Source organism: Rhinolophus ferrumequinum, chromosome 2 (genome assembly GCF_004115265.2).
Source record: "Rhinolophus ferrumequinum isolate MPI-CBG mRhiFer1 chromosome 2, mRhiFer1_v1.p, whole genome shotgun sequence".
NCBI classification, from domain to species: domain Eukaryota; kingdom Metazoa; phylum Chordata; class Mammalia; order Chiroptera; family Rhinolophidae; genus Rhinolophus; species Rhinolophus ferrumequinum.
This window is the reverse complement of record NC_046285.1, coordinates 27,977,978-28,109,128: the sequence shown is the minus strand read 5'-3', so window position 1 is coordinate 28,109,128 and position 131,151 is coordinate 27,977,978. Positions and strand designations below refer to the sequence as shown.

Genomic DNA, 131,151 nt, shown 5'->3' with positions numbered 1-131,151 from the left:
CCTCATTGTTAAGATTAATTAAATTCAGGGTACCTTCTAACTAGTTCTCATTTTGAGAGATCAGATACGCTGAGAGAAAATTATTTAACAGGTTCCAATAATTCTTCAAGATTCATAGAACTTTTTGTGTGGCACTCAAGTATCTTTTCTATCTATGGTAATAAGCAAAATTATTGTTCATAAAATTCTAACTGTATAGTCACAGATTTTACACACATCAAGGTACATGGGGCAAGTATTTCAGAGGTTGGGTGTTAAACAAAACCCCAGAGGTGTGGTCTCTCCAAAGTTCTTGGGAGTTTAGAAGTTACATTGCAATCAGTGACCATCTAACAACTTGACCACTGTTACTAGGGTTATGTCTTCTAAACATAGCAGCCCTCTGGCTCAACCACAAAGCCATCTCATGAGTTCTGGAGGAACTTGAGCTTATTTATGTTTGTGAAGAAAGAAATCTAAAACAAAACAAAACAAAACAAACCACATTCCAGTTTTATAGTTCTACTTTATGATTTCTTCAAATGTTATCTTACTGACAATGTGAAGTGCTTGTTACCAATGTCTAAAAAAAACCTCAACGTGGCTTGGAAATCACCAGAATAGGGAAATGAAAGGAAAGTTACCCAATTAAAAAACGAAAATCCCACAACCCCTTGCTGTTTCCCCTTGATTCCCACCAAATTAGAGGAAGTTCAGTGGAAGGATGAGCAAACCTGATGCTTGGTCTCCTCCCTGGAGGAGGCCACACGATCTGTGCTACCACTGCAGCATCGTTACTTCACAGTGAGATAAGTGTGAAGTATAAGCCAGGTGAGCAAAGAGATAAGATTGAAAGACACTTTCTGTTTAGGAAAAATGAGTTACAAAATGAGCATTGCTTCTTGAAATCTTTGAGCTTTCTCTCCATGTTGTTACATGGTTTGGTTTTCAACCTGGCCACGTTCTTGTTTGGGCAGGTAGGGTGGAGCCCTCTTAGTCTTACCCTACTTTTGTGGTGTGACTTTCTGAGTTCACTGTTGTTTGTTCCTCATAGTATTTTAGTGCTTTGCAGTACTCTTAGGTAAAATCAGAAATGGATAAACTTCTCTTATTGACATAACATGAAATTGTATCTGGATTTTTATTAATTAAAAAAAATTAGAGTTAGAAGTATACATAAATCATATGTACAAAGACAACATAGCATCATGTTTTCCTTACTTATGTATCTTATCCTTGAACCCTTTAATTTTCTCCCACTAGAAAACAGTTTTAATTTATACAATTCTCATAAAAATTTAGGTGGGCATACTAACTCAAAACTCATATTCCTTTTTTTTTTGTAATTTTTTTTTTTTTAAAGAGTTTTTGGTTCTTTGGTTCTTGCTTATATCTCTGTAGTTTGATGTTTTATCCTTTGGATTAATTTCAATACTTTCTGTTCTGTTACTAAAATACTTTCCCTTGCACACACACTTGGACTTCTATTGCACATCTTTTTAAAATTTATAATCTATATCCCCTCATCATTTTCTTCTTAGCTTTGGGTAATTCATATGTCACTTCCTTACAGAATTGCTTCAAATGATGAGAAGCTATTTATTTATTTATACTTTTAACTTATCCTAAAAAGGAATTCAGGTGATTTATAATAACACATAAAATATAATGGGATAAATTCAATGAAAAGTAAGAAAAGTTAGCAGAGGGAAACTAATCTTGGGAAAGTAAGAAGAAATCAAGAGTGAGGTTAGTATCCAATGCTTGCCAAATAAGACCACAGTTTGGTTTGGTGCTATTTTTTTTTTTTGTTCACCAGCTTCAAGTCCCTTCCTGTAACCTGAAGACTACAACTCACTTGTATTAGTCAGGGTTCTCCAGAGAAACTGAACAAATAGGATGTTTATTTGTTTGTTTTTTTTATGTTAAGGAATTAACTCCTGCAATTATGGAAGCTGGCAAGTCCAAAATCTGCAGTTCAAGTCCTAAGGCCGATAGGCTGGTTGACCTAAGAAACAGCTGATGCTGCAGTTCCCTAATCCACGAAGCTTCTCTTAATCCTTTTTTCTCACACCTTACCCTGAAGAAACTCAGAATTCCAAAGGGGCTGGCCATCAGGACACAAGTTTGTACTTTGGGATTGGGTGAAGCTCCTCCCATTTTGGTGGCTAACTGCTTATGAATATGCTCATGGGTTATCTTGGGTTTCCTGCTAACCTCTCCTCCAATGACCTTGCTCCCTGCTCCAGCCCTTTGTGGAATTATTTTTTTTAATTAAATGTATTGGGGTGACAATGGTTAGTAAAATTACGTAGGTTTCAAGTGTACAATTCTGTAATACATCATCTATGTGTCACATTGTATGGTCACCACCCAGAGTCAGTTCTCCTTCCATCACCATGTATTTGACTCCTTTACCCTCTTCTACCATTCCCCCATCCCCCATACCCTCTGGTAACCACTAAACTATTGTCTGTGTCTGAGTTTTTGTTTATTTATTTGTTCTGTTCCTTTGTTGCTTTCAGCTTTATATCCCACATATCGGTGAAGTCATATGGTACTCAACTTTTTCTACTTAGCATAATAATCTCAACATCCATCCATGATGTCGCAAATGGTATTATTTCATCTTTTCTTATGGTAAAATAGTATTCCATTGTGTATGTATATACCACATCTTCTTTATCTAATCATCTATCGAAGGACACTTTGGTTAGTTCCATATCTTGGCCACCATAAATAAAGCTGCAATGAATATCGGAGCACATATATCTTTACAGATCAATGTTTTCAGATTTTGGGGGTAGATACCCAGCAGAGGGATTGTTGGGTCATATGGTAATTCTAGTCTTAATTTTTTGAGGAACCTCCACACTGCCTTCCATAGCGGCTGCACCAGTCTGCATTCCCACCAACAGTGTATGAGGGTTCCTTTTTCTCCACAGCCTCTCCAACACTTATTATTTGTCTTGTTGATGATAGCCATTCTAACTGGTGTGAGGTGATATCTTTGTGTGGTTTTGACTTGTATTTCTCTAATAACTAGTGAAGTTGAGCATTTTTTCATATATCTGTTGGCTGTTTGTATGTCTTCTTGGGAGAAGTTTCTGTTCATGTCTTTTGCCCATTTTTTAATTTTTATTTTACTTTTTAAATATTTTATTTTATTTTTTTAACATTTTTAAAATTAGTTTCAGGTGCACAAAACAGTGTAATAGTTAGACATTTACTGTTTTTTAATTGGATTATTTTTCTTTTTGTTGTTGAGTTGTACCAAGTCTTTATATATTTTGGATATTAGCCCCTTATCGGAGGCATTGTTTGCAAAAATCTCCCATTCAGTTGGTTGCCTCTTTATTTTGTCGATGTTTTCTTTTGCTGTGCAGAAGTTTTTAGTTTGATATAGACCCATTCATTTAATTTAGCTTTTACTTCCCTTTGAGATCAAATTCATAAAATCCTCTTTGAACCCAAGGTCCATAAATTAGTACATACCCTTCTATGCAGTTTATTGTTTCAGGTCTTATGTTTAGGTCTTTGATGCATTTTGAGTTAATTTTGGTATATGGTGACAGATAGCAGTCTAGTTTCATTCTTTTGCAGTTTTCCCAGCACCATTTATTGAAGAGGCTGTCTTTCCTCCATTGTATGTTTTTGGCTCCTTTGTCGAAAATTATCCGTCCATATTTATGTGGGTTTATTTCTGGGTTTTCAATTCTATTCCATTGGTCTGTATGTCTGTTTTTCTGCCAATACCATGCTGTTTTGATTATTATTGCTTTGTAGTGGAGGCTGAAGTCAGGGAGAGTGACACCTCCAGCCTTATTCTTTTTTTCTTTAGGATTGCTTTGGCTATTCACGGACAGTTGTGATTTTTTGTTCTATTTCTTTAAAAAAATGCCATTGGGATTTTGGTGGGGTTTGCATTAAATCTGTATATTGCATTGGGTAACATGGCCATATTAATTATGTTGATTCTTTCAATCCATGAATACGGAATATTTTTCCATTTCTTTGTGTCTTCTTCAATTTCTTTTAAAAATGTCTTATAGTTTTCAGTGTATAGGTCCTTCACATTCTTTATTAAGTTTATTGCTAGGTATTTCATTCTTTTTTTTGTTGTAATTGCAAGAGGAATTGTTTTTTTCATTTCTTTTTCTGAAATTTCATTGTTAGTATGTAGAAATACAATGGATTTTTGTACGTTGATTTTGTGGCCAGCAACTTTACTGTATTTGTTTATTGTTTCTAATAGCTTTTTGGTGAATCTTTAGGGTTTTCTAAATAAAGAATCATAGCATCTGCAAAAAGTGACAACTTAACTTTTTCATTCTCATTTCTTTCCCTTGCCTGATTTCTCTGGCTAGAACTTCCAATACTATATTGAATAGCAGTGATGATGGGGAGCCCTGTCTTGTTTCTGAATGTAGAACAAAAGCCTTCAGTTTTTCACTGTTAATTATGGTATTAGCTGAGGGTTTGTCATATATGGCCTTTATTATGTTAAGGTATTTTCCTTCTATAGTTATTAAGTGTTTTAATAATGAATGGATGTTGTATCTTGTCAATGCTTTTTCTGCATCTGTTGATATAACCATATGATTTTTGTCCTTTATTTTGATTATGTGGTGTATCACATTGATGGATTTGCATATGTTGAACCATCCTTGTGCCCCTGGGATGAATCCCACTTGGTCGTGACGAATAATCTTTTTAATGCATTGTTGTATTCTATTTGCTAGAATTTTGTTTAGGATTTTTGCATCTATATTCATCAGAAATTTTGGTCTGTAATTTTATTTTTTTGTGGTATACTTACCAGGTTTTGGTATCAGGGTAATGTTGACATCATAAAATGAATTAGGAAGTATTGCCTCTTCCTTCAATTTTTTGGAAGAGTTTGAAGAGGACAGGTATTAGATCCTCTTTGAATGTTTGGTAGAATTCACTAGTGAAGCCATCGGATCCCAGACTTTTGCTTTTGGGAAGGTTTCAGATGACTGATTCAATTTCCTTACTGTTGATCAGTCTATTTAGATTTTCCAGTTTTTTGTGATTCAGCCTAGGAAGGCTATATGTTTCCAAGAACTTGTCCATTTCTTCTAGGTTATTGAATTTGGTGGCATATAGTCCTTCATAGTATTCTCGGATGATCCTTTGTATTTCTGTGGCATCTGTGCTAACTTCTCTTCTTTCATTTCTAATTTTGTTTTGTGTCTTTTCTGTTTTTATCTTAGTGAGTCTAGCCAAGGGTTTGTCAATTTTGTTAATCTTTTCAAAGAACCAGCCCTTTGCTGCATTAATTTTTTCCATTGTCTTTCGGTTTTTTCTTTCATTTAGTTCTACTCTGATTTTTATTATTTCCTTCCTTCTGCTGACTTTGGGTTTCATTTTCTAGTTCTTTAAGGTGTAATGTGAGGTTGTTTATCTGGGATTTTTCTTCTTTCTTTAGATAGGCCTATAATGATATAAATTTCCCTCTTATTACTGCTTTTGCTGCATCCCAATAATTTCGATAGGATGTATTTTCATTTGTTTCTCATTTGTTTCTATGTATCTTTTGATCTCTCTTCTATTTCTTCTTTGACTCAGTCTTTCTTTAAAAGTATGTTATTTAATTTCCACATTTTGTGGTTTTTTCCTGCTTTCTTTTTGCAGTTGATATCCAATTTCAAAGCCTTGTGATCAGAGAATATGCTTGGTACGATTTCAGTCTTAAATTTGTTGAGGCTAGTTTTGTGTCCCAACATATGGTCTATCCTTGAGAATGTTCCATGTACACTAGAAAAGAATATATAGCTTATGTTCTAGGATGAAGAGGTCTGTAAATGTCAATTATGTCCATTTCGTCTAATGTGTCATTTAAGGCTGATATCTCCTTGTTAATTTTCTGTTTGGATGATCTATCCATAGCTGTCAATGATGTATTTAGGTCCCCTACTATAATTGTGTTTTGGTCAATTTCTCCCTTTAGGTCTGTTAGTAGTTGCTTGGTATATGTTGATGCTCCCTGAACAGGGGCATAAATATTGATGACTGTTATGTTTTCTTTTTGTAGAGTCCCCTTTATCATTATGAAATGTCCTTCTTTGTCTCTTAGTACCTTTTTGATCCTGAAGTCTGTTTCATCTGATATCACTATGGATACTCCTGCTTTTCTCTAAATACCATTTGCTTGGAGTGTCAGTTTCCACCCTTCTACTTTGAGTCTGTATCTGTCTTTGTTACTGAGATGCGTCTCTTGGAGGCAGCATATGGTTGGGTTTTGTGTTTTGAGCCAATCTGCTACTCTGTGCATTTTTATTGGTGAGTTCAGTCCATTTACATTTAGAATGATTATTGATATATGAGGATTTCCTATTTCCATTTTGTCTTTTGTTTTCTGGTTTCTCGGTGTCTCCATTGTTTCTTTGCCTTTTTGTTGCTGCCTATTATTTTAGTGTGGTGGTATTCTATGATTTTTCTCTCTGTTACTTTTTTTTTTTTATGTTGTATATCTCAGTTCTGGATTTTTTTCGAGTGGTTTCCATTAAGTTTATGTAAAAGAAAGTTTTGTATCTACAGTAGTCCTTTTTCTTCAGCATGCTTCTTATTTCCATTTCCCCTTACGGATTCAGACATTTACTCTCTCCTCTTTCATGTTTTTGTTGTCACAAGTTGTCCTTACTTGTGCTGTGAGTTGATTTCTGAGTTGCAGTAGCAAGTTGTCTTTTTCTTCTCTTTTTTCATTTTTAAAAATGTTTTTTATCTTCTCTACCATTTATGTTATGTTTAAGTGTATAGTGCCCTATTTTGTGTAGGGGTTGCCATTTCCTGCTTCTGTCTGTCTATTTGTAATGTTGCTCATGGTTTTGCATTCTTTCAGTTTTTTGTGTCAGGTCAAATAAGCTCCTTTAGGATTTCCTGTAATGCAGGTAGTGTGTTAGAAAATTCCCTCAGCTTCTGTGTGTCTGGAAAGGTCTTTATTCTTCCTTCACATCTAAAGGATAGAGGCTTTATCATTGCACTGTACACCCGAAGCTGAAGCTGAATAATATTGAGTGTCAACTGTAATTTAATATATATATAGTCACAGGATGTGGAGTATAGCATAGGGAATAGAGTCAATGGAATTGTAACAGCTATATATGGTGTCAGAGGGGTAGTAGATTGGAGGAAGGGAGTTATCACTTTGTAAGGGGTGTAAATGTCTAACTATTACATTGTTTTGTACACCTGAAACTAATAAAAAATAATAAAGGATATTTTTGCTGGATATATTATTCTTGGCTCATAATTTCTCTCTTTCAATAGTTTTAATATTTGATTCCACTTCCTCCTGGCTTGTAGGGTTTCTGCTGAAAAGTCTGATGATAATCTAATGGCCTTCCTCTTATAGGTTACTGTTTTTTCCCCTGGCTGCCTTGAGAATTCTTTCTTTGTCATTAATTTTTAACAGCTTCAATACAATGTGCCTAGGAGAAGACCTGTTGGAATTGAGGTAATTAGGTGTTCTGTTTGCTTCTTGGATTCGAGGATCCAGTTCTTTCCACAAGTTTGGGAAGTTCTCACCAACTATTTGTTTGAATATACTCAGTGTTCCCTTCTCCTTCTCTTTTCCTTCCAGTATGCCCATTATTCTAATGGAGTCAGAAAGTTTTTGTAGAGTTATTTCATTTATTTTAATTCTCAAGTCTCTCTCTTCTTCCATCTATGTCATTTCCAGACTTCTGTCTTCAATATTACTAATTCTTTCTTCCATCTGATCAGCTCTCTTACCTAAGCTGGCTATTTCATTCTTCATTTCTTTTATTGAGTTCTTCATCTCTAGAATTTCTATTTGGTTCTTTTTTAAAGTTTCAATATCTTTGGTAAAATACTCATTTTGTTCTTTGATTGTGTTTCTTTAAACTGCCTTTCTTTTTTTTCTTGCATTTCGTTGAGTTTTTTTCAGAACTGCAATCTTGAATGCTCTATCATTTAAGTCATATATTTCCATGTGTTTCAGTTTATTTTCTGGAGTGCTTTCATTTTCTTTCTGAGATGCCTTGTTACCTTGGTTATTCATGGCAATAATAAATTATTATTTCTCTTCCTGGGCATCTATAGGTATGGCTTCTGCAACTGGTTGATAGGAAGAGGTCTTTCTTTTGCTTTCCTGTAGGTGTTGCTGGAATGTTTTATTTTCTCTCCCACTGCAACCTTTTTTTCCCCTCTTATGCTGTAGTGTTTTATTCTTTTGTGCTGTTCCAGCTTCTCATGCAATGGGGTGTCCTGAAGGTGGGCTTCTCCTCTGTGAGCAGGTCTCCTAGGTCTCAGGGCACCACCTCCGTGGGAAGAGGTGGAGGGCAATTGAGATCTGAGCTTCTGAAATCCCAATGCTGCCCCTGCAGCCTGATGCAGAGCCTGTGTGTCTCAGCAGCTCTGGTTGCCCTGCAGGGATCCACCCAGAAAGGTGGGGGCAGGGTGGTCTGTGAGAGGCGGCTGGTGTGTTTGTGGCTCTGAGCAATGGTGACTACCAGCCCACAGCTGTCTTGCCCCTACAGCTCTTTTCCTATCACTGGAATTAGTCGCGCTGTGCGTCTGCGGCTATAGGGACCGTTGCCGCAGTTCTCAGGGCTGTAGATATTCTGTTCTTTAATCTGACACTGCTACCGTTTTTTCTGGAGCCCACTTCTAACACTGGGAGGGTGGATGTGGGTGAGCTCATGGTGGGGGTGGGGGGGCGGATGAGGCAGTCAGATTCCGTATCTTTGTTTTCTGTTTTCTGCCTGGCAGTGAGGGCTTAAACCACAGTTCTCACCTGAGGTCTCTGCCCCTAATGCTGGACTCAGCTGTATTACTGGTTTATGCTGATCCCTCAGGCAAGACTGTGGGCCACAGGGAGTGTGCCTGCAGCCTGGATTCTTCCCTCTCTCAAGACTGCATGAGCTCCGGACTGCAGGATGCAGTCGGTAGCCTGCATCTCTGCACTTCCCTCTTCCCACCTCCCCCAGTCATCCTATTTGCCCATCTTCAGGTGATTTGATGTACGGGTCTCTCAGATGTGCTTGTGTGTTACACAGGGAATCCTTTGCTGAATTATAGTGGTTCAATTTGTTGTAACTTTCAGGGGAGATTTCAAGAAGCATTCCTCATGTCCCCATTTCTGTGACATAATCCCTTTGTGGATTTTTTTTTTTTTTACATTGTTACAAGCCTATCATGAACCACTACATCTGCTAGAGAGTTTTACAGTAGAAAGTAGCTTTAACTAATCTAGCCCATATTTTTCTGGGTACTAATGAAGCCAGTACACAGATTGTGGCTTTAACAATTTACTTTAATCCCTAGTGATGATGAAGTAAATTCCTAGGAAAAATTTCCCAGGACCCAGTGGTCCAGAGTGTCTCTTCTACTAGAGGGGGATCTTTCCCCTGAAGAATAAAGTCAGACCACAGTTAAGGGGTTTGGGGAATTAGTTGCTCTCCTTAGCAGGGTTCTGGAGCTTGTGAGGAAAAAATAACTCTAGCTTTCTTTTAACAGGGAAAATAAAAACAAAAATGAAATAAAAATAAGATGAATAAATGGCAACGCAAAAAAAATTATAGGCAGTGACTCAAATATGAGTCTGTATTTCCCTCCTTTTCCTTATTTAACCATGTACCAGAGAACCCTTAAATGCATAACATTCAATTCTGAAAGCTTTTAGAATATTCCATACTATCTGAGCCCAAATCTCAGATCAGTCACAGCTGTGTGATCTAGGGAAAGTCACACAAACACTACTCGTAAGTTACCTCATTGTAAAATGGAATGAGTAATGTGTTCCTTTCGAAATTACTGTGAGAAGTAACTGAGATAATGTATGGGAACGAGTTCTGTAAACTGCTTTCTGTACATTAGCTATTTAGTAAATCTGTTAAAGCCATACTGAAGACATTAAAACAAGTGATCAGATATTTCATAAATAGAAAACCTCAAATTATTAATTAATTCCCACTTTAACAGTGGGAAGAAGAGTAGACAAAATTAATCAGGAAGAAGAATTTAGTCCTTTGCATATTATGCTTGCTTCCCTCCTGTTGGCAAGTATAAATGTGCATGTATGTTTATATTACATAAATAGATGCATCAGTAAATTGCTTTTCATTTTCTCTGTTCAACATCAAAAATAATAATTATTTTTTAAGCTAAGAAATTTGAGTATCCTGATGGAGTAATTGAGCTGGAAAAGTGAAAATCAATTGAGTAATAGGTATTTACACATACGTTAAAATATTAAACACATATTTTTATATGTGTATATGTTTCATTTGGGAAGGAATTAGCATGTTACCCTCTGTGTATTTTAATTCTTTAATTTACTATTGACTTCCCACCTATTTTTTAACTTTTTGATTCTCTTCTTTTTTTCCTTTGTGGTCAAGGGTACATCATAGACCACCTTACCTTAGCTGAGAACATTATATTTGTGACAGCATTTTAAAAGTATACCACATCAAAAGTGGGCATGTCCTGGCCCTGCTCACATCTCCCGTCCTGAGAGTCTGCCGCCATGGCCCCAATAGCTCCCACCCATACTATCTCACCCCACTTTGAACCCAGGTATACTTAGTATGTGTAAATCTCATCTGATTCTCACATACCACTCAGTACCATTATTTATCTCTTTGTAAATTTAGCTTTACACTTGAATGCTCCGTTTCCCCTCACACCAGCTACTGTTAGTAGTTAATGCTGGTTAGGGATATACTATGTACCAGACACTGTTTTAAAATTACATGAGTTAACTTATTCAATATTTGAAATAATTCTGTGAGAGAGATACTATTATCCCCATTGCGTATGTGAGAAAAACTGAGAGGTAGGTGGATGTTCAACACCACAGAATTAACCAAGTGTGCAGCCACAAGTCTGGTTCCAAAGCCACTCACTGAACCAGTTTGGAAAGCTCAATAGGAGTCAAAAGAAAAAAGGTAAAAGAAAAGGAAACAAACAAACAAACAAAAAACAAGAAAGAAACAGTAGGAATCGAGACTGCCTCACAGCTCAGATACCTCCAGCACCTAACCATGATTTGCATTCAATGACATGTCTTGTCATTATTGCTCTGTGTAAACAAATCCTATTGTTATGGAAAAAATAAAGAAAAAAGGCTAGGGAAATTTTATTCTACTAATGCTATATTTATGGGTTTTTTTTCCCTTTTTTTCTATATTAAATTAAAAATTTTTGATTAAGCTGACTTGTAATGAGTGCAGAATCAAGGAATGTTAATGATGTTGAGGCTTTTCTGGCACTGATTTTTTTTCTAAGTGTTAACCTGTGGTTTGGTGACATAACTATAGAGACATGGATAGAAACTCCCTATTTTGCAGCAAACCACTTCCTTTGTCTGCTTATTTATTTACCTGCAGTGTTTTAGCTAAACTTACCTCTACTTATAGGGTCATATAATTACAATTGTGAACTACATGGAGCATAAATATCACATACTGAAAAGCATGGACTTGGTGACCAGATTCAGAGGTTATAATCCTGTACCTCATTAGGGCAGTAGGAAGGATTACCTATGTTAATGTACATAAAGCACTTAAAACAGTTCCAAGCACGTAACAACTGCTTTTAAAGTGTTTGTTGTTATTGTTAAATTCCCACAATTTTAGGAAATTTCTGCAATCAGAAACTTCAATTCAGTTCAACCTGAAGGCTAACAAAGTGACACCTCTATTCTCATCAGAATATCAGATATCAGATCTTAGATTTGGAAGGAAACCCAACCAACCGTAAGCTACTCATACTTCTCTAAATATACCTAACAGGTGATAATTAGGGTTCTGCTTTAACATTTCCAGTGATGGGGAGCTTACTGCCACTCAGGAAATTTCATTCCATGATTAGGTAGTTTAACTCTGAATAAGCTTCTACTATATATTGAACAGGAATGTACCCTTCTGTAAATTCCATACAGTGAATCCAGTGGTGGATCCATAAAGCAGTGGTTTTCCAATTTCTTAGGCAGAAGTGCTTTAGGAGTCCTTAAAATGTTTGATTCAAATTTTATTTAAAAAAAAAAAAACATTTGAGAAATACAAATTGGTAGTTACAAAATAGTCACTGGGATGTAAAGTACAGCATAGAGAATAGAGTCAATAATGCTGCAACAACTATGTATAGTGCCAGGTGGGTAATAGACTAATGGGGGTTCACTGCATACATTATATAAATGTCTAATTACTATGCTCTACACCTGAAACTAATATAAAATAATATTGAATGTCAACTGTAAGCGAAAAAAAAGAAATAAGTAACCTTAAAAATAATTTAATAAAATAAAATACTACATTTTTGAATTGTTAAAACTGAAATTCCAAAAAAAGTTGCGTGATATCCTTGGGAAGATTGTTTAGCTTCTCCAATTCTCAGCTTTTTAATCGGTAAAATGGGTGTAAATAGTACATGAATAATAAGCACTCAATAAATACTAGCTGCAGCTTTAGAATTATTATTATTGTATTATTGGCATTTTGATAAAGCTGTTAGGAGGCATCCTTAAAGCTCTGTGCTTGCTGCAGACGATTCTCTTCGTTAATTCAGTAGAGGACTTCTACCAAGAGTTCAAACCCCAAACTTGGCCTTGTAATAAACTGAGCATGAGCTTTCCTGGGTCCACATCCTCTTCAAGATAATCCATCAAGACTGATAACTCAATTTCCCGCAGCTACAATCCCTGAAGATCTTGCAAGACAGATGTTCACATGCCCCAGCTTTCCTGGTAGCAGGATCCCCTGGAGTGGAGTTTCACTAAGAGGTGCTAAGAAGCTTTGCATGCTTGTGTGGCTCTGTGCAACTACTGCCCACTACAAACCCTACCATTCCTGCACAGTCTCAGTTGCCAGACTCTCCAAAGGAACCTGTGCCGAGATAGAGAGAAATCCATCGCAACAGATTTCTACTTTGGGAATAAACCCTGTCTCATGTGAATCCAGCTTTGCAGAAGCTGGAGACCTGGAGACTAGGGCGACTTGGTAGCACTCAATCCTCACACCATCCTCAATTCATAAAACTATCTTACGTTTCTCTTGCTTACACACTTAGCTTCACTGAGTAAAAGATAGAGTGAAGAGGAAGTCTGTCTGAGTTTGCTTAAAATGATATCTCCCTTTGGCTCTCTGTCCTGTAAATATCAGTGGAACATATTTTTAACTAATTTTTAAAAATATAATGTAATATATGTCCATAGTAATATTTTTCTAACATTACTAGTATAAATATAGAACATAAAATAAAAAGTTATGTGAAGTGTGATCGAAAAATATGGTGAATGGTTAAATTTAAAAAATTCATTGTAGTAAAAGACACATTGTCATTAATCCCCCTCAAAATACTCCCCCTTGCTTTGAACACACTTATCCCATTGTTCTTGCCACTTTCTGAAGCAGTTCTGGGAGTCCTTTTGTGAGTGTCTTTACTTCATCCTCCATCATGACAACACTTCGTGTCTCATATCGCTTCTGATACAGCAATTTCTGTGAAATAAAAGCATTGTGGTGTGTCCTCATCCACCTTATTCATCACATCTGGCACCATGTGACTTCTGGTTCTTCCCCAAAGTCAAAATGACCATGAAAGGAAAACATTTTGATTTGATTCAGGACATCAAGGCAGCCACGACAGTGCAACTGAAGACACTCACGAAAGAGGATTTCCAGAACTGCTTCAGAAAGTGGCAAGACTGATAGGATAAGTGTGTTCAAAGTGATGGGGAGTATTTTGAGAGGGATTAATGGCAATGTGTCTTTTACTGTAATTAATTTTTAAAATTTAAACATTCACTGTATTTATTGATCACACCTCATATATCCCTAACCACTATCACCCCAATTCCATTGCCCATGATAGATCTCCTAATAGATTGTTGCAGAAATTTTATGCTCTTATACATATGATTATGTATAGATGCCTATTTATATAAGAAAACCAAGAAAATCTAATAAATACGTGCTTCACATACCTTATTCTATATTTTCCATAGCCGCACATATAGGTTACTTATTTCTTTTCAATGGTTCTATAACATTTCAAGAAGTTTAAAAATTTAACTAGTACCTCATTAATGAATATTGAGATTTTTTGTTGTTGTTTTGTTATTCCTAACTGTGGTAACCAGCCTCAAAAGATGGCCTCCAAAAGCCTCATCTTCGGGTATTCATGCCTTTGTGTATTCCCTTCCCTCATTGAATTGGGCTGACCAGTGTAACGTGAAGATATTGTGGAAATGGTGATGTGTGACTTCTAGGAGTAGCTCGTAAAAAGCATTGCCGTTTCTGCCTTGTTCTGTTTTGGATCACTCACTCTGGTGGAATCCAGTTACCATGTCATGAGGACACTCCAACAGTTCCGTTTGAGTGAGAGGTCTGTGGGCTAAGGAACTGAGGCCTCCTACAACGTGTCAGCCACAGGAGTGAGTCACATTGGAACTGGATCTTCCAGCACCAGTCAAACCTTTAAAACACCTGCAGCCTCTGCCAACATGTTGACTATAGTTTCATGAGACACCCACCCAGCTAAGCTGTTCTGCAACTCCTGAGATACAGAACCTGCATGAGGTAATAATCTTAATTATGTCTTTAAGCTTTTAAGTTTTGGGGTAATTTTTCAAGTAGCAATAGGTAACTGTTACACAAACAATGCCACAGTAAACATCCCTGTCTGCTCATTTTTGTGAGTATGAACGTCCATAAAACAAATTCCTGAAAGAATTACTGAGTTGAAAAGAATGTGAATTTTAAATTTCATTTAATAATTTCAAATTTAAGTTAACAATGCCCTACAGCGAACGAATGAGTTTCCCCACATCTACCTCAACTTTGCAGCTCACCCTAGATTTTTGGTCATTTTATAGGTTTAAAAATTGTTTCTTTTTCAATTTGGATTTCTTAGTTATGCATGCAGTTGAGCATTTCTCCCCTATATTTATTGGCTAGTTATATGGATATTTCTGTCAATTAATGTATTTTATTCAACTTTATATTGAATTGCTCACCCACCCTTTTCCTATTAATTTGTTACAGCTCTTAAGAAGAAAATTAACCCCTTTAACAATATGTGTACATATTTTCCACTATTTTGAAATTTCTGTTTTAACATTATTTACGGATTATTTTTCAGAGTATAATATTTTCACTTTTTGTAGTAAACTGTATTTTAAAAATATTTTGGATTTTACAGAAAGCTTTCTCTACCACCTTTAAAATTATTAAAAGAAAAATTCTCATGTTATCTTCTGATTCATATCTTATGTGCTTTTTCCTAGAATGGAGACTGAAAACGGTATCTCAGAAAATAAACAACAACAAAAGCCCTGATTTGTAGTATTTGCCAATTTCTGAAGTGTAAACACTCCCACCATGCCCGATTGTAAGCTAGTGAAGTCCGTGTGACTTCACTGAACACAGAGTTAGCTAGGAAAAGATGTGATAACAGTTGGCTCTTGCCAGCTGGTCTATGCCAGCTCTAGCACATCAATACACCAAAAATGTATTGTGACATAAGGGATGAGAGAGCTCCAGCTTCTTTTTTTAATGGCTTTTACCCCCCAAATGGCAAATTCATTTTTTTATATACTGAAGTGTTCAACTTTATCGGCTTCATATCTCCAAATGTATTTGTGTTTATTTCTGTATCTTATATTCTCTTTTATTGATTTTCTATCTATTCCAGCACACAGTTTGTTTGTTTGTTTTTTTTTTTACACAGACAGTTTTAATCACTAGAGTTTTATATCTTTTAATATCTGGCAAGGCTAGCCCCCTCCAATAGTATTCTTTTCCAGAGTTTTTCCCGGCTCTGTTCATGTATTGCTCTTACAGATGTGCCATTGATTTACAAAGGTTTTGTGAATCATTGCACTTATCATTTAAAATATTTAAGCCTATAAATGTGCACAACTAAAAGTATACTGTGATAATGCTTACATCATCATGTCCCTGACAAGACTCAGGAACCCTTTTTTGTGACTATTTTCCTCATGTACCAATACTCAGTTGGATAAAAGAAACTGAACATATGACTTTGTCATATTATGATACTATTTTGACATAGATGGTGTTAATGCTGACTGTACATTTTAGGTGTGTGTCAAACTTTTATATTTATACTAAAGAATGCAAGCAAGTTGTTAGTGCTCTTCAAAACTTCTGATTCAATGTAATGGATGTAGACTGCAATGTGAGTTATTTTGAAGAACCATTTGCAAATATTATTATGAACTGGATTTTCTTCAATGCAATTAAATAAAACAAAAATAAAATAGACTGGACGCTGCCAGCTGAGGTACATGCTGAGGTGCATATAAAACTATAATTTTATTAAAACAGCTAAACTTTCTAACAATATATATCAATTACATTCTTACTTAATATATTATGTATATAAATGTGAGCTTTTGTTTCAGCATAGGTTTTCACTGTTAAAAAATGTTTGAAATCTACTGAGTTGAGTTTTCAGCGAGATGTGGGGATGGGTGGGGCAGAGAGAGGTCCATCTAAATAGTTGCTGGAGTTTCTCTTTAGTTCTTCAATTCCCCCACCCACATCACCCCATCCGTATACCGTAGGTACTAAATGCCCTCATCTTCTGTGCTTTTTGTTTGATTGCTTTTTAGTCTAATTTTTATTCCCTTCCCTGCACTTCCCCATCAAAAACTGATCTCACGGTATGAAGATCAGTGGTTGCCAGGCTTTCGGGTGAAGGCAGGGAGGACTAGGCAGAACACAGAGGATTTTGAGGGCAGTGAAATCACTCTGTATGATATTACAGTGGTGAATACATGTCATTACACATTTGCGCAAACCTATAAAATACGCAACACCAAGAGTGAACCTTAATGTAAACTATGGATTTGCAGTGGTAATGATACCTTAACGTGCGTTAATCAATTGTAGTGAATGTCCCAGTCTGTTGGGGATGCTGATCGTGTGGGGTATATAAGAACTCGGAGCCTTCCACTCAATTTTGCTGTGAACATAAACTGCTCTAAAAATTAAAGTCTATTTAAAGAAGTGATGTCAGATCCTTTGTGATACTGACGTACAAATGATTGGTGAAAGACTAAAGTGCCACCTGTCCCAAGGGCCTTTGTGTTTTAACAGGGAAGGACGCTGGAAAGCTGATAAGTGAAAGCTTCTGTTTTGGCTGCAGGTGGATGTGAGACTTTATGGACATCACGGCCTGCCCATGAATCATGAGGTGAAGAGGGGAGTAGCGATGAAAGGCAAGACGCAAAACAAAAGAGCAGAAGAATTGACAGCACGAGATTTGTGTTCTGGTCTTGGCTTTATCACTTCCTGGCTGAGTGATCTTGAGAACTCCCTGAGACTTGTTTTTTTCTCATCTGAATAACAAGCCTGAAAATAAGAGCATCCTATTGTGCTTTAATGAAGATAAATTGAGATAATAAACAAGGACATGCTTCTTTAATTGAAGTAATACAAAAATATTATTTGTCACAAAGAATAAACACTTGCTTTTGAAACATTTAGACTCCAGATTGACAGTGGGACCAGTCTGTTTGCTTGGAGACCATCAGTTTTATTCTTTTCCATTAATGCAGTACCTCTACTTTCTCATCTCTGAAATTAGAATAACAACATTTACTTCTCTGGATTGTTTTAAGGATTAAAATAGATATGCTTGTAAAGTATTCGGAAAAGTGTCTGTTGCTCCCCACTCCCATTCCAGTAAGTACTCAGCAAAGGTTGTTTCTGTTGCGGCAAATCCACATGGAAAGACATTAATGTCTGTCCCTGAAGTTCAGCTCAAGCAAAACTCATGCCGCACAGCGCCAGGAAAAAAGAAACTCTGACTTCCCCATCACCAATTAGGGCTTCCTACCTCCCTCTGCTCACTGTTCCCATTGCACACTTCTCAGCCTTTTGGGTGGGTATGTGGCTTTTGCACCCACCCTGTTTAACAAACTGTTTTAAAATTGCACCTGTTTTAGAGGAAGTAAGCTATAAAGAGTTCTTTGAACAGTTAAAAGTGAAGTGATGCATTTAAGAAGGGAGAGAATTTTTCAAACAACACCAATCCTATTTTAACTTGCACTGTATAGTTAAGAGAAGCAGTATAGGTAAGAACTAGAATAATCCTGATTACTTGTTACTATCGATCTATTTCTGAAAAAGATGTTTATTCTTCTTTCTTCATGTTTGTATTTTCAGTTGCCAGCTGTCTTGAATAGAAAAAACTCCCTTTCTTCAAAGCTGCTGGGTTTCCCTGGGAGCAGAAAGGTTCTGAACCTTGCGTGTGATTGCTTTCCTCAGTTTAGTACTGAGATCAGTCACCAACACACCCCTTGCCCTCCAGTGATAGCTGCCACCTCTCGTTTTCACAAGACATGATAAAGCAAATGAGTCAGCTTCTAGGACCCTTCAAGAATGGCACGCAATGCTCAGGCTAACCTCAATCTTAGCTATAGCTAGAGATTTCACAAAAAAGCTTTCAGAAACCCTTCTTCCAGAAATACAGGCATACATCTGGCTTCCATCTCCCCCTTCCCGTCTACTTGTCTCTTATTTGGCTTTCCAGGTTTCATTTAACTGTTTTAAAACACCAAAGTCTGATTTTTAGTTTGAATAAAAAAAACAGTGATATAGTAGCCTGTGATCTTCCTTAAGGTAAGATTCTGCATAATTATATGTAAAGAGAAGGTATTTTGAATAGTAGAAGAGGGCAGTATGTTTATTTTCCTAATTATCTGTCACCTCCTAGTCAACAAGTACAATATTAGAAAGATCTTTTTGTTTATGTTGCATTGTTGGTTTCCTTTTCTTCCTGAGATAAATTTTATTTCAATTACTGTTTTCATACTGGTGCCATGTTTTCTCCTGTGTTGTTTTTCTAACTACATTTAAAAAAATCACAACAATTTTTGTTTTAAGTATTTGGAATGATATGTACAATAAAATGATTCTTAAACAATGGGAGAAAAAAAATGTGTGACTGAGAAATTCTAAATGAAATGCAAATCTAAACTACTTTTTAAATCAGCTTTGTAAATAATCACTTGTTTGTAAAGAAGGTGGCAATTTATGTGGTGGGAGAGCAAAAAGAATTTTGGTTCCTTTGAACTTTAATTATGGTTCCTGTACGTATATCATCCGGAAAGAAAGCAGAACAGGAGCCTTTTTGAAATTGTTTATGCACTAATCATCATATTCCATGAGCATTCTTTCTTGTTTGCTAGAATTCAGTGTATTATCATCAGACTGGGGAAAGTGAAGCTGTGGAAATAAGAACTTTGGGCAGCAGGAAAGTTAAAGTTGGTGTTTAAAAAAAACAAACAAAAAAACCTTGATATTATAGAAACTGATTTAGCCCATTACACAGGATAGAAAAAGTCAACTATCGGGCCAAAGTATCCATCTTTAAAATAATAGAATTTTAATTAGGTGAACATATAGGACTTCAGTCGGAATGTTTGTTTTTGTCTATGTGTCTTTATAATCACTCAGATCAAAGGGTTTGGATTAGATAGCATAATTCTTATGTATTTGAGTAAATTAATAGCTTTGCGAAAAATGTTATAAGATTATAAGAAATGCCAAACTGGGCCAGATATATGATCCACCCACTTGTTTCAGACTGATTCAGGGGTAATACATGTAATAACCTGGCGGTTGGCTGCTCTTCAGACTACTTCTCAAGTTTAGGAAGTTTATAAACAATTCCGATAACAGTGCCTGGCAAATGTTTGCCTTTGTAATGATTAATATTTGTTGAATAAATGAGCGAGTCATAAAGTCAACCATCATATAATTATCTACATTCCCTTGAAGCTAATCGTAGTTTATGTTACCTACTGTATATGACAAGTTCTTTCTTTTAACTGTCTTGTATTATCTTAAAAATTACCTATCCTCAGCATTAATAAAGGTGGGTTTTTCCCCCCAACTTTGACATTCCAGGATTTAATTTGTCTTAAAGCATAAGACAGAGAAGAAATGAAATATCCCCTTAGTTGATGTACTCCCTGCCTCATTTGTACCCCAGTTTCACTCAGAAGTAGAAGAATTCTGGCTTAGGTTGTAAACAACAAACCCGTAAGAAAACAAACTGTTTACTAGTGTATTTATAGCATGGCCAACCTGAAGGATAAATGTTAATTAGGTATGACTACTCCTTAACACCAGGGATATTACAAGATTAACAGGAACAGATAAGAAAGAGAAGCTGATTTATAAGTAATGCTGGCAGCAGGTTAATTACAGGGGTGTGAGCTATTATTGTGTGGTAATGATTTATTGCAATAGACCCTAACAAGACTTTTATAGTATATATTAACAGCATTTTGAAAGGCCTGGAGGCACTAAAAGAGGAAGAAAGCAGAAATGAATTCCTTTGGCCAATAGAGAATTTGTTGACAGAGACACTCTACCAAATTTTGCAGTTTCCAGCAACTAGAAACGGTTGATTAGTCACATCTGTTGTGAGCACGGGATTGAAGAGTGGAATCACTTTGTCATACCTTTGCTACACTAGCTTAGATGTTATAGAGAATTTGGCTTATTTTGGGGAGTAGAAATGCAATTAAGAGCATAGATCCCACTTGGGAGGGGGATTTAATAAATATACCAGATAAAGCAGGACACAGTGTAAGATTCTCAGATTGAAATAGCTCTATGATATGACTAGAGAAGCCCCAATGGGCTGCTCTGAAAGAATGTTGGGTGTTTAAGAGGGGACTCGAGTAACTTCCCTCCAGTTTCAAATCTAGGAGTTTGATCATGGGTTAAGTATATTCACACCGAGTGTACCAAGTAAAACCAGTCTCTTATGTATTGAATTAGAAAGAATTACAAGTAGCAAACTTTTAGAATTTTTTTTTTTTGGTTAATTTTTTACTCTCTGGAAGAGGAGCATATTCTGTAAGTAAGGGATAGTTTTAGATTCGTGTATTTATATCTATCCCACACTAAAAAGTCTGCGTTGCTTTAAGAGTGCATTGATAAAAGAATTTTCTTCCTCTGGTTTCTCCTCAGTAAGGATACACTTTCAACAGATTAAGGGCATTAACAGAATTACTACGGGAAATACTTCAACTAGCAAGGATTGAGATGTTTTCAAAATGCCTTGTTTTGGCTTCAAGGGTATTTATTCCCCTGACTCCCTCCCTGCAGGGTTGCTTCTGGAGATGTTTAGAGAGGGCTGCACAACTCTCTTCTTTCAGATTCTGGTATTGTTCCCTGTCCTCTTCCATTTGGACAGAGATACAAGCTTCATTGTTACCAACCCCAGGCTACTACACTGTCCCCTGTGATCTCCTGTTATTAATTCCCCCATTGAATTAGCATAATTTTGGCAAGGCTTTTTTATCCTCCTGGGATCCTGATGATATTAGGTATAATATCATGAAAGAATATAAGGGACATCTTCAGTGTAAAATAAGAGTTTCATGTAATCCGAGAAAGAGAAGGAGAGAGTCCACTAAGGAACCACCCAACTAGTGATAGAGCTTTGGACTCCAACCTGGTAGAACATGGAGTGCAGAAAGTGGGCCAGGTAGCGTGAGTGACGCCAAGGTCTGCTTGCCCAGTAGGACCTACTGCCTCGGAATGGCTTAGTCTGCTACAGTTGGAAGTCTTCTCTATGTTCACGTGAGATCATTTAATGGTGTACCACTTTTCTTAGGAATCTGCCACTAAAACCCTCTACTTTCCTTTGCTAATGTCACTATCTTCTCAGTGAGGGGATCTTTCAGTTCTTAACCAAGGGTGTGAGATCATTGCAGCATCCATGCCCTACTTCCTTGTGAATTTAGAATCAAAGTCATAGGATTTTCAAGTTGCAAAGGTCACTTGAGGCCATGTAGCACAACTTCCTCCTCTCACACGTAAGTAATTTAGGTCTCTAAAAGCAGACGGTGAAGGCCCTTGTGAAATGCCCCATAGATAGTAGTTACTGAGAGTGCCAAATTCCATGAAATCCCCAGCCCTGTTTTCCCTGGTCTAATCTTTCTATCCTGAAACTTTGTACTTGACACAAGCCACTACTCAGATTAGAGGCCTGAGGAGGAAAGGTCTCTATGGGGAGTTTTGCAGAATGAATGAGGAGAAGAGAATAACACAAAACAGGGGAAAATGTTTTTAACTCCTGTAGGAATTTTCTGGAGTACGCTTTGAGACCTGTGTTTTACCAGGAATCCTACAGCAATCCAACCGCCAAAAATTCCTGCCATTTTTTTTTTTTTTTTTTAAATAGGAAGGACATTTTGAACCAATAGTCAGGGCCCGGGGTCATGCATGAGGCAGGTACCCCAGGAAAACAGTTCACTTCCTTCTTCTGCTTTGCTCTGTGATACCCAGTAAATGAGGGCCTCCGGGGGCTCAGAGGCTAGTGTGTGCAGGGCTGAGCTGGGCTAAAGCTTTAACGTGTTACTGGGAATAATCCTCTGAGTGAAGTAAATGTAGATTTGTTACCATTCCTCGGATCCCCGGATTATTCATTGTAATTAAAATGTATTCTTAATGTAACATGAATGGTTTCTAACACCAGTATTTTATTTTTAAATGTGGCAACCTCAGAGGCAGAATATACCTGTGACCCTTTCAGTGAAACAGATTCTTTCTTAACAATTTGAAATAAAAATTGAGAATACTGAAATGATATTCTTTTTTTTTTAAAGGTTTTTATTAAAATGTATCTAACATACAATATTTCTTTCAAGTGTAGACAATAGTTATTCCACATTTACCATATTTTGCTGTGTATAATGTGCTCCCACATTTTTGGCCCAAACTTTCAGGGAACAAAATCTTTCGTTTCAATTTTTTTATTCAAATTTTCGTTTGTTTACATTTAGGTATTTGTTTCTTGCATTATAAAGGAATTTTAGCACGTTTTTTTTTTAACATATTATGGTACAAGAAATTTTATATAACAAATAATTACAAAACACAAGATAGATACAAGGTACAAGCAATTTATGTACCAGTGACAAATTTATGATATTCACCCATCATAGAAGGCCAAGAACTCTTAGTTGTTGCAAGTTCGTGGTAAGTTCAATAAAACCGATTATCGTATTCCACGGTATTATTTTGCATGTGGATATCGTCATTGATTTCTCGAGTTACACTTTTAACTCATAAGCATAAATTAAAAAAATTAAAAACATTTATATAGATATGGAATTAGTACTACCCATTTATAATAAGCATCCTTATCTTTCCCTCACAAATTTGGGCAAAAAAGTGTGCATTATACATGGCAAAATACAGTATATACCTAAAGAAGTAATCACCGTGATAAGTCTAGCAACCATTTGACACTGTACCACACTTTCACAGTATTATTGACTATTCCCTATTCTGTACATTACATCCCCGTGACTTATTTGTTTTATAGCTGAAAATTTGGACTTCTTATTCTCCTTCACCATTTCCCCCTTTTTAATTTTTCAATTACAGATGACATTCAATACTATTTTATATTAATTTCAGGTATACAGCACAGTGGTTCGACATTTATACAATTTAAGAAGTGATCCACCAGCTAGAACCCACCTGGCACTATACATAGTTTTTATGATATTATTGACTATATTCCCTGTGCTTCACTTCACATCCCCATGACTATTTTGTAACTACCAATTTGTACTTCTTAATCCCTTCACCCTTTTCACTGTGTCCCCCACAACTCCCCTCCCATCTATCACCCCAATAAATCAATCTAGTACCTGTCTGACACCATACACAGCTATGACAATATTATTGACTACATTCCCTACACTACACCCTACATCCCCATGACTACCCTGCAAAAACCAATTCGTACTTCTTCATCTTCTCCCTTTCCTCACCCTCCCATCCCCCTCCCATCTGGCAATCATCAAAATGTTCTCTGTATGAGTCTGCCTCTGTTTTATTCATTTATTTTGTTCTTCATATTCCACATATAAGAGAAATCACATCTGTCTTTCTCTGTTTGACATACCTAACCCAGCACAATACCCTCCAGGTCCATCCATGCTCCTGCAGATGGTAAGAACCCACTCCATTCCATGGCCAAGCAATATTTCATTGTATATATGTACCACCTACTCTTTATCCACTCATCCACTGACAGACACCCAGGCTGCCTCCACATCGTGGCCATTATAAACAACGCTACAATGGATGCACACGTCCCCTCAAAGTAGCGTTTTGAGTTTCTTCAGATAAATACCCAAAAGTGAGATTACTGGGTCCTTGTCTCTTGTTATGGCCTTTGCTTTAAAGTCTACTTTGTCTGGTATAAGTATTGCTACTCCAGATTTATTGTTTGTTTGTTTCCATTTTTATGAAATATCTATTTTCCATTCCTTTACTTTCAGTCTGTGTGTGTCTTTTAATCTGAAGTGAGTCTGTTGTAGGCAGCATATGTTAGGGTCTTGTTTTCTTATGCATTCAGCCACCCTGTCTTTTGATTAGAGCATTTAATTCATTTACATTTAAACTAATTGTTGATAGATATGTACTTATTGCCCTTCTACCACTCATATTTTTTGTTTTTGTTTTGTTTTGTTTTGTTTTCCTCTTAAAGAAGTCCCTCTAAGTTTCCTTGTAATTCTGGTTTGGTGTTGATGAACTCCTCTAGCTTTTTCCCATCTGGGAAGCTCTCCATTTGTCCTTTGACTCTAAATGATAGCTTTGCTAGATAGAGTAATCTTGGTTGTATCTCGTTGCTTTTCATCACTTTGAATATTTTCTGCCACTCCCTCTGGCCTGTGAAGTATCTGTTGAGAAATCAGCTGACAATCTTATGGGAGCTCCTCTGTAGGCAATCAACTGCCCCTCTCTTTCTGCTTTTAATATTCTTTCTTTGTCTTTTGCCTTTGGCATTTTAATTATGATCTTGGTGTGGGCCTCTTTGGGTTCATCTTCCCTGGTACTGTCTGCATTTCCTGGGCTTATTTATTTCCTTTGTCAGGTTAGGGAAGTTTTCTGTCATTATTTCTTGAAATTGGTTTTCAATTTCTTGCTCTCTCTCTTCTCCCCTCTCCCCCCTCCCCCAGTATCCCAACGATGTGAATACTAACATCCTTAGTGTTGTCCTAGAGGCCCCCCAAACCATCCTCATTTTCCTGGATTCTCCTTTCCCTTTGCTGTTCTGTTTGGGTGTTTTCTGTTACCTTATCTCCTAAATCACTGATTCGATCATCTGCTTCATCCAATCTATTGCTCATTCCCTCCAGTGTGTTATTCATTCCATTTATTATATTCTTTATTTCTGACTGGTTCTTTTTTGTTTTGTGTCTCCATTTTTATGTTTCTTACCAGTTTGTTGAAGTTCTCCCTGAGATCATTGAACATCCTTATAACCAGTATTTTGAACTCTGCTTCTGGTAGCTTGCTCACCTCCATTTTGTTTAGTTCTTTTTCTGGAGCTTTGTTCTGTTCTTTTTTGGGGAATATGTTTGTCTTCCCATTTTGGCTGCCTCCCCATGTTTGTTTCTATGTATTAGGTAGGGCTGCTGTGTCTCTTAGTCTTGGTAGAGTGGTCTTATGTAGTAGGTGTGCTTTGGGGTCCAGTGATGCAGTCTTCCTGTTCACCTGAGCCAGATACTCCAGGTGTGTCTCTTGTGTGAGCCATGTATGCCCTCCTATTGTAGTTGAGACTTGGTTGCTGTTTGCACATCAATGGGAGGGATTGATTCTTGGACTGACTGGGTGTGACCACAGTGAATGAAGTGCTGTGCAAGAGCCGACCACACAGAGCAGGATTTGCTTTAACAAAGCTCTGGTGCCTTCCCAGTATGCCCTTTTGGTGTGTTGTCCCCAGAAGCAGCCAGGTGATGCTCTGGCTGGGTCTGAAGCTGGCCACTGAGTATGCCAGCCCCAGGGCCTCCTAAGAGGGGCCCCACTTCAGATCAAATTCAGTCACAGTCTGTGCCCTGCCTGGGGCCACGCTGCATAAACCACAAAGCAATCCACAGATGGCTGTCACTCACACTGGGCCTGGAGGTGCCTTGAGAAGCCAACCTGCAATTTGAGGCCAGCTGTCACCAGTGCCAGGATTATAGCTGCTCAGCCAGCATTACGGGACATGCCAAAGCCAGATGCCTCCTGTTTGGGTTTTGTGAACCTTTGAGAAATTTTAGGAAAGTCTACAACATGAGCTGAGACAACCATCTATACAGAGAAGCAACTGCAATGGCCTGTCTGGCAGAAAGTTGGGTAGGGCTGTGTCCCAAGGAATCAGGGCAGGCCAACAGTGTTAGCCAGGTTGATGGAGACTCGTATATGGTGGCCACCTACATCTGCACAAAGGGAAGAGGTAGGGATCAACAACAAAACAATGGCTTCTACCAGCTCTTTCATCAAGCCCCTCCAGCCCTCACCCTGAGGCCAGACAACTCAGTTTCTCCTTGTATATCCCTGGTGCCCTTCAAGCAGCTGCCCCAGCGCTGGAGTTCAGAGCAAGTGAGTCCATCAGTGAGCTAGTCTATCTATGGGCCCTTTAAGAGGAGTGTCCAGGATTGCAGCCGCCCTCCATCTCCCTCAACCACAATCTCTGCAGGTTTTCACAGCCAGACGTTATGGGGACCTCTCTCTCTGGTACTGGAACCCTGGGCTGAGGAGCCTGGTGTGATGCTGGGACCCCTCTCTCCTTTAGGTGTGTCACGTGGGATATCATGTGGGGTCTCAGCTCCCACTCCCCACATAAGAATGCAGGATATGGTGAGGACAAAAAGGAACACCCACGGAGCCATAGGTAGGGGAGACATATCACTATATTCTCGCTGGCGGCTGGGTTGGAGACACAGAAAGCAGGAGCCACATGATCTGCAGCCTACTGTCCGCTTCTCTGCCAACCAACCCCACTTGCCAGATGCAATCCGCGCTTGCCAGCTACTATCTTCTTGTTAGCCCCCATTTGCTGTTCGTGTAGTCAAGGCAGTTATATTAGTAGCCAATGGCTCACTGGTTACAGTTGAGGGCCAACTAGCCACAGCTGATGGCCATCCAATCACAGTTGATGGCCATTTACTACCTTTCCACGTGAGGGCGAGAGCCTGGAAACTGCACTCCTGGCTCTGTCCCCACAGGGGGTGTGGGGACAGAGTCCCAGAGAGCAGTTCCCAGGCTCTCAGCCTCACATGGAAAGGTGCTGGCTCAGTTATTAGCTGGCCATCAGCTGTAATCAGATGGCCATCCTCTGTGGCTGGGTGGCCATCAGCTGTTACTGGTTAGCCATTAACCACTAATATAACTGCTGTGGCTATGCTAGGGGGTTGGTTGGTTGTTGGGCAGAGAAGCGGATGGTGGATTGTGGCTAGCAAGTGGGGTTAGCAAGCGTGGATGGCGGATTGCAGATCGTGTGGATCCTACTTCCTGTGTCTCACCCAGCCGCCAGCGAGACTGGGGTGCAGAAAGACCCCCTGTTGGGTACTGGTGGATGTTTGCTTTTCTGTCTCAGCCAGCCGCCATGGAGAATATAGTTGTATGACCCCTATCTATGGCTCCATTGGTGTTCCTTTTTGGCCTCACCATATCCTGCATTTTTATGTGGGGAGCAGGACCAGAGTCCCTGCATGACAGGAGGTATCTCTGCAGCCAAGATATCCCTCCCGATCTTCAATGGTCACATGCCTGTCCATTGTCTCCTCCCCATCTGCCAGTCTCCAGGAGGCTGCTTCTGTACCCTGAAATGATATTATCGTTTAATTTTATCTCCTTTGTACCTTCATGTTGTAGGGTTCTTCTGTGTACAAATTTCTACTAACTTAAAACAGGATGTCTTGAGGTTTGATGAGCTATTGGAGGTAGGCAAAGTATGGGATAGCTGCTTTTAGTAATTTGCTTGTTTGGAGGGACATAATTTCATACAGTGTATTAATTTCCTAGGGCCGCTATAACAAAGTAGAACAAATTCGGTAGCTTAAAACAAGAGAAATTTATTGTCTCTCAGTTCTGGAGGCCAGAACTCTGAAAGCAAGGTGTCAGCAAGCCTATGCTCCCTCTGAAGGCTCTACAGAAAGATCTGTTCTGGGCCTCTGTCCTACTTTCTGGTAGCTTCAGGCATTCCTTGGCTTTGAAATGGCCATCTTCTTTCTCCCTGTGTCTCTTCACATTTTGTTCCCTCTATGTATGTCTGTGTCCAAATTTCCACCCTTTTTTAAAGACATCAGTCATATTGGAATAGAGCCCACCCCCATGACCTCATTTTAACTTGATTACCTCTGTAAAGACCCTATCTTTTAAAAAGATCACATTTTAAAGTTCTAGGGGTAGGACTTTAATATATCTTTTGTGGGGACACGATTCAACCCATAACAATACAATCTATTGAAACTGTAAATGGAATCACTATTCAGGGTTTCTGAGCTACTCAAAACCAAGTGTTCTGACTGGGACTTTTCAGCAACTCATCCAGGGCCCACCTTGGCTTGGTGTGCTGCTTTTCAGCGGTGAGTATACAATTATGTGTTTAAAATTTAGTGATCTTGAGGTGTGCGCTCATGGGCTTGCTGTTTTCTCTCTGCCCTTTCTGAGTCTTGACTGCAAGCATGACTGCAAGCATAGTCAAAAAGTAATGACTATAGTGTACACGTTTTATAATATAAGTCGTAAGATTGTGGTCTCAGGCAGAGACATGAGAGTTGAAAAATCACAAAACAAAAATGATTGCACATTTTGGGGATTTTGGTTATAAAATAAACAACGTTGTGTTTTGTAATTATTGTATTCTTACCCAAAGTTGTTAATGGTGTTTTTTCGTTCAGATTAAGTATCCTCCTTTCTCTAAAAATTACCTAACAATAATGATAAAATAATTTCTAATTACAGATCTTCTAACTCTGTGAAAATGATGTTCAACATTTCAAAACAAGTTTTATCTGACTAAATACAAGAAGACACAAAAATTATAGTATTATTTAAAGGACTCTGGAGGCATTTTGATTCACTTAGCCATATTCAAATGTATGGAAATGTTTGCTTTTTCAGACCTGTAGAATTAGAAACACGTGGATTTGCAAAATGACACAGGGGTCTCAATGTCATTAAAACTCTGCCATTTTATAATTATCACCCAAGCAGCCCCAGTACTACCGTGTTTCCCGAAAATAAGACCTAACTGGAAAATAAGCCCTAGCATGATTTTTCAGGATGACATCCCCTGAACATAAGCCCTAATGCATCTTTTGGAGCAAAAATTAATATAAGACCCGGTCTTATTTTCAGGAAAACACGGTACTACTTTTACTGCTACCAACGCTGATTCTATTACTACTAATAATAACAGATGATGTTTATTGAGCCTGTATTCTGTGCCAGGCACTGTTCCAAGTATTTTCCCATGGTTTGACTAATTTCACTTCCTCAACAACTCAGTGAGGTAAATGCCATCATCTATAATTAAAGAAACTGAGGCACAGAGCCTAAAGTTGCACATTAAGTGGCAGAGCTAGAATTCCACTTTGGACTCAGTGCTCTCATTCTTAATCACTAAAAACAAAAATCTTGTAGGGTGATATTTTCCAAAGTCTGTGCCATAGAACACCAATTTGATTAAAAGTTTCTGAAAAAAAGGAAAAAGTTAATGTAATTAAACACATTTGGAAACTACTGTAAACTATAACCCCTTTGTGTAGACTCATAATGTATGCTATAATAAAAGCTGAGAGGATTTTCCCAGGAAAGAAACCTATATAACAGAATGTAAAATTGAAATTTCAACTAGGCATCAAGATAAAAGAAATGCAAAATTCCCAAGTGAGTTGCTAAGACACTACATACAGACTGTACAAGCATACTATCTCAACAACTCTTGGATCCTTTCTGAGAATACAGAGGTTTGGAGAGATTTCCTTAGGAGAGACTAGTACCTGTGCTCAGGGCCCCAACTATTTTCACCTGGGAAAGTTTGCTACCTCCAACACCAAGCCCAGCGAACCAGGGCTTCAGGGCGACTTTCTATCCCCCACCCCTTTCTTTGTTCTCCCCCCACCCCCGTACTGCCCCACCCCCAAAACAATTGATTATTCCAGAGGGCAGTGTTGTATGCACCAGAATTATAGGCAAGAGGGAAGAATATTATATCTGTTTCTTATTTTTTTTCTCCATAAAGACATGCATAGAATGTTTGTGAAATTTTGAATTTGGGGTATGTCAAATGGATCATTTTAAACATTTGGAAATCTATACAGTATTTGTAGTATTTTGCAAATCATTAGAAATGTCAAAGCCAAGAATGGCTTTGACTTTCAAAGAGACAACTTCTTGACTGTTGCTAGCATTTTCCCCTATCTTCAGAGCAAAATCATGGCTTGGTAGATCATTAGGTCCCTCTCTCCCTCTTTATATGTAATTTCTGATAGAATTATATCTACACACATCTGTGTTAATTAACCCAGCCGAAAAACTTTACTTACAGAGACTTCTAGGATAAACAGATATGTCACAGGGATAGGAACTTACTGTCTTTAAAGGTGTTTTCTGTTACAGCACTAACTAGAGCTAAATAATGAATGTATTATAATGTTTTGAATAAAAATAGTTCTCGAAGATAATTTATAAAATTTGCTGCTCAGAGGCTAAAATAAGGTTCCAGAGGCTAAAATAAGTTTATTAACCATGAATGAGGAGCCTGGTTCTTTGGGTCTGCATGTTTGGACATGTATATATTATGCCTAATGTATAATGCTATATGTAGTTTATATATACTCCAACAACAACAACTTGATAAATCTTAAGTCTCCATAATTAAATTTTTTAAAATTAAAATTTGTTTTTAAACATGTGTGTGTGTGTGTGTGTGTGTGTGTATTAGTGTTTGTGCATACAGGATGAATAAATAATATAAAAATAAAACAAGCATTACTGGCATGACCTACATAAGTCAGCTCATTTATTCAATTCTCATAACCCAAGGAAAATAGTGTTATCCTCATTTTACAGGTGAGAAAACTTGTCCAAGTTCACACAGATTTTACTAGTGGTTTGTTGTTAGTTTCCAACTCAAATTTTTCTGGTTCTAAAGCCATTAGATATCCCACTATATCACACTAGGATTTTTTTTTTTTAAAGATTTTATTGGGGAAGGGGAACAGGACTTTACTGGGGAACAGTGTGTACTTCCAGGACTGTTTTTTCCAAGTCAAGTTGTTGTCCTTTCAATCTTAGTTGTGGAGGGTGCCGTTCAGCTTCAAGTTGTCCTTTCAGTCTTAGTTGTGGAGGGCGCAGCTCAGCTCCAGGTCCAGTTGCCATTGTTAGTTGCAAGGGGTGCAGCCCACCATCCCTTGTGACAGTCAAGGAGTTGAAACGGCAACCTTGTGGTTGAGAGCCCACTGGCCTATGTGGGAATCTAACCGGCAGCCTTCCGAGTTAGGAGCACGGAGCTCCAACCGCCACTGGGCTGGCCCCCACACTACGATTTTTTCATTCCATTATTTTAAGGCATTCTTCATTTTAATTTTCCATGGCAATGGGATAAATGTTGGAAATAGTAGAAAGGTATTATATAAATAGATAAAACTCTAATATTGGTATGATATTAGTCATCACTATAGAAAAAAGTTGTAAGTACTAAAGGTAATTATTATCTTTAACTAAGGTGTCATTGAGAACTTTTCTTAAACCAGCTAATCAAGATACTTCTCAGAGGCACATTTTTACAAGTATCTGTTTAATATATGACTTTAGCAGTATGAAAACATACGAAACTTGTATAGCAAGGTCCACCTTTTGACATATCTGAAAGAAAGCATTTCCCAAAAGGATTCTGAACTCTCAGAAAATTTATATTCTATGACTATTAGGGGTCTTTTGTTGTTTCATGCAAATTTTAGGATTTTTTTGTTGTTCTATTTCTGTGAAAAATGCCATTGGGATCTTGATAGGGATTGCATTGAATCTGTAGATTGCTTTAGGTAGCATAGACATTTTTAACAATGCTAATTCTTCCAATCCACGAGCTTGGAATATCTTTTCATTTCTATATGTGTATGTGTCTTCTTCAATTTTTTCAACAGTGTCTTATAATTTTCAGTACATGGGTCTTTCACTTCCTTGGTTAAATATATTTCTAGGTATTTATTCTTTTTGTTGCAATTGTAATGTTACCTCAATTAAAATTAAATAATAAAAATAAAGTCACTTGTAATAATCACTTATAATAACTAACATTTATTGATATAATAAGCGTTGCAAAAGAGGGAAAAGAAACTTACATTCTCTCAGAAAAAAAATTGTTTTTTCTTCATGTGTTAGTTCAGGTTTGCAGAGAAACAGACCTCAACATTGGAGTAGGCAAGAGATTTATTGGGAGAGGGAGCTAGAGATGGTGGAGAGAGACCCTCAGACTGAGATCAAAGTCTGACACCTATGGAAAAAGAGGGAAGGAAGGAGGACTGGGTAGGTCTTTCCACAGGTTGGTTTATGGATTAAATTAGGTATAATAATATATATAAACCATTTGACAGTTTCTTGATACTGAATGAATACTCAGTAAATGTATATTTTTATTTTTAATCTCCATTAAAAAAATTATTGCAATGAGAATTGTAGATACTTACTACAAGTCATCTGCCCTGTACATTTTTCTTGGCTCTAGAGCTGTACTGTTACAAATGAAAATTGACATCAGGCCAGTGGTTCTGCTTCCTTGAGAGTTGAGTAAACAATCCTCAGACATCCTCAAAGCTAGAAAACTTTCAAGGTAAATTAAGGTGAAAGGAAAAAAAACAAACATTAAAAGTCAACATTCTTTTTCATATGACTACTCAAATAAAAAAATTCATTAGTTTTATTTTAGAAAATTTTCACTCAGAAATATTTGCACTTTTCTAGAAATGTATTATTTATGAATATTTTAGATAGAGCATTTAGAATAAATGGTAAAACTCATCGTCAACTATTATCCTATTCCAACCAATTAATTTGTAATTAATTGAAAGTTGAAATATTTAAAAATAAAATAAAAACTGCAACTATATATACACAAATCAGTCTGACCTTTGACTTAATGGATAAATCAGTTTAGTAAAAGTAAATTGGAAGCTTTGAACCAAACAATGACCTTCTGTATTCAAATATGACTTGATTTTTAATTTGATAAGGATTTTTCTAAAGTTAAATCATCCCAAAGTTTTGGGTTTTAAACTTAAAATTGAACATGACATTTAAAAAATTCCAACTTTGACTTTAGAGGATGAGGCAAAATTGTTCTGAAATATTAATACATGTTTTATGCCACACGTGACATTTATTTCAGCATCTTTTATTTTAAAGTTCAAAAAAGAAAAACATGTTCATTATAGAAAATGTAAAGTACTCATAAAAGTAGAAAAATAAATTAAAATTAAAAGTGGAATTTTTTTTGGTTCTACCACCCAAAACAACTATTGTTAACATTTTAATGCACTCCCTAAATAAAGCAAGCTTAAGTAATTATTCTTTGATGTTAAAAAATAAATAACAGGCTTCATACTCGAATACCATGCCCTCTTATTCTTAAAAATTATGTTTCCTTTTCTCCTATTTTGAGTTAGTAATCATTAAACTTATTATCATTTTATGTCATAAGATTCTTAACCCCCCCACCTAAATATGCTGAATGGAAAATATTATTTATTTAAAGTAAATTTAAATCACATTTTTACTTTATGTGTGGGACAGTTTATAATGTTCTTAATTTGAGAAACAGAGTGGTTTAAAACCACTCTGTTTCTCAAATTTGGGAATCACTGTTAGAATTAGGAAGTCAATTATACAAATATGCCTTTTGAAAAGTGTAAATGAAGTTCCTGAAAGTAATCTATTGAATTTCTTTTGCACACAGACAGCACAGCTTCTTGTCATAACGGCACGTAAAAGAAAGATGGTGGAAGTTTAAGCTTCTAATGCTAGTTTAGGTTGCATAGTCCATAGGCACACCGTCTGTCGGGTGAGCTTTAGCATTAGATTTACTTTTTCTTCTTGCTATAGGTGTAGTATAAGATGTCTGTGACTAGAAAAATTTCGAGGGATAAAGAAAATGAGACTATAATTCTTACTTAGTGTGTATATGCTTTTTCTAAAAAAAAGTTTTCCTGTGGGGGCCCCTGTCGTAGATGCTACTATCCTTTAATGTGGGATTGGGTGTGAGGGTGAGTGAAATAGAAAACTGTCCATTTTTTAAATGCAACATACATTTGATTGTCTAGATAAAGATTTTTAGTGACCACCGGAAGGGATGGAAGACATCATTTCTGATAGGTCACAATTAAGAGGTTATGTTACAGGGAAACATGTTACAAGAAAACATCCTTCTTTCGAAAAAAATTGTATTTTCAATAAAATGGACTTCCTCCTCCCGCGAGAAACATTTTCTTTATATTAGTCATGAATAGGCAAAGGGCTTGGTGATTTGAGATATTTGCATTGGAAAAAAAATAAGAAATATAGTTTGAATTTGAGAATTATTGGAGGGAGAAAGAGAAAGAGCGTATAAACAAAAACAAGGGAATGTTGTGGTGTTAACAAAATCTATTAAAGAATCTGGGAAGCAGAGAAAAAGTGTGGTAAAGTGAAAAAAGCATGAGCTTTGGAATCACAGGCCTGGGTTTAATTGAAATCAAGAGTTTTTTCCGTTCATTAGGATTATGTGAAATCTGATTTCTTTGAATCCTATTTTTTCACCTAGAAAATGGAATTGTTTCTCAACTATCAATTATCAAGCTCTTAATATGTACCAGGTACTGTGTCAAATTCCTTACACTCTCATTTCAATTAATTAGAGCTGCCACTGTCTAAGTCAAGTATAACTGTCCCCATTTCATAGACAGAAATAGATTCAGGAAAGTTAAGGTACTTATTCACCCTCCATAAATAATAAATAGCAAATTCAGGTCGGTGTTCTTTAGCCACAAAATTATACTACCCTACTAGTGGCAGCAGCTATATCATAATGAATATTATAAACTGATGATTTAAACATTTTACGTCATGGTGTTTGAGTTAGCTCTGCTCTTTTCAGGCAATGCCAGAAAGAGACTATTAACTGGTGTAGTGTTTTTTATACTTTATATGGAGTTTGTCTTCCAATCAATTATTTAATCCATAACACTGTTCTGACTTCCTGTCAAAAATGCAGTTATGTAAATTACTTGTTATCTAATGTGGAATATAGGCTTGGAGTTTGTGAAAAGACATAATATTCTGGCAGTAGCTAAAAGAACTCTTGACTATCACATGTTTATAATTGGAAATCACTATTTTTTATTACAAATCATATTGGATTTACATTAAGAAAAGTCTTCCGTTTAAATAGGAAATCAACCGCACAGAGAAAAAGAGCTGACTAGGAATCAAGTAAAAGTTACTGCACCACTTATATTTCTAATCATAGTATAGCTAGAATTACATAAAGAGTAAAATGTTCTGTCTGTTTTTCCCAGCACCACGTATTGCAGAGACTATCATTTCTCCATAGTATATTCTTTCCTCCTTTGTCATAGATTAATTAACCATTAAGTGAGGGTTTATTTCTGAGCTCTCTATTCTGCTTCATTGACCTATGTGTCTGTTTGTATGTCTGTACCATGCTGTTTTGATTATTGTAGCTTTGTAGTAGTTTGATGTCAGGACGCATGATACCTCTGACTTTGTTCTTTTTTCTCAGGATTGCTTTGGCTGTTTGGAGTCTGTTGTGGGTCCATATAAATTTTAGTATTAGTTTTTCTAATTTTGAGAAGACTGTCACTGGTATTTTGATGGGTATTGCATTGAATCTGTAGATTGTTTTGAATAGTATGGACAGTTTAATGATGTTAATCCTTCCAATCCATGAGCACAGTATATCCTTCTATTTATTTGTGTCCTCTTCAATTTCTTTCTTCAGTGTCTTATAGTTTTCACAGCACAGGTATTTCACTTCCTGGATTAAATTTATTCCTAGATATTTTATTCTTTTTGATGCTATTATAAACAAGATAGTTTTCTTAATTTATTCTTCTGATTATTCATTATTTGTGTATAAAAATGCAATGAATTTCTGCATATTAATTTTGTATCCTGCTACTTTACTGAATTCATTTATTACAACAGGATGGAGTTAGAGGGTATTATGCTAAGTGAAATAAGTCAGACAAAGAAAGACAAGTACCATATGATTCCACTTATATGTGGAGTCTGAAAAAGCAAAACAAACAAAACAAAAACAGACTTGTAGAAACAGAGATCAAACTGATGGTTGCCAGAGAGAAGGGGTTTGGGGGGATGATTGAAAAAGATGAAGGGGAATATAGTCAGTAATATTGTGATAACTGCACAGTGACAAATGATTACTAGACTTAGTGTAGTGATCACATCGTAAAATATATAAATGTCAAATGACTATATTGTACACCTGAAACTAAGATAATATTGTATAACAACTATACTTAAATTAAGAAAACATTTAAAAGAAAGTAGCAAGATCACTGTTCCGAAATGCAGTATGATTAGTATAGATTTCTAGCCCCCCCACTAGTTAAAACATTAAAACCAAAAACAGATATACACAATTTGAATACTGAACATTTATACAATTTTTTCATTTTAATTTTAGCCAGTAGGGTAACATTTCTAGCATGTTCAGTTTAATTCAACAATCACACGTGCCTGATTTGGAACAAGGACGTGGATATACAGAAATGAAAACATGGCTCTCTCCTTCTCTACCAGGGAGCTCTCTCCCTAGCTGTGGGACCGGCCACTAAATGATTACATATGCAGATTGCAATAGCTGCTGTGCTAAGGAAGGGCACAGCGAGATGGGGCCCTGCTTGAATGTTGGAATAGTCAACCCCTGGTCAACCCCTCATCACCATTTAAAGATTTTTAATGTATACCAGTTTTGAAATTGTTGCTCTTAGGGAATCAGATGCTTGTACAGGTAATAGGAAGGCCATCGTAAAAAGAATCAGATGATTATTAGGAAAGGGCTCAAGCCATTGTAAGGGTTATACTCACTGAGAAATCAGAAATACAGTAAGTACCATGAAGAACTGGTACCTACTGTAAGTACCACGAAGAGGACCTTTGATTCAGAATTAATGTTTTACAATAAATTTAGCTACTATTTTTATCTTTTGTGCTTCATTTAAAAGTACAGCTATTTTCTTACTACAAAATTAATGCACATTATTTTTGGAAAATACAGGTAATAATAAAAATAAAAGTCTCTTTTAACCTTACTACCTAGTGATAAACATTTTTCTGTAAGGGTTCTGGCATTTTTGTATTCTTACATGAATGAAATAGTCACAGACATGTAATCATCCTGTAAATACTGCTTTATAATCTGCTTTTTTACTTAATTTAATTTATTATGAAGATACTTTTTATGTCAGCACATGGTACAATATTTTTAAAGGCTACATATTCTTCCATTGTAAGGATGTATAGGAACCTTAATTTATTCAGTCAATTTTCTACTAGTAGACATTTAGGTTGTTTTCACTTTTCTACTTTTGCAAACAATGCTGCAATAAAAATGCAATAAAAATGCATGTACGTATATCTTTGCATGTGGCCATAATTACATGCATAATTACATTCCAGGATAAAATCCTAGAAATGAAATTGCTTTTCATGTATATTTCTAAATTCCTCTAGAAAGCTCAGTCAAATTATACTCAATCATCCAAGAAGTCTCCTGACACTCCACACATCTAATCCTGGTCAACATTAATATTTAATGTTTAAATATTTGCCAATTTAATAGGTAAAAATTTATATTTTGTTATTTTAATTTGGCCGTCTTTGATTATTTATCACGCTAAATATTTTCATAATATTTCATAAGTTTATTGGCAGTATTTTTCTATGTTTGAGTTATAAAAGTGAAATTATTATGATTTGAAATTAATTAATTAATTAATTGAATTAATTCTAAAGACTGTATGTTACCGTGTTCCCTGAAAATAAGATTGGGTCTTACATTAAGTTTTGCTCCAAAAGATGCATTAGGGCTTATGTTCAGGGGATGTCCTCCTGAAAAATCATGCTAGGGTTTATTTTCTGATTAGGTTTTATTTTCTGGGAAACATGGTATGTAGGGCTGCATTGACTTTATTCAATTCTTTATTACTTTCCTAATTTTATACTATTTTTATTAATGCACACAAGTCAAATCTGCACTGCATGAACATGTTTTCATTAGAAATATAGTAGCCGTTTCCACCTACCTTCGATTGCTCTGAATCGGTATTTTTTGCTTTAAACATGAAACCACAGGCCAAGTTTCATTTCTCATTTACCACTTCTCCACCTGAGTTGTCAGTTTTGCTTTTGGTCTAAATTGAAGGTGAGCGGGCATCTTATTAAATCACTGTCTTTGGGCAAGGTTTGAGTAGAGCAATCTACTTTGTTTATTTTGTCATTTGAAAATAAATTTAAACCTCATACTCTCCAAAATGTGTTCTTGTGTTTAAAATAATTTTTTACAACTAATAATCTTTAAGGACAATGAAAGTATTTCCATTTGGGGATGACAATGTGAACATTTCTTTAAGGAAATGTGACAATATCTAGGCAACAACCATATCAAAATGGCAGTTACATGAGGTGAGTTGTATGTAGACTAAGTATGGGCTTTCCCCTAAATATTGGAAAAGATCAAAGAAAAATGATTTGACTTGTAATTTTATTTTTATGTATCAAGCTCTTCTTGGGTTTTAGTATTTCATTCTTTGGTTCAAAAAATAAGTAACTCTGGGTACAGTAAACTTCATAAAGAAACAAATTCTACATCCATCTACCTTTTAAAAGCCTACAGACTCTAGTGCCATATGTATAGAGAGTAGTTGATTGTGGTACTTGTTCAACCTTTGAATAGGGAATTTTAATCCATTTATATTTTTATTGAAAATGCTGAGATATATTTATACTTATGTGTCATTTTATTTTGAATTTTGTATTTATTATATTTTTCTTTGCTTTTTCACCCTTTCTTGTATTTTGTCAAGAATACATTTAGTCTGAATATTAGCAACAAGATTCAGTAGATGCTTACAGTTGCACTTGTATACTGTGTGTTTTTGTATTTTGTGAGTGAGTGACTGCAGTAGAATCTTTAGAATCCATCAGTAATAACAAATCCATCAGTTATAATAATAAATTTATGGTTGTCATAGTGCATTGTGTATATTAGACACATTGCATTCATAGTTTGATGTTTGAAATATTGACTATTTTCAAGGAACTCCACAGGTATGTGGCATATAAGGTATAAAATTAAACCACTGACCTATGATGCAATAAAGAATGAGTGACTTAACTAGTTGGCCAGGTCAAACACCCAGGATTAATATCTCAATTCTGCTTTATTTTCTACACATGCAATACTGCTGAAGAGGTTACACTTTACTAAACTTGTATGGAGCAAAATATACGCTATACTGGAATTTGCAAATTTAGGGATTTGTGAAAGTTTTGCAAAAGATAGTTCTTAAATACTGTACTTAAATAGTTAATATATTTTTAATACTTAATTACTGTCTACACCCTATAAGGAAAAGAGCAGAGTTTCTTGCTGAAGACTCTGCCACAGAAAAAAAAAATTTTAATTAAAAATAGTCTTTAGTCACACATAATTTTTGATGCATAAAATTATATTTGCTCTAAGAACATCACAAGAATAGCTATATCTTCTGCCTTGTGCATAATTAAGAACAAATGGGAAAGTACATTTATAAAATTTAGATCATATAGTATTCTAACAAGGAGAACCTTTTATCTTTCATTTTGCACTAATAGTAATATGGAAATGACATCTTTCTAATCAGAACTGATAGGAGCTAGCAGATAGAAATGTTAAGTTTCCCATTAATGCTGACAAACATGCAGTCCTTATAGATGAAGCCTAACTTTTGTTAGCATAAAAGTGTTAGGAAACTAGCTAATTATTAAATCTTAATTCACAAATAAGAAAAACACTGAATAATATCAGATTGATGATATCCTTAACTAGGTCTGTAGACCATTAAAAAAATAATATAAGATAAACATCATATCATGAATCCTTTAAATGGACCACTTGCCTAAGTTAACCACAATGAAACTTAACCACATGTGCTCAACTCAAAAGAGTTCCACTGTAATTTTATAGTTCCTTTGTATCTTAGAAATTTGGTACTCATATACATAAACCAATTTTTTTTAGTTTAATAGTGTTTGCCAACTAACAGAATACTTCCCTCCACTTAGATTAATAAATGGACATTTCATATAAGTTTATATTTCACTATGATTTCACTTGTGATAAGAACCTTCACTTTATTAACAGTTTGGCACATTGGATACTTAAAGTAGGTTTTTCTTTATTTTTCTAATGCTGTAGGTTAATCTTAGGATGCAATTCCCAGTTATCAAACCCATTTAGGAAATATAGCTCTATTAAGAAAATGCCAAAGATAGGGAGAGACAAGAGTAATTCATCCTAAGGTGAATTTTTATATCTGTAGTATACCATCAGGTCACTGGTACTGTTTTTCCCTGTATACTTACATGTAAAGTTTAGTCATAATTGTTTACTTACAGAATTGGTAAAAACAAAGGATGTTGACTCTAAGAACAGAACTTAAGCTAAGAACAGGCATTTACCAGGGACAATCCAATCCATACCAACCTCTGTGGAAGGCCAAAGGTAATAATATTCTAATAGTTAGAATTACCTTCCTGCTTTTTCTCTAGATGGCATGTCTCTCTCTTATGAGACTAGAGGCATTACTTTGCTAGCACGCAACACCAGTGGTTCTTTTAGATATAAATGAGTAATTCTTGTAATATTGCTTAACTTTAGTGAATGAGCTCTGCAGGAAAACTGTGGCTTACTGTTCTTTGTGGCATACATATTTGACAAGTCATTTCTTACCTCTGAGATCGCTACAGGGAATAGAGAATGATTTGAGGACTCAAGATGAATCATAGAGGAAGATTTCTTTCACTCAGCTTACTATCATACTGTGCATTTCTTCATCTATTTAAAAATTAACTCGTAACCTCTAGTAATAGTGTACTCTCAGTCACGCACATAGCTTCTTTTTAAGACTGTTATTCTCACTTAGTGTTATTCTCACTCAGAGGTGATTTTGACGTTAGAGTGGACAAATTAATGTACTCCCAGGAATATCAGGTTAGTTTTAATTTTTACGTTTGGCCCAAATGGAGTAAATGTATGTTTGTGAATGTGGACGCCTTGAGGATACCTATTTTAAAATTAAGTATAAGTTATCAGACATCTTACTCAGGTTTTATTGAAGAGCTTTTCTGTGGTAAATTCAAGAAAAATTACTTGAGAAATGCTTGGGAGATTACTATCCTTTTATATTTGTTAGTAAATCCTGGCAATAACTTCAGACTACTTAACCAAATGACAATGAGTAATGTTAATCTACAGTGATTTCTTTATAGATTTACTCTTATTAAATTTTATTTTGCTTTTCTATCTTTGGATATAACCAGCAAGGCATGATTGATTATGTTAGGGTGTCAGATTAATTTTCTAGAAATTGGTGGCAATCTGTGTCAATTTGTTCTATAATGACATCAAATTACCACAAAGTAGCCCTCACAGTAGTTTGAGATAACAAAAATCTTGAAAAGTTACAAATTTATGTCTGTTTCTAGATATATCTATATATGTATATAAATAGAATTTGTTCATATTAAAAATGTGGAAATATTATGGTTTCAAAATATGCAAAATGAGACCTAACCAAACAATTTATAATAAAACTTTTAATGCTATTATAATGTAAATTCCATTTCATACTAGAGGAATCCATATATGACACAATAACGTACCAGCTTAATCAAGTTTTGAACTTTTTTCTATGAGAGTTATGCTATATGTAAAATTGTGTCTATTTTTTCTTCTATCTGTGGTACATTATGAACATAAAATACGTTAATTTTTTTAAAGGGATTACATTAGCTTGTCTATTTAAAGTATTAAAAAGTACAACAGTAATTTTTTTCAATGTTATTTTAAATATTCCCAGCAAAAACTAACGAGATGAAACAGAAGTAAGACAGATTCTTGATATTTATTAAAGGAAAGTCATTGTTATTTGATATTTTAGTTTTGAAAATTTTAAGCAACATTTAATAATTAATAATAGAAACACAATAGCTTCATATAATAATCTTTTACTCAATTTTTAAAAAACCTTTATATTTATTATTCTTACACGATCTTGAGAATTCTATAGACATAGATATTACCAGCTACATTTAAATATGAAAGATTAAAATGATTTGCTCAATATCCCAACATTAAGGATGAAGTTAAACCTAGCAACATAGGTTTTCTCATTTCATAACAAATACCTTAGCTGAGTGATTGGGCTCTTTTTTAAAGGTAACATTTCTCAAAGACAATGATTTTCATGATTAGTAATAGTGCTTTTGTTGATTTGTTATAAAAAAATGAATCTCTTCTACCTTCTATATTTTGTGTTTATTTAACCTTTGGAAGTCTATTTAATTGTTTTGAATTGTTTTAAAGTATTCTAAGAAGCTTTATTTCTTATGATTTACAGGAATTTTTTTCTGTATATATGATAAATTACTAAAAGGCTTAAAATATGAATATTAATATTTTGATGGAAATTAGTAGAACATAGAAAAACACTTATATAAAGACATTATATTTTTATTTAATAAAATTTTAAGAGAAATTAACCATTTTTTAAAACAAAACTATATTTTCAACTTCTAAATGGATTATAAGAAGATGCCTGATATTTGAGATTTCTCCTAATGTGACAGATACACAGAATGAACTTGAATTACTTAGTCTCTGAAAAAAATTCTAAGGTTTCTCTAATTTTCAAACCTAATAGTTAGAAGTAAAATAGTAATTCATTTGAGTTAACAGTTAGTGTAAAAACATACCCCACTTTCTCTTGAATCAAAAGATGTTTACAGTAGTATGTTTGCTGCTGCAAATCCTTTTGTGTTTACTGCTAATTACAGTTTTTTTCACTTCAAACTCTTTAAAAGGAATATTAGGTGCAAATCAACTCAATAAATATGTATTAGGTGAAGGAATCGAAGAAGGTCTCTGGGTTTGGAAAACTGTATATAAAATACCAGTATCGTCTTTGTTATGGAATTTTCACTTCAGCTGAATACAGAGCATTCTACCTTCCTATATTACTGGATCAAATCTTGAAAGTATAGACCCTGAGCAAATGATGTTATGGAGAATATGTGGCACTAACATTTTAATTAAAATACAAAATGATAGTCTGTACGAGGGCATAGCTAAGCATTTGATGACCTCTAATTATACTAGTAGTAACATTTTCATTTGATAACTAGATAGCTGAGTAATTAAAAACGTAATTAAAGAAAAGTCATATCCTAATTTACAAGGCAATGAAAACAGCACAGCATAGTAAAACTATTGAAAAGTAGTTGCTACATCATTACAATGAGATACATTTTTACCAATATAAGGCAAATAAAGGTCAAAACTTGCCCTATGCTTTCTTGTTAAAATATTATAGAAGACCAGGTGATAAAGAAAGTCCAAAATCATAAATACAATACAAAATGATTTTGTCCCCGTGATCTTTTTGCCAGTTCAAAGTTACTGTGAATGGCTTAAGGTGAAAGACAATGTTGGAAGATGGTAAGAATCACCCTACAAAGTGTTAAAAGATCAAGGCCAGAACCTCACTTTGTTACTCAGGAGCAATTAATTACAGAGCAGAGGTATATTTTTTGCTACTTGTATTATCACCACATTTCTCACCAGATGAAAGTGGGTAGCGTCCTTTAAAATGTAGTCCAATTTGGAGCCCAGTATGAAGGCTGGTGTGGATCAAGTTACCATGGTTCTTGAGAGAGGAAAGTGCCTGATTGTGCATTAACAATCATAAAGGAAGGATCTGGTCCAAGCAGGAGCCTTTATCTCAAAGTTCAAGGATCTATAGGAATTGTATTTTGCCCAGTGAACTTAATTGGCAAGGGTCAAATAAGGCCATTCAGCTCAAAACAACAACATACAGCCTAATTATAGCCACAAACACAGGGACTTTTCAGTCCTTCCTCTCTTTTAAATTTAACTCCTCCTTGTATTTACGAAGCAATACGAATACTTTCAGCAATACTTTGCTTCCTTCCTTGTCGCTGACCCAAATTAACTTTCCAATCCACCAACAGAGCTTGAAATGTCACCCTTTTAGAGTGACACAGATCTCTTTCTCCTTCTGGCAAAATCCTCTGTATGAATGAAGTTGGAGAGAGCCTTAGTGAGGTGACTATCTGATGTCTCGGTGCTGCTCCCAAAGTCATAGTTCTTCAGGCAAGGGCACCAGCAGCGCACAACAGCCCTGCGGATGTAGCTGTCAAAGATATAGTAAAGGAACGGGTTGACACAGCTGTTGGCAAATGCTAAGGGCCCACTCACCTCCATGCCCAGCTGCAGAAGAGCTGAGGAAAAGTAGAGTTCTTGCTGCAACCCAGAGACAATGGCCAGGAGCTTGAAAGTATTAAAGGGCAGCCAGGAGACGACAAAGGCTGCCACAACAATGAAGATGATCTTCATGGATTTCTTCAGCTTTTTGTTATGCTTCCCCGACTGCTGGTAATGGACACACAGCTTCCTTGTGATGCAACAGTAGCAAGTCACAATGCTCACCAAAGGGGCAAAAAAGGTAAAAATTAAGGCCACCAGGGCCCAAGCCAGTTTAGTTGAAGTGGCCCTCTTCTCTGCACAGTATGGCTGATCATTAATCAGGGTGAGCTCCCTGGACAGAAGAGTAGGCAATCCCAGGAGGCAGGAGATTAACCAGACACTGGCACAGACTCTGTATGCACAGTCTCTCCTTCTGAATTTCCTGGATACGGTGGGACACACGATGGCCAGGTAGCGGTCAACACTCATGCAAGTGAGCAAGAAGACGCTGCAGTGCATGTTGACTGAGATCATGTAGGAGCTGCTTTTGCACAGGAAAGAGCCCGTTCTCCACAGTCCTAATGACGCTTCTTTATCCACCCAGAGAGGCAATGTGACCAGGAAAATAAAGTCGGAGGCAGCCAAGTTTATGATAAAGATGTCAATCAGTCTTCGGCTGCCCTGTTTGAAATGCAACGCACTCATGAGGACGAGGTTCCCCAGCATTCCAGTCAGGAACACGGCTGTGTAAAATATGGGAAGAAAGACTGATGTATAAGGAGCAGGGGAGTGGGTCTCCTCAGCCTCAGGATTTTGGCTCGTAACATAGAAATAATCCAAATAAACTGAGGTTGCTTCTGGTCCATCTGGGTCCATCACTAAAGATCTGGTGCCAAATCTGGTAAGTTTCCTTACCTAGGAAGGTTTTGTATGAATTTTAGAAATCTCAAGGCAGCTTCTTTTATACAGTGCCTACCTTGCCTCCCCCCACCCCACCCCACCATCCTCCCTCCCTTAAAACATCTTGGGACAAGCGTAAAAAAAACAGACATAAAAAAAAAAAAATTAAAAAAAGCAGTTTCTACCAGTCTACAGAAAGGGCCCGCCAGGAACACCACCCTGATTGGTGTTGGGTGGTTGTGGTTGTGGCTTTCTTTATTTGCATTTGCCCAGGAAACTGAGGTGCTTTTTGACTTGTTTCTGCAAGATATTCAACATGTTTCTTTAAATCCATAAATTAGGAAACGGATTAACTTTTTTTCCTTACCTACCTTAAAGACATCGTGTGATTTTCTGACAGTGAGAATCCTTTTGCTCTAGCCTTCTGCTTCACATATAGGGTACTGTTTTACTTTTAGAATTTAAGGCAATGATGATGAAGATACTCTTTTTATTTACATCATTCAGGAAGTGTGAAGAAAATAGTCTTTCATTGCATAAAGAGTGAACTAAAAATTTCGCAAATCATACCAGTCCACATCTATGGCAAACATCATAATTCCACTTCAGGTATGAGATTTTCCCCATTTATTTGGTTCTTTTAGTTCATATGGAGTCGATCCTGTCTTATTCAGCATGTTTTTAAAACATCCTCAAAAGGCTGAGACCACATCTTGTGCTTTTATTATTATTTGAAAGAGATTTCCACTATAATTAGCACAGCACCTTGCATATAGTAGGTAATTTGGAAATGTTAGTTTATTTGAATTGATTAGAAAAACTCTTGTTTCTGTTGTTCAGTATAATTAGAGAGAGTGAATTCATGGGCATTTAACTGCAGGCGTTGTTGTTCTTTATGTAGCTTACAAACACATGTTTAAAAATCACAAATTGCTATTTTTACCTCCTTATCTGTTATTGTAATTCAACCAATGAAATTCCTTTTGTTAGAGTTAACATCATTGATTAGGAGATTTTACTCTCTACTAACCCTCAAATAACTATCCTTCATTAGACTATAGATCCCCTCTCTTCTTCACACCTCACCTTTATAGCAGTAATTTTTTAGCTGTTGAGCTATGACTTTTCCTTAAGTACCTCCACATATCAGTGAACTTCACTTTTGGAATTATTGACCTGGCAACACAGACCCATATTAAATGGCATTATAATGGAGTCGCCAGTAGAGGCACTACAAAAGGAAGATTTGGGGTTCATTCAAAATACCTGAGAAATAGGGTAACATCGACAGGATCCTATCATACATCTGTCCTCTTTCTTTTTTCTTTTCTTAAAGTTTTATTAGGGAATATTGGGGAACAGTGTGTTCTTCCAGAACCCATCAGCTCCAAGTCAAGTCGCTGTTTTCGATCTAGTTGTGGAGGGCACAGTTCACTGGCCCATGTGGGAATCGAACTGGCGACACTGGTGTTGTGAGCACTGTGCTCCAACCAACTGAGCCAACCGGCCACCCCCTGTCCTCTTTCATATTAGGAAGACCATATAAAATACAACAAATTCTGAAACTGTCGCCATTCATTTCAATTCTGTACTGGCTGAAGTGGCTCAAGCTTCTCTCACTCTATTCTCTCTTTCCCTCCATCTCATTTCATCACCAAAATTACAGTTTCAGGTTAATATTACTATTGCCTGGAAGAATGGATGCCTGTGGATGAAAATACGATTGTTAAACACTTGAAGTCCTTTCTACTGAATTTTTATTTCTTCTGTAATTAATATATTGAAAAGAATGATGCTGCCTGCTATATTTGCTCCTTCTCTCGTTTTCCTGACGTGTTCTAATGTCACCTCAGGCAGGCATGTGAGTCGAGGTCAGAGAAAGATGAGGGCTTCCCTGATCTGGGGCAGCCCCAGGAAGTCTCTTGGGAGTTGGTTTATGGGCCTGGGTCTGCCTTCTTCTGTGTCCCTGGCTGCTTTGAGCGGGGGACCAGGCTGCGGATAAGAGAAACTAATTCATTGACATTTCTGGGATAGCAGTCTTTCTTACTGGGGAAGCCTTAAATATTTAACAGAATAATTAATTTTGTTCAATAGTTTTGAAGTAGAACAATATTTACTTGAAAAAGACTGATGGGGTGAATGTAGAATATGCAAACACTATCTATATGTGTGTATATTAAAGTACCAATTATATATATGATTGTAAAGTATATATATATATATATATACACATATATATTTACTGTATTTGTAATTGTATTTCAATTGTACCATTAGAATTGTGCATTCTGCAAACAGAAGTTCTTTTGGCATTTGACAAGGTAAGATTGATTCTGAGCCTCACATATTTAAAAAATTTTTTTAGATATGTCTCAAGAATTCCACATAAAATAGAAAAGAGTTCATGCTCATACACTAGAGGAAAACATCTGGTCACACATTTATTCTGTAGGCCCTAAATTTTCTTTCAGCATTCAAAATTGTTGACTTGCTGATGTAGATTATCTCAAATAAATCTGACTTCCTCAGTAAGCTTTAAAGCAGCTGGAGACAAAATGATTTTCTTTATGATAATAAAGAAATATAGTAATTAGCGGTAGAATGCTGTAATATAAAAATACCGAACGTGGATCAACAGTTTCTTGGGACCCAAGTTAGAAAACAAAGTGTTTTGAGCCAAAAGAGGAAATAAATAGCATAGTACTGGGCTTTTAATAACTCAAAAAAATACAAAGCTATTATAAGAAAGAGCCCACAATAAAAGCTGACTAGGTAAAGTAGGGGAGGTCATCATTCTAAATAAGCTTGGGTGCACTGGTCATTTTCAGGACTTTCAATGTTCTTTGAAATAAACATGAGGATACTAACAATAAAATAACCAATTACACATAAACCAAAACTCAAAAACAACACTGGATACCATAAGCACATGAAAAGGCAGTACTAACAGGGTGATAAAAAAGAGTAAGATGTAAATATTAGTAACTGAATTACAGCATACATGCTATCTCAAAAACAGTTTTCCCAGATGAAAATGCTCAACTTTCCTCCTCCATGCCTGGCAGAAATAATTGCTTCCACCTTTGTGTTCTCTAAGACCTGATACAATACTACTTATAAATTACTTATTACCTCATTTTATGTGATTAGTTTTGGTGTGTGATCTCCTGAGCTGATCATGAGCAACTTGAAGGGAAAGACCATCCATTATATCTCCACTGGCCTCTAACTTATGGTCTTGTTTGGACTCTCGAAACCATTGTTTTGAACCTGTAGGTGCCAGACTACGTTTCCCACATTAGACTCACCTGGGGTACCCACGAAACTGCGGCTTTCTAAGCCTGGTCCCAGATGTATTGAATCAGAATCATTAGGAGTAGAGTCTAGGACTTTATATTTAATAAACATCCAAGGTTATTCTTATACATAGTAAAGTTTAGAATCACTGTTCTAATTTATTTATCTTAACCAACTTTATATCTTATGCTTTGTTATTATTTTGGCTAACTTTTTAAAAAAAAGTTTAAAATCATCTCTAAATTTAAACTTCTTAGAAGTCTTTTAGCCTGGATCTCGCAAACTTTTAGAAATTCATTTAGACTTCTGGGTTCTCCCTATTCTGTGTCCCAGTTTCTGAGATATGTTCAGAATTGAGTTAGATGTTCAAGATGGGGAGGGAGTTAAGTTTTGTCCACGGAGACATCTGCTCAAGTGAATCTATTATTATTTATCATGCAGCCATAGTTGTGACTTGCAGCCTTTGCTTTACAAGTGGGCTGAAGGTTTTGTGTGAATACAGCCACCCCAACTGGCATTGTGGTATATTACTTCTGCTTTTCTGTCAACCACTCTGGCCCCCATATTACAAAGGGACTCATCAGATTATGTAGCATATAACATAGATGAAAGAAATCTCTGTTCATGTATGTTCTAATGATGTGTCCTAGAATAAATGGCAAATATCAAATTGTTTTTCATAAACTTCTCAGCGATATGTTCATTTGTTAGAAAATAAACATTCTTGTCCGTTTCTTACTTATAACCATTTAAATAGTCCAGTTAAAGAGATTGATTCATACTCTAAGAGCTAATGACTTTTTTTATTCTGACCATTCCTTGGAGAGTTTAGTGCAATATAATATATCATGCAAAATTAAGTTGGCATGTATTTGCTGTTATCAGGGTCCTCCCATACTTCATTTATTGGATAATTTCTCTTGGTACCCCATATTTATGTAAACACCAGTGATGGTACTCTTCTAGGTATATATACTTTAGGTTTTTTTTCACAATAATTGATTTAGGGTGTGCGTAACAAAAATTGTGTTTATTTATATTGGTGTCCCTGATACCCAGCATGGTGTTTGGCATACAATAGGTGGTCAATAAGTGTTTGTAGATCTGGACTGAATTATTTTTGAATTTTCAATCATTTCTAATAAATAGGAACTTTTTGCGAACTTCTTGGACAGCTTCCATTTCCCATGCTTACTGTGTATCACTGAAACAACAAAAGTTTGTGTTTCTGTATCTTTTCTAATCAGAATGCATACAGTCTTCCTCCTTTTCCTTTGTCCATCTGCACTTGCCACTATCTCTATCTTCTTGTACATTGCCTCTGCTGGAGATGTAGGATACCTGAATTCCCCAAGGAAACTTTAATGCTGTGGATCTATGACAACCATATTTGGAGTTACATTCTTCTTCCAGCAGAATTACGAATCATAAAATTTTAGAGCTTCAAGTGGTACTAGTGATCATCCAGTACAACCATTTTACCAATGAGGACACTGGCTCAGAAAGAGGTCATCTACCAAAGACTCACATTGAGGATTTTAAAATAAAGCACAATTTAAACTTCTTTTCTACATACGATCCATTCACTGTCCCTCAGAAGCAAGAACATCTAAACAACTATAGTTTGTGGAGCTCTTGACCGGAATTGCTAAAAGGAAAGAGCCATTTTAGATGCAGTTTTCTATTTGCCTTGTCCTTTGTTAATTTTGCCATTGTTCTACCATGAATTGATACAACGGTTGTGATTGGAACCCAGAGCTTGCTATGTTTCTATTTTTCTCCTTTTGCACTCCTAAATTCACAGGGAAAACAACCATGAAAAAAACTATATGAGAAAAACATAATGTAAACATATCTTGCTTAACATTAATTCCTAAAAATTGTGCAATTAAAAAGTGATATTTAGGTAGACTAGGGAACTTGGTATTGAAGGAAATTCTCATGTGAAGAGTTGTTTTGTAAGCACATAATATAAACAAGTTATAATACCGGCCTATCTAGATTTTCAGTTATTGGTTTATTTAAACTGCAGTGTAACTATAACACCATCCTGCTGAAACTAGAACAATCTTTAACAATTTAAGCCAGAGGTCTAGTTCAACTTTGCTTTTAAATGTAAACTTCATAATCTGTACACAGTGGTATACATTATCTTTTAACATTTTGTGAAAATATTTCAGGCCAGCTATTGCTTTCCAAACAGCAGAGTAAGACGTGGAAGCAGAAATTGAACTTCATTATTTTATTAAGGATTTATTTTGTTTAGCCACATAAAAAGCAAGTATAAATAGAAAACACTCAAGATGCAGCGATAAATAAGAAATACGGTGTGTGGTTGGTGGTACTGCATGTAATGAGGCAGTGCAAGTCCTCTGTGCTGAGTGGGCAGGCTGGTCACAACTTCAAACAGGCAGACAATTCCACGTGCATACTAAACTGGTGAGTGAAATGTGTCTTGTGGCTTTTCAAGGCATTCTGCAGACTTGATGAAAATGTCATTCTCTTTGCAGGTCTACCCAGAAACATCCACCTCCTGAATCATGAAGACTTATGTATGTTATGAGCCTAGGCTGGGAATCTCCTGAGAGCTAAAGAATGCCTGAAACCTGGTCCTAGCAAATCTTTCCTACCCAGTTGGCAGTTAATACAGAGAGGTTCGTAAAACCTGCTGACGTGAGCAAAACAACCTACATCTATAAATGGTTTATTTCGACCCTCCATCGGATATCGAGCTTTTAAAAGCTATATATACTGACTCTACTTAAACCTTATAGATGTTCAACAAGTATTTGCAAATACCAATAATTTAATTATTGTTTACTATGCCCCAGCCCCTGTGCTGTGCATTTTAGATATATTCTCTCATTTAATCCTCACAATGACCACTTGGGACAGGGGCTATTGTAAATATCCATAATTTGGAGAAAATAAAACTGAAACAAGTAAATTGTCTAATGTCACAAAGCTAGTCAGTTCACCCCAATATTCAAGTTTGATAAGTCATTCACTGAGCTCAGTTCCCTTTTATGTGAATTAAGGTAGCGTCTTCCTGTTCCTCTTTCAAACGGTAAAACCTGAGTAATATAGGTCGCAATCAATTACTAGCGGTTACCGGAGACAGTTCGCCTTATCTGTGAACCATCGTCCCTTCGTAAAATTTGAGAATCCGTCAGTCCAGACCTTCCTTTTGCGCGCTTTCTCTTCGGAGCTGAACTACATCCCCCACAATGCTCCGCGCACGGCGCTAGGAATGCTGTCCACTGCCTCTTCCAGCTTTCCTTTGGTCCCTCCTACAACTCCCACAAGTCCCCTCGGCCGCGGGCCTTGGCCAGGCCTGGGGTGGAGGCGGAGGCGCGGGAGTTATGGAGGGGGCGGGCTCTGCAGGGAAGTGCGTCAGAGGAGGCGCGGGGAGAGTAGGGTGCTGTGGTGTGAGCTTGAGGGTGAAACCGGCGGAGCAGGAGGATGGGCGGTGAGTGAGCTGGCCAGTCGTCGCTGGGCGGGGGTCGTGTAGCCGTTCGACGTTTCCAGCGGTTTGAGGAGAGGTCTCCTCCCCGTGCGCGGCTGGGGCTGGGCGGGTCCGAGCTGCGGGGTTGCGGCAGGGGTTTTCCCTCGGCGGAGTGGTCAGGGAGGGGCCTGGTTGGGTACTTGGGGACCCCTGGCCTCGGGGCCGTGCAGGGCTGCCCCACCCCAGCCCCGGCTCGCCTCCACCTCCCCCGGCCCCGTGAGGTGACAGCGCCAGGCATCCGGCCTGAGCGAACCGCCGCTCCCGGTGCCGGGACTTTTAAAGGTCATTTGAGAGCACCAGGATGCAAGAGGATTAAACAGAATAAAGATACAAACCCAACTTACGAGGTTATCATTTCTTGTGTTGTCCTGATCTCTCCCGAGCCACTTCCCATCTTCCAAACTCAGTAACCTCAGTTTGCGAGCCTGTTTTCGTGCTCCTTTGTAAGGTGTTTGGTGCGGTCACGGTGTATACTTGAAGTATTTGACTCAGCTTGATCCACCTTGAGTCATTTTACTGCGGCCATTTACTACTGCCATTGAACCCGTGTCCACGCCTTGGGAGTGGGCATATTTTGCCTAATTCATTTTTCTTCTCTGGCTGAGGAGAGATCATTTAGTTTATAAATGAGGAGGTTCAAAAGTATAAGGAATGGGGAGAGTAGATAGGAGCGAAGAATTTGGCTGCGTCAAGAAGCTTGGCTTAGCTTTAATAGATAAGGGGCAGATTGAGATCTAGTATTATATGTTATTGTTCTCCTTGCTGTTCTGTGCACCCGGAACAACCTTTCTTTGTGGGTTAACATGTTCCACTCTGTCTTCCATAGCTCCTGACTCTAAACCTTGTTTTGGAAGGTTTCCCTCTTCTGAGGAAACTGGGAGGAGCTGAGTTCCTCGGCTTCCTTTTCCTATGCCCTTTTCACACTCAGACCCAGAATACAATGCTGTGCAGCTTGTATAAAAATTCAGTCTGTAATTAAAAATTTATGCACAGTACATGGCTGACTCCGGGCATGTCTGTTGTTTGTATCTGTAATGTGTATGTCCTTTTCAGTGTTGTCTGTTTTAGCGTGCAGGTGATAGACTAGAGAACAAGACCTCTGTCTCCGTAGCATCCTGGGTATGTGAACATTCAATAAGTACTTTCATGATAATGAGTTTTGTTTTGAACTTAATTAAAAACATGCTTTTAAAGAAATTCCTTAATGATTATGCATTACTTTAAATAGCCAAAGGATGGGGAATAAAGAGTGATTTTTGAGATAATTTATTTCAAAATAATCTTTATGTGTCCTTGAAGTCTAACTTTTCTCCTTTCTTCAACTTTTAAACAGAGCAGTCTGAGTGCCAGAATGGATAATCGTTTTGCTACAGCATTTGTAATAGCTTGTGTGCTTAGCCTCATTTCCACCATCTACATGGCAGCCTCGATTGGCACAGACTTCTGGTATGAATATCGAAGTCCAGTTCAAGAAAATTCCAGTGATTTGAACAAAAGTGTCTGGGGCGACTTCGCTAGTGATGAGGCAGATGAAAAGACTTACAATGATGCGCTTTTCCGATATAATGGCACAGTGGGATTGTGGAGACGGTGTATCACTGTACCCCAAAACACTTGGTATAGCCAACCAGAAAGGACAGGTATTGCTCTTATTTAAATTTCTGTCTCCTTTACCTACTCAACTCTAGACAAAGTGATGTGATGATGGCCCAATTATGTATAAGCAGGTTTGTGGGTTCTTTCCCCAAAGAACTAAATCTTATGTGTCTCTTCTCTCCCTATCATCTTCTCCCCCTAGCTTCCAATGACTTAACCATTGTGCTCATAAATATTGGTTGGATGAGTTAACCGTCCTTATCTTGGGAAAGCCATTTTAAATCTTTGTTCTTATTTATTTATTCATTAAAAGCCATTTTCTTAATCGATATTTGCATCTTAGTAACCATTTATCATTCATTCAATAAATATTTATTGTATGTCTCTGTTTTCTGGGGCTTAGTAGCTTGGAGTACATCAAGGAAAAAAAAAATCCTCACCCCTGGGTAACTCCTTACATCCTAGTAAGGAGTGACAGGCAATAAACATCAGTATAACAGTATAAACAATAGATAATTATATAGTATGTTAGAAGATGATATGTGCTATAATGAAATACAGCAAAATAAAGGAGATTTGGAAATACATAGGGAAGGTGATCTTGGTGGGCATAAGTTATGATATTTAGTAGTATAGGCATGATAGGCTCTAACAAGAAGACACCATGAGTAAGACTTGATATAGGTGAAGGTGTTGTCCAAATAGGTAATTGTGGAGGCAAAGGGAATCTTTGAGGTTGGAAGGAACAGCTACTGCAAAGGCCCTATGTTGGGAGCATGCCTGAAATACTCAAGGACCAGCAAGGAAGCCACTGGGCTGGAATGGAGGGAGAGGGAAGGAGAGTGGGTATTGTGTTAGAGACATATGTACTCTGGAAGTAGGAGTAGGACGAATCATGCAGGATTCTCTAGGCATGATGAGGAGTTTAGTTTTTGTTCTCAATTCGATGGAGCCATTGTGGGGCTTTGAGCCGGGATGATTCCGGGGATGATACGGAAACCTAGGTTGATATGTTAAAGATAGGCCGCAGGCGAAGGTGGAAGTCAGGAGACTGGTTAGGAAGCTTATGCAGTGATTCAGGTGAGAGATGATTGTGACTCAGACCAGGGTGGTAGCACTGAGGAGTTGCTGGATTCTAGATATATTTTGAAGGTAGAGCCTCTGGGATTTCCTGATGGAATGCACGTGGGCAAGAATGACTAAAATTTCTCATCTGAGGAATGGGTGGAATGTTATTACCTGAGATCGGGAAAATAGCTTGTGGAGTAGGTTAGAGGAGAAGATCGAAGTTCCTATTTATTTCAGTCTTTGTCGCCTCCTCCTTCTTCTAGTTTTCTTATGTAGCTATTCTCATTAATTTTACTGCTCCTACTTTCTTTTTCCTTTCTTTTGCCCATGTCTTAAACCTGCCTCTGAGAACCACTGGCATCCATTTGGCATTGATCCTGAATGTCAGGGCCCAAGAGGTTGTTGTTTCTTTTGGGAACATCTTTCTATATCACTTTTTATTTCAGAGAATAACTACTCAGAGATTTTTGTTAAGTATTTATAATTAACACAAGCAATCATTGTTATTCTTGTTCTAGAATCATTTGATATGGTCACACATTGCACGGGTTTCACACTAAATGAGCAGTTCATGGAGAAATTTGTTGATCCTGGAAACCACAATAGCGGGATTGATCTGCTTCGGACCTGTGAGTACTTTGATGTCAGCAGGACAATGGGGGAAAATAGGAAATAATTTTGTGTTTTGTCAAACTCTGATTTTAGAACAAGGTGAGTTAAGTACGTTGTGTCAACTTGAAATGAGATCTCTAACAGTATCCCAACAAACTCTGATCTGTTGATAACATATTTTAGAAGTTAGGTACATACTTAACCAAATTGCAAATAGGAAGTTGAGAGAGGCAGAATGTAATGCATTGGATGACAGAATCTAGCCATTCAGGAGATGTTATTAGCCCATTTAAAGAGGAAATTTAGTAGGGATAAATAATAAATTCCTATGTTTGAGTTAACCACTTCAGCTACCTGAGTTCAGATAGGGAAATATGAAAACAGTTGACTGACAGCAAGCTCTATAAGAGTTAACTGAGTGTCAGGTCTGCCACAAGTATTAATCCAGTCTTAGGTGGTAGTAACAAAAGTGTAACTGTCAAAAATAAATGCAAGTATTGATTAGGAGCATTCTATTCCTTGAGGGTCAGGCTACCCAGGAAATAAATACTGTCTTCAGATTTTGACCTAGTTTCCAGTCTGTAGAGACTTACTGGAGCTTGCCTGGAAGAATGACCATGTCATAAGAGGAAATACTGAATAAATGGCAAGTATTCAATTTTGCATTGTAAATGCATAGGAAGGCGTTTATTACTAACAGAGTTTGAGGGAAAGTTAAAGACTTGTATGTAATTTTAGAATGTAAAACCAGCACTAGAAGGTAGATTTGGTTTGGAGTTGATATTAATAATTAAAATAATTTGAAAGTAGAGTAAGATGCTTTGTAAAGTCATCAGCTTCTTCCTATGTTATTGAGGAAATGTATAATTAAAACTGCCATTTATTGAGTACCTAGTATATACCAGATCCTCTACTTCGTGTTTTATGTATATTATTTCAACAGGTTTTTTTTTTAATCATCATTATTCATGGACTTGTTACTCTTATGAAATCCTTTAAGGACCTTGATTTGTTTGTATGTGGAACCAAATGTTTTGCTTCAAATGCTGGCTCTGCTAACTACTGTGTTACTTTCTTCAAGTTATTTATACCTCTTGCCTCAGTTTCCTTATTTATAAAATGGAGGTAATAGTACCTACTTCCTAGGGCTACTGGGAAGATTAATACATAAAGTGTTTGTAGAACAGTGCCTGACACATAGTAAGCCCTGACCTGCTGAGATCATAATTGTTAACTATTAGTGTCCTTTTACTTTTATCAGAACAAAGTTAGTATCCTTTTGAACAATGTGCTTTAGAAAAGAAACCTCAATATTCCTTTCTCTTTTTTTGAGAAAAGATCTAATTAGAATATGAAAGAAATTGCCACTGTGGGAAAACTGTCTGGAATCATGGTAACTTTTTTTTCTTTTTCTCTTTTAAAATCAGATCTTTGGCGTTGCCAGTTCCTTTTACCTTTTGTTAGTCTAGGTTTGATGTGTTTTGGGGCTTTGATTGGACTTTGTGCTTGTATCTGCCGAAGCCTGTATCCCACCATTGCCACAGGCATTCTCCATCTCCTTGCAGGTGGGTCTTGTCATTATACTTTTTATCTTCTTGTCTCCCTAGAGACCAAAGAGTTGTAATTCTTAAACATTCACATATTACTAACCTGTCACATTGCCTGAAAAGCTCTAATGGTGCTCTTATCTAGCTATGTTTTGTTTTGTTTTCTAAATTTTCTTCCAAGGTCTATGCACACTGGGCTCAGTGAGTTGTTACATTGCTGGAATTGAACTACTCCACCAGAAACTAGAGCTGCCTAAGAATGTGTCTGGCGAATTTGGATGGTCCTTCTGCCTGGCTTGCGTCTCGGCTCCCTTACAGTTCATGGCTTCTGCTCTCTTCATCTGGGCAGCTCATACCAACCGGAAAGAGTACACCTTAATGAAGGCCTATCGCGTGGCATAAGTGGGAAGCTACCTGCTTTACGATTGCCATTTTTATTATTTTTTAATAGTATTTTCCCTTGTTCCCCCCAACATTGTTTTTAATTTTTTTTTTTTGTGGATACATCATTTTATACTGAAAATCCCTTTTTTTTTATTCACACGGTTGTTTTTTTAACAACACTAAAATTTACGTGGATTCCTTGAGTGATTCCATATTTCAAACTAATCTAGGCTCAGAGTCTAGAAAGAAAGAAATGAGTAGACACTTGACACAGATTTGTGGAAAAAAAACTGATCATGGGAAATTGACCCAGAACAAATTCAGCTGATGTCTGTTAGACTTTTCAGTAAAGTAACTGTATTCACTCAATGAGAAACTTTATTTTTGTTGTGAAACCTCATCATTGTCAAAACTTATGTTTACTTTGCTGTTATAGATAAGCCAGTAAGCCAGAGGTCATAGTGCTATTTTCAAAGACAAGCTATTAATATGTAAAATATGGAAATTATCTAAGATCCTTTTCCCTAAATATTGGCGTATAGCTTCATCAAGATGAAATATGGCAGCTGTTTATACTGTGTCTGTCTACAAGAAAGGAAATGAAAAATACATTATTTACTTGAAATTTTAAGTTTGGAACTGCAAGAATTCCACTTTAGCCAGACAAGAAGATTAACCTTATTTTACTTTTTTTAAAGAAAAACTCTCCCCATTATGTCAGTAGGATTTTCAGTACCACCAAACCGTTTTGGATTTTTGCTCCTTCCGTCTTCACATACCAGGCTTATTAAGAGTGCTTTCTTTTTAATACTACATCAGGATCACAGAATAAAATTCTCCAACTGCTATCTCTTTATTCCAGCTAAGTACCATAAAGAATGTTCCACCATAATGACCACCCAGAATTAGGAAAACTGCCACAAGACCTGGCTGGTCATGAACTTCCAACTGTGGTCTTTATTTCTTGTGGTGAAATGATGTGCCTTTCCTTGCCTAAATCCCTTCCTGGTGTGTATCAACATTATTTAACATCTTCTAATTCAGTCATTTTTTTTTTATAAATGTGTCTAAAAACATTGAACTTTAAAAAATTTTATTTATTCCATTACTGTAGCACTTGGCAGATTTTTTAAAATGTAACTTAGTAATTTCTTATAATATTTTAAATCTGTCTTTTTTAAAAAATAAAGTGAAAAATGAGAAGAGACTTGGTTTAAATCTCAATACCTTAGGATAAAGAGGTACAAGATTCTGAATGAGGATCTCTGTAGTTCTCTGGGAAATGCATTGTTGCTCTATAGGCTTATCTTTATGTCTAGTGTTTGGGTCTTTGTTTTATCTTCTAGAAAATGTGGGAACCCCTTCCCCCGTTAAAAAATAAGAGACTCTTTATGTATGTTTCAGAGTTCTAAAACATGTTTTCAAAGTAGTTTTGTGATCTTTGTCATACTTAATGTGGCTAATTTTTCATAAAGTCACTTAATGCCTAAGGATATTTGTGTTCTATATTAAAGACATATTCAAGTCAGATTCTGACGTCCACCAAGGCCAGTATTACTCTGCAGCTTATTATTGCCTGTGAAATGGCTGGTTGTTCAGTTTTATATCTCTTCCTAACTCTTGGAGTTTCCTTGCTCTTCAGCACCTTTGGAAGGTAGACAGGAGAAAAGCTAAGTGAACAAACACAAAACACTTTTGGGAATGGGATTTTAAAATTGTTGAACAATGGCATTTTTGTATTGGGAATTATTTTAAACAGTGTCCCTGCCTCTTGTTACTCCAAAGTTATCTGTGACTGTCGTTTTAACAGCAGTCTTTAATGTGCATTGTGGACACTCAGTCAGAATTGGACTTTTGTGTTAATAGTCCCGCCAATAGCATCTTTTAATATGGAAAGCTGGCACCATAAGCCCCGCTGTTGAACATGTGTTGTAGTTTTAAGTACATTGAGAGTAGCTGAGGTCAGCCTCTCCTGTGAAGACGTTTTTCTTTGGAATACATAGGGCCATGTTTCATTTGATGTGAAAATTAGTTTTTCAGCTATCTCAATCCGAAGTAGAATCATATGAATTACTGATTTTGACCATTTTTAAAATTAAACTAATACATAAAAATGAGTGGCAAGTAAAGTTCTATTAATCTCTTTTCACCTAATCTTTGAAAGTAACCCCTAAAATAAAAAATTAATTTTCAGAACATGAATTCATGACAAGATACCTGTTTCAAAATCCTAACTTTATGATTCCTAATCCCATAACTAAATGATGTGAATAAATATCTTCTATATCCTTTTTAGCAAAGGACTCATTTTAAAATTTCTTAAGGATAGTCATAACAACAGTAAAAGTTGATACAATAAAAAAGGCATAATTCTAGAAGAATTTATTTGTTCAGTTAGCACCATGCCTATTATGTATGTCATGCTAAACTAGTCTCAAGAATTTAATACTAGTGTGTGAAAGTTTTACCTGCTCTCAGTATTTATGTGTGTGTGTGTATATGTGTGTGTCTGTGTGTGTATGTGTATGTAGATAAGACTTGATAAGTCACTTATAGGTGAACTGATTTAGTCATGAGAGTGAGAAGAAAGGGATGACCATAGAACAAATCAATTTAGAGTTTGATTGTTTTTCAATTCAAAGACATCACCAAATTGCAGACTAGCAGTTAAAACTCATAGATCCAATCTTCAATTGACTATTAAAATACACAATGTGAGGGCATTTTAAAATGTAACCTTCATGTAGGCTTTCACCACAAATGAAACAACCTGTTGTATTGCCTTGATTTGCCAGTTGTAACACTTCCTGAGGTTTCCTAGCAGCTAAAGGAGCAGGTAATGGGTGCAGTTCTGAAGATGCAAGTTATTTCACAAGCTCCATGAAGCTTTGTCCTGGCACAGATGGGTGGAGGTGGAGTCTTTTGTCCTCCTTTCAGCCCTGTATTTATTAGGCAACAATGACTCATACCTTGAAAAGAAAGAATTAAAACAAGGAAGCACATTTATGGATAGGAATTATTTTTTCTGTTGCTCATCAGGTGTTCCAACACTATTGTAATGAGATACATTTTCCCTTGGATCAAATGACATAGGCCAATGTCCTGCAGATTCATTATGTGACAATTCTAAATTTCAAAAAGAATAAATTAGAATGGTTATTTGCTATATAGAAGTTACTGTAGAGTCATTTAAATCCTCTTCAATGCTAAAATTTCTACTAGCAAAATTAACACGTTATTTGATATTAATATTTACATTCAGCAAACTGATGTAAGACAAGATCCAATTTATACTTTTTGCAGAGTTTATGAAATGAGAAAAATAATTCTTTTTGTTTTGTCTCCACCTATCTGAGTTATTGGTTAATGCATCCCCTTTCATCTTCTGACTCAGTTGGTGTCTCAGGATATGAACTTGATCTCACCTCTCCTGCAGTCATTCAGCCCCTCCTAGTCTTCTAGCCTGCTCTTCTTGGTTTTCTCTACTGAGCTTGTATTGTCATTGGTACATCCACAAGTGACTTGTTCTCTTATTTCCATAATCTCCCTTGGCACCTTATTCTACAATCCTTATCTTTATATATGCTCTTTAGTTTTCTTAGTCTCAAGGTACCAAGGATGGCTGTTCAAACCTATAAAGTGATTCTGTTAAAAAGATTATGCTGTTTGACTTCAGCTACTCGACAGTTTTAACCATCTCTGCCTTGATACATTACTCCCTACCACACATTTTCCAAATCCCTAGTAGAGTTGGCAACCCTTACTCTTCCTCAACTTCCATGGAAGGAGTTTATGATTTTTTAAGGAGAGAATATTGAAGTGAACTATTCCAGTTTCTTCAAATCTTACTTGCTCCTCCCTAGAAAAGAAGGAATGTACTATCTGAATGGAAAGATTGCTGAGATCATGGCATCCACCAAAAGCAGCTAAGTGTATAGTGGTTAACTATCCAGCTCATGAGACAGAATACTAATTTTGTGATCCCAGGTCTGTCATACAGCCTTTCCAAATCCCACTTTTGCCATCTTGTGAAATGCTGTTACACCTGCCTCATAGCGTTGCGGAGAGGATTATGTCAGTTGCTTAGCTTAAAGGAGCCACTTAAAATAAATGCTACTTATGACTGGCTGCATTAAGAGGAGTTGGGGTTACCGAGCCTATAAAGCTGTGATTCTCCGCTACACCTTGGAGTTGCCTGGAGAATGTTAAAAAATACTTATGTCCTAGAGATTCAGATTATTTGGTCTGGGTGTGGCCAGGTCACTGCAATTGTTTAAACCTTTCCAAATAATTCCTGTGGGCAGCTGTTTGAAAACTATGTTTGAAAGCTATGTTTAAAAGAAACAGGATTCTTTCTCTCTTAGGCAGATGTTTAGAATAAGACAATGGGCTCTGTCAAGTAAACAGACCTGGCACAGTGCCTGCTTTCTGGAAGCTGTTTTCTCTCCTGCGCTTTCCCATACTCTCTTCTGCTGGTGATGGGCTGTTTGCAGACAGGCCCCAATCCATGACACCACTGCTGGCTGGAGATGTGTGTGAAGAATCTGCCTGCAGACTCCAGACACTCCAGTGGCTGGTCTGAAGGTTCAGATTTGGCAGGAGGTAAGAGGAAGCCAGTTTGTTTTGGATTCAATTTCAAATTATTTTCTCTAATCCAGTGCTTTCAGGGACCCTGTAGCTGGAGTGATTAGGCCTCCCTAAAAAAGTAAGTATTTTGATCCCCGTTTGCTTATTAGTTCATTGCATGCATGCCTACTCTTTTGGTTAGAACCAGTAAGGACAGAGGTGGGAATGATACCTCTACACAAGCCAGAAATGCTTGAGAATGGACCTAAAACAGGATAGAATAGTATCTGCCTTGATAGATTATAGTGAGGGTTAGATAAGAAGGCACATAGATCTTGAAACATAAAAATTCAATAAATGTTAGGTGTTATAATTTAGAGGCCAGCACAGCATGGGGAAGAGGCAGCCTCTGCCCGGCCTGTGTGGTCAGGCTCCAGTACACGCAGGAATTGGAGCTGTGGTGGCTCGTGTGGCTGCACTCCAGCAGTGATTAGAGCTGTTGCTGGTGCGACATTATCGGGGAGAGTCTAGTTTCCAGTTTAGGTTCATTTCAAAATAGTTTAATTACACGGGCTTTTTAGCCAACCTTGCATCTCAAGGTGGAAGGATTTTTTTAACGCTTGTGTTTTTTTTTCCTTTTTCTCAAACAGGACTGCACAAGCGTGGGATTTTTGGTCTCTTGATGATTTTACTATGTATCAGTGACTCAACATTAGCTGCGTCAAAAATCTGTCTTTATCTTGTTGAAATTGGATCCAGGCCCATAGATAGAACGGCAGGAACTTGGATTCCTGTCTCATTATCAGTCTCCTGAAATCAATTACTACCACATACAATGCAATTTAATTTGGATGGTTAATTTTCTTATTATAGTTGACATACAATATATATTAGTTTCAGGTATAAAACATAGTGATTTGACATATGATGTGATCACCATGGTAAGTCTAGTAACTCTGTCACCATATAAAGTTATCACAATATTGACTATATTCTATATTCCCTGTGTGTACATCAAACCACCATGACTTATTTTATGACTGGAAGTTTGTACTTCGTATTCCCCTTCACTTTTTTATCCATCCCCTCACAGCCTCTTCACCCCCACCCCCTACCCCCACCTCCTCTGACAGCGATCAGATTGTTCCCTGAATCCATGAATCTGTGGATGGTTAATTTTAAGTGCTGAGGGTGGCAGTGGATTTCAGGGACACATACCATAAGGCCAACCTTACAGTATTCATGAATAAAAAGTTGCAGAGTGGCATTTTTCTTGTTGCCCTGGACTTACAGGAACATTCAAAGGTATGAAATACAAGAAATTATCTTTAAAACTTCTAGAGAGAGTTCAAGCACTTGGGGCTAAAACCCCTTCTGGGACTCATTTGGAGGCAGCAGAACCCAATTTCATTACCCTAACTGGCCAACCATCACCCCAGACAGTGCTCCTTTCCTCCTCCCCATTTGAAATAAGATGATTGGGGGAAGGAAAGAGGAAAAGGCCTGAGTCTTTCAATGGATGGTGCTAGGACCCCTCACTCCCCTCCACCACAGAAGGGAGGTATGGACTCCCTCCTATGTACTAGACACCATTCTAGGTGAGAAAGCAGAGCTACTCTAGTTAATTCATGGCTTCCACATCTACAGATCTGCTTTAGATTTACACACATCTGCTTGTAATCTCAGCTCTCTTTTACTGGTTGAGAAACTTCAGGCCAGTTACTTGCATCACTTCTTTAGGTCTCAGTGGGATAATAATGTCTACTTTTCATGTTTGTTTTGAGGCTTAAATGAGATAATACATTGAAAGCACTTAGCACAGTGTCCAACTTTTAAGCTTTCAATAAATGCTAATTTATTAATCTGCAGATGATTTCAAGTCCCTAGCCCTGCCTTCTCCCCGAAACTTAGGTCTAAATTTCTAACTGCCTTCAAGACGCTCCATTTGAATATTTTCATGGTATCCAAAATTTAATATGGCCAAATTTAAACCCATGTTTCTTCTCAATTTTTCCAATTCTCATTTTCTTTATGTTTTTCCCATCAGCTAGACTTTCAATGGTGACATCACCTTTGACTTCTTTTGTTCCCTTTCTTTATGCTTTTGATTCTACTCTCATAATGTCTACCTCACTAAAACTCAGTGTTCTACCCTGGTTCAGGCTACTGGATGATGACAGTAGCCTCTCTGTTGGACTCCTTGCTGCCAGCCCTTTCTCCTGTAATCCATTTTGTACATCCTGCCAGTCTGATTTGCGAGACCATGGGTTTGATCACATCAACCTTTTACTCAGAAACTTTCAGTGACTACCCGTTGGTTATAAGCGCAATCTAGAATTGTCTAGATTTAGTCTCACATCCAAGCTTTAGCATTTGCTAGTTCTATCTTCACAACATTTTCTGTTCCCGTTTTACTTACTCAGACTCACTGTTAACCGTAACCTGTTTGCACTTTATTAGAACCATGCTTCTTGTTACATTGTATTTTTGGAATACTGTTCTCTAAATACTCAAATCCTGTCCATACCACTTCACTGAAATTAGTTTCAAAAGTCACAACTACTTCTTTACAAAATAGAATAATTTGAAGCTCATCTCAAATGTCTTATTCTTTTGAATTCCTCATAGCACACTGAGTAACCCCTGCTTACAGCTTTTGTCACTTTCTGCTTTGTGTAATGCTGAATAATATGCGTATCATCTTCCCTTAGAACTTATTGCCTATCTAATCTTTGTATCTCCCAACATCTCCCACGCTGCCTTGTACAGAGTAGTATCTCAGAAAATAAAAGAGGTTTCTGAGTGTTAGTCCTTGAAATTACTAGAAAGCCACACTGTAAAATATATGCATAAAATTAGACTATCTAGGAAAGAATTGGAATTGGTAGACAAGTCCTCAAGTTTAACGCTATGGAAGGAAAGCTCCCTAATGGGTTCTTCAAGATAACTTTGAGATATATAGATGTAGCTCTCCCCACCCCACCCCAAACCCTGTCACCCAAACTGGAAGACGAATTGGGTTAAATTCTTTGTCAGTTGTGATGCTACATGTACAATTTAACTCAATCACATAGGTTTTTGTGATTTTTGCACATTTCATAAGTGCTTACACTTGGAAATGTTTAAAAATTTTTGTTGACTTGGTTAGAAGACAAAAATTCAGAAGTAAATACAGTCTAACCCATGTTGGAGAATTTTTTTTAAAAATTAAAGTTAATTGGAGTGACAATTGTCAGTAAAGTTACATAGGTTTCAGGTGTACAATTCTGTAATACACATTGTGTGTTCACCATCCAGAGTCAGTTCTCTTTCCATCACCATATATTTGATCCCCTTTACCCTCATCTACTACCCCCCTCCCCCCTTACCCTCTGGTAACCACTAAACTATTGTCTGTGTCTATGAGTTTTTGCTTCCTCATTTGTTTGTCTTGTTCTTTTGTGGTTTTCAGTTTTATATACCACATATCAGTGAAATCATATGGTTCTTCACTTTTTCTGTTTGACGTATTTCCCTTAGCATAATAATCTCAAGATCCATCCATGTTATCGCAAATGGCACTATTTCATCTTTTCTTATGGCAGAATAATATTCCATCGTGTATATATAACGTATCTTCTATATCCTATCATCTATGAAAGGACACTTTGGTTGTTTCCATGTCTTGGCCACCATAATAAAGCTGCAATGAACATCGGAGCACATATATCTGTATGCATAAATGTTTTCAGATTTTTTTGGGGTAGATACCCAGGAGAGGGGTTGCTGGGTTATATGATAATTCTGTTCTTAATTTTTTGAGGAACATCCACACTGCCTTCCATAGTGGCTGCACCAATCTGCATTCCTACCAACAGTGTATGAGGGTTCCTTTTTCTGTTGGAGAAATTTGATGAAGTCAATGTATCTCTATATTTAAACTATGAAGTAAAGTTCTATAATGAAGTCAGAGCATTATTAGATAAAGTTAAAAATTTAATAAATGGAGGGGAGCATGAGTACTTTAATATAAAAATGTAGGTGTCTCTTATTTCAAAGGCATATTCATCAAGAGGTAACTTTTCATCAACAGAAAATTTTCCCATACACATACATTTCCAGTCAGGCCCTGTTCCCAAAGAACTTTTCTCAATATTACCCAGTTCTCTTTAAGATTCCTGAAATAGTGTTTATCTTGATTAATAGTAGATGTTTAGTAAACCATTTCTTTTGAAGAAAATTAAATCCTGTTTCAATGAATAGTTTTTATAATCTCCTATATTACCCTTGATATTTATTTATCAACAGCCTTTTAATTTCATTCCGTTACTCTTAGGATAGTTTGTAAGTTCTTTAAATAGCCTTACACCCCTACCAGCAATTTCTATACTTCAGACACACTGACCTTAGAATTTTTCCAGTGGGCCATGCCTGCAGCTGTTTTAAAAACATTGCCCTATAATTCTTTGTTCATCCTTCCATTGAGAGGTGAGTTCTCTGTCCTCTTCCCTTGAATCTAGGCTGGCTTGTGCTTGCTTTGACCATTATTTGGTTGAAGTGATATAAAGCTATATGTGGTTCATATAAAGCTATATGTGGTTCTCTTGGAACACTTGGTTTTAGAATACTCACTTGTGGGATGCTCCCTCTCAAACCCAACTGCCATGCTGTGAAGCCCAGGCCACGTGGAGAGGCCCTTGGTAGGGGCTTCAGGAAAATCCCAAGCTAAGCTCCCAATGGACAGCCAAGATCGTCTTCCAGCGATGGGCACTAGCCATCTTCGACGTAGCCCTGCTGAGCCTTCAGATTATGCCAACCCAGCCACTACGTACTGTAATCCCATGAGGCTCCAATCAAGAACCACCCAGTTGAGCCCAATCATCCTACAGATCTGTTACGAGACAATAATAAATTGTTGTCTCATGCTGCTACATTTTGGGGTCATTTATTATAGTCACAGTACCTAGAACAATGCTCTTTCCTACCACAGGCTTTCAAAAGGTTTTCTTCTCTTTTTCTGACCCCTCTCCACTTCCTTCCACACTTTTTTTACCTGGCTAATTCCTATTTATTTTTCTAACCCAAGCTTTATGTTTACTTCTTCAACAAAGTTTCTCCTGACCGTCTTTCCTGGATTTGTTCTCCCTCTTACTGTTTCACAGCACTCTGAAGTTCTTGAATGTGGTAGGCAGTAGAGTCCAAGTTTGAGAATGACTCCGTTGGTTATCGCTCCTTTTAAACTCCACGGATCCTGTCTTCCTTACTAAAATCTAAGGTATGTTATGGGGTCACTTAATGAAGTTACCCTCTTTGAAAGGGACATGAAAAAGTTCAGTCCAGTCTGATACTCACACTCCAGGCCAGTTAGTGGAATATCAAAACTAAAACACCATTCAAAGGTAAAACTCCCTCCTCTCTTGGCTTAGGCTTGCCTCTGGCTGGGAGGCTACAATAGGGGAGGAGACTTCAGCTTCTTTCTGCCCTCAGTCACTTTCTCCTACGCGGACAGTTAACTGTTTTTGACCCCTCTCTGGTCAAACTTTGGGAAGAGTAGTTTTATTTATGTGGCTGGTACAATGTTCTCTCACCTTGAGTCTATAGAGGGCCCATGCACAACTGCAGGCTCTTTCTCTTTCAAGGGCCACCTTTGGGAATTTCTCAAGACAGCTTCTCTCCGCAAAGCTTCAGACTGGTTCTTTTAACAAGTGAAATCAGTGTCTCTCCTTCAGTTGTCTGCTCACCACTCCCCGCTGAGTCCCTGGGTTCCTGGCAGGCTGGTTCCTCTCTGCTGGGGTCATATTCCTCTCAGGTTGTCCAGGCATTCTCTTACAGGGATCCTTGTTCAGCTCTTTCTGTGGGGAAGACATTTAGCCCCCAAGAAACAAGAGCGGCTAATGGATGCCTGGATGGTAGGGATGTAGGTTTCTCTCAACTCAGCCTGGGTCTTGCTGCTTTGCTGCTTCAGGCCCATCTAGCCAAGCTCTTTTATCTTTAGATGTTTCAAAGTGAGTCAGATATTCTTCTATTGGTTTTTCAAACTCCAGGGAGCTCTCGGAGTGAAGCCCCTCTCAAATGGTTTAGTAGAGTGAGTTGGAGGCAAGCCTCTTCCTCACCAGGGAGAGACTAGAGGAAAGCCCATAAGCCTTTAGCATATTTCTCCAGAGAATGCCTGTCTCCTAATTCTCCAAACTCTGATGAATCCCCAAAGGTGCTCCTTGAGCTAAAAGCCACAGATCCGTTTTTTAAAAAAAGACCACCCTCTGCAAATTACAGGTGTTTAACATCTCAATTTGGAAGGTAGAATTCCTGATTAAACTGAGATAACAGAATGAATTACATTTAAATCCTGTTAAGCGTTATTAAATTGTCATTATTTTTGTTTAACTTCTTCCCCTGCTAGGATACTTAAAACCACGAAGAGCACAAATCTTGTCTGACTTCACACATAGCACATAGTGTCTCGTATATAGTAAATGCTCAGTAAGTATTTATTGAATGATGCATGATAAATAAATACATTTAAATAGTGTAACTGACTTTTCATCGTCTATGACCTAATCTTTTAAGTCTGGTTACCCACAATACTCATTTTTCAGATGTAAGTACATAGATATATACATAGCTATTAAATATTGAGCTTCATTGTTTTTTCTTATCAGTCCTCAAGCAAATAAAAGTTATTTTCTTGGTGTATATTTCCTCAGGAGGAGAGTAGTAAATCATTCTATTTCAAAAATTAGTATTTCCCTCTAAGTAAGGGCTACATAATTAAATATGAAGTTGGTTAAATAGAAAACAAGAGTGGGGAAGCATTGTGAAGAATGAAGTTCTGTTTAGTTTACTATTAGTCAATTATGTTGAATGCACTATAAATATCTTTCCTTTTTAATAGCCTGCATTAGATGAATTTCTAAGAAGCAGGGCTTGTGCGCCTATGTGTTTCAACTGTGCGTTACCCTATATCATTTCCCACACTAAGAGGAGCTACACTCAGTACATACTTTTCTGGGGATGACAGGAAGAAAGATGACTCACTTTACAGAATGGGATGAAGAGGAGACATTGGAGAGGGTAAAAGGAGGACAACCCTCAGGTTGCTGAGGAAATAATGCCAAAATTTCATCTCTGGTGCTCATAGCTTGCGTTGGCAAGAGTTCTTGTCATGATAAATTTCAGTCCTAACGTTTGTTTCTTGTGACAATGTAAGACTTAAGAGAGCACTCAGGCGATGCATTCTTTGGAGAGTCACACTCCTAGTTTAGTCAACACAAAAGAGAGGATAACATGTTTCAGGGCCCTCCTTCCTCCCACTTTTAGTTCTGCTTCTTCCTGTACAGCCCAGGGGCCTCAGGCTTCCCCGGGCTTTCTGGGAGACACTTTTGAGGCATTGTGTGGTTTCAGCATGTTAGAGTAATGGCTACTTAGATTTGTGCCTCATTCCTCTGGGCGACTTCCTGCTGAATAGCTCTTGAAAAATAGCTATTGAATTGATTTGTGCTACTGAGATAGTGAGTCACACCTTCCAGCTAAGTCATTTCCATTTTAACACCTGAACTATCAAGACCTTAATCTTATTTTTTTCTTCTTGTTCTCCATTCCTTCCTTCCGTTCTTTCTTTCTGAATACAGTTTTTGAGCACTTCAGCTGGTGCCAGGCATTGGAATGGGCTGCCACTCAAAACACAACAACATAAATAATTTTCTTTAATATAGAAGCCTAACACGTTTCATTTTTGCATCCATGAGTAATATTCCTAATCAGCAATCATGCTCTTACTTGCTCATTTCGCAGGAAACATAAACTCTATTCACCATTCACCATTCTAATGGTGGAATATGTCATTGCAGGAGAGATGAAATATTTTGACCAGGAGAATAGTTTGGAGCCTCTCAAATTACATTACTTTGTCTACTCATAGAGCTAGCCTATACATAGTTGTCTTCCAGGGATAAATAAATAAATTTTCAGTGCCTTGTTTTCCCCAACTGTGGTAACCTCAAGTAACTCTTTTATGTTCCAGATTTGTTGCAAACTTGCTGAACATCTCTACCCCCACCCATCTTGTAGGTGACATCCCAGTAAGCTTAGGCACCTGCACTGAGATTTCCTAATCTGCCCAACAGGATGTCACAATCAGAAGGGGTTCTTTTCTCAAGTTCTCTCTCTGCTTTTATGAAGAACTAGTTCAACACAGATGCAAATCTCTGCATGATATCATATGTTTTTAAAAAATTCCCAGAGACTTCTTTCTCTTAATAGAAGATTTTGGATTTTTATCTCAATCAATTTTCCATTTTTTTTTCATGGTGTATCTCTTTTATTTAGATTTTCTTTATCTCAGCAATTTTTGTAGTTTTTCAACGTTCAGCTTTTGCACTTCTTGTGTCAAAATTATTCTTAAGTTTTTTATCCTTTATTATGCTATTATGAATGGAATTGTTTCTTTAATCTCATTCAGATTGTTGCCCATATATAGAAATATAAATTTTTTTTGTATATTGATCTTGTATCCTGACACCTTGCTATATTGTTATTACTGTTAGTAATTTTTTGTTTTTGTTATTGTTCCCTTAGAATTTTTTTCTACGGGTAAGGTCATGGCATCTGTAAATACAGTTTTACTTCTTTTCCATTCCACATGCCTTTCATTTAATTTTCTGGGTTTATGTCACTAGGTAATCTCCATTGCAATGTTGAATTGAAGTGGTAAGAGCAGATTTCCTGGTTTTATTCCTAATCTTGGTTGGAAAACCATCAATCTTGCACCATTAAATGTGATGTTTGGTACAGATTTTTGTTGATACCTTTTTGTGATAAAGTTTAGACCCCTTTCATGTCTAAAAATGTCTGTTCTACTCCCACATTTAATTTATAGTTTACTTGGGTATACAATTCTAGAAATAATTGGAAATAATTTTTCTTAAGTATTTTAAAACTAATGCTTCATTGTCTTTTAATTCCAGTGTTGCTGGTAAAGTTTGAGAACATTCTGATTCCTCTGTGTGTGATTTCCCTCTCTCATCATTTGGATTCTCCTTTGTCGCTAGTGTTCTGACATTTCATGTGATGTGCCTTGGATTGGGTTTATTTTCATTCTTGGTTTCTAGCATGTGGTGCTTTCAGGTTACAAAGTAATATCTTCATTTCTGAGATATTTTCTTGACTTATTTCACTGATGATTCATATTATTCTAATTGTGATTATTTACATCATTCTCGTTTTCCTATCATTTTTTCCTTCTATTTTCTATCTCTGTTATTTGGCCTACGTTTTGGGAGAGCCCCTCAACTTTGTCATCCAAACGTTTTTATAGATTTTCATTTCTGCCATAATATTTTTTTAAGTCCCAGAAGTTTGTTCTGCTTATTCCTCTTTTGTAGCATTCTGTTCTGGTTTTACAGCTATATAATCTCATATTTCTAAGGACATTAAAGATTTGTGTCCTTGCTAGATTTTCATCTTTCTGCATAGTCTCTGTTTCTTCCAAGTTTCTTATTTTGTTTGTATGAATCTCCATCCTTCACATTGGAGTCCATCCACAGATGTCTGGTAATCTCTGGCTCTATTTGTGTTTAGTGTGGTACTCTAAAAAACGGAAGGCCTCTGAGGGTTAACAAGCCTACCAGGACCAGAACCAAAGGCCTAGAAATAAATACAGGATGGAAAAGGCCTCATCCAGGGCTGGAAGTGGTGGTGATTCTGGATTATCTCTGTGACCACCACGTGCTTGTTGATGGGTTACTGTGGTCTCTGCCCTGCCCTCATGGTCCACCACAGTCTGGCGCTCCTCCGCTGTCCATCTGGCCTAGTGCTCTTGGTCACAGACATGACGTGCTCTTAAAATAGCATTTGGGAGGGGGCTCCTGGGAAACCTGGGAGCCAAGATCCTGTCCTCTCTGGATCTAGAATGAGTGTGTGTGTGTGTGTGTGTGTGTGTGTGTGTGTGTGTGTTGTGTGTCACAGGCCACATATCATTAAACCTGTGAAAGGTCGCTGAGAGCCCTAGTCTAGTACTGGTTTGAAGGATTCAGTTCTGGCATCCCTCTCCAAGAACCCCCAGAACAAAGATCCTGGGCTGGTGACTGTCTGGGTGCTTAAGCACTGAGTCCCTAAGCATCTGTCCCTCCTGCCATCTCTGACCAGGTGTCTTTGTCTCAGGACTTTGGAAGTTCAGGAAGATGGGAAGGCAAGGTCTAGGCCCCCATCTCATTGAAGAGACTATTGAAATCCTGTACAAGGTCATCAAAGCCAGTTATTGTGTAAATGAATCCCTCCCTCTTCCTGGACTGAAGTGGAAGTAGAAGCACATTCCTTGGAGCCTGTGGACCATCAAACCTCAAACTCCCAAGGCCCCAGAGTCTCCTCCTTCTTCATCATCCTTATCTTCATCTCAAGTCATCCTTCTGCAAAAGGGATCTCTGTGGCTCCAAGGTCCAGAAAAGCTGGAAAAAGCCCAGAAAGAGATCCAAAGGCTCATTCCAGTATTGGGTTTCGAACCTCTGAACCCCACCAGAGGCCAATTCACACCTGGGGATAGCCTGCCCTATGCTGTCGGAAATTGAGACTCAATTTTCCTTTGTTTCATACATGTTCTTTAATTCTTATCTTCTAAAGGGAGTATTAAAGTATATATCTGTATATATTTGTAAGTACTATCAATATATAATGACTCATTTCTTCAAAATTAGCATACTAATTTGATAATACACACTTTCTCACATTAGGATTTGGCTTTTATTCCTTCATGAAAGGGAATTGCCTTTCTGGTTAATGCATTAAAGAGGACTAACTAGTTTTGTTGTCTCTGCCTCCTGGGATTGAATTGATTCACCAAGAAAAACAAAACAAAATTACCATACAAAGAGATGAACATAATTTAAACTAAGTAAAATAGTAAATTCATAGTTAATAAAAGGATAACATATATTTGTTTAAAACAAATTTTATTAACTATTGTTTTACCATATTTCTATCAAGTTCATACCTAAACCTCTTGCCCAATAAAACTAAAATAATTTTTAAAACATATTGTACAGCTCAACAGTCAACTGTCTATAAGATCTTCCTTTTAAAAACTGAATTATTTACCTTATTTATTGTCAGTTATTTTGCTTTTTAAAATAACCAACTATATCTCTATATATTAATCAGTGAATTAATAAATTATCCCTTCTGGGTCTTGTTGGCCATTTCTCTTCTTTTAAACATAAAAGATGAGATGAGAAAGTAAGAAATTGTTCAAATCAGCATATTTTATAGTTTATAATAGCAACTTGGTAAATGTTTTCACTCTAAGTACTGAAATAATGAAGTATGATGAGAGGCAGTAACACAAGTTTACACATTCAAATGCTCAGAGGGGCCAGGCAGGTGACATGAGAAGAACTAATTCTTGCCATATCTCCCAACTTTTCAAGAGAGTTAAAACTTGCTTTTATAAATATTCTCCTGATTTTTAAATCTTGGAAATTAAAAATTGAAAAGTACTACGCTGTTCTGCACTGCATGGGCTAATCTAGACAATTCTGTGCAAGCTCTGGATGATCTCTTGTGACTTTTTACTTGATAACTGAGAATATAGGTTTTGCAGTTAGCCTGGAGTTAAACTCACCAATAGTACACTGCGGGACATTGAAAAAGTGATTCAGCCACTGGGCTTCATTTTCTTACCTTCCACGTGAGGATAGCAATTGTGCTTCTCTCAGAGTACTTTGGCTTATTTCGGGGATGGGAGTTAGGTAACAGCTGAGGATTCCAGAAACTGAAGAGCCAAACTCACTTGGAGTTCACCACTTTCCTTTTTGTTTCACAACAGTCATCTTACATTTATCCAAGAGAAACCAATTTTACAAAAAACAAGTGAGTTAAGCAGTCCTTAACATTCTCCCTCCAAACCCAGCCTTTGATGTACCCACACCCCTTGCCCTGTCATCTTTCTCAACTCTTCCTTAACTCTTGTAAATCATGTAAGTTGTGGTGACCAACACAGTATATTTCATTTCATATGCTCTTCTTACAATGTGATGTTGACACCTTTCCCATCAAGAGGTAAATGTCCCCTCTCCTTGAATGTGAAAAAAAATACTGTGATTGCCTCAATGATTGAGGTAGAGCAGAAGTTCTGTTATGTGACTTCCAAAACAGTGCCATGCACTTCTGCCTAGTTCTCTCGGTAGACTCATTCTTGGAACCCATTAGCCGTGCTGTAAGGAAACCCAGGTGGATTTGTTCCCTTGGACTGCTGTAACAAAGTACCACAGAGGGGCGTGCTGGGAGGGGAGTTTTTCCCCAGGATCTACCTTAGTGCCGATTGTAAACCTCAAAAATACGGTGGCCAAATGAAAGGACGGGTCTTGTACATCAGGAAAAAATTATAGTAAAAAAAGCCTCTGATTTGATTAAAGTTGTAGACAAGCAGGAAACAGGGAAACAGTCAGACAGAAAAACAAGGAAGAGGCTATGTTTTACAGTAACTTGTAGGTGAAAACTGGAATTGCCATTTATTTATAATTTTCTAGAGAAGGTAAGAAGAGGCCACGTGGAAAAGTTTGTACCATAACACAATCTGAACTCGCCTAGCTCAGCATCATAATGAGTATAGATGGTAAAAAAAAAAAAAAAAAAAAAAAAAAAGGCAGCAGAAACCAGAAAACAGAGTGAAACCTTGAGGGAGTAAAGAGACTGATCTTTGCTTGGTTAGGCAGAGCTGAAATGAAAAGATTCATGTGTGAGCTACAGACTGTGTTTGACTTTTTAAAATTTTTAATAGACTATTTTTTAGGACAGTTTTAGGTTAACGGCAAAATTGAGCAGACGGTACAGAGGTTTCCCATTTACCCCCTGTCCCCACATATGTATATCCTCACCCCTTATTAACATTCCCCACCAGAGTGGTACATGCACTATATTTGTTGACACATTATTATTACCTAAAGTCCATGGTTTATATTAGGGTTCACTGTTGGTGTTGTACATGCTATGAGTGAGACAAGTTTATCATATGTATCCACAATTATAGTATCATACGTGATAATGTATCATATGTGAATATTTTCACTGCCCCCAAAATCCTGTATGTTCCTCCTATTCATGCATCCCTTCCCCCTAACCCCTGACAACCACTCATCATTTTACTGTCTCCATGGTTTTTTGCCTTTTTCAGAATGTCATATAGTTGAAATCACACAGATGTAACTTTTTCAGTTTAACTTCTTTCACTTACGTAGCAATATGCATGAAAGCTTCCTCCATGTTTTTTCGTGGCTTGATAGCTCATTTACTTTTAGCACTGAATAATATTTTATTCTCTAGACATACCACAATTTATCCATTCATCTACTAGAGGACATCTTGGTGGCTTCCAAGTTTTGTCAATTATAAATAAAGCTGCTCTAGACATGTGTAAGTTTTGTGTAGACATGTTTTCAAGTCCTTTAGGTAAGTACCAAGGAGTGTGAATGCTGGATGGTATGGTAAGAATATGTTTAGTTTTGAAGGAAACCACTAAACTGTCTTCCAAAGTGGCTGTCCATTTTGCATCCCAACCAGCAATTAATGGCGTTTCTGTTATTCCACATCCTTGCCAGCACTGGGTGGTGTCAGTATGCCAGATTCTGGCCATTCTAATAGGTTTGTAGTTGTATCTTGTTTTAATTTGCATTTCCCTGATGACATAAGATGTGGAGCATCTTTTCATATGCTTATTTGCCATCTGCATATCTTCTTTGATGAGGTGTCTGTTAAAGTCATTGGCCTATTTTTTAATGGGGTTGTTTGCTTTCTTATTGAGTTTTAAGAATTCTGTATTTTAGATAACAGTCCTTTATCAGATGTGACTTGCAAATGTTTTCTTCTGGTATATGGCTTGTCTTTCCATTTTCTTGACAGTGTTTTTCACAAGCAGAAATTTTTATTGTTAGTGAAATCCAGCATATCAATTCCTTCTTTATGAATCGTGCCTTTGGTGTTGTATCTAAAAAATTATTGCCAATCCCAAAATCACTTAGATTTTCTCCTGTTATTATCTAGGAGTTTCATAATACTTCATTTTTCCTTTAGGTCTATAATATATTTGAGTCAATTTTTGTGAAGGTGTAAGGTCTGTTAGACTCATTTTTTTCCCTGTCAATATCTAGTTGTTCCAGCACCATTTGTTGAAAAGACTATCTTGATTCCATTGCATTGCCTTTGTTCCTTGATCAAAGATCTTATGATTATATTTATGTGGGTATATTTCTGGGCTCTCTGTTTTGTTTCATATATCTCTTTGTTTATTCTTTTGCTAATACCATACTGTCTAGATAACTGTGCCTTTATAGCAGGTCTTGATGTCCTACAACTTTCTTCTTTTCCTTAAATATCATGTTGGCTATTCTGGCCTTTTGCCTCTCCATATAAACTTTAGAATCTGTTTGTCAGTGTCCACAAAATAACTTGCCTTGATTTTGATTGAGATTGCAATGAATCTACAAATCAAATTGGGACACCTTCCTACCTGTTAACATGGGATATCTCTTCATTGATTTAGTTCTTTGATTTCTTTCATCATTGTTTGATAGCTTTTCTTATATAGATCTTACACATATTTTGTTAGTTTTATACCTAAGTATTTCATTGTAAAGGGTGCTAATGTAAATGGTATTATGTTTTTAATTTCAATTTCCATTTGTTCATTACTGGTATATAGGAAAGCAATACTTTTAAATATATCTTTGTTTAACCTTGTATTAACCTTGTACCCTGCAACTTTGCTATAATTACTTAATTCCAAGAGTTTTTTGTTTCAAAATTCGATTCTTTCAAATTTTTGCATAGACAATCATATCATTTGAGAACAGATAGTTTTATTTCTTCTCAATCTGTATCCCCTTTATTTTTTTCTCATTTTATTGCATTATCTAGTACTCCCAGTACAATATTGAAAACTGTAGTTCTTTGCCTTGCTTTGTCCCTGATCTTAGTGGGAAACCTTGAAGTTTTCACCATTAAATATGATGTTAGCTGTTGGTTTATTGTGGATATTCTTTATCCAGTTGAGGAAGTTTTCCTCTATTCCTAGTTTACTGACAGTTTTTATTATGAGTGGGTGTTTGATTTTGTCAAATGCTTTTTATGAATCTGTTGAGTTTATTGAGTGATTTTCTTCTTTAGCCTGTTTATGTGATAGATTACATTAATTGATTTTTTTAATATTGAGCCAAACTTGCCTGAGATAAATCCCACTTGATTATGGTGTATAATCTTTTTATACATTGGTAGATTCAATTTGCTAATATTTTGTTGATAATTTCTGCATCTATGCTCTTGAGAGGTATTGGTTTATAGTTTTCTTGCAATGTCTTTGTCTGGTTTTGGTATTAGAGTAATGCTGGACTCATAGAATAAGTTAGGAAGTATTCTCAGTGCTTCTATCTTCTGAAAAAGATTGTAGAGAATTGGTATAATTTCTTCCTTAAGTGTTTGGTGGAATTCATCAGTTGAACCTATCTGCGTGTGGTGCTTTCTTGTTTTGGAAGGTTATTAATTTAATTCTTTAATACGTATACATTTATTCCGAGTGTCTATTTCTTTTTGTGTGAGTTTGGCAGACTCTGTCTTTCAAGGAATTGGTCCTTTTCATCTAGATTATCAAATTTATTGGCATAGAATAGTTCATAATATTCCTTTATTATCCTTTGAATGTCCATGAGATGTGTTTGATATTTAAGAGTTTGAATAGTTAATGAGTAAATATTTCCTTAAGACATATTTTTAAACATATTGTCTTGGTCATTGTAGAGTCATAAATAAAAGTATTACATATATATTTTTTAATGAAATGTATTAGGGTGACAATGGTTAGTAAAATTACGTATGTTTCAAGTATACAATTTTATAATACATCATTTATATATCTCATTGTATGCTCACAACCCAGAGTCAGTTCTCCTTCCATCGTTACATATATTTTTAAAATTATTTTTAGTTTTCTGAAGTTTTGAAAGTGTTTATTAACTACAGGATCCATAGAATATCAGTAAATTGTTGATGATACCAGTACAATGTAAATGTTGTAATAAAATATAAGCTCTCCTACTTGTGACTTGTGACCTATAGAAGATGAAATTGAGTTATGGCTACATTTATTAAGTATATACACATGAAATATTTTTGAATAAATATAGTTACTATGCTATACTGTATATTTATGCTGTTTTGTGTCACAGCATACTTCTTTTACTACCTACAATACCCATGCTGGTGCTACAGACATCTTAATAAAGGTTTTTAAAAAAGGAATGAACCCAATCCACTAACAAGTTTACCCTCTTTGAAACATAAATGGAAAAATCATGTCTTTATTTAGTTAAAATTTTGTTTTAGTAAACAAATTAATGAAAATTTCAAATTGATAGAAATGATTCATTATATAGTAGTTTTAAATTTCTTTTTAAAAAGATTTTTATTAAAAAATATAGTTAACATACAACATTGTATCAGTTTCAAGTGTACACCATAGTTGTTCGACATTTACATACCTGAGGAAGTGATCACCATAAGTCCAGTAACTATCTGGCACTATTCTATGCTATTCAAATATCTACTACATTCCCCATGCTGTACATTACTTTCCCATGACTACTTTTATATCTGGAAATTTGAAACTTCTTATTCCCTTTCAGCCCCCCTTTTTAAAAATTTTTCAATTACAGTTAACATTAATATTATTTTATATTAATTTCAGGTGTACAGCATAGTGGTTAGACATTTATATAATTTTTGAAGTGATCCCCCTGACTAGTCTCGTACTCAGCTGGCACTATACATACTTATTACCATATTATTGACTATATTCCCTATGCTTTACTTTACATCCCCATGACTATTTTTATAACTACCAATTTGTACTTCTTAATCCTTTCACTTTTTTCACCCTGTCCCCCAACCCTCTTCCATCTATTATTCCAATAAATTTAGTGCACGTCTGACACCATACAGTTATTAATATTACAATATTATTGACTCTATTCCTGTGTTATACCCAGCATCCCCATTACTATGTAGCAACCAATTTGTACTTCTTAATGCCTTCCCCTTTTTCACCCACCCTCTCCACCCCCCTCCCATCTGGCAACCATCAAAATGTTCCCTGTATCTATGAGCCTGGTACTGTTTTGTTTGTTTTGTTCTTTAGATTCCACCTATAAGTGAAATCACATTGCACCTGTCTTTCACTGTCTGACATACTTCACTCAACATAATACCCTCCAGGTCCATCCATGCCACCGCAGATGGCAAGAACCCATTGCCTTCCATGGCCAAGCAATATTCCATTGTATATATGTACCACCTGTTCTTTATCCATTCATCCATCGATGGATATCCAGGCTGCCTCCAGGCAGGCTCCAGTGTAGTCCAACGTCGGCCATTGCCTGTGACCAGCCAGGGATGACCTGGTAGGAGCTACAAAGCTATCCGTGGTAGGTTGCTGCTTGTGCTGGACCTGGAGGTATGTGGGAGAGGCTGTGCTGTAAACCAAGAATGGCTGCCACTAGTACCAGGTCCGGGGTAGTTCCACAAAAAAGTCAGGACACTCTGAGGCCTGCTGCCAGTTGCTGGTTCCTATAAGGTTCAGCTCCTAATAAAGCCTCATTCAGTACAGAGTTGAATGTGGCAGAGTCTCAATGAGTCAGCAGAGTGGAGCAGCGGAGCTCACCAGGCCAATCAGATTCAGATTTGGGCTGTGGGGGGCGGGCTCAACACAGGAAAGATGGTGCCCACCTGCCAGCTGCATGGAAGGAGAACCCCATGCAGGAAAAATGGCGACTATCTTCCAGCCCACATCCCACAGCCACACACTTCAGTCTGACCCCCATATTTCTCTGAGGCCTCCTAAGTCACTGTCCCTCCACCAGAGCCCAAGGTGAGTGCCTGTTAGGAGTCTGTGCGGGCCCTTTAAGAGGATGTTTGGGTTTCCCCGAAGCCTTCAATAACACCCGGGTGGTCAGAATCTCCACTGTTTTTCACAGCCAGAAGTTCTGGGGGCTCCTCTTCTTGGCACTATACTCTGGGCTGGGGAGGTTGGTATAGGGCTGGGGTCCCTTGCTGCTCTTTGGGGGAACCTCTGTGGCTGAGATATCCCTCCCAGTTTTCATCTACCACACAAAGGTTTGGGGCCCGTTCTGTGTCTTCACCCCTCCTATGAGTCTCAACGATTCTACTTTCATGTCCTTAGTTATAAACTTCTGTTCAGCTAGACTTTAGATGGTTCTCCAGATCGATCATTCTATCATTTAGTTGTCATTTTGATGTGGTCATGGTATGAGGCCAGTACAGTGTCTATCTCTTTGCCATCTTGGATCACCTAGTTTTAAAATTCTAAAAGACTGTCAAGACTCAACCACATCCGGCAATGCAAGGAAGTCTTTCATTTGCTCTGATAGAGGAACAATTATTTACCTAAACATGGGCTTCTTCCCTCCCCTGCACACAATCCAAATATAGTTCCATTTTTTAAAGTTTTGTTTGTTTTTTAATTTTGGTAAAAATCACATAAAATTTACCATTTCAGCATTTTTAAGTGCACAGTTCAGTAATGTTAAGTATATCCACATTGTTGTGAAACTTCTTCGGAATGTTTTCATTTTGCAAAAGTGAAACTATACCCGTTAAACAACTCCCCATTGCTCCTTCTCCCCAGCAACCATCATTCTATTTTCTGTTTCTATGAGTTTGATGACTTTAGATATTTCATATTAGTGGAATCAGTTAGCTTGACAGATTAAAAATATAACCTGAGAGTTATGATATTAAGCTGAAGAATTAAAGTTTTAACATTTATTATGATTTCTATAATTGAATGGGGTATAGATATTACATTCTGCTTCTCTGATACTTTGTCAGCATCATTTATGAAACAATATTTAAAACCATGTGGTGAGATTGGCTCATTGATGAAGCAGACCTGCACCAGCAAGCAATGCCAACTTCAGAGCAATTATCTGGATTGAAAATGGGTAGCATATGAGGACTAAGAATATCCTAAAGAAGAATGATCTATAGAAGGGACATAAATGGCATACATAGAATAAATATTATTCAGTCTAAGAAACTCTGTATATTCAGATAGTTGGCAAGACATTCTTGTAACAGAAAATAGCATATTAGGATTCAGGTAAAACTCCAATAATTAAAATGTAGAAGAAAGTATTGACAACATTAAAAATATCTACAAATTAGCTCAAATGTTAATCTTTGTATATATAATGGGATATCTTTTGGTATTAACTGATGAACCAACACAGAGGTTCTTGTTATCCTAGTGTCAGTTTGCAAGTCCCTGAAGTGACAGTGCTTTCTTAGGGATGTAAGACTTGTCACATAACAAACGAAAATGTTCCTGAATGAACTAATCACTTATAAAATTAATTTCCTCTGAAACATCCCTCCCTGTTTAACACCATTATCTTCATCCATTGCACCAACATCTTACTCATGATTTTCTGATATAGTAAACATTATTCAAATTCAACATGAAATGATCTTGAGAAAGATGCAATGGACTTCATAAAGTTGATGAATGTGGGGCTCACATTCTGAAAGAAATGTACTGTCTGAAAGAAATGTAAAGTCCCACAGGTAAATAGGGTCTGGTAGAGTTACAACAATTAAAAAGTGAATAATAAATGAGAAAAATAAAAACAATTTCAATAGATAAGAATTTGTACAGTACAAATTAAGAAGGACCTTGGGGAAATTGGTGTAGCCTTTGGATATTTTATAAAATTCCTCCATTACTATTATTCATTATTATTCATTGAATTCAAAAGTTAAATACAGATTGTATCTAGATATCATACTTTATTCTTCTGGAAAATAATACCAAGGAAAGCATTTAACACTTGATTCATTCTTTGTAAAATTAGTACACATTTGTGGTTATAACTAAAATTTGGCTAAATATGAAATAAAATATTTATTTCCATAATTGTTGTTTTTATTTTTCAAAGTAAAGTCCTAAACAGCTCTTTTTTTCTCCACTTACTATGAAATATTAGTCAAGATTTTAAAAGGATTCATTGTATGACATTTTCCTTCCCATACCCAAGCACACTTAGATGAAGACTGTCTGTAATCTATTTTGCCCAATTCTTACCATTTCAGACAGCAGCTTGTGCAGTTCACGCTTATTGCTTCAAGAGAGGGAGACCAGAGCACAACAATATTAATTTCACATTTCATCTCCCATAAACATATCCCCCATAATCCAAACAGTGAGAATAGATTAAAAGAAAGCCTCACTTTTGAACACTGTTCCAGAGTCAAAATTTATTCCATAAAAGTAGATTGATTTGGGAAGCATTTATAATGATGGAAGAGCTAGGTATCAACCTAGAAATAAGGATTCAGTGAATTAGGGGGGAAAAAGTCAAAGGAGAATGATTGATATTTGCTGAGATGGGGCTCTGTGACATAAATTCCCGAGGGCTGTCCTGGGCATGAGATGGGTAGACAATCAAATGCTCATAGAAGTTTGGAGATCTATGCAAAGAGACCTTCTGGAGAGATCCATAAAAATCCTGTGTCATACCAGTACTGTGTATCATCAAAAGTGCAGAAATGATGCCATTCAACTTTTCCTGGACTCTGTTTCAACTAGGTGCTGAGATGTATCAGTTACCAAAACACCAGTTTTTCTATCTTCTTAAATCCTTTTTGAAATATCCTAGAGAAGGAGGTCAAGACAGTTTACTCAGAAATTAGCAGAGAAAGAACAAGAGCAATGAGCCAGCAGACTTTAAGCCTTGTGGACTTGACAAGTAGACATTTTAGCTGAAATCATGCTTCCATGTCTAGCCTGGCGACTAGACATGAATGCAGATGCCTAAACGGGCGGTGGCATGAAAAGATAACCACAGAGTCAGAGAGGATCAGACATCCTAGAAGAGCAGCATGGACAGAGCTCAATCTGTAACGTGACACTTGTCTTTAATGCCATGATATTAAGCTAGTACCTACAGTTAGATATAACCAAGGAAGGGAGGAGGTGGGTTTGGGAAAATCCTAAATTAAAGGGGTTTACATTTGAAACAACCAAGAAAATCTTGAAATTTCTCCATTTCAAATCTTGAAATGTCTGTTTATATGGAATGAGCTAAGTTAGATTTTTTTTGGAGGTTACAAGTAGGGACCAAGTGGTTATAATTCTCTATTCATGAGTTCCTACCTCATTTTCTAAATAGATTCAACATGTTCATTTCCCATTGTGAAGTCAGCCTCTGGTGCCTGGCTAGCCTGGACCTTCCTGCAACATGACAATTGCCCTCTGGGAATTTAGATGTGACCTCAGAGCATCAAGAGAAGTGGAGGGAGAAATTTTCTTTTACTTTATACGGGTACTCTTTGATCCAGAAGTTACTTATTAAAATCACAACAATGTTCTATTTAAGAAGATGGAAAAACTGTTATTTTGGTAACGCATATATCCCAGCATGTGTAAAGCAGTGCTTCCAAAGAGCAGGTTCTCAGTGAATCTATGACGAATGAATAATTGGAAAGTAATTCTTTCATTATGTCACATTAAGATCATTCCGTTCTACTCACATTCCACAACTTCAGGTTTTGCAATGGTGAAAAGAAGAAAACATACATTATTTTTTATAAGTCCTACCCACAGTTCAACGGTGATAACTTAACTTTTCTTCATGTCCATATATTATATAGTAATGTCCCCTTTGTTGAACCCTTTCCTCATCTCTCAGGAAGTGACATAGAGAAGTTTAGCTTAGCTCACTGACAACCAAAGCTCTTCAACAGGTTTGACCACTTGGCTAAAACTTTATGTTATGGCATCTTTATGCATGTATATATGGGAGTAAATAAACCTTTCTTAAGACTACTATTCTTGAAAATTGACATTCTGTGTTTAATTATTCAACTCCATAGGAACTTCAAATTGGAAATATAATATTCACTTTTGACACCTTCATTTCCTCACTACCTCTTTCCTAACTGCAATAGTGTCCCCGCAAATGCTACTAAAACAGCTTCCTCAAAATCCCCTTGCCTCAACTTTGTTGCTCATGGGTGTGATTTCTTTGGTTGAAGGCTCGCATGCCTTTACACCATTTCAGCTTAACTGGGGTGTTCATGCTCTATGATATTAAAGTGAGCTGGGTACAAATGTTTAATGTGATTCTTCTTTATATTTATAACTACTAATTTTGTTGTTTTTCTTTTTTTTAGTCTGACAATTTTTTAAACATTTTTTTCCTAGTTTTATTGACACATATTTTTCTTTTGGGTGCTGATAATCCCTGATGCTAACACATTCCATGAGCTTGGCAACGTACTAAGTTGTTTCTTAAATGAATTCAGTTTGGTTTTGATTTTGATTTTGAGTTAAGATTTAGCACAGTTTACTCCTTCCTGTATATTGTCTCCTTTATGTATTGCTGCTTAAATTAACTTTATGATATTTTTAAATATTTTATATACAATTTGTGCATTTTCTCTGTGTAATTCCACTTGGAAAATTTTTCTGCATTTAAATTATTAGGCTACAGTAGATGTCATTTTTTTCAGACTTCCTTGAGATTTTTTTTTCTTCAGAATATTTCTCAGAACACTTATTACTTCCTTATTTCTCAGGCTATAAATAAAAGGATTTAGTAAGGGAACTACTATTGTAAACAAAATAGCAGCTGGTATATCTTTGTCTCCTTCTTCAAGCAAATTTGGTCTAATGTACATGAAAAAAAGAGATCCATAGAATAATGAAACAGACAAAAAGTGGGATGAACAGGTAGAGAAGGCTTTGACTCTTCCCTCTTTGGATTTCATTTTGAAAATAGTAAAGAGAATGTAGAGATAAGATATTAAAACACTACCTATGGTAAAGACTTGAATTGAGCCTGAAAAGATAAACAGTACCAGTTCATTAATATAAGGGTCAACACAGGAGAGTCTGTATAAAGGAAGAATATCACAATAAAAGTGGTTGATGCGATTAGATTCACAGAAAGCTAACCTAAATAAAAGCCCTACATGGATCATGGAATGCAGGTTTCCAGCTATGTAGGCCCCTGTGGTCATCTGAATGCAGAGTTTCTTTGACATCATGGTGTGGTACTGCAGGGGGCTGCATATAGCCACATAGCGGTCATAGGCCATTGCCGCCAGGAGAAAGCAGTCTGCAGTTTCAACAGTGCAAAGAAAATAAAATTGGGCCATACATTCGTAGAGGGAAACCATTCTGTTCTCAGAAAAGAAGTTCACTAACAACTTAGGAGTAATGGCAGAGGCACAGCAAGAATCCACAAGAGCGAGGTTACCCAGAAAGGTGTACATTGGTGTGTGAAGACGATGCTCTTTTGAAATTAATATCATCAGGCCAAGATTCCCCACCATGGTAATCAGGTAGGTGGCAAAGAACACCACAAAGAGAAGGATCTTCCGCTCTGGATGATCTGTAAATCCTGTGAGGATAAACTCAGTTTTCATAGTATGATTTTCTTCAGCCATTCCTGATTTCTCTGTTGAGAAAAAAAAAAAAAGTGGAGAAATGAGGTACTAATTTATAATATGCTCAATCCATCTACCAAGCTCTTTCTAGCCCAGAAGGACGAAGAATATCTTTCATAATGTTTTCACATGTCACATGGATTTTGGTCACATGCCCAATTCTGTGGAAGTATAATTTCTTGAAGCTATTACCTTTTAGGTATTTTTTTTAACCATTTATTTAGCATATTTACAAGAAAAACATCAGATTAGATGCACAAAGATGCTTTTTGAGGTCTCGAGAGAAATATTTTTCTATGTTGGTTCTTCTATATGGTTTAGATAAAGCTGATTCATAATTTAAGTGTCAGCAATTGGTATCAGTATCCCCACAGAATTTCAAGGACTGTATATATCCTGATTAACAATGCTGTTTAAAAGACTATTTTTGTACACCCATATTTATAGCAACATTATTCACAACAGCCAGAGGTGGAAACAACCAAAATGTCCATCAATGAATAGTGAATGGTTGTACAAAATGTGATATGGTACATACATACAAAGGAATATTATTCAGCTTCAAAAAGGAATGAAATTCTGGCACATGTTAAAAGATAGATGATCCTTGATGACATTGTGCTAAGTGTAATAAACTAGACCAAAAAGGACAAATATTGTATGGTAATTCCACTTACAGGAATTAAAGTAGTCAAACTCATAGAGACAGAAAGTAGAATGGTGGTTGTCGGGGAGGGAGGGAATGGGGAGTTATTGTTTAATGGTACAGAATTTCAGTTTGGGAAGTTGAATAAGTTCTGGAGATGCATGGTGATGATGGTTGCTCGGTGTAAGTGTACTTAATGCTATTGAACTATTTACTTAAATATGGTTAAAATGGTAATTTTTATGTTATGTATACTTCTTTACAAGAAATTTGTTTAAAAAAAAATTACTTTCATTTGCATATCCTTAGCAATTTACTATCTCCAGTGCTAGTGGAGTATACATTTAAAAATAAAATGTGTTGGGGACAAAAGAGGGCTATTTACATGGTATTTACATCCCTGGAAGTTGTTTGGGGGAAGTGATATGGATGGAAGTAGGGAGGACTGGGAGAAAGGTGGGGAAAGAAAGAAAAAGAGGCTATATTAAAAAACTTCCAGGGCTTTGAGGCTCTTCGTTTGCTCGGCCCTCTCCAAACTCTTTGGAGTGTACTTTTTCTCCTGATAATGCCACCTTTGGGCCTTTGAGCCCTGCCTTTGCTTGGGGCCCACTCCAAACTCTTTGGAGTGTACTATCTCTTTTAATAAACTCTTTCACCACTTTAAAAAAACAAACAAAAAAAGACAAAAAAACTTTCAGGTCATTTGTAACACCATTTATGCATGCGATGTAAAGTTATTCATGTGTGTATGTGCATAAAAAATTTTAAATGCTACCAAAAGAATTTGGAGAAATCCCAAGGGTTAAAAATAGATTAAGTTCAATTTTATAACTACATGTCAAAAAGGTCATGAGTAAAATCAACCAGGAAATTATTGCAATAAATGTGATAATGTTTCTATAGTTTTATTCTATAAAGAGCTTATACAGATCAGTAGGAATAATCATAGAAAATACATAAAGGACAGAAATAGAAAAATCTCAAAAAATACAATTTTTTAACAAATTAAAAATGTTTGACTTCATTACTAGTCAGAAAAACATCATTTGAAACAGTTTTGACGGTATATTTATTTTGTCTATCAAAATAGTTAGATTTAAAAAAAAGAAGAAATGGTGATATATGGTATTGTTTAAAACAGTAAATGGGAAACTAATTTGACTTCTGGCAGAAGTATAAATTGGTGGAATCACTGGAAAATAATTTGGTAATAGATTAAGGAAACTCATATATGTCCACACCCTATGATCAGTAACCATGTATCTGGTAGAAAGAAATAATTAGAACCTCAGACAAAGATTTACACATAATGATGTCCATCGTAATGTCACTTATAATAGTGAAAAATTCAAAACACCAAAATGGTAAACATTTGGTCAATATATTGTGTAATCGTTATTACTAGTGTATATTGTGTTTACTTAGAACATTTAATGTAATGATAAAATAGACAATAAAACATTATGTGAAAAAATTAAGTTTTACATACAGAATAATTCTAATTTTCTAAATAAATATTTATGTATAAATGGAAAGGCAGCACAAAGCACATCAAAATGTAAATATTAACTTTCTCTGTGCATTGGAAATTATAGATCATGTTTTTCTTCTTTATATTTTCCTCTATTTCAAATTATCTACAATGAGCATTACTTATATAATCAGAAAACAATTTTTTATTAAATAGATAAAATGACATGTTCTTAGGTCTGCTATGGTTTATAATTTGATAATTCCACAATAACCACTGGGAAGCCAAATAGTATTTTCTGCATTTCACAATTCTATAGTGGATAATGTTACATTGGATGTATTGAGGATGGTATAATACATCCCTGTGATAATTATATTCACAGTTATAAATAATAATTTGCTGACAGTCTTGCATGTATCTCAAACCATTCAGGAATATATTCACGTCTTGTGGTAATGCATTCTTAAGGCCACTTACCTCTATGTAAAGCAATAACTCTTTGGTGTCAAGTTTTACTCTTTTGAATGTTATGTTTCTATGATATTCTAAAATTCTATGATGCTCACATTTATTAAACTTTCAGTCTATTTTTAAAACTTCAATTATCTATCTCTTAAATTTTTCCTTAAAGATGGTGCTCTAATCTATCGAGGAATGCTTTATTTCAATCTATCTTTGTTTATTTTAGTTAATTCAAGAATCACTTATTCATTGTCCTGGTTTTCATTAAATGTCTACTCTGTGTTACATACTTTCTTAGAAGATCAGTTGACCCTCCTAGACATTTCCACACTGATAGTTTTCTTGCTATTCATAACTATTACTGCACTCTGTATTCCAGTAACAAAGGAAAAGCATCTTAGAGAGCGATAGGAAGATCTCTCTCCTTTTGGATTCCTGAAAACATTACTAACTTTTAAATCTCAGACTATTTGGGACTGATCCTTTTGGGAACAATATTTCAAAATAAATGTTTGAAATCTCTGTAAGTATAATTTGAATAATTTTTTAATTAAATGCCTTAGACTTACCAGCTTGAAGTCATATATAGTAAGATTTCCTTCAGTTTTCTGAGTTGATGATAATTAATCAAACAGAAATAAGTTTTACATTGATATTTAATTTCTCTAAAAATCAAAAGAGAAACTAGAATGCTACCTCAAATTGCATCAGGAGTTTAAAAGAATGGTTTGAAAGTATATTCCTTATCCATACTATTTGTTTAATACATAGGGAATGTCCAACATAAATATTTTAAACACCATTTCATTGTAGAGGTTAATAACCCATTTCATCTGTTAATTTGTAAGTTATACGGCAAACATCATTCAAAGAGGTTTCAAAAACTTCACTAATGTTTTCTGTTATTACTACAAAAGTGTGCCTTTACTTATTTATTTTTGGTAAATTTAGGCTTCTCTTGAATTCAGGAGTGATACAAATAAATTATAGTAATTTCACGAGTGCTTACACTATAGACTTTAGGTTCAAGGAAAGAATTTAAGGAACTATAAAAATTGAAAAATAAGAATTGTAAAGACAAAAACCTTCAAATATCTTAAAGAAACAAATGTTTCTGGAGGTTAATAAAATTTTTAAATACTTTCTCACCTGGATTTCCCTGATAAGAGTTTTATAAAGGCTAGGTGGTTGCCTGATGTTAGTTTTTAAAGTAGATCCAGAAACTCAACTTTATCTTCTTGATAGTTTTGGAGAATATTTCTATCAACAGGTCAGTGATAATATTTATGTCTTTGGTAGAGAATGGTTCATATTTTAAATAATTCTAAAGGGATTTACTTGGCATTGACATCAGAGTGTAGCCTGAGAGACCTAATCTCTTAAATATTATCAACATACTAAATTAGAATAATAAATGTATCCTTTGAGACCTAGAGAGTAAGGTGAATGCCCATTTCCAAGCAAATTTTAACGACCATGTTTTGATTTTAATTCACTTGTGTTAATACCATTTATTGTTCTCAGCAATCTGAATATAAAGTCCTAAGTGGGAAGAAAAAGTTCCCACTAGATTTATTTATTACTCTACATCCTTAAGGCAGAAATAAGCTTTACATGTTTGAAGAATCCATAAAAGGCAGGGAGAAGTGGTTGATGATGAGATTGAAGAGTTGATCTTAGGGGTTAGTAACACAGAGTATCGAGTTTACATTTTATTTTCATTTCAATGAGAAGCCTTCGGAGGCTTCCTATTGCTATTATAGCAAATTGCCACAAACTCAGTAGTTTAAAACAACATAAATTTATTCTCTCACGAGTCTGGAAGCTGGACATCCCTTCTGAAGGCTGTAGGGACAAATCCATTTCCTCGCCTTTTCCGGCTTCTAAGAGTCTTTCGCATTTCTTAGCTCACAGCCCCTTCCATTCTCAAAGATTGAAATGGCCAGTTAAATCTTTCTCATATTGTATCACTTTGTTTCTGACTCTTCTGCTTCTGTTTTCATTTTAAAAATCACATTGGGCCCACTGGATAATCCAGCATCATTTCATTCCCCCTTGCCATGTTAATAACATATTCACAGCTTCCGAGGATTAGGATGAGGGCATTTTTGGGGGTGTTGGTGGTATTATTCTGCCTAGCAAACCAGAGGGGTTTTGTTTGTTTGTTTGTTTGTTTTTATACAGGGAAATGGCATTACTTTATTTACATTTTAAAAAAGAGCACTCTCCCAGTTTTTCAGAAAATGGATCATGAAGGGTTAGGGTGGAAGTGGGGAGACCAGCTAGGAGGATATTGCAGTAGTTCAGAATTAGGATAGTAGTGGATGGTGGAGAAATGTAGATGGATTTGGGTTATGTTTTGGAGGATGAGTCAACAGGATTTGCTGATGATTTACATTTGAGAGGGAGGTGTGAGGGAGTAAAAGGAGCTAGCAAGGAAAAGGCCTAGATTTTTTGCCTTGAGCATCTGAGGGGAAGATGGTCGTATTTATCAAGTTGAAGGAAACTAGAGAAGGAATACTTTCTTGGGGTGGGGCATGTCTGGATTTAGAAATATGAGTTTTATCTTATCCATGTTATGTTTGAAATGCTTATCAGCATCTAAGTGCTAAGGTTGAGTATGGAATTGATTATGAAAGACTTAGATAGAGATTATGAGTCATTAGCATATATATATTTAAAGCCTTGGAACTGAGTAAAATAATCTAGGAAGAGTAGGAAGCCAGAGATTCCTACTCTGATTGGGAAACAGACCTCTGGGACTCTCTGGTTTATATTAGACCAGATTATTATCTAGCATATAAAATTCCTGGTTGGAATAGAATGCAGTCATGTAGAAATTCCAGGAAGTATCCTGAAAAAGATGAGGTCAGAATGCCAAATCAAGGAGCCTGAATTTTATCTAGTAGACCCTGAATAAATTCGTCAAGGGCAGACTCTATCAAATCTGAGTTTCAGAAAAACAACTCTGTGTGTGACTCATTGCTTTCTTCTCTATGTTACATTTTGCATTTTGGTATGGCATTAATAATAAATTAATTAACAAATGTTTGAGTGCCCCTTCGGTACCATGTAAGATTAAAACTGTGGAATAAGAAAATAACGTCTTAAATTGAGATTGTTATTAAAAAAAAACTCAAGACAACAAAAAAGACCCCAAATTTAATGTGAGGAATGTTTGTTTGCTTTTTGGTCATGTTTGATCAGAGTTAATGGTGCTTATTACAATGTCAAGCGTAGTGCAAATAAGCAAGAGTAATTCAAGCAGTATAAGGTCCAATCCCTGTTTGCTGTAACTTCTGAGAAGGCAGTCTTGTAAACAAATAATTAGAATGAAAAGTGATATAATATAGTGTAAACATACATTCATAACTATGGGAGAACAGATGGGAATGACTTAATTTGCCTGGGGGTGTTAAAAAAGCTTTCTGTAAGAAAATTGCCTTTTCTATAATAAAATAACACTCTAGTTTGGTGGCAGAGAGTAAATCTCCTTGTGGGAGAAGCAAATCACAGTCCACCAACCTGTTTCTAGGTATTCATTTCCGCTGGGAAAGTAGTCACCATTGCTGCCAAAACCACGGTGACTACAAGATGGCAATGCTCTCCCGTTCTCTCTGGCCTGATTGATTCCCCAAAGCATAGAGAAGATTAAGAGGAATAATTTGTACATGCCTGTCCTAGACTTGAAGATAACCACTGGGAAACAAAATGTAGTAATACACAACTAGAAGAGTAGTTCTCCACCCTTCGTCCCCATCGAGAAAGCAGGTTGGCAGACAGTGTTGACTGTGACACACTTCCATGAACTTCCTCATGTAATGAATGAGCAGTTACCCACTGGCTTGGCTATGATTCCTCTTCATTTTCTCCCATTCAAGATAGCATGTAATGTAGAGGAGTGAAGAAGGTATCACTAAGATAATCTGGAATCCACTCTAGTTATATAAAAAAGTAAATCATCTTCAACTATGGTACTTATTATTTGGAATGCATGAATTACCAGGCATCTCATAACTGATTGTGACAGATCAGGGTGTTGAAATAGTCTAGTCTGACGGCTGCTGATCTTGACAATCTGGTTTATACGAGTGAGTTGCTCATCTTGTACTTGTGGTTCCCTATAGTGAGTCCTTACCTACTTCCAAGTCTACCTCTGAGAGGCAGATGCTGTCTTTTCCCAGTGCTTGGGAAGTTTAGGTATGGCTCTGCCCCAGGAGATCTATTTCTAAGAGTGTGAGAAACAGAGAGCAGGCCAGAGCTCCACTCCTGGTTCATTGTCTGAGGTCTTAGCTCTTCCCCATATTATTGACACTAGGAATGTCCACCCCTTCAGGGGAGCTTCCAACTTAACTACAAGAGTATAGCCATATCCTCAACAGAGCAATCCTATTACAATATAATATCCTGCAATTAGGCCCAGTATCTATATAAGACACACACACACACACACAACAAACAAACCAAAACACAATAGAGAGTCTTTTATTACAGATTACACAGGAGAAGACATCTGACCCTGCCCTTGAAAGATATGTAGACATTCTCTCAGAAAAGCAGAGTTGGAAAGGGAATACTAAGCAACGTGTCAGAGGCATGAAAGCTCATTGAGGGTTGAGGAATGGAATGTAGTCCCTAGTCCGCCTGAAGTGTAGGGTGTGATAGAGAACTTGGTACTCTAATTATGTTATAGGTTTTTTACTCAATGGTTGATCCAATTTTGACATCCTCTGCCAAAAATAAATGTTGAATGAATGAACTATTCATAATCAAGCAATTTGTTCAGGAGAAGTTCTGAAGTCATTTGGTATATACCAGACAGGATCTCTGAATTTGTGGTTGTCAGAGTAACAGTCAGAATTCCTAAGACAGATGTAAGAATTAAGAATAGAAAATGGTAGACTAAGCTATGCTCAATAGAGAAATCATAACTGGAGACATGGAACTTGCTTTCTTTTCCTCCCTCCCTTCCTTTCTCCATCTCTCTCTCTCTCTCTCTCTCTCTCTCTCTCTCTCTCTCTCTATATATATATATATATATATATATATATATATATATATATATATGCATATATATATATATATATAATTTTATTCAAATATATTGTGTGTCTACTTTATGCCAACCACAATACTAGGCACTATAGTTAAGCAATACACAAAAGGAGATATGGTATCTGCCTCCTGTCCCCTTAAGAAATTGGAACCTATATGAGACAGACATAAACCAAATAATCACCCCCAAAATTTAAAATTACTTCACTGTTATGAAGGCAAGGTTATTGGATATATGAGACTTATAATAGAGAGGTTTAGCCTAGTCTGAAAAGGCAACATAATATAGTAGTTAATCCTGTGGGTTCTGGAACCAGGAGACCTAATTTTGAATCTTGACTATACCACTTTCTAGCTGATCATGGGAAAATTATTTAACCTGTCTGTGCATCAATTGCCTCATAAGAAAAACGGATATTATAATGAAAGTGGAGACTAAAAATGTAGTTTTAAGACTTAATCTATTGCGTGTAAGACACTAGAAGAGAACCTAGTACATAATAAGTGCTCAATAAATGCTAAATGCTACCATTACTACAACTACCACTACCACTGCCACTTCCTCTGTCATTACTTGTGGTGGCTAGAAGAGGTGGGGAGGTGACAAAAAATTTCCTTGACGAAGTGATGACTGAGCTGAAATCTGGAGGCTGTAAAGAATTTACCAGGAAAAGGTAGAGGGGTGAGTTATGATGAGACCACATACAAGTCACTGTTTCTGGAGGAAACATGACAATTTCAAGGCACTGAAAGACGGTCAGTTATGTAATGTGAGTCAGTGGGGAAATGGTACAAGGAAGGGTGGAGTGGTGGGCAGGGGGCACATAATATGTGGGTATTGTAAACAATATTACCAATTTGGGTCTTGATTCTAACAGCAATAAGAATCCATGGAAAGTTTTTATAAAGAAGGCTGACATGATGAGATTTACATTTTATAACTTAATTCTTGCTGAAGCATGAAGGATAGATTGGAAGCTGGCAAAATTGGATGTGGACAAACTGTTGAAATTGCCCAGGAAAGAGATTCTGGTGTCATGGACTGTGGTGGAGATGAGTGGAGTGGACACATTGGAGAAATCCTTACGGTGTAACATGAGCAGGACTTCCTGATAGATTGCATGTCGGGCCCAAAGAAGAAGGATGTAAATTTCTGGCTTTTGCAACAGGATGTTGATGGCATTCACTGAGACTGAAACACCAGAAGAGAATCAGGTTTAGGGAAAGAGGAGAACAGGAGATAAGTTTGATTTCACAAATGCTTTGTATGAGGTGCCTTTGAGACTTCTAAAAGAAGATGTCTAATTGGCAACTGAATATATAAGGGTTTGGGGCTCAGAGGCGATGTCTGAACATACATTTATGTGAAGATTTATATTTATGCGTCAATTATCTAGAGGTGGTTTCTGAAGCCTAGAGGGAGGATTAGGTAATAAAGTCTAGAGCAATGCTGCCAATATACATATAATGTGGGCCACATATGTAATAAAGAATTTTCTAGTTACCACATTAAAAGATAGTAAACAGAAACATATGAAGTTAATTTTAATAATGTTTTATTTAACCAAATACATCTAAAATATTATTTCAACATGTCATCAATATAAAAATTATTAAGATATATTATTTTTTCATACCATTACACTTATAGTACATGTATATAGTACAGTTCAAATACTCAATAGCCATGTGTTTAGTGGCTACCTATTGAACAGCACAAGTCTAGAGGTAGGGAGGAAAGGGGGTAAAAAAGAAAGAGAGGAGAGGGAGCAAAAGGGAAAGGAAGAGAGATAAGGTAATATAGTAAAAGCCAAGGAGATAGTATTTCTAAAAACAAAGTTTGTCGTCAAAAGAGTCAACTGACTTCAGACTGCCACTGTACAAGGTGTTTTTTCCTAAAGCTGCATAGTTCTGTCCTATTTTGGAAAACCTTAATTGACCTCCTTTCAACTTCTTTAGTTCCTGTCTCCCTTCTCTCAATTTTTGGCATGACACTTCTTAAAAAACATTCTATACCTGCTATTTTCATTAACTCTCTTTAATTGCCAGCAACCTAGATTTCACCCATCATTTTGTAAAAGCTGCACTCCCCAGTGACCTGTCTGTCAAGTCTAATTATCTTTCCAGAACATTTGTTTTCCTTGACTTCTCTCAAATATTTGAATGGTTAAATATGATCTCATTCTTAAAACTTTCTATTTCAACATAGGTAGTTTTTTGGAAGTTCCATCTCTGACCATTTTTTCCCTCTTAGAAATTAGTAACTCACAACTGAATGCAACTGGTTCCCAAATCTTTATTTTCAGCCCTAATCATTCCACATAACTGATGTCTGTGTGGTATTTGCATAATATCTAATCGCCGTCTCAAACTAGCCATACTTAAAAGGGAAAGTACCTTGTACCACGAAGGAGCTTTTCCTCCTCACTCTCCTAGGCTGTCACAGCATGTGACAGAGATTGGTCAGGGAAAGCATCCTTGAGAAAACAACACATAAACTGAGGCCTGGAGGTACATAAGAGTTAACCAGATAACAGGTGAAGAAGAGAGGGGAACAGTATTCCAGGTTGTAGATGCCATGTTTCCACTCAAATATCCTTCCAGTCTTTATGAACAGAGTGACAACTGCCTACTACTAAGCGCTATGCTATGTGCTAGTTTCTTGGGATAGGCAGTGAGCAAGTCAAACATGGTCCCTGCCCTCAGGGAGCTTATCATCTAGTGGTGGAGAGAGACATATTAAACAAATCATTACAATTGTATTAAGAGCTGTGAAAAAAAGTACAGAAAGCTATAGGCAACTATTATAGGGTCTTAACCCTAGTCTGGGGGTGGGGGCAGAGAAAACAGCACGTAAACTGAAGCCTTGAGAGTATTTGAATTAACCACATAATAGAGGAAGAAGCGAGACAAATAGCATTTATGCCGCATTTGGAGTTGGGAAGTAGCCTAGTGGGTTCTGGGCACTGAGAAGTCAGGGCTCCTGTAGCACAGTAAGTTAGGGGGACAGCGGTAATAAGTTAGGCTAGAACGGGAGTCAAAGGTCAGGTATCACAGGGCCTTGCAGTCCAGGGTCAGGATTCCAATTTTGTCCCAAGAGCAGGAGGGAGACATTCAATATCCCCAAGTTCAAGCCTTCAGGATCATGTTCTGACACCTGACAGTATCCTCACTCCCATATCCAACTTGTCATCAAGGTGCCATCAGGTTCCCTTCTAACGTCTCTCATGTCAGGCCCTTCTACTATTCTCACTCAGGACTGTATCTTGTGACTCTCAGCTCATGTATTTCAGTCTCTGCACGAGGGGACCACAAACTTGTGACCAGTAAGATCAATTGCGATCAAACTGTTTTTTCATATTTTGATTACTGTGTAAACTTTACTTTTTCTACAATTGACCATACATTCTGAGATGGTACTACCCATCAGGTGGATTACTAAGTGGGGGGGGGGGAGGGGTCCTCTGGCAGGTGTAGGGCAGGGTATTGCTTGCAGCAAATAGGTGGTTAGATGGATAGCAGAACACTGAACTGGTGCCACAGAAAATTGTAAAAATTTTGTCTAATGGCTATGTAAGAGAACTTGGCCAAACCAGTGAACAATTCTTTCAAAATAGAAATACTATATGAAGGGCAACCAAGAAAAGCTATCAATAATAGTGGATACTTTTATAGATATTATGAAACTTTATTATACTAGAGTAGTAATTTTGTTATAATTGTTGCTGCTTTATTCGCTGCTTCTGTGTCTTTTCAGTTTTTAGAGCATGCTGCTAAAATCATTAATGTCTGTGTATAACTTTTAACTTTAACTGGTTAGCTCGGGAGATTTGCATGAATTAATAGTATCCAGTGAAATGTTTAGTAAAACTTGAACGTCCTCACTGGAGGCTGTATTAAAAGTTTGGCCCTTTGAGACAGGAAATTGGATAAGTTCCACAACTGCAAATGAGTTTTGTTTCATTTGCAAACAATGCACAATGGACATTATTAGGAAATAGATAGGGATTTCTGGCAAAGGTACATTAGTGTTACAGAATAAGAAGAGAGTTTGTATTCAGGCAGCCCTTTGGGCCAGAGACATCATTAGCAAGGAGGGCTGAGTTTATTCTTCAAGGATCACACTTGCATTGTGTGAAACAAAGAGCCCTGGAAAATCTCTGGGGAGTGCAGCTTTTACAAAATGATAGGGATAAGCAACCCTTTTATTAAAGAAAACTACATGAATCCAATTTCCAGCAAATCACCTTACTGCCCGGTCCCCAGAGAGTCTGTATCAAAGGTTTACTTCATAAAGGACCGCTATACTCTTCAGCTTTAAAACGGTGTGGCTCCTCTAGTGAAGGACCTTGAAATGCGATTGGCCTGAATTCCTCCTGGCACCATCAAACTGCCATAGTTTAGTCAGCAAATATTTCTTGCCCCCTTTCTCTTGTAAAATGTTGTGAGGGTTTCCAACTACAGAAGCACCCAGTAACAGTAACAATTGCTGCTTTTTTGAGAACTCAAGCCTTGTACAATTATAACTTAATACCAACAATACCCCAAAGTTTCACCTTGAAGGAGACAAGAATGTAAATTCTTTCAGAATGTAATTTCTTTTTTTAAATAACTTTATTGAGATATAATTCATATACCATAAAGTTTACCTTTTTAACATGTACAATTCAGTGGTTCACTACTATCTAATTCTGGAACATTTTCATCATTCCAAAAAAGAAACCCTATGGCCCATTCTCCCTTGCTGAACCTGGCATTCTTTTCTCTTTGAAAGATTGCTTTCTGAAGCCCGAGAGATTTCTTTTCTTTCTTTCTGTTTTTTTTCTTTTCTTTCTTTGCCTTTTTTTAACACCTGAAACTAATAATAATAATTTAAAAAGGCAGAATGTAATTTCTTTATCCAAGAGAATGTTCAGTATTTTTTAGTCTGGAGCTAAAAAAAAAAAAAAATCATCTTTATATTGTGTTGTTTGAAGTATTTTGGAGCTCGAAATCAATCTTTTATTTATATTTATATTGATATAACTATCAAGTTACTCGTATCTTGATGATTAAGATAGTAGCCACACCTGAGGTGAAAGAAAGAAATAAATTGCCATTTGGTACTTCTTTTTGGGGAAGCCATATTTTTTTTTCCTCTGTTTTTTGTTTGTTTTTACTTTGTTCCCTACAAGTGTGTGTGGATTTCTTTGACTCCCCTCCCTAATAACCAGGGACCTTTCATCCCTCAGAATCTGAGCTCACAGCTGGAACTTGATGTAGTTTTAAAAATTAAGATATAACACACATATAATACAATATACAAATCATATAGGTATAGTCCAATGAATTTTACCTGTTTATTTCTGTAATGTAATAATCGCCACTGAGATCAGCTTAGTGCTATTTCATTTCTCCTGAGTGACATGAACTCTGAAATATCCTCTACAGTTCCTTTCCTCATTTTGTATCTCCTCTCTTCTGTCTCTCCATTTTCCAGGCTCCCATCTCTATGTCTATCCCTATTGCTCCCCATTTTCCCATCTTCTTCACATCTCTATCTACTCAGAGCAGCTCTCTCTGGTTCTGTTCTTCCTTCTGTTCTTCTACCCACTCTCACTTCTACTTGTGTAAATGTGTGTGGACATTCCTGGGCTCATTATAGCTGGTTTCTCAACCTCATCACTCACTACTCTAGGTTCCTGCTGGAGCTCTTAAAGGGCCCAGAGTCAGAGCACTTCCAGAGAGGGTGAAGTGGAGTGACTATGGTTAGTTATTTCAAGCCCTCAGTGTTTGGGAGAAAGAGGCTGGCTCTTCTTTTAATGAATGAGCAATACACTGACTCCATCACAGTGACTCAAGCTAGCTTTCAAATCTGAGGATCAAGTGTTGAATCAAGCCAACCTGACTATCTTCATATGTGAACCTGACACTGGCATAAAAACAGTAAGTGAAGCTAGCTTTATAGACAGAAAGTAATGCCAATATTCTCCAGTACTTTATGAGTTTATGAATAAAAATTCAGTGTTTATTATAAAATTATTACTTTTATAATGCTTACAGAAAAAAATAAAGCAAAGAAGACAGAGAAATCAGAAATGTATAAAAGGATATTAAATTTTTTAAAAATATGCGTAGTTGGTGGCTACCTAAAATAACTAGTATCATTTTAAAGTATATCCTTCCAGAATTATTTCTCATATTTCTTTAGGAAAATGGAATCATTTTGGGAAGAACATTTGAACAGTACTAAAGAGAAATCTGTCTATACCAACAAGCAAGTATCTGCATCATCATTAAATGCCTGAGATGAGAAACACCTGGGTGCCCAGGTGTTGGAGGCCTCTCCTTCCAGACTCTTCTGTAAGCAGTCTAGCTCATGCCACCTATGAAGCAAAAGCCAGTCCTTCTTGAAGCCTCCCTCAAAGCCCCAGTCAGAATCACAATGCAGAAACACCTTACCCCAGGGGGACTGCCAGGTGAGAGGGACCAGGCAGCGGCCTAAAGGCTGTGCAGGGGAGGGACCGCCAGAAGCCAGAACGGTGGAGTGAACTGCGCATGTGCAGGATCGCGAATCTATCGAATCTATCGCCTTCCAGGGAGTGAAAAGCCCTGGGTCAGCTCTACTGGCTTCTGACTGGGGACTCAGGGCCTCACTCCCAGGTCTGCCAAGGTCCAAGGCCCGCCAAGGTCCAAGGCTACACAACCAAAACGCGGTGTTAGTGGAACATAACATAATCATATTCCTGGGGCCAGTTGCTCCTGGAAGGCGTGAGGTGTCTAGAATTCATCTCAGGAGACTATCTCTGCCTGCTCCTCGAAACTTTCCCCTGAAGAACAGCCTCAGGAGCATACAAAATGGTATGTACCATTCCCCCTCCCCCAGCTTTTTTGAGATATAATCGACATAACAGTGTGTCAGTTTAAGCTGTACAATGTGATGATGTGATAAACATATGTATTGTGCAATTGCAACAATAAGTTTAGTTAACTCCTCCATTACCTCACATAATTACCCATTTCCTGTGTGTGGTGAGAACTTTTAATGTTTATTCTCTCAGTAACTTTCAAGTATATAAATAACAGTGTTGTTAACTTTAGTCACCATACTGTTCATTAGATCCCCGGAATATTTTCATTTTATAACTGGAAGTTTGTACCCTTCGACCAACATCGCCCCGTTTCCCTCACCTCCTTAGCTCCTGCCAACCCCAGAAAGATTCTACTTTCTGTTCCTATGAGTTTGGCTTTTTTAGATTCTACATATAAGTAAGATCATACAGTATTTGTCTTTCTCTCTGACTTATCTCACCTAGCATAACGCTCTCAAGGTCCATCCATGTTGTTTCAAATAGCAGGATGCATTTCTTGTTGATGGATGAAAAATATTGCATTGTGTGTATAATCCACACCCACCGCAGACCCTGGAATAATGTTTCATTCAACGACATTTTGTTATATAACATTAATAAGAAAAAAAAATTCTTGGCAGGGGCCACTGTCTGTGTGGCACATCTTTCGTGTGGGTTTTCTCCCACATCCCAAAGATGAGCGTGTGAAGTAAATGGTATGTCTGCATTGTTCCAACCTGAGTGAGCGTAGGTGCGTGGGAGCGCGCTCTGCAATGGAAGGGCGTCCTGTCCAGGGTGGGGTCCGGCCTTCCTTTCTGAGCTGCCAGGTTAGGCTCCAGCCACTCACAACCCTAAACATTTAGATTAAGCCAGTTGGAAAATCATTATCTTACTTGTTTTTATTCATCTTTCTTAAATGTATGCATAGCTCACATTTATCTCAATGTTTAATGTTAGAAGTGTTTTGGGGCTTTATTTAAAAGTTTGGTGATGTTTTGGTGAGGGGAAATACACTGTAGGAACTCAACTCTTATTTATATCAATTAGCCTATGGTAAAACTGGTTTTGTGTTTTTTATATATATATATATTTGAAACCAGGGGTGCCAAAAAAATATATACACATGACTTATATTCATCTTTTGTTATCGGTATATATTGAGTATTACAATTTAAATATAGTTTTTTCCTTTCTTAAAATGTGTATACATTTTTTTGCCACCCTCTGTATTTAGGGGATGTGAGCAAGACCAGCTGGTAAGCAAAACGGATATTTTTAGTCTCAAACTCTTTCCCCCAAATATTTGTTAGTTACTGGGGTGGTGTTAACATATTTCCCAGATTCTTTGACACCTCCCTCCAGAAAATACAGCATACTGCCCCTCCCTTGGATTACAGTCTAGACTTATTGATTTATTTCTAATAAATATAGTATAAAAAAATAAAAATGGTTAACTTTATGGAGAAAAACCTAGCAGACCCCGCCTTAATCAAGTGACCAAGGTTAACATCATTAGTACAGTACTAAGCCATGTTGACATCATGTACCCCCACTATGATACAATAAGAAGGATTCTTCACGTCTGTGATACTCTTCCTCTAAATCCATAATACAAGTCTAATCATGAGCAAATACCATCAGACAAACCAAAATTTAGGGAGACTCTACAAAATATTTGATGAGTACTCTTCATATTGTCAAGGTCATAAAAGACAAGGAAACACAGATACAAACTGTCACAGGTTAGAGGAAAGTAAGGCGACATAAGAACTAAATGCCAACTAGGATCCTGTAGTTAACATCTTGGGTTTGATACTTTGATACCATGATTATTTAAAATGTTAACTTTAGGGGAACTTCGGTGAAGTATACATGGGAACTCTCTGAAAATCTAAAATCATTTCAAAATAATTTTTTTAAAGTTTTTAAATAAGCAAAGGAGAGATTTAATATAGAATAAGTTCATTGATTGTCATATAAATACTACTCATAATCAAATAATATCATTTAAAGCTGACAAATCAAATGTAGCATCATAAACAGAGAACAGGGGAATTGGATAAGTAACAAGTTTATTAACATAAAGATAATAACTAAAACAATGATTCAACTATTGTATGTGTCGATGAGTTTTTGTTTGTTTGTCTTGTTCCTTTGTTGCTTTCAGTTTATGTCCCACATTATCAGTGACAATAGTTTAGTGGTTACCAGAGGGTAAAGGGGGAGAGGGGTGGTAGAAGAGGGTAAAAGGGATCAAATATATAGTGATGGAAGAACTGACTCTGGGTGGTGAACACACAATGGGATGTATAGATGATGTATTACAGAATCATATACTTGAAACCTATGTAGTTTACATTGTCACCCCAATAAATTTTAATTTAAAGAAAAACAGTGATTCAAACCATCTGAAATACAAAAAAGAAATATAAAAAGTAAGTAAAACAAGTCTTATAAATAAATATTAAAGATAACATAATGCAATTCATTAATATTAATTAAATAATAGGAGTGGGTTTAGAACAAATGTATCAAGTCATAGAAATGAATGTAAATGAAATTATTTCACCTATCACAATAAAAAGACTTTCAGATTTGTTCAAAAAGGAAACTCAGCTCTATACTTTGTACAAGAGAAACAACTAAAACGAAGTGATTCAAAAAGGCTCCAAGTAAAGGCATGACTAGAGTTGTATCAATGTGTAGGAACCAATCTAAAAATCCATTCATAAGAGGCCAGTTGAATAAATACACAGTGGAGTACTCTGTGCCAAAAAAAAAGAGGAATATCAGTACATACAGATATGAAATGATTTCCAAATCATGTTGTAAAGTAAGAGAAAAAAAAATTAAGCCACAAAGTGTGTGTGTGTGTGTGTGTGTGTGTGCGTGCTCTACCATTTGAGTAGGAAAGAAGGTGAAATAAAATTGTGTAGATATGCATGTATGTTTGTGTGTTTTCTTATTTTTAAAAAGAAACAGAAGAAATATAGACCAGAAACTAATGAACATTATTGCTTATAGGGCCTATGCAGAAAAATACCTAATTCCCATTCTGAGGCAGCAAATGCGCAAATTTAGCTTACCCATCTTGTATCTGAGAACCAGAAATCTATCAGAGACCATTGCAGTCATATCAGAAGGACTCAGAAATCAATCTTGAAGTTTTTGAATTAAGTTCCTACGTGTCAAATTTGAGATAATATTGGCATTAAAAGGAATAATAATTATAATGGATATAGGCTGATAAAACATTAAAATCTGTGTGTTCATAATAATATTTAAAATGTTAATGATCTTCATAGGATATTAGGAAAAAAACAACTTATTCTGAAATTGGTAATTAGGTGTGTTAATTCTGCTTTTTCTATGGGAATTTTATCTATTTTGTACTCGGTTTGTCTTGGTTGAGAAAATAGAGCTTTGAATCTATACAGTGAAAGAAATAAAGAGAAAAAGGGAAGGAAGCAGGAAGGTAGGGGAGTGAGGTAGGGAGAGAAGAATAGAGGATAAAGAAGTAGACAGGAGGAAAGGAGAGGAGAGCGAAGGATGCAAATGGGAAGTGAAGAGATGGAAAAGGCAAGGGAAAAAAAATGGAAAAGAAATGAAAATAGAAAACAGAGCCAAGAAGGCAAGGATAAAAGAAACAAAGATTCCACCACTGTGTAGAAAAACAAATGGAAAAAAAAAAAGGCCAAATATATTTATTCTGAGATTTTATACAGTCAGTGACAAAGAAATTTTAAAGTTTCCAGAGAGACAAGAGAGGAATGGGAATCAGAGTGACATATGATTTCTCAAAAATAGCACAGCTTGTTAGAATATAAAAGAAGAGTGCCTTCAATATTAGAAAGAAAATTATTTCAAATCTAGAATTTTATAAAAACCAAATTATTAATCATGTGTGAAGAAAGAACAAAGACTATTTGCAACATGTCTAGACTCCAAATCTTGACTGGCAAAGAGGCAACAAAGATTTCTTAGCAAAATTTGAGAATGAACCCTGAAGAGGAAGGTAGAGAGCTGGAAAACAGAGGCTAACACAGGAGGCTAACCAGCAAAGGGAAGTCTCAGCAGGACAGCTGATCACTGGGCCCAGAGAGCAATCTCTCCAGGCTGGAACAGGAGGAAAGAGGGCACCAGGAGACATTTCTAAGATAAAAAATGAACAAAAGATTGTTTAATACAGTTGAGCTTTTTTAAGGAAGATATTTGATAGACACATGATGGATATAATTGAACATATGGGAAGAAAAAGTTTTATTAACTTTTTTTTTAATTAAAGTTCATTAAGATGACAATTGTTAGTAAAGATACATAGGTTTCAGGTGTACAAGTCTGTAATACATCATCTATATATATATATCACATTGTGTGTTCACCACCCAGAGTCAGTTCTCCTTCCATCACCATATATTTGATCCCTTTGCCTTCATCTACCACTCCCTTCCCTCCTCACCCTCTGGTAACCACTAAACTATTGTCTGTGTCTATGAGTTTTTGTTTCTCATTTGTTTGTCTTGTTCTTTTGTTGTTTTTGGTTTATATACCACATATCAGTGAAATCATATGGTTCTCAACTTTTTCTGTCTGACATACTTCGTGTAGCATTATAATCTCAAGATCCATCCATGTTGTTGCAAATGGTACTATTTCATCTTTTCTTATGGCAGAATAGTATTCCATTGTGTGCATATACCACAACTTCTTTATCCAATCATCTATCGAAGGACACTTTGGTTGTTTCCATGTCTTGGCCACCGTAAATAAAGCTGTAATGAACATTGGAGCACATATATCTTTATGGATAAATGTTTTCAGATTTTTTGGGTAGATACCCAGGAGAGGGATTGCTGGGTCATATGGTAATTCTATTGGTAATTTTTTGAGGAACCTCCACACTGCCTTCCTTAGTGGCTGCACCAGTCTGCATTCCCACCAACAGTGCATGAGGGTTCCTTTTTCTCCACAGCCTCTCCAACACTTGTTATTATTTGTCTTGTTGATGATAGCCATTCTAACTGGGGTGAGGTGATGTCTCATTGTGGTTTTTATTTGCATTTCTCTGATGATTAGTGATGTTGAGCATTTTTTCATATGTCTATTTGCCATTTGTGTGTCCTCTTTGGAGAAATGTGTCTTCCGGTCCTCTGCCCATTTTTTAATTGGATTGTTTGGTTTTTTGTTGTTGAGTTGCATGAGTTCCTTATATATTTTGGATATTAGTCCTTTAATGGTGATGTTGTTTGCAAAAAATCTTCTTTCATTTGGTTGGTTGCCTCTTTATTTTGTCTATGGTTTCTTTTGCTGTGCACAAGCTTTTTAGTTTGATATGGTCCCATTGATTTATTTTAGCTTTTATTTCCCTTACCTTTGGAGTTAAATTCATAAAATGCTCTTTGAACCCAAGGTCCATAAGTTTAGTACCTATGTTTTCTTCTATGCAGTTTATTGTTTAAGATCTTATGTTTAGGTCTTTGATCCATTTTGAGTTAATTTTGGTACATGGTGACAGATAGCAGTCCAGTTTCATTCTTTTGCACGTGGCTTTCCAATTCTCCCAGCATCATTTGTTGAAGAGGCTGTCTTTTCTCCATTGCATGTTTTTGGCTTCTTTGTTGAAAATTATCTGTCCATATTTATGTGGGTTTATTTCTGGATTCTCAATTCTATTTCCATTGGTCTGTGTGTCTATTTTTCTGCCAATACCATGCTGTTTTGATTATTGCTGTCCCGTAGTACAAGCTAAAGTCAGGGAGTGTGATACCTCTGGCATTGTTCTTTCTTCTTAGAATTGCTTTGGCTATTCGGGGTCTTTTGTAGTACCATAGAAATCTGATGATTTTTTTGTTCTATTTCTTTAAAAAACGCCATTGGGATTTTGATGGGGATTGCAGTAAATTTGTATATTGCTTTGGGTAATATGGCCATTTTAACTATGTTGATTCTTCCAATCCATGAACATGGACTGTCTTTCCATTTTTGTGTCTTCTTCAATTTCTTTTAAAAATGATTTGTAATCTTCAGTAAATAGGTCTTTCACATCCTTCATTAAGTTTATTCTTAAGTATTTTATTCTTTTTGTTGGCAGTTCCAAAAGGAATTGTTTTTTTCAAATTTATTTTTCTGAGATTTCATTGTTAGTATATAGGAATGCAATGGAGTTTTGTACGTTGATTTTGTAGCCGGCAACTTGACTGTTTGTTTATTGTTTCTAATAGCTTTTTTGGTAGAGTCTTTAGGGTTTTCTATATATAGCATCATGTTATCTGCAAAGAGTGACAATTTAACTTCTTCATTCCCATTTTGGATGCTTTTTATTTCTTTCTCTTGCCTGATTGCTCTGGCTAGGACTTCCAACACTATGTTGAAAAGCAGAGGTGACAGGGGACAGTGCTATCGTGTTCCTGAACATAGAGCAAAGAGCTTCAGTTTTCTCACCGTTCATTATGAGATTAGCTGAGGGTTTGTCATATGTGGTGTTTATTATATTATTTTCCTTCTATACCTATTTTATTAGGTGTTTTAATTATAAATGGATGTTCTATCTTGTCAAATGCTTTTTCTGCATCTATTGATAAAATCATATGATTTTTGTCCTTTATTTTGTTTATGTGATGTATCATAACATTGATTGATTTGTGTATGTTGAACCATCCTTGTGCCCCTGAGATGAACCCCACTTAGTCATGATGCATAATCTTTTTAATGCATTGTGCATTTGATTTGCTAGAATTTTATTAGGATTCTTGCATCTGTATTCATCAGAGATATTGGTCTGTAATTTTCTTTTTCTGTGCTATCCTTACCAGGTTTTGGTATCAGGGTAATGTTGGCCTCATAAAATGAGTTAGGGAGTATTGTCTCTTCAAATTTTTTGGAAGAGTTTGCGTAGGACAGGCATTAGGTCCTCTTTGAATGTTTGGTAGAATTCACTAGTGAAGCCATCTGGTCCCGGACTTTTGCTTTGGGGAAGGTTTCAGATGACTGATTCAATTTCCTTACTGGTGATCGGTCTGTTTAGATTTTCCAGTTCTTCATGGTTCAGCCTAGGAAGGCTATATGTTTCTAAGAACTTGTCCATTTCTTCTAGGTTATTGAATTTGGTAGCATATAGTCCTTCATAGTATTCTTGGATGATCCTTTGTATTTCTGTGGCATCTGTGATAACTTCCCCTCTTTTCATTTCTGATTTTGTTTGTGCCTTTTTTTAATCTTAGTGAGTCTAGCAAGGGTTTGTCAATTTTGTTAATCTTTTCAAAGAATCAGCTCTTTGTCACATTAATTTTTTCTATTGTCTTTTTGTTCTCTATTTCTTTTAGTTCTGCTCTGATTTTCATTATTTCCTTCCTTCTGCTGACTTTGGGTTTCATTTGTTCTTCTTTTTCTAGTTCTTTAAGGTTTAACATGAGGTTATTTATCTCAGATTTTTCTTGTTTCTTGAGATAGGACTGTAATGATATAAATTTCCCTCTTAAAACTGCTTTTGCTGCATCCTAAAATTTTAGTAGGATGTATTTTCATTGTCATTTGTTTCTATGTATCTTTTGATCTCTCCTTTTATTTCTTCTTTGACCCAGTTCTTTAAAAGTATGTTGTTTAATCTCCACACATTTGTGGTTTTTCCCACTTTCTTTTTGCTGTTGATATCCAATTTCAAAGCCTTGTGATCAGAGAATATGCTTGGTATGATTTCAATCTTCTTAAATTTGCTGAGGCTAGTTTTATGTCCCAATATGAGGTCTATCCTTGAGAATGTTCCAGGTACACTAGAAAAGAATATATAGTCTGATGTTCTAGAATGAATTGCTCTATAAATACCAATTATGTCCATTCCATCTAATGTGTCATTTAGGGCTGCTATTTCTTTATTTTCTATTTGGACAGTCTATCCATAGCTGTCAATGATGTATTTAGGCCCCTACTATAATTGTGTTTTGGTCAATTTCTCCCTGTTCTGTTCTGTTAGTAGTTGCTTGGTATATTTTGGTGCTCCCTGATTGGGGCATAAATATTGATGACTGTCATGTCTTCTTGTTGTATAGTCCCTTTTATCATTAGGAAGTGTCCGTCTTTGTCTCTTGTTACCTTTTTGATCCTGAAGTCTGTTTCATCTGATATCATTATGGCTATACCTGCTTTTCTCTGGATACCATTTGCTTGGAGTGTCAATTTTCACCCTTTCACTTTGAGTCTATACTTGTTCTTGTAGCTGATATGTGTCTCTTGGAGACAGCGTATGGTTGGGTTTAGTTTTTTGATCCAATCTGCTACTTTGTGCCCTTTTATTGGTGAGTTCAGCCCATTTACATTTAGGGTGATTAATGATATATGAGGATTTCCTATCATTCTATCATTGGTTTTCTGATAGGACTGTCTCTATTGTTTCTTTGCCTTTTTGTTGCTGCCTATTATTTCAGTGTGGTGGTATTCTATGGTTTTTCCCTCTGTTTCTTCTTTTATTATGTTATATATTTCCGTTCTGGATTTTTTTTTTTTTTAGTAGTTACCATTAAGTTCATGTAAAAGAAAGTTTGATATTTAGAGTATTCCATTTTCTTCAACTTGCTGACTTTCTCCATTCTCTTATGCCAGTTGAGACATTTATTCTCCCCTCTTTTATGTTTTTGTTGTCACAAATTATCCCTATTTATGCTCTGAGTTGATTTCTGTACTGCAGTACCAAGTTGTCTTTTTTCTCTTTTTCTTTAAGTGTTTTTTTTCTTCTTTACACTGTATATTATGTTTAAGTGTATAGTGTCTTTTTTGGTGTTGGGGTTGCAATTTCCTGCTTCTGTCTGTCTGTTCATAATACTACTCATGGTTTTGTATTCTTTTGCTTTTCTGTTTCAGGTCGAATAGCTTCCTTCAGTATTTCTTTATAGTGCAGGTTGTGTGTTAGAAAATTCCCTCAATTTCTGTATGTCTGGAAAGGTTTTTATTCCTCCTTCATATCTAAAGGATATTTTTGCTGGGTGTATTATTCTTGGCTCATAATTTCCTTTTCAATAGTTTGAATATTTGATCCCACTCCCTCCTGGCTTGCAGAGTTTGTGCTGAAAAATCTGATGATAATCTAATAGGCTTTCCTTTGTAGGTTACTGTTTTCTTTTCCCTGGCTGCCTTGAGGATTTTTTCTTTGTCATCATTTTTGACAGCTTCAGTACAATGTGCCTTGGAGAAGGCCTGTTGGAGTTGAAGTAATTAGTTATTCTATATGTTTTTTGTGTTCGAGGATCCAGTTCTTTCAACAAGTTTGGGAAGTTTTCATCGACTGTTTGTTTGAATATACTCTCTGTTCCCTTCTGCCTTTCTTCTCCTTCTAGTATATCCATTATTTTCATACTGCTCTTTCTGATGGAGCCAGAAAATTCTTGTAGAATTCTTTCATTTCTTTTAACTCTCAAGTCTCTCTCTTCTTAGATCTTTGTCACTTCCAGATTTCTATCTTTGATGTCACTGAGTCTTTCCTCCATCTGGTCAGCTCTATTACCTAAACTGGCTATTTCATGCTTCATTTCTTTTATTGAGTTCTTAATCTCCAAAAATTCTATTTGCTTTTCTTTTGAAATTTCAATCTCTTTGGTAAAATGTTTATTTTGTTCTTTGATTGTGTTTCTGAGTTCATTAAACTGCCTGTCTGTGTTTTCTTGCATCTCGTTGAGCTTTTTCAGAACTACAATCTTGAATTCTCTGCCATTTAAGTCACATATTTCCATGTCTTTAAGCTCATTTTCTGGGGAATTTTCATTTTCTTTCTGAGCTGCCTTGCCACTTGGGTTATTCATGGCAATTAACGAATTATTATTTCTCTTCCTAGGCATCTATAGGAGTGGGTTCTGCAATAGGTTGTTAAGAAGAGGTCTTTCCTTTGCTTTCCAGTAGGTGTTGGTAAAATGCTTTATTTTCTTTCCAACTGCAGCCTTTAATTCTCTCTCATGCTGTAGAGTTATATTTTCTCTGCATTGTTCTGCCTTCTCACACAATGGCGGGATTCCTTGGAAGGTGTGCTTCTCCTTTGTGAACAGGTTGCCTGGGTCACAGGGAACTGCCTCCATGGGTGGATATGGAGAGCTTCTACCCCTGCAGGGATCCACCCAAAGTTTGGGTGGGGACGGAGTGGGTTGTGAGAGGTGGCTGTGAACAATGGCAGCAACCACCAGCACAGCCAATCCTGCACCCAAGACTTCCTCCCCTTCACCAGAACTAGATGGGTTGCAAGTCTGTGGCTGCAGTCCACAGTTCTCAGAACTGCAAATATTCTGTTCTATTGATCTGACACTGCTACCATTCAGCTTCTAGCACTGGGCAGGTGGGGGTGGGGTGAGCTCTGGGAGCATAGGAGGGGTTAGCCAGGCTCAGTGCCTAAGCCTTCCATCCTCTGCTTGGCAATGAGGGCTTAAACCACCATTTTCACCCTTCTTCCCTCAGTCTTTGCTCCACGGTCTCTGCCATGAACATTGGGTTCAGCCATGTTATATGCTGATCCCTCAGCCAGGACTGTGGGCCATAAGGGGAGCACTAGCAGTTCAAATCCTTCCCTCTCCTGTGGCTGCAGTAGCTCCCAAATGCAGGGAGCTCAGAGTTCCGATCTGCTCCTGCACCCATGCGGCCCGCGTCACTGTACTTCGTGCTTCCCTCCTCACCTGCTTGCCCAATTTGCCCACCATTAGAGGATTTCAGTAGTGTGCCGCTTAGTCTTGCCTGTCTGCTGCACAGGGAGACCTTTGTGGAATTACAGTTGTTTAATTTGTTGTAAACTCCAGGGGAGATTTCCAGAGGCTCACCTCATGCCGCCATTTCTATGATGTCATTTTTATTAACTTTTAAAAAAATCACAAAAATCATACAGAAAGGAAACTATGAGCATGGTTCATTAGTTGTTTCAATAATGGAAAGTATTTGCATGTTCCTAATAAAAACTGATGATCAAATTATTGAAAATCATGATATACTATCAAGGATGAGAGAAGTGGGGAGGTGGAAATAAATAAATATTAATTTTTCATAACAAAAAATTGATTAATATGTCTACAATATGTCTGCAACTAAGATATATAAAGGTAAATTTTCAGAGAAATAGCTAAAAAACAATTAGAAAGTGGCTGTAGCTAAAATGCATAGGTCTCAGTGGGCAGAAGACTAGAAATTTTATTTTATTTTGTTTTATTATATATATATGTTTTTTTTAGCACCCTCCCTGGCCTCTTCTCCAAAATGCCCCCCCCCTTTGGTTTTCTATCATTTCTCCGTTTATCGTGATCTTTGAATTATTTTTGTTGTTTTTGTTATTAGTTGTAGTAGTAGTTATTGTTCATTGGTTAACTCCCCAGCTGGTATGTATGCTTCTGGAGGTCAGGGGTTTATCTATCTTGTTCACAAGAATAACTCCAGTGCCAGGCCCATGGTAGGTACTCACTAAATACTTATTAAGATGAAAGAGCCAGCTATATAAAGAGAAAAATAATGAAATCGCTGTGCCTGGGTCAGAGTTGGGTGCAATATGTTTTGGTATTGAATGTTGGTGTGAAGCTGGAGATAAGGAGGAAGCTAGAGAGTTCAAGGTAAACCTTCATTGATGAACAGAGTTCGAACTTGATAAGATAAGCAATACGTAGCAAGGCTAACCATTTTAGAATGCACCTTTAGTACTATTTTTAAAATTGGTTTCTGAATAAAAATTTTAAAAATTATAAAAGGAGCAGAGACAGAAACTAATCTGGAGCATTTGATAATGTGTATGCAAGAGATGATGGCAGCATGGTATTGCGTGAATGTAGTGTAAATGAAGAGATTCTGGTACATTTTAGACATATTTTAGAGAGAGAGTTGACAGATCTCATGAAAGTTTGGATGTGATAGCAGAGAGAGAGATGGAGGATTATCTCTAATTTCTTCCTTACCCAACTGATTGGAAAATGTTACTATCAAAATGGAGAAGACCAGGAAGAATAATGTTTCCGGGAAAATTTGAGAGTTCTTGGTTTTTTTAAATTTTTATTAAATTTATTGGGATGACATTGGTTAGTAAAATTATATAGGTTTCAAGTGTATAATTCTATAATACATCATCTGCATATTTCATTGTGTGCTCACCACCCAAAGCCTGTCACTCTGTCACGATAAATTTGGCCCCTCTTTGCCAGCTCCCCCTCCCCCTTTCCCTCTGGTAACCACCCTTCTGTTATCTGTGTCTATGAGTTTGTTCATTTCTTGCGTGCTGTAAAACCACATTGTTTTAATTATTGGAACTTCATCATATATTTTAATATATAATACATCAAATCCATTTCTTTTATTGATTATTACTTTTTAAGAAAAATGTTAGGATTATTTTTCCAGGTTCCTAAAGAAATACTCTTTGGATGTTTGAGTTAAATTAATCTGTGGATGATTTTTGGAGAAACAAGCCAAATAAAGTTACATCTTCAATTCATGCCATACGTTACTAAATTCCAAGTAGAATCAAGATTGAAGTGCAAAAATTTAAACTATCAAAAAAAGAAGAAGAAAGAGGAAGAGGAAAGGAAGGAAGAGAATGAGGAGATAGAAGAAAAGAGAAAAGGAATATTGATTAATAGTAGACTTAAGATTAAGAAATTCTAAACAAAAAAGCATAAAAGGTCATATAATACAAAAATAAATATACCGGGGGTGCCAAAAAATATATATACACATTTTAAGAGATGTTAACGCTTTGGTCAATGTTGCTCAAGCAGTAGTTTGCTGTAATCAGAAGTGTCTGGACGCTGATGGTAACCACTTTGAGCACCTCTTGTAATTGCAGAAGTCAGACATGACTTGTATTCATCTTTTGTTATCTGTATATATTAATACAGTTTTTGCTTTCTTAAAATGTGTATACTTTTTTTGGCACTCTCTGTATATATGAGAATATCAAATTTAAATGTTTATAAATTATAAATAACACAAATATTAAAATACTATTAACACATAGAGGAATTATTTGCCACAAGTAGTGGCAATACTTTAATAGGTTTTCTCTGTAAACAGTGCCATATATAAATTAGGAAGTAACTGTAAGACTTCAAGGAAAAATGAACAGACAATTCATAAAAGTAAAAATGGCCAATAAACATGTAAAATATTAATTAATTTCAATTTTACTCAAAACATAAAATATAAAACAACAGTGCCTTCATTAATGTTTTTAAATGCTTGAGTGTTTACCATGTAAGTTGCTGTTCTATATCTCATAAGACATAATATAATCGATGCCTTCAAATAGATAAAGGACCTTAATCATACTTCAGGATAAAGTGAATCTTAATCTACCGTAGACAACTTATTATAATTTATTGTTAATTATTTTACAGAATGTATATGTGACTCTGTGTGTGTGTGTGTGTGTGTGTGTGTGTGTGTGTGTGTGTGATCCTTCTCATTCCATTCCCCCCATTCTTGGGGTGTTGTCTAGATCATGCTGCATTACTTTAAATATAGATTACTACAATTATTTCATTTGGTTCTAGTCTCTTTTCCCCCAAACTAACCTACATGTGTATCTGCCACGTCAGTTTTTGGAATGAAAATGATCATTTCAGTCTCCTGCCAGGAAATTTTAAATGTTTCAAATCCTCTACATAAGATTATACACAATGTCTGTCATTAACTAGACAAGGTTAATAAAGGTAGACTCTTCTACACATTTAAACATTTAATTTTGATGCTATGTTGATTTATTCAAGTTTGGAACAATAGAGTGACACAATTCTATGAAAGTAATGAAGGTACATAATGAAAGTTACCATTGAGTTTCCTCCTGATTTACTTGGTAATGGTGGAATTTGGATTAAGATATGCCAGACAATTTTGAAATTTTATTCATACATCTTTTAACAAGCATAGTACACAGCCTAATGATTTAGAGATTAATCTTTTATGTAAATAATAGTTTCCTTTTTCTAGTACCTTATCTATGAAACCATTTTAATAAATTCAAATCAGTTTACCATAGAGGATGAAGTTTGTTTAAGAATATTGTAATTCCTCATAACTTTTTTTAGAGCATTTTTCACCTCCTTATTTCTCAGGCTATAAATAAAAGGGTTCAATAAAGGAATTAATATTGTATAAAAAATTGCCACTGGTATATCTTTATCTCCTTCTTCAAATGGTCGAATATACATGAGAAGACATATATAGAATATTGAGACAGATAGAAAGTGGGAGGCACAGGTAGAAAATGCTTTACCTCTCCCCTCTTTGGATTTCATTTTGAAAACAGTAAAAAGGATGCAAATGTAAGAGATCAATACAGTAGCAATGGTGAAGATTTGAATTGGCATTGAAAAAATATATATCATTAGTTCATTGATATAAGGATCAGTACAGGAGAGTCTATAGAGTGGAAGAATATCACAAAAAAAGTGGTCAATTCTATTAGACCTGCAGAAAGTTAACCTTAATAGAAGCCCTACATGGATCATGGAATGCAGGTTACTAGCTATGAAGGTCCCTATAATCATCTGAATGCAGAGTTTCTTTGACATCATGGTGTGGTACTGCAGTGGGCTGCATATGGCCACATAGCGGTCATAAGCCATTGCTGCCAGGAGAAAGCAGTCTGCAGTCTCAGCAACGCAGAGAAAATAAAATTGTGTCATACATTCATTGAGTGAAATCATTCTGTCCTCAGAAAATAAGTTCTCTAACATTTTGGGAGTAATGGCACAGGAACAACAGGAATCCATAACAGCCAAGTTACCCAGAAAGATGTACATTGGCGTGTGAAGATGACGCTCCATACAGATCAATGCCACCAGGCCAAGATTCCCCACCATGGTGGTCAGATAGACAGCAAAGAACACCCAAAACAGAAGGATCTCCAGCTCTGGGTGATCTGCAAATCCCAAGAGGATAAACTCACTTGTCAAGGAGTGATTTTCTTTAGCCATTCCTGGCTTCTTGGCTGAGATAATGGAGAAATGAGATTCTAAATTAGAATGTGTCTAATTCTCCATTCTAATTTTCGCATGTACAAAAAGAAAAAAGCTCTTCTTCAGTCATCCTGTGCTGTCCCCTGAACACTAACACATGCACAATAGGTCAAGTCTGTGAGAAAAAAAATCTATTCCAAATTGTGTACACAGGATTGTCTAGAAATGCCTGCATGAATTCCCAACACGGAAAGCTTTTTTTTCTGCATGCATTATCCAATGCTGATGTACAAATTTTGACATTTCCAAAATCAGAAGACATTTTTCTTATGGAGTCCTTTTCTCCAGAAAAAAATAAACAAGTTTTAAACATTATACTATCCTATGGGACTGATGTGTTGTTTGAAAATAAATTGCCTTTTAGACATTTTAAATGTCTAATTTTAAAAACTCCACAGAATCACAGTGCAGTTTTTAAATGGTTTCTCTAGCTTAGTATCCCCTCACAAATAAGTTTATGAAGGGATATTTTGAAGAAAGTCTTATTCATCCTTTAAGACAGGGTAAGAATATGTTCATTTTGATAACATTTTAATATTTATTTCAACACATTTTAGATTCTACTCCCAGGAAATTATTACTCTTAATTATCCATTTACCCTAATATTTTCTGTCTCTAGTTTTGTGTCCTACATACATGTCTATCATCATGAGTTTGGTGACCAAGCCTCCATTCTCAGGGTTTACATTCCTCATGGTAAATACCTATCTTATACTCTTTCAAACTTGTATAGAAACTAATGTCCTCATTTTTGGTGAATCCCATGGAGGTTCTGCATTTATTATAAGATTATATACATTTATTTATTTATTGTAATTATTAATTTTTTATTAAATTTATTGGGATGACATTGATTAGTAAAATTATATAAGTATCAAGTGTATGATTCTATAATACATAATCTATGTATTGCACTGTGTGTTCACCACCCAGAGTCAATTCTGCTTCCGTCATTATACATTTGACCCCCTTTATCCTCCTCTATCACCCCCTCGCCACTTACCCTCTGGTAACCACTAAACTGTTGTCTGTGTCTATGAGTTTTTGTTTCTTTGTCTTGTTAGTTTGTTGCTTCAGTTTTATATCCCACATATAAGTGAAGTCATATGGTTCTCAACTTTTTCTGTCTGAATTATTTCGTGTAGCATGATAATCTCAAGATTCATTTAAACACTCATTATTTACTCCTAATCTACTATATATTTGTTGAAATTCAATGATCACCCAAATTTATAGCAACCATAATATTACAAGAAACATGGGTTTTAAAGAATGCCAAAATCATTTCTTCCAGAAATTACTAAAAATATTTGGCCTCATCATTTTTCAGATAGACAATTTTGAGGAAGAGCCTACAATGGTTAATCGAGTACATTGTTTTAAAAACATATTTTGATTAGTTTTTTTTTCTTTATTATCATTGGCTACATTGAATTTAACATACTGTTTTTTTATTTACTCAAATAGTATGACAAGGTTTTCTGGAGTCTTAGTACTAGCAGGTTGTAATCAAGTGAATTAAATAAGTTTGCCCTTTATATGTTAGGTCTATAAAATTTTAAAAATATCTTTTAGAATTATAGTATTTTGGGAAAATTTAATAAAGCCAGCTTTTTAATCATCATTTTAGAAATGCCTAATGACAAATCAACTGAAAATACTTACCATATGTACTCTGCTTTAGTTTTCAAAAATCACTATTTTATATAGAAGATACTGGATCAGAAAAATTAGTGAAAACTCATTCTCCCTCCCCCAATGTGAAATAAATATTCAACTGAATTAGAAATCAATTTTACTTTACATCCCAGAATTATTTTATAGAGTCATTTATAGCCTTACCTGTATATTTACTAAGACAGTGGTGTATCTGAACTCAGAATAAGACAGGATGATCCACTGTACAGTGTCTCATTATAACTTTCCATAATGTCTTCAATTTAGAGACAAACCAAGAAAATAGTTAGGTGGATGAGATGCAAAAACCAATTTAAAATGCTGAAGTACTTTAAGGAAATGTATATTTTTGCATTTTAATACTTTAAATAAATTAGAAATCAGTCTTCATATTTTGAGTTCACGGACAAACATTTTATAATAGCTGCTTGGCCACCTGATGTTACTTGTTTTTAGAGAAATTAAGAATAATAATATTGGTCTTTAAAACATTTGGGAATAAATTATGTAAATCTAGGATACTCTCTTTGCCCATAGGTCAAGTCACAATAATTATGTTAGCCTCAGGGCAAAGTTAAAGTTTTCCATTGATTCTAAAGGGATTTCATTTCCTTGGCTTTGGCATCATGGTATTTCAGCAGAGACTCTTAACTTGAGAGACATGGTTTCCAAAACACAGGTAAACCTAAGAGCACCAACTAAAGATAAATGTCCTTTGAGATTCTAGGGTTAAAGCAAATGGCCATCACTAGTGTCACCTTAATGGATCACATTGTTGATTTCTTTACACACTTGAGCTCTTTCTCCCTTTCTCTCTCTCGCTCTTTCTCCTCCTCTTCCTCCTCCTCCTTCTCCTTCTTTCTCTCCTCCTTTTCCTTCTCCTTCACTTGAAAACTATAGTAGAGAGGAAGAAATTCATATTGATCACTTAATGGAGGAAGTGGGAGTAAAACCAAGATTTGGAAGAGAGACTTGGATTTGTGGAAAAGAGGCAAAAATGTGGTTGCATTCTTCTCCATTACTCCCTTTTATGAATCTGACTATCCTATAGATTCATTGTCTGAAACAACGACATTTCTTTAGATTCACTTGTGCATTATAAGATAAATTTAATTTTTAAAATTTTTCAATTAATTACAGTTGACATATGATATTATATTAGTTTCAGGTGTACACCATAGTGATTAGACATTTATATAACTTACAAGGTGATAATCCCCATAAATCTAGTACCCATCTGACACCATACATAGTTATTACAATATTATTGACTATGTTCCCTATGCTGTACTTTACATCCCCATGACTACTTTGTAACTACCAATTTGTACTTCTTAATCCCTTCCCATTTTTCACCCATTTTTCATCTGGCAACCATCAAAATGTTCTCTGTATCTATGAGTTTGTTTCTGTTTTGTTTTTTTCATTTATCTTGTTCTTTAGATTCCACATATAAGTGAAATCATATGGAATTTGTCTTTCTCTGTCTGATTTACTTCACTCAGCATAATACCCTCTAGGTCCATTCATGTTGTTGCAGATGGCAAGATATTGTTCCTTTTTATGGCTGAGTAATATTCCATTGTATATAGGTACCACCTTTTCTTTATTTATTCATCCATTGATGGACACCCAGATTGCTTCCTTATCTTGGCTATTGTAAACAATGCTGCAATGAACATATGGATACACATGTCCTCTTGAAGTAGCATTTTGGGTTTCTTCAGATAAATACTCAGAAGTGGGATTACTGGATCCTTCTTTGTCTCATGTTATAGCCTTTGTTTTAAAGTCTATTTTGTCTAAGTATTGCTAACCCAATTTTTGTTTGTTTGTCCATTTTCATGAATAATTTTTTCCGTATCCTTTACTTGTAGAATGTGTGTGTCTTTCAATCTGAAGTGAGTCTCTAGTAGGCAGCATATGTAAGGGTCTTGTTTTCTTCTCCATTCTGCTACCTTGTGTCTTTTGATTGGAGCATTTAATCCATTTACATATAAAGTAACATAATAGATATGTAGTTATTGCCATTTTATTATTGACATCTATTGGGTTTTTAGTTTGTTTGTTTTTTGTCTTAAAGAACTCTCTATCTAACACTCCCTGTGATACTGGTTTGTGATGATGAACTCCTTTAACTTTTTCTTGTCTGGGAAACTCTTTATCTGTCCTTCTATTCCAAATGATAGTTTTGCTGGGCAGAGTAATCTTGGTTGTAGGTCCTTGCTTTTCATCACTTTGAATATTTCATACAAATCCCTTCTGGACTATATAGTTTCTGGTGAGAAATTAGTTGATAGTCTTACTGGAACTTATTTGCAGGTTCTTTAGATACCACATAAGTGAATTCATCTGGCATTTGTCTTTCTCTGCCTGACTTACTCCACTCAACATAGTACCCACTAGATTTATCCATGTTGTTGCAAATGGCAAGATTTTATTCTTTTTTTATGGCTGAATAATAGTCCATGTATGTATGTACCACCTCTTCTTTATCCATGCATCCATTAATGGACACCCAGTTGCCTGCATATCTTGGATGTTGTAAATAATTCTGCAATAAACATATGGACACACATGTCCCATTGAAGTAGTGATTCGGGTTTCTTTGGATAAATACGAACAAGTGGGATTACTGGGTTCTTTTTGGCTCTTGTTATAGCCTTGTTTTACAGTCTAGTTTGTCTAGAGTAAGTATTGCTAGCTCAGCTTTTTTTTTATTTTCCATTCTCATGAAATATTTTTTCCTAACCCTTTACTTTCAAACTATATGTGTCTTTTGATCTGAAGCAAGTCTCTTGTAGGCAGCATATATAAGCTTTTTTTTTTTTAATTTATTCAGCTACCCTATGTCTTTTGTTTGGAGCATTTTATCCATTTACATATAAAGTAACTGTTAATAGATACGTAGTTATTGCCATTTTTGATCTTTTTTCTTTCATCTTAAAAAAGTCCCTCTAATAACATTCCTTGTAATACTGGTTTATGGTGATGAACTCCTTTAAGTTTTTCTTGTCTGGGAAGCTTTTTATCTGTCCCTTGATTCTAAATGATAAGTTTGATGGGTAGAGTAATTTTGGTTGTAGGTCCTTGCTTTTCATCACTTTGAATATTTTCTGCCAATCCCTTCTGGTGAGAAATCAGCTGATAGTCTTATGGGAGCTCCTTGTAGGTAACTAACTGCTTTCTTCTTGCTGCTTTTAAGATTCTCTCTTTGTCTTTAAGCTCTGGCATGTTTATGATGTGTCTTGGTGTGGGTCTCTTTGGGTTCATCTTGTTTGGGCCTCTGCACTTCCTGGGCTTCATGTCTATTTCCTTCACCAGGTTAAGGTAGTAGCCCATCATAAGTTCTTCAAATAGGTTTTCAATTTGTTTTCTCTCTTCTCCTTGTGGTACCCATATAATGTGAATATTGGTACACTTGATGTCCCAGAGACCCCTTAAGCTATCCTCATCTTTTTTTTTTTTGATTATTTTTTTCTTTTAGCAGTTCTGATTGGGTATTTTCTGCTACTTTATGTTCCAAATTGCTGATTTGAACCCAAACCTCTGCTTCATCTAATCTACTGTTGATTCCCTCTAATGTATTTTTTTATTTCAGTTATGATCATTTTCATTTGACTGGGTCTTTTTTATGTTTTCTATATCCATTTTTTTTTTTTTTATGTTTCCTATCTCTTTGTTGAAGTTATCACTGAGATCATTGGGCATCCTTAAAACCAATGTTTTCAACTCTGTGTCTGTTCGATTGCTTGTCTCCATTTTGTTTAGTTCTTTTTCTGGAGCTTTGTTTTGTTCTTTCATTCGGGACATGTTTCTTTGTCTCACCATTTTGGCTATCTTCCTGTGTTTGTCGAGCTATTTCTTTTTTAATGTACACATTTATCACTATAAACTTTCTTCTTCGAATTGCCTTTTCTGCATTCTATAACTTTTGTTGTGTTGTAATTTTTATTTTTCTCAAGATACTTCCTGATTTCCCTTTTGATTCTTCTTTGACTTGTATTTTTTAAAATTTTCATGTGTTTGTCAATTTTTCAGTTTTACTCTTGTTGACTTCTTGTTTCATATCGTTGTTGGAAAAGATACTATTTATAATTTCAATATTTTTTAATTTGCTAAGGCTTGTTTTGTGGCCCAACATATGATCAATCTAAATGAATGTTCCACATGAGCTTGAGCAGCAGGTGTATTTTGGTGTCTTGGAGGAAATGTTCTGAAGTCAATTTGAACTAGAGTATTAAACAAATCTGCTCTTTCCTTATTAATTAATTATCTATCTGGATGATGTATCCAATGTTGAAAGTGGGGTATTGATGTCCCCTATTATTATTGTAATGCTGTCTATTTTCCCCTTTAATTCTGTTAATATTTGTTTTAAATATTAAGGTGCTCCAAGTTTGTGTGCATATATATTTGCAATTGTTATATCTTCTGGATGAATTGACACCTGACACCAAAGTGAATTGACACCAAATGTGAACTTCTTTGTTTCCTGTCACCAATTTTGACTGTAAGTCTATTTTTTCTGATATAAGTATAGCCACCCCTATTCTCTTTTGGTTATCATTTGCATATTCTTATATAGAAGCTGAAGTGAGTCTATTGTATGCAGCATATCATTAGATCATATTGTTTTGTTTTTATCCACTCAGTCTCTCTGAGACTTTTAATTGGAGAATTAGTTATTTACATTGAAAGTAATTACTGATAGGTAAGGATTTACTATTACTATAATTTGTTTTCTGACTGTTTTTTTTTTTCATTTTTTTAATATTTTGGTTTATTTAAAAATTTTTCAGTTACAGTTGACATTCCATATTATTTTATATTAGTTTCAGGTATACAGCACAGTAGTGAGACATGCATATAATTTATGAAGCGATCCCCTGATTAGTCTATTACCCACATGGCACTATACATAATTGTTACAATATTATTGACTATATTCCCTGTGCTGTACTTTACATCCCTGTGACTATGTTGTAACTACAAATTTGTTTGTTTGTTTGTTTGTTTTTTCTATTAAACTTCTCATTTTCATCATGCGTTATTTTCCTCATTTCATTTAATTGGCTATCTGTGTTCTCTTCCTTTCATTGAGTTTATTTCAGATGATTATTTTGAGTTTCTTTTTCAGGGAAATCATACAGCTATATTTCCTTGACGTTGGTTACTGAAATTTTGTTAGTTTCCTTTGGTGGTGTCAGTGTTATAATGAGTGTTCTAGTCAATGAAATGAGACAAAAAGGAAACAAAATGAAAAATAAATAAAAGGTGTAAAAATCAGATTGAAGAAGGAAAATTTAATTATTGGAAAATGATAGGGGAAGGAAAAAGTTGTAATTGATAAATTTACACAGAAAACATCTTGAGTGCATTCAGTGTTCCATGTCTTGATATTTTTGATTATTACATGGGTGTTTGCTCCCTGATAATTTATCATGCTGTATATATTTTTTTGTGTTTTCACTGTTTGTATGTACTATATTTACAATTTTTGCTTTTTATATTAAAATATAAATTAAATTTCATTTATTGAGGTTGGCTTGAACATGCCACTGTTATAGCTCATCCAAAATGTCCTGAACCAGGGACTTCTTTAAGAATGGATCTATATCTGATAACCTGCTGGCCACCTGGGGAAGGGAGCAAGTTTGCAGTTCCACCCAACTACTCATCACAGCCTTCAGTCTCTCCTTTCTGATTAGTGTAGCCACAGACTCCCACCAGCCATGGAGCATATCCTATAGACTTTCCAAAGCATGGAGCCAAGCCAGCAGCTCTGCCTATCTGTTGAGCTTATCCTCTGGCTCCATAAAACCAAGGAACCTGAATAGTGAGTCTGAACAGCCTTGGAGCCCAGCCTATTGTACCTTCAGCCATGCAGCCCAGCCTTCAACCTCACCCTGTTGCAAATCCCAGCATGCGGCCATGTCCAATTGCTAAACACAGTCTGAAAACTCACCCAGGCAGGAAACCCAGTCAGTGACCCTGCCTAATCATGGAGCATAACCTGCAGCCACACCCAAACAGGGATCCCAGACAGTGACCCTACCTGACCACAGAGCACAGCCATGTACTTGTCCAACCAGGAATTCCAGCCTGTAACCCCATATCAACATGGACATCAGACAGTAGACTATCTGATTGAGGAACACAACCTCAAACTCTGCGTGATAAGAAGTAATTGTAGAGACCAGCCAGTGGCCTTAATGACCATGGAATACAGCCAGCAGCCCTGCCATACCAGAGAGCTTACATGGTGGGTTCACTTGAACACAGAGCCCAGCCAGCAAACCCACACAACCACAGAGCTCAGACAGTACCACCTCACCACTAATACCTCAAAGCATGGGCAGTGACTTCCCCTAACTAGAGAACTCAATAACAAGCCCTACCTTCCCATGGACACTACCAGTTGACTCATCCGGTACCCCAAATTGAGTTCACTGGGGACAATCTGTCCCTGCCCAAACAAACCTGCCAAGTCTGTAAGAGGGGACCACTTACTCAAGTGCACAGATACAAACACAAAGATTCAGGGATCACAAGGAATCAGGTCAATATGACACCACCAAAGGAAACTAATAAAGCTCCAAAGACTGACCCTAAAGAAATGGGAATCTATCAACTGCCTGACAAATATTTCATAATAATCCTTTTCAAATGAATTATAAAAACATGCAGACAACAAAATGTAGGAAAACAATGCATGAATAAAATGAGAAGTTCAACAATGAAATAGAAATTATTAAAAATAAATAAATCCTAGAGCTGAAGAATACAGTGACTAAAATAAAGAATTTAATAGAGTGAATCAACAGTATGCACAACCAAGCTAAAGAATCCATGAACTAGAAGACAGATCATTTGAAATTATCTAGTTGGAGGAGTAAAAAGAAAAAAGTGTAGGAAAAAATTAAGAAAACCTAAAGGACTTATGAAATACCATCACAAAAACAAATCCACATTATAGAAATCCTGGAAGGAGGTGATAGAGAAAAAGGTACAAAAGTCTATTTAAAGAAATAATGAATGATAATTTCCTAAACATGAGGAGAGGAATGGTATCCAAATTCATGAGACTCAAAAGACCTCAAATAAATATAATCTGAAAAGGGTTACACCAAAACACATTTTAATTGAAATGTCAAAAATCAAAGACAATAGGATTTTGAAAGCAGAAAAGAAAAGCAGTTTTTAACATACAAGGGAGCCCCTCTAAGAATATAAGTGGATTTCTCAGCAGAAACTTTTCAGGCCAGAAAAAAATGGGATGGTATATTTAAAACATTGGGGAAAATAACCTGTCAACCAAGAATACTATATCCAGCGAATCAGTCCTCCAGAAATACAGGAGATAAAGACTCCCAAACAAACAAAAATTGAGGAAATTCATCACCACTAAATCTTCCTTACAAGAAATATTAAAGGGTGTTCTACAAGCTGAAATGAAAGGATGCTAACTAACATTGTAAAAACATATGAATGTATAATACTTATCAGTAAAGGTAAATATATAATCAAAGTCAGATTTTCCCTAATATTATAATGGTAGCACATAAATCACTTACAACTCTAGTTTAAAAGTTAAAAACCAAATGTATTAAAATAACCATAGCTACAATAATTTGGCATTGGATACACAAAATAAAAAATGATGTAAATTGTAACATCAATAGTCTAAAATATGAGGGAGAAAAATAAAAGTTTTCTATACTGTCAAAATTATCAGCTTTAAATAGGATATTATAACTATAAGATATTTTATGTAAGCCTTATGGAAACCACAAGGAAAAACCAGTAATAGATACACAAAAGATTATCATAAAGGACTCAAAGCATACCAGCAAAAAAAGTCATCAAATCAAAAAGGAAGACAGCAGGAGTGGAAGCATGGAAAAAGGATTTGCAAACAGTCAGAAAATAATCAACAAAATGGCAATAGTAAGACCATCACAATCAATTACTTTAAATGTAAATTGATCAAATTCTTTAAATAACAGACATAGAATAGCTTAATGAATCAAATATAAGATGATATGCTGTCTACAATTTAGACTCACTTTAGTTTTAAGGACACGCATAAGCTGAAAGTGAAGAGATGAAATATAATATCTCAAACAAATGGTAAACAAAATTAAAAAGTGGTGGCTATACTTATATCAAACAAAATAGAATGTAAGCTAAACATGGTCACAAGAGACAAGGAAGGTCATTATATAATTACAAAAGGATGAATTCATCAAGAAGATATAATGATTGTAAGTGTTTATGTGCCCAACATCGCAGCACCTAAATATATAAAGCATTTGCTTTATACTAACAGATATAAAAGGAGAAATAGATGACAATACTGTAATAGCTTGAAATTTAACACCCCACTCCCTACAATGGACAGATCATCCAGACAGAGAATCAACAAGGAAAAGGAGGAGTTGAGTAACATTATAGACTAAATGGACCTACCAGATATATACCGAACATTCCATCCAACAGCAACAAAATACACATTCTTCTCAAGTGCACTAAGACCACTGTAAGATACATTATATTTTAGGCCACAAAACATGTCTCAACAACTTCAAGAAGGTAGAAAGCATGACAAGTATATTTTCTGACCTCAATGGTATGAAACTAGAAATCAATAAGAGGAAGAAAATTGTAACATTCACAAATAAATGAAAATTAAACAAGATACTGGGAAAATCAGTAGCTTAAAAAAGAAATCAAAAGAGAAATAAAAAATATCTTAAGACAAATGAAAATGGAGATACACCTAGAACAACTTACAGGATGCAGCACAAGCAGTTCTAAGAGGGAAGTTTATATCAATAAATGTGTGTAACAAGTAAAAAAAGTTCTCAAATAAAAACCTACCACTACACCTCAATTAACTAGAAAAAGAAGAAAACACTAAGCCAAAACTTAGCAGAAAAAAGAAATAATAAATGTTAGAGCACAAATAGATAAAATAGAGACTAGGAAGACAATAGAAAAGATCAGTGAAAATAAGAGCTGTTTTTGTTTAACACATACAAAACTTTATCTAGACTAACCAAGAAAAAAGAGAACTCAAATAAATACAATTATAAATGCAAGAAGGGACATTATAACTGACATCACAGAAATACAGATGATCTTAAGGGGCTATTTTTAGAAGCCTGCAAGTTGGATAACAACAACAACAAAAAAGGATAAATTCCTAAAAACATACAACCTACTTCAATTGAATTATGAAGAAATAGAAAATCTGAACAAAGCAATTAATAATAAGGAGATTAAATTGGTAACCATTAACCTACCAACAAAGAAAAGCCCTGAACCAGATGATTTCACTGGTGAATTTACCAAACATTTAAAGAAGAAATAAGGCCAATCCTTCTCAAACTCTTGAAAACAATCAAAGAGGAAGGAACATTCCCAAACTTATAAAGGCCAGCATTACCCTGAACCAAAACCACATAAGAACACTACAAAAAAAGAAAACTAGAGGTAAATATCCCTGATGAATATAGATGCAAAGTTCTCAACAAAATACTAGCAAACCAAATTCAGCAGCACATTAAAAGGATCATACACCATGATAAAGTATGATTTATCCCTGAGCTACAAGGATGGTTCAAGATACACAAATCAAAAAATGTGATACACCACATTAATAAAATGAAAGATTAAACACTACATAATCACCTTAACAAATGCATAAAATTTATTTCACAAAATTCAACATAATTTCATGATAAAAAAATCTAAAATAATTGGGTATAGGAAAAACGTACTCCAACATAAAATCCATGTGTGACAAGTTCACAGCTAATATAAAACTCGATGGTGAATGGTTGAAAGCTATTCCTCTAAGTTTAGGAAGAAGACAAGTGTACCGACTCTCTTCACTTTTATTCAGTATAATACTGGAAGTCCTAGCCAGAGCAATCGAGCACAAACAGACAAACAAAAAAGCATCCAAAGGGAAGAAGTAAAATTGTCTCTGTTTGCAAATGACATAATCTTATATACAGAAAACTCTAAAGACTCCACCAAGAAAACTGTTAGAACTGAAGACAAATACATGGAAAGATTGGAAGAATTAATATTGTTAAAATATTCATACTATCTAAAGCCATTTATAGATTCAATAAAACCCTATCAAAATTCCAATGGCATTTCTTACAGATATAGAATAAAATCCAAAATATTTATGAAACCACAGAAAACCCCAAATAGCTAAGGCAATCTTGAGAAAGAACAACAAAGCTGGAAACATTATACTTCGTGATTTTAAATTGTACTACAAAGCTATAGAAATCAAAATAGTATTGTACTAGCATAAAAACAGATACATGTATCAGATACATGGAACAGAATCAAGAACCCAGAAATAAACTCTGCATATATAGTTAAAAAATATTTCCCCATATGTAATGGGGAAAGAATGGTCTCACAATAAATGGTGTTGGGAAAACTGGATATTCACATGCAAAAGAATGAAATTTGTCCCCTAACTTATACCTCTCACAAAAAATTAATTCAAATGTATTACAGACTTAAATGTGAGACCCAAAACCATAAAACCCCTAGAAGAATACATAGGGAAAACGCTTTGTGACATTGGTCTTGGCAATGATTTTTTGGACATGACACCAAAAGCACAAGCAACAAAAGCAAAACTAAACAAGTGAGACTATATTGAACTAAAAAGCTTCTGCACAGCAAAAGACACAACCAAGTGAAAAGCAACCTGCAGAATGGGAGAAAATATTTGCAAGCCATATATTTGGTAAGAAGTTATTATCTTAAATATATAAAGAACTCATACAACTTAATAGCAAAAAAAAAAATCCAATTTAAAAATGGGCAAAGGACCTGAATAGACACTTCCAAAAATATATATATATTTATTTTATATAGAAATGACCAACAGGTACATGAAAAGGTGCTCAACATTACTAATTACCTGGGAAATGTAAATCTAAACCATAATGAGATACCATCTCACACCTGTTAGAATGGCTATTATTGAAAAGACAAGAGACAGCAAATGTTAGTGAGGATGTGGACTAAAGGGAAACTTTGTGCATTGTTGGTAGACATCTAAATTGCTATAGCCTCTATGGAAAACAGTATGGAGGTTCATTAAAAACTTAAAAATAGAACTGCCATATGATCCAGCAATCCCACTTATGGGTATATAGCCAAAGGAAATGAAATCACTATCTCGAAGAGATAGCTGCACACCCATGTTCCTTGCAGTATTATTTACGATAGTCAAGGCATAGAAACAAGCTAAGCATCCATCAACAGATGAATGGATAAAGAAAATGTGTATAGGAGGTATAACAATTAAGTTTGCAAATTCAACCTAGAAAAGGTGCTACATACCTCATTGCTGAATATCACTACGGTCACTTTCAAAGTACTCTTTTTGGGAAGCTATGCACTGACGCCAGCATCTAGTCCACCCTGCAAAACAATTTTGGAACTTTTTCTGGAATGGCCATCAGAGCTCTCATCATATCAGAGCTCTCACCATATGCATGGACCTTGATGTCCTGAATGCCATCAAAATGTCTTCCTTTCAATATTTCCTTTATCATCAGGTAAAGAAAGAAGTCATTGGGGGCCAGATCAGGTGAGTAGGGAGGGTGTTCCAATACAGTTATTTGTTTACTGGCTAAAAACTCCCTCACAGACAGTGCTATGTAAACTGGTGCATTGTGACACAAGAGCCATGAATTGTTGGCGAAAAGTTCAGGTCTTCTAACTTTTTCCTGCAGCCTTTTCAGGACTTCCAAGTAGTAAACTTGGTTAACTGTCCATTTGGTACAAATTCATAATGAATAATCTCTCTGATACAAAAAAAAAAAAAGGTTGGCAACATCATTGCAATAAGTTCACGAACTTGTCAGACCTTTTTGTATATATGTGTAAATATACATATATATGCATACACACAATGGAATATTATTCAACCTGAAAAAAGGAAATCCTGACATTTGCAACAACATGCATGGACCTTGAAAGCATTATGTTAAGTGAAATAAGTCAGATAGACAAAGACAAATACTTTGTGATCTCACTTATATGTGTAATCTAATAAAGCCGAACTCAGAAACAGAGTAGATTGGTGGTTATAGAGGCAGGAGTGAAGGTGGGAGAAATAGGTAAAAGTGGTCAAAGGGTACAAACTTCCAGCTGTAAGATGAATAAGTTCTGAGGATCTAATATACAGCATGGAGACTCTAGCTAACAATACTGTATTACAAACTTGAAAGTGGTAAGACAATAATTATTAAAAGTTTTCACCACACACACAAAAATGGTAACCATGTGAGTTTATGGATATGTTAACTAATCTTATTATTGTAATCATTTGCAATGTAGATGTATATCAAATCATCACATGTATACTTTAAACTTACGTGGTGTTATAAGCCAATTATACCTCAATAAAGCTGAGGAAAATATGTCTGCCTAGTAATTGAACAAAATCTCATCCAAGTATAAAAAATGCTCCCAAATTTTGTAAAACCATGAAAAAAACTGTTCATTCACATTTGTAAAATGACCAGACTGTTCAATATCTAAATGTAATGAAAGAGCCCACATGTTCATGTACATCTGTTGTATCTTCTTCTCCGACCCGGAATAGTTGTATTCATGCAATTCCAACAAGACTTCAGTTTTGCCAACAATATTCTGGCTAGCATTTGCTAGACTCTTTCTGTGTTCCAGATTCTGTGTTAAATATTTTACAATGATTACTCTTGTAAATCTTCACAACAAATTTTTGCAGTCAATATTATTCTCACCCCGCTCTCCAATTTACAAATGAGGGAACAGAGGCACAGAGAGTTTGTGATTTATCCCGGGTTAAGTGGCTAGTAAATGGTAGAGCCAGACTTCGAAACCCAGGGGTCTAAACCTAGAGTTTATGTTCTTCACCACACTTTTGCCATCATTAATAATTGAGGATATTGCTGCCCTGGATCAGGCTAATGTTTCATTTATTATATATGATTAGTCCAGGGAGGTTGGGGGTGGGGATTAGAGGCATTAATGAACTCCTGAAGCAGATTTCTATTAATGTAATCTGTGGCCAGCTTTGAATTCAGATTGGAAAAAGGAGGTCATTCCACTGGAGTATCTAGGATTTGGGAGTATCAAATTTGGAGAATCCCCAGGAAGGTATGGGATGGAATATGGAGTTAGATATCTGAGGGACAAAGAATAAGTGCTAATGAATCAGAATGAACAGAGAGAAAGGTTCTAAGAAATTTCAGAGACCAGCCATTACCACGAGCATCTTGCTCTAATGAGTCAACTTCAGCTTAATAGAAGGTGAGGGGTGGGAGAATATGCAGTCTGCTTGGTTTAAGGCCAGAGCAGAGGAAAAAACTCTTCTGCCCTTTATGCAAGGTTAACTTTTGAGTTTTATAAGTATTATGTAAATACTTCTCATTTGATGACAGCAATGTTACCTTTCCTAAGAAATCCCTATCAATTCCCTAATGTCCACTGAGTATTGCACATAAATATGGATACATATTTATAATTACAGAAGTTTTCCTATTCCCAGTCTCTAAACATCAAACTTTTAATAGAGTCTCTAGAGAAAACTCTCATTTACTATTACATTTGCAACAGAGTGTTAATTGTCTATGGATGTCCCCAATTAACAAGTGAGAGTACTATCCTCGGTGAGTCTCAGGTGATGGATTATTTTTCAAAGACTAATGACAATCTCAACAAGGGAAATATTTTAGTTATTTCTATTCTGAGAAATTATTGAATAAGCCCCTCCCCTTTGTTACAGAAATAAAAGGGGATTCATTTACCTGTGTGCAACAAAGCCAAATGAGATACACACAGGGGTTTGCAGCAAAGAAAGTAAAGGTTTATTTAAAGAAATGGTGCCAAGCTGGAGACACAGGTGAGCTAGCGCTCAAAGACCTGGCTCCTGGATGGCCTGTAGGAGGTGGGTTATATAGGAGAAAGATCATCAGTCATGATAGCTAAGGGAATTGGGGTTATGGGCTCTACTGATTGGTCAGGGCTAGGGTAGGAGGCAGATGATCATCACATCAAGTCCTGATGTCATTCTGCCTGTTCTCTAGAGGCTGTGGTTGGTGGGGTTGTTCCACCTTCGTGGGTCTGGAGCTGAAACACAACTGGGTCCAGGTGCCATTTTCAGTTTGACTGGAATGCTGTTTCTGTGGTCAACAGACCTGAGGCATTGTTCCTAAGACTGTTTGATGCTGACCTAAGGCTTAATGTTTAAGGGAGTGGTCATGCAGTATGTACAAAGGTGGAAGGATAAGGAAAGAAAAGAAGCAAGTGAGTCATGGTGCTTTTAGACAGGCCTGTTTGAATCAAAGAGAAAGAAAAGATAAAAAGTCATTTTAAAGAAGTGAAGCTTTTGCACGGTTACCCCTTGGTTTCATAATAAAATGAAAAAAGAGTCTCTGGGTCTTAGGTATCAGGTCTTAGGTATCAGATTTGTTGATGCTACTGATTTATATTTATAATACATGAAAACTCAGTATAAATATTGAAGATTAATCTAGTAATAAACTTTGAGATAATGAATGGGTGGGGGGAGTGCCAGTTTCCTTTGGAAAGCCATTCCATCTGTTGCCAGAAAATGGGTTCTTAGTGTTCGTCACAGGAAAGAACTCAAGGACACACCGAAAAAGCCAAGCAAGTGGTCCATTTATTAAAGAAGGACAGTA

The 131,151-nt window shown here is 36.2% G+C and overlaps 4 protein-coding genes and 1 pseudogene across 7 annotated transcripts; 1 reads left to right on the top strand and 4 right to left on the bottom strand.

Annotated features, from left to right (window-relative positions):
- Positions 1-31,349: 31,349 nt before the first annotated feature.
- GPR15 (G protein-coupled receptor 15) lies at positions 31,350-45,325 on the bottom strand. 3 transcript variants are annotated; one of them, XM_033088956.1, is made up of 3 exons: positions 43,711-45,325; positions 32,501-32,635; positions 31,350-31,387 (listed from the first exon to the last, which is right to left on the bottom strand). In XM_033088956.1, the coding sequence occupies exon 1, from the start codon at positions 45,229-45,231 to the stop codon at positions 44,140-44,142; it is 1,092 nt and encodes a 363-aa protein (XP_032944847.1). In that variant the 5' UTR covers positions 45,232-45,325; the 3' UTR covers positions 31,350-31,387; positions 32,501-32,635; positions 43,711-44,139. The 3 variants fall into 3 exon arrangements, with proteins under 3 accessions (XP_032944847.1, XP_032944855.1, XP_032944843.1); XM_033088964.1 differs by having other exon boundaries at positions 44,368-45,238; XM_033088952.1 differs by lacking the exon at positions 31,350-31,387 and adding an exon at positions 32,239-32,307.
- A 6,556-nt stretch (positions 45,326-51,881) lies between these two features.
- On the top strand, positions 51,882-59,381 carry CLDND1 (claudin domain containing 1). Of its 2 annotated transcripts, none has more exons than XM_033088975.1 (5): positions 51,882-52,021; positions 53,391-53,697; positions 55,240-55,350; positions 56,761-56,898; positions 57,062-59,381. In XM_033088975.1, exons 2-5 carry the CDS (start codon positions 53,409-53,411, stop codon positions 57,280-57,282), a joined length of 759 nt encoding a protein of 252 aa, XP_032944866.1. In that variant the 5' UTR covers positions 51,882-52,021; positions 53,391-53,408; the 3' UTR covers positions 57,283-59,381. The 2 variants fall into 2 exon arrangements, with proteins under 2 accessions (XP_032944866.1, XP_032944876.1); XM_033088985.1 differs by lacking the exon at positions 51,882-52,021 and adding an exon at positions 53,156-53,176.
- Positions 59,382-71,356: 11,975 nt separating this feature from the next.
- On the bottom strand, positions 71,357-72,787 carry LOC117012639 (HCLS1-associated protein X-1-like; annotated as a pseudogene).
- Positions 72,788-84,318: 11,531 nt separating this feature from the next.
- Positions 84,319-85,412, bottom strand: LOC117011932 (olfactory receptor 5K1). Its single transcript, XM_033087742.1, has one exon. It carries the CDS (start codon positions 85,309-85,311, stop codon positions 84,343-84,345), a length of 969 nt encoding a protein of 322 aa, XP_032943633.1. The 5' UTR covers positions 85,312-85,412; the 3' UTR covers positions 84,319-84,342.
- A 28,330-nt stretch (positions 85,413-113,742) lies between these two features.
- Positions 113,743-114,696, bottom strand: LOC117013277 (olfactory receptor 5K4). Its single transcript, XM_033090251.1, has one exon. It carries the CDS (start codon positions 114,694-114,696, stop codon positions 113,743-113,745), a length of 954 nt encoding a protein of 317 aa, XP_032946142.1.
- Positions 114,697-131,151: the final 16,455 nt, after the last annotated feature.

Excerpts from the sequence above, each read along its gene's own strand:
- GPR15 (XM_033088956.1), bottom strand. The coding sequence starts at position 45,231 with ATGGACCCAGATGGACCAGAAGCAACCTCAGTTTATTTGGATTATTTC.
- CLDND1 (XM_033088975.1), top strand. The coding sequence starts at position 53,409 with ATGGATAATCGTTTTGCTACAGCATTTGTAATAGCTTGTGTGCTTAGC. Across the intron at positions 53,698-55,239 it reads TAGCCAACCAGAAAGGACAG|AATCATTTGATATGGTCACA; the intron begins GTATTGCTCTTA and ends TTCTTGTTCTAG. Across the intron at positions 55,351-56,760 it reads GATTGATCTGCTTCGGACCT|ATCTTTGGCGTTGCCAGTTC; the intron begins GTGAGTACTTTG and ends TTTTAAAATCAG.
- LOC117011932 (XM_033087742.1), bottom strand. The coding sequence starts at position 85,311 with ATGGCTGAAGAAAATCATACTATGAAAACTGAGTTTATCCTCACAGGA.
- LOC117013277 (XM_033090251.1), bottom strand. The coding sequence starts at position 114,696 with ATGGCTAAAGAAAATCACTCCTTGACAAGTGAGTTTATCCTCTTGGGA.